The 141812-nt window shown below is 48.4% G+C and overlaps 23 protein-coding genes across 23 annotated transcripts; 13 read left to right on the top strand and 10 right to left on the bottom strand.

The window, feature by feature from the left end:
* Positions 1–8139: 8139 nt before the first annotated feature.
* On the top strand, positions 8140–10712 carry N7446_012187 (uncharacterized protein; the record flags this gene model as incomplete). The annotated part of the gene is made up of 4 exons (XM_058520929.1): positions 8140–8160; positions 9838–10217; positions 10272–10333; positions 10396–10712. 4 exons carry the CDS (start codon positions 8140–8142, stop codon positions 10710–10712), a joined length of 780 nt encoding a protein of 259 aa, XP_058366295.1.
* A 679-nt stretch (positions 10713–11391) lies between these two features.
* N7446_012188 (GAG-pre-integrase domain-containing protein) lies at positions 11392–13991 on the top strand (the record flags this gene model as incomplete). The annotated part of the gene is made up of 2 exons (XM_058520930.1): positions 11392–12039; positions 12120–13991. 2 exons carry the CDS (start codon positions 11392–11394, stop codon positions 13989–13991), a joined length of 2520 nt encoding a protein of 839 aa, XP_058366296.1.
* An 8182-nt stretch (positions 13992–22173) lies between these two features.
* On the top strand, positions 22174–24238 carry N7446_012189 (uncharacterized protein; the record flags this gene model as incomplete). Its single annotated transcript, XM_058520931.1, has 2 exons — positions 22174–22642; positions 22686–24238. The coding sequence occupies 2 exons, from the start codon at positions 22174–22176 to the stop codon at positions 24236–24238; spliced, it is 2022 nt and encodes a 673-aa protein (XP_058366297.1).
* A 2208-nt stretch (positions 24239–26446) lies between these two features.
* Positions 26447–27910, bottom strand: N7446_012190 (uncharacterized protein; the record flags this gene model as incomplete). Its single annotated transcript, XM_058520932.1, has 4 exons — positions 26447–26860; positions 26918–26982; positions 27057–27296; positions 27352–27910. 4 exons carry the CDS (start codon positions 27908–27910, stop codon positions 26447–26449), a joined length of 1278 nt encoding a protein of 425 aa, XP_058366298.1.
* A 1416-nt stretch (positions 27911–29326) lies between these two features.
* N7446_012191 (DUF3435 domain-containing protein) lies at positions 29327–31878 on the top strand (the record flags this gene model as incomplete). Its single annotated transcript, XM_058520933.1, has 6 exons — positions 29327–29655; positions 29723–29984; positions 30048–30370; positions 30500–30850; positions 30917–31676; positions 31735–31878. 6 exons carry the CDS (start codon positions 29327–29329, stop codon positions 31876–31878), a joined length of 2169 nt encoding a protein of 722 aa, XP_058366299.1.
* Positions 31879–36664: 4786 nt separating this feature from the next.
* On the bottom strand, positions 36665–38330 carry N7446_012192 (uncharacterized protein; the record flags this gene model as incomplete). Its single annotated transcript, XM_058520934.1, has 2 exons — positions 36665–37421; positions 37651–38330. The coding sequence occupies 2 exons, from the start codon at positions 38328–38330 to the stop codon at positions 36665–36667; spliced, it is 1437 nt and encodes a 478-aa protein (XP_058366300.1).
* A 10238-nt stretch (positions 38331–48568) lies between these two features.
* On the top strand, positions 48569–49949 carry N7446_012193 (SDR family oxidoreductase; the record flags this gene model as incomplete). Its single annotated transcript, XM_058520935.1, has 4 exons — positions 48569–48869; positions 48938–49065; positions 49137–49319; positions 49371–49949. 4 exons carry the CDS (start codon positions 48569–48571, stop codon positions 49947–49949), a joined length of 1191 nt encoding a protein of 396 aa, XP_058366301.1.
* A 522-nt stretch (positions 49950–50471) lies between these two features.
* Positions 50472–51497, bottom strand: N7446_012194 (uncharacterized protein; the record flags this gene model as incomplete). The annotated part of the gene is made up of 1 exon (XM_058520936.1): positions 50472–51497. One exon carries the CDS (start codon positions 51495–51497, stop codon positions 50472–50474), a length of 1026 nt encoding a protein of 341 aa, XP_058366302.1.
* Positions 51498–54643: 3146 nt separating this feature from the next.
* On the bottom strand, positions 54644–56023 carry N7446_012195 (uncharacterized protein; the record flags this gene model as incomplete). Its single annotated transcript, XM_058520937.1, has 5 exons — positions 54644–54949; positions 55022–55340; positions 55394–55458; positions 55510–55711; positions 55767–56023. 5 exons carry the CDS (start codon positions 56021–56023, stop codon positions 54644–54646), a joined length of 1149 nt encoding a protein of 382 aa, XP_058366303.1.
* A 3498-nt stretch (positions 56024–59521) lies between these two features.
* On the top strand, positions 59522–61416 carry N7446_012196 (uncharacterized protein; the record flags this gene model as incomplete). Its single annotated transcript, XM_058520938.1, has 4 exons — positions 59522–59799; positions 59880–60069; positions 60131–60259; positions 60331–61416. 4 exons carry the CDS (start codon positions 59522–59524, stop codon positions 61414–61416), a joined length of 1683 nt encoding a protein of 560 aa, XP_058366304.1.
* Positions 61417–62039: 623 nt separating this feature from the next.
* On the bottom strand, positions 62040–62370 carry N7446_012197 (uncharacterized protein; the record flags this gene model as incomplete). The annotated part of the gene is given in 2 exon segments (XM_058520939.1): positions 62040–62279; positions 62296–62370. 2 exon segments carry the CDS (start codon positions 62368–62370, stop codon positions 62040–62042), a joined length of 315 nt encoding a protein of 104 aa, XP_058366305.1.
* Positions 62371–63694: 1324 nt separating this feature from the next.
* Positions 63695–64480, top strand: N7446_012198 (uncharacterized protein; the record flags this gene model as incomplete). The annotated part of the gene is made up of 1 exon (XM_058520940.1): positions 63695–64480. The coding sequence occupies one exon, from the start codon at positions 63695–63697 to the stop codon at positions 64478–64480; it is 786 nt and encodes a 261-aa protein (XP_058366306.1).
* A 1042-nt stretch (positions 64481–65522) lies between these two features.
* Positions 65523–65783, bottom strand: N7446_012199 (uncharacterized protein; the record flags this gene model as incomplete). Its single annotated transcript, XM_058520941.1, has 1 exon — positions 65523–65783. One exon carries the CDS (start codon positions 65781–65783, stop codon positions 65523–65525), a length of 261 nt encoding a protein of 86 aa, XP_058366307.1.
* Positions 65784–72606: 6823 nt separating this feature from the next.
* N7446_012200 (fungal specific transcription factor domain-containing protein) lies at positions 72607–73950 on the top strand (the record flags this gene model as incomplete). The annotated part of the gene is made up of 1 exon (XM_058520942.1): positions 72607–73950. One exon carries the CDS (start codon positions 72607–72609, stop codon positions 73948–73950), a length of 1344 nt encoding a protein of 447 aa, XP_058366308.1.
* Positions 73951–92492: 18542 nt separating this feature from the next.
* On the bottom strand, positions 92493–94108 carry N7446_012201 (phosphoesterase-domain-containing protein; the record flags this gene model as incomplete). Its single annotated transcript, XM_058520943.1, has 3 exons — positions 93840–94108; positions 93631–93775; positions 92493–93547 (listed from the first exon to the last, which is right to left on the bottom strand). Exons 1-3 carry the CDS (start codon positions 94020–94022, stop codon positions 92493–92495), a joined length of 1383 nt encoding a protein of 460 aa, XP_058366309.1. The 5' UTR covers positions 94023–94108.
* Positions 94109–94639: 531 nt separating this feature from the next.
* Positions 94640–96624, top strand: N7446_012202 (uncharacterized protein; the record flags this gene model as incomplete). Its single annotated transcript, XM_058520944.1, has 3 exons — positions 94640–94994; positions 95048–95531; positions 95583–96624. The coding sequence occupies 3 exons, from the start codon at positions 94640–94642 to the stop codon at positions 96622–96624; spliced, it is 1881 nt and encodes a 626-aa protein (XP_058366310.1).
* Positions 96625–99322: 2698 nt separating this feature from the next.
* On the top strand, positions 99323–101091 carry N7446_012203 (Glycerophosphodiester transporter GIT2; the record flags this gene model as incomplete). The annotated part of the gene is made up of 6 exons (XM_058520945.1): positions 99323–99481; positions 99549–100147; positions 100207–100225; positions 100283–100593; positions 100658–100925; positions 100996–101091. The coding sequence occupies 6 exons, from the start codon at positions 99323–99325 to the stop codon at positions 101089–101091; spliced, it is 1452 nt and encodes a 483-aa protein (XP_058366311.1).
* A 241-nt stretch (positions 101092–101332) lies between these two features.
* N7446_012204 (uncharacterized protein) lies at positions 101333–102445 on the top strand (the record flags this gene model as incomplete). The annotated part of the gene is made up of 3 exons (XM_058520946.1): positions 101333–101371; positions 101567–102183; positions 102277–102445. The coding sequence occupies 3 exons, from the start codon at positions 101333–101335 to the stop codon at positions 102443–102445; spliced, it is 825 nt and encodes a 274-aa protein (XP_058366312.1).
* Positions 102446–102899: 454 nt separating this feature from the next.
* N7446_012205 (purine-nucleoside phosphorylase) lies at positions 102900–104143 on the bottom strand (the record flags this gene model as incomplete). The annotated part of the gene is made up of 2 exons (XM_058520947.1): positions 102900–103973; positions 104021–104143. 2 exons carry the CDS (start codon positions 104141–104143, stop codon positions 102900–102902), a joined length of 1197 nt encoding a protein of 398 aa, XP_058366313.1.
* An 8744-nt stretch (positions 104144–112887) lies between these two features.
* N7446_012206 (uncharacterized protein) lies at positions 112888–113601 on the bottom strand (the record flags this gene model as incomplete). The annotated part of the gene is made up of 1 exon (XM_058520948.1): positions 112888–113601. One exon carries the CDS (start codon positions 113599–113601, stop codon positions 112888–112890), a length of 714 nt encoding a protein of 237 aa, XP_058366314.1.
* Positions 113602–115423: 1822 nt separating this feature from the next.
* Positions 115424–116130, bottom strand: N7446_012207 (SUR7/PalI family protein; the record flags this gene model as incomplete). Its single annotated transcript, XM_058520949.1, has 3 exons — positions 115424–115579; positions 115615–115941; positions 115984–116130. Coding segments are annotated over 3 exons (630 nt in total), but the record flags the coding sequence as incomplete, so codon positions are not given.
* Positions 116131–117040: 910 nt separating this feature from the next.
* On the top strand, positions 117041–119310 carry N7446_012208 (uncharacterized protein; the record flags this gene model as incomplete). The annotated part of the gene is made up of 2 exons (XM_058520950.1): positions 117041–117380; positions 117908–119310. 2 exons carry the CDS (start codon positions 117041–117043, stop codon positions 119308–119310), a joined length of 1743 nt encoding a protein of 580 aa, XP_058366316.1.
* Positions 119311–120339: 1029 nt separating this feature from the next.
* On the top strand, positions 120340–120564 carry N7446_012209 (uncharacterized protein; the record flags this gene model as incomplete). Its single annotated transcript, XM_058520951.1, has 1 exon — positions 120340–120564. One exon carries the CDS (start codon positions 120340–120342, stop codon positions 120562–120564), a length of 225 nt encoding a protein of 74 aa, XP_058366317.1.
* Between the last annotated feature and the right edge of the window lie 21248 nt (positions 120565–141812).

The raw sequence follows: 141812 nt of genomic DNA on the forward strand, positions 1-141812 counted from the left end.
TAGGATCAACTGCACGCTGGTAATCGGGCTTAGATGCATTAAAATAATTCATAAAGGGCTTCCCGGTAACAGCGTTCGGCCGTGACTTTTGCTTTCGGATATTATGAATATTCCAGGTCTTAGCGTACTCGCTAATAACCCGGCGGAGTGTAGGCATATAGACCGCAAGAAGGGCGACTTGCTCAGGGATAGAGCCGGAGAAGAGACCTATAGAGGATTAGCGGCAGCAGCGGATAGTGGGCAGGATAACTTACCTTGTTCCTGGAGCTCCCGGAAATACTGGTAATAGAGGAAAGTACATGACTTAGATAACTGCGCCCACCAAGCCTCTATTCTCTGGTTATCTGTACTTCGTCCTAGCCAGAAACAGTCTCCATGGGCAGCCTCTGGATCGAAAACCTGCCGCAGCGCCCATTGTGCATCCCCAATTAGGGATGTCTCCGAGCCGAGGTCAGACCGAATAATCTCCGGTTGGTAGCAGAGGTCGGCGATGGTGTCAAGAAACTGAGAGAGAACGCTCACTGCTGTACGAGAACTAATTCCCACGTATATCCAGAGAATATACCGAGAGTACCCATCAATAGCGGCATAAACCTCAACTCCGAACTGCGCTAGCTTCATATAACCATCCACATGCCACACGAAATTCGGCCCAGGGCACCAATACTCGCCGCGGGAGCGCTGGAGATCGTATGATCGGCGGAGGAGTGAGTCAGGGCGAAGGGAGCGGTAGACTTCGAATACTCGGTGCTGTGGGAAAAGAAAACCATGACGGCGAAGGTGGTGATAGAGAACGCGACGCCCATAACCTTCGGCATCGCCAATCCCAAGCTCCTCGGTCAAGATAACCTCGATTTCGAGCCGCTGCTGCTGCCTCTGAAGCGGGCAGTCTGTACGAAGCTGAATTCCAAGCTGTTTTCGTAACCTTTTAAGTGTAGGTTCAGAGACCTGGAATCCCTCCTTTTGTAGCACTTCGAGTGTCTCTTTAGGAGATAAACCGGCTTCGGTAACTAGCGTGAGAAGGCGAGCGTGCAAAGCTTCATTTTGGCTGGGTAGTTCGCGTCGCAGGCCCCAGGAAGAAAGGCGAGTTTTGAGCGTGCGAAGTGAGATATTGACGCCGTAGCTTTGTATGATGGTCTGGATATTGGCAATAGGTGTATTCTGAGAATATAAGAGAGTAATCTGTCGATTCCAAGAGATACGGTACGCGCTAGTTCTACAACAGACCATTGGTCGGCCTTGATATCATAGAATGAGTGTAAATTCTAGGACAAGCTGATGCTGCGCTATTTAACCAATGCTCATGAAGCGGTGAATGGCTTGGCGAAGTAGCCATTTATACTGTAGCAAATGAGTAAGCAAAAATGGGTGCTGCTAAAACTCGAGTAAGCTAGTACTGTAAGGACCGCTTTTCTTGACACACCCCCTCAGCAGCCATTCTGCTTCTCTTTCATGCCACTTTGTCCTCCACCAAGTGCTTAATGTCGACCAATCCTAGTGTCTGAATGAATTGCGCATGGGACTGTGATGGAAGCAGCTTAGTGAGTCCATCGGCGGCCATTTCGGCTGTGGGAACCCATTTGATTGAGATAGTGCCGGCTTCAACTTCTTGACGAAGCCAGTTATTGTGGATATCGACGTGGCGAAGCTTGGTGCGAAGCTGAGGTTGCTCCTTAGTGAGAAGATCGACGGTTTGCTGATTGTCGCAGTGGATGTCTAGTCCTGATTGATAGTCGAGATTGACTGCGTGAAGTAGCCTTTTCCACCACATAGCTGACTTGCCAGCCTCAGATATAGCTAGCAGCTCGGCTTCAGTTGTCGACGTTGTGACGGTTCGTTGCTTGCTGGCTTTCCAGTCGACTGCTGCTCCAAACAGCTTACAGAGGAAGCCTTCTGAGCTTTTCCGATCAACGTGATCTCCGAATGATGCATCGCTAAAGAAGTGGAGTGCAGACTCCGTGAGAGTTGGATGATACTCGAGAGCAAGGAACCTTGTTTGGTAGAGATACTGGATAAGGCGGTTTGCTGCTTCTCGGTGTTCGGGTCCGGGGTTCGTGAGGAACTCGGCCAAGTGATTTGCTGCTTTGGCAGCATCTGGACGTGTGATGACTGTTGGATAGATGACTGATCCTACCTTCTGCTGGTATTCGTGAATCTGCTCCTTAGTTGCTTGTCCCGTATACCGAGTCATGCGATTGACTGGTAGAGGTGTTGTAACCTTTCGTCCGTTGGTAAGACCATACTTGGCGGCCATTGATGCGATATAGGAATCCTGGCAAAGCCATAGCTTATGCTGCTTAGTATCCCGGAGGATGCGAATGCCGAGAAACCAGCTTGCTTCTCCTATGTCCCGAAGTTCCCAGTGCTCTTTAAGCTGTTGGCGCAGCGTTAAAGCTTCCTGGTATCTCGCTCGGTGGTAGACGATAATTATATCGTCCACATAAAAGAACACAATGACTCCATTTCTCGTGAATAGGCATATATCCTCTGGTACGTGCTGAAATCCAAGCTTTCTAAGAACGCGTGTGGCTTCTTGCTGCCATAGTTTCGGAGACTTGCGTAAGCCATAAAGTGCTTTAAGGAGCTTCCAGACGCTTGTTGAATCGTGGAAACCTTCAGGCATATACGTATACACCTCTTCGTCGAGATCACTATTGAGAAATGCGTTAACAGCGTCGAGTTGGAAGGTTCCTAGGTCAAATGCAGCAACGAGTGCGAATATTGCACGGGCTGTACGGGCAGCAAGCGTGGCGGCTCGCTTGTCGTCTGAGCTAATGGTTTGTAGGTCGCCTCGAACACAGATTCGTGCTTTAAGCTTGGTGAGGAAACCATTGCTGTCATACTTATAGTTGAAAACCCACTTGAGTGGTAGGACCTGAATGCTGCGGTCCTGAGGGCGTGGTTCAACTTTGAATGTTTGACGGAGCTTGATAGATTCCACTTCGAGGCCTGCTGCGGCCATGAAACCGTCCCGAAACGGATGATTAATCATTTCCTTCCAGCTTTGGGGTTCAGGAGTAAGATCATCGCGATGGTAGCGAGGTTCTGGGCGAGTGGATGAGAGCGCGGAAGCAAATGCAGCTAGTACGCCTTCATGGTCATCTTGGTCATCGTACGTGAAGTAACTCGCAAGGTATGGGTCCTTTCTCACTGTCCTTCTTCGAGTGCCTTGGATAACGTTGTCTGTAGAGACGTCTCCGTTAATATCTCGAATGGCTTGGTGACCTTGTGAAGCTGTGGGGAAGCTTCCCGGAACTTGCTGATCTGGAGAGGAGGCCGGTGCTGGACTTGACGGAGTGTAGACAATTGGTCGTACTGGAACTACGTCCACTTGCTTGAATGCTGTTCGTTCTGGTGCTTGCGGATAAGCTGGACGAAGCGCTTGATCCGGTGTAACAGGCTCATATGGAATGGCCGTGAGTGGTGCCGGTAATGGCGAGTTTGGTACGCTGGTCGGCAGCGGCACCTCGCTTGGTATCGGACTTGGCGGAAGACTCGCTGGCAGCGGAGTCATTCGTGGAGTGAGTGACGGGGTCACTTGTTGCCATTGTGGCGAAGTGGATTGTTGAAGTTTTGACACTTGTTGTGATGCTTCGGCTTGTTCAATTGGCATTTGTTGAGATCGGGTCTCAATTGCTTCTTGCGGATCTTGTGGCTCATTTTGTATGATTGGTGATGTAGCAAGTCGGCGTAGGGCCTGCTCAAGCTCTGCTTCAAGCTCTTCCTGATCGAAAACCTCTGTGTAGGGTATCTGGCTGATGATTGGAGCTTCTTTCGGCTGGTGTGAATAGTTCATATTCTCATCGAACACTGCGTCTCGGACGTACTTGCTGGTATTAGACCTAGGAAACCAGATTTTCCAGATGTTGCCTGTTTTATATCCGACCAAGTAGCCAATTTCAGCTCGGCGATGCATTTTATCGGATTGAGGGATCCCCTGAATTCTGACGTAGGTGCGACAACCGTATACTCGAAGATTTGATAGGTTGATCGGAACCCATGTGCTAGTTCCTTGCTGGTGAAACTCCTGTTGTGGGATGATCCAGCGGCCATCATTGAGCTTGGTGGGCGATCTGTTTAGTATATAGATAGCTGCTTGCGCTGCTTCCGGCCAGAGATTCTTAGGGAGCTTAGAGTCTTCGAGAAGTGATCTCATCCTTGCTATTATCACCCCCCCAGATCGCTCGGCAAACGAATTCATTTCAGGAGTGCCGGGGATGCTGTGTTGGATGACGATACCGCAGTGAGTGAGGAAATCCTCGACAGCTCTGCCTGCTGATCTCTCATTATCATAATGAAAGGCACGGATCGGCAAGTTGAACCAAGTCTTCATTTGTGACACGAAGCTAGTGACTGCTTCCTGACAGCCGTTCTTTTGTGGGTGCGTTGCAGCCCAATGGTAGCGGATGCCATCAATATAGAAATGAGTTATCCACCTGTCGCCGTTATAGGCTTCTTGGATCGGAATTAGATCGAAGTGAATTCGACCAAGCGGTCCGAATGTGGCTCCTTGAGCTCTTCGAGACACTTGGCGATGCGCTTTTGTCAACTGACACACTTCGCAGTGCTCAGGATTGTCTTGTTGTGCTTGACCAGTAGGTTTTGTGACTTCGATGCCATCTACCATATCGGCAAGCTTCTCGATACGTTGATCATGCATATGACCAAGTCGGCGATGCCATGTTTCAGCGGTTGCTTTTGAGACAAGCGGTACGGTAGAACGCTTAGTGGTTGAAGCAAATGCAGTTGTTGCGAATGAGGCAGGAAACAGTATGTCTACCTCTGAGAGTGCGAAGAGGTTACCAATTTCCTCTATCTTTGCAATACACTTGCCGGACTGCTTGCTAACGATCGTTAAGTTGTCAAAGTCCGCTATAAAACCTCGCTTCTTGATGATTCCAAGTGAGATCAGGTTTGTGTGAAATCCTGGTGAGTACTCGACGTCGTCAAGCGTAATTGTCACTGGCTTCCCTGTGGTAGGACTAAGTGCCTTGATGCTGACTTTTCCACTTCCTTGAAGGGTGCAGTAGGTGTCTCCGACCTTGATAGTGCCGTTTGATTCCTTAAAATCAGTGAATAGGCTTCGTTTGTTTGAGATATGCCTTGTAGAAGCCGTATCAATTAGCCATCTGTCTTTGATTGATGCTTGCTGTGTGGTAGGGAATGCTGTTATCGGCTTATCATCCCATGTTAGGAAGCTAAAGGGAGATTCGTCCTCTCGAAATTCAGCGAAGTGCGCTTGTGTATCGCTTGCGGTGCTTTCAGCTAGCTTGGCAGTGAGGTCTTTGACTTTTCTTTGAGCTGCTGAAGATAACTTTTCCGTGTTTTGGCTGATCTTCTTCTTGATGCTAGGATCAGGCTTCCATCCTGATGGTCGGACAGCTTTGACGAGATATGGGCAAGCTTGGTAGAGATGCTTATCCTCGCAGACGCAAGTAGGATTGCTAGGCAGTTTCTTTCGGTCATTTCCGCTACCAGCTTTGCGCTGAGGTTGCGGCTTTCCGGCTTCTTCCTGGCCATTTAGCGTAGCGAATGAAGCGTGAGTTGCCTTGAGACCCTTTTTCGGCCGAAAAACGGTCCTCTCCGTTCGGAACGCATTTAGCATGCTCGTGAAGCTTACGTTGCCTTCCTCCCTGAAAGTCTTCTGATACCAAGTGTAGGAGAACTGAGGATCCACTTGCTTGATAGCAGTAAGGAAGTCGTAGATAGCATCATCAGCATCCTTCGTGAATGAGACCTCTGCAGCCTTGCATTCCTGGTATAGGTTTTCCCATCTCATGATCATTGCGTCAAGTCCAGAGTCTTTGACTGGTGTTGAAGCTAGAGCATTCCACTGGGTGCGTAGCTCTTGCTTCCTTTCTCTTTCAGCAAGTGAGAAACGGTCTCGAAGTGCGATAAGGAGGGTATGTACGTCGAATACGTCAACGGTAAGTTGCTGGAGCTCTGGCGCAAGTGAGTTTCGAATTCGCTCGGTGACTCGGTCTATGGCTCGCTTGATAGTGTTGTACTCGGCTAGGTCGGTATCATACTCCTTTCTGTCTTCTTGGTATTCCCGGCGACCCTCCTTCGTGAGCTTATCGCTTGTTTCTGACTCTCTTTCGTAGTCGAATTTGCTCGGTCTCACTGGCTTCGTCGGTAGGGCCGGTGGGTGTTGGTCCTCGGGATCGAGGTATTCCCAGACGTCATTGCCCTTAGCAACTGTCTGGATTTGGCTGTACCAAGTCCTCCACTGGGCGGAGGAGTGTAGCACAATGCTCGCTCGGACTAGGCCGAAGCGTTGAGCGTCGGCGGGCTCATGTCTGTAGAGCTCGTCGTATGGGAGTGACATCTCGGCGTGTTCTCTTGTTTGAATTCGGAGGGAGTTTGTGATGGCTTCAGCGTGCTTGCTCGGAAGCGACTTTGCTGGAAGCGACTTGCTCAGGGGCTCGAAGGCTTGCTCGGAAGGCTTCGAGGTTTGCGATCTCGAATACTGATTTATTCAATGATACGCTTGCTAACCGGGCTCATAACTGTCGATTCCAAGAGATACGGTACGCGCTAGTTCTACAACAGACCATTGGTCGGCCTTGATATCATAGAATGAGTGTAAATTCTAGGACAAGCTGATGCTGCGCTATTTAACCAATGCTCATGAAGCGGTGAATGGCTTGGCGAAGTAGCCATTTATACTGTAGCAAATGAGTAAGCAAAAATGGGTGCTGCTAAAACTCGAGTAAGCTAGTACTGTAAGGACCGCTTTTCTTGACAGTTTTAACAACGCCCTGGACCCACTCCTATACCGCCTTTTGTTATGGCCTACACCGCCTACCAAAACACGATAATCTCGTATAGCGCATGTCTCGCGTTTTCAGCGCTTTTATACCCCTTTTTACCATTTTTTGCCTGTCTAAAAGCGCCTGTAGATATGCCTTCACATTCAGAGCTTACCCTGGCCATTTGTGAAAGGATCTGTGAGCTTCATTCGGCCGTTCAGTGGGGTTACAGACGTATCCATGAGAGATATCCATGGATCTCTATATCTATAATACGTTATACGATCAAAAAAAAGCAAGCCGGCGTTTCAAAACCTCGATCCGGTCGGCCTAAAAAGCTTAATGAAGCTGATAAAGTACGTCTTATAGACGCAATTCACGAGAACCCCCGAGTCACCCGTGAGGATCTTCTTGCTGAGGTCTGTTATAAGGTCGAAATAGACTCGATCCGACGTCTCTTCAACGCTGAGAATCTCCAAAAATGGCGCTGTAGCTGGAGACCCTATTTGACCGAGGAACATGCTCTTAAACGGCTTCGGTGGGCTATTAAGTATCAACATTTTACGCCCAACGAATGGGCTCGAGTCTTTTGGTTCAATGAATGTACGGCTAGACGAGGCATTGGAGTACGCCGTGAATGGACTTTTACTCGGCTGAAAGATCAGCCTCGTCTCGGGCAAGTTCAAGGTCTTCCACAAAGAGGGAAGCAAGTTAAGCAGATGTTTTGGGCTGCTTCCTCGGGCGCTACACGTCGTACCGGCCTTGTTCCTCTCTTCGGGGATCCGGATTCTGAGCGCGCGGAGGTGTGAATAGTGTCGTGATCCGGGATTTATACCTCCGAATCTTTCCTACCTTACTTGCGAACGAGGGCTGCTTTTTTCAACATGATAACGCGCCAACGCATACAGCGTACGTCGTCCGAGACGTACTACGAGATTTAGAGATCGAGGTTATGGAATGGCCTCCGCATTCGCCTGACTTGAAACCCAATTGAAAACCTATGGGCGTTAATGAGAGCTAAGATATATGAGCTTCGGCCTGGTTTTATTAGTATGAAGAATAATGAGGAGACTAATGCTATACTAGTAGCTACGGCACAGCTTGCATGGAAATAATTAGATCTAGATCATTCACAGCATCTCTCTGAGACGATGCCGCACCGAGTACAAGCTATTATTGATAGCCAGGGATGGTATACGCAGTACTAGTGAAATGATATTGAGGTTTTAAATCCGGCAGAATATTACTTATAATGGGTGGGGCCAAGGGTGTTATTAAAACTTTTGCAGCGTCGCTGTACGTTATCTAGTTTTAAAATGGAATGGGGCAACACATTAATGTCTACTATTTCATAGGCTAGTTCTCAAGGAACCAGACAAATTTCCGGATGGAGGAAATCGGTGCCGAGGTGCGTCCCAGATATGGTGAAAGTTAGAAAGGGCCCCACAGAAAAGTAGATTGGGGGCGGCCCAGACAAGGCAAAAACAAGGCTCCTGTGGCGCGGGGACTAGCATTGGCAGTGTCGAGGTTCGATGGGGTCCAGCACCTTCTACATCAAGCAACCAGGCCGAAGGAAAAATGGAGTTGGAGGGGAGGCAGTGTTCGAATGATGTGAACAAGCCCGAGTGGGGACTTGGTTGGGCAAGGATCATATTCCTTCATGCATACACTATTGGGACTGGTCCTCGCAGTCACTTCGGAGACCCACCTGAATAAGTATTGCGGGATTTCCGTTGAATGAGAAGACGAGTCTGGCTTATCAAAGGATTTCATTACGACGCTTTGCGGCCTAGAGCCTCCCACAGTTGACCTGAAGTAAAATACAATTGAATCCAGCAATGTACTCCGTAAGGAGTATAGAGTACGCAGGCTCCGATCCCGTGTCATTCGCAACAACCGATCCACAGCGTTCGCTCGATGCTACGGTATCCTTAATCCATTACAAATCCTTTACGCAGGGCTTTGAGTAGGGAGTATGGAGTGCTCGGGCCCTTCTAAGCTACGCTAAGCATTGGAAGTAAGCTACGCTAAGCATTGGAAGGGCCCGAGCACTATGGACACTCGATCGGCCGGGACATCGGGAATTGCACCTCAAATGCTGACCAATAAGAATTGTCCAACTTTCTCCACTTTTTACAACCAATTTTTTTACAACCAATTGATTGTCTCTGGGAACGAAAACAGATTGTTCGTCTCCAGAGTTGCGTGTCCATGCAGAATTACCTTGTCCATTGGGAATGGTGGCGCAGGTGCTGAGTGGACTAAAACATCTGGTCCCCAATATTTCGCCCATTTAGAGATGTCGACCGCAAACAAGATCAAATCACTTCCGAAGACAAACAGGGCTAATTGAGTCTCGGTGGACTTGGCTTGGAAGAAAAGAAGATTCAGCCAAGCGCGTGGCTGAAGATGAATTCGACCTTTCAACCTCCACGATAATGATGCGCCGCTCATAGCCTTGCGATCCCAAGGCGACTTTTGATTCTTCATTCTTCCTCTTAGAGCAGATAATTCTCCAATTCAGCTGTTTGCCGATCAGCCTTTGGTTGATTTCTAGACTACTCCTCTACTTCAACCGAGACTTTAGCATAGCCGCTATATTGCTGAGGAACGCCTCTGACACCACAAGTTATTCGCAGCAGTCCAGAGTTTCTTCGATCATTGTTTGCAATGCTGTACTTATTGCCGCATCGTCACTGGGCCTTTTTGTACGCTTTTTCGTGAGAATCCGGTATCTGGCTGGGATCGATCTCGATGATGTCTTTTGTGCGATAAGCTGGGTGTGTCAGATCACTGTCGATGCCGCTGCTTATTTCTCGTGGCTAATGAACATTTCCAACAAGGTATTTGCATTTGTCGAATGTCTAGTGTGCATCTTGAGTATGCTCCAGAATCTTTCATATCACTGGATGTCAGATACTAACTGTCAATTGCGCTGCAGTGACACAATACGGCTATGGCACACATATTGATACTATCCACGATATCAAAGAACTACAAATGTTTCTTAAGGGCAGGATTCACTATCCTGCGCGCACCGCGATGGATGACCGCTTGATATTAACTGGTCTGTAACCATTTGCAGCTTGACTTTGTCACCGAAATCAGCTATCTGCTCTCGCTCGGAGCCATCAAGATCTCATTCTGTCTCTTCTACCTGAAGATCTTCCAGGGCCACTGGTTTAAAATAATGTGCTATAGCTTGATGGGATTATTGATTGCCGAGACTATTGAAGAAACCTTTGTCGTGATCTTTCAATGCTGGCCCATCCGCAAAGCGTGGGATGCCGTCGGCACCGGGGAGGTCAAATGCCTGTCTCTCTTTGGATTCTATTATATTTCGTTTGGAATTCGATTAGCGACGAATATTGCGCTTTTTACGCTCCCTATCCCTTACCTGCTTCGGCTGCAGATGACCACAGGCAAACGAGCGGGCCTGATTTTCATGTTTGCGCTCGGTATTCTGTGAGTATACCCTGGAGGGTTCAAATATTGGGCATCAATAACGCTCATCTCTAGGTTGGTAGCCACCAGTATCATCCGCGCTACATATCTCAACAACTTCTCCGCCGATCATACATGTGAGTCTGCCTTAGCCCGTCACCATATCCGCCCCAGGATTGCCTTTTGACTGTTTCCACAGGGGAGCTCGTGAGCCCGCTGAACTGGTCGTCCGTTGAGCTTGGAGTCGCCCTCTTCGTCGCATGTTTGCCCTCCTTCAAAGCTCTGGTCACCTTGCGATTCCCTTCACTGCGTCGGTTCCTCGGTCTATCCAGCAACCGAAGCTACCCGGTTCGGTACGAACTCTATGGAACCTCCGGTCAGCGTACGGATGATCCTCAATCTTGGGGCAGGGCCAGACGATTCCACATCGGCCAGACAAAATTGGGCAGCACCACCACCCACACTCAAACTGAGGTCGAAGCGAGCGGAGATGGCTCCGAGGAACGCATCATATAGGGGTCGGCACGAATACATATTCGTAACATTTTGAGATATTCGCATTCGCATTCGTAGATCACTGTTGAGTATCGCGGTGGTCAAAGCTTATGGCAGGACTAGCGATGGACATTTAAATAGACGGGATTCCCACTTTTGATAGCAACCTCAACAAGAACACTACAACTACCTATCTCAACAGGTTATGAGCCCGGGTGGCTTTACCTTTGGGCACGCAGGCATATCAAGAAAAAAAATCCTTTCCCTGCCATTACAGCTAAGCTTCTCTATCAGAAACTAACTCCATGAACTTCAGAAACTGATCATATATTCTCAGTAACTTGATGAACAATATGAAGTTCTATTGCTCAAAACCCTCTCAAAGCAATAACCTGGATGAACTTCCATTCACTGAAGACTTACAGACAGCATGCCATCAATGCTACTGTTACACTGTCACACTGGCACGGAGTATCGCAGGGTTGTCCCCATAGCCAGGACATGCCACCGTTTGCAGCAAGCCTCGGGAGTTTCTCCGGCAAATAGCCATTGACAGTATGCCATTATTGCTACGGTTACACTATGAAGCTGGCATGAGGTACCGCAAATGTTACCTACTGCCGGGACATGTCACCATTTGCAGCAAGCTCGGTAACCATCTTCTCAGAGTCACCAGCCACAATGCCATTTCGGAAGAAAAATGCGGAAAACACTACAAAAGAGACACTCTTGGACGGACGAGGAGCTGAACATCCTCTCATACCTCCGATACACTCGCCATTGGCGCTTCAAGAAAATCCAAACGTCCTACTTCCCATTACTTTCTCCGAACGCACTCTTGGGAGCCTACTGGCGCCTGTCCACCGAAGACCGCATACGCCGAGCATCGAGGATCACCACCTCAATCATCGCTCCTCGCAACACTGGAGAAAACCTCTCAGGTTCCCCCCAAGCTCAACCCACATGTTCCAGTATCGCACAGGGGACAAGTCGCTATCGCACTCTTGCTCAGTCAGAAAACAACATTGAGACTTTGACCTTCACCCCACCAAGCCCTGCGGGTGGAGGGGATCCATTCATTTCCGACAACAGCAATTCGAGTCGTTACAAACTCAGGCCAAACAGACCCTCAATCTTCCCTCCAAGGAAGCCGGGATATCTTGTTGACCGACGCCGTTTCCCCCACTTCTTTAGATCGTACAAGTACTCTCTCAATCTACAAGGAGTCCCGGACAGCGACTATACTCCTCCATCTCGGATGCCTACGCCAAGTTCATCAGATCGAAGCGTTTCCATCGTCTCAAGTCTTCCCAGTGCCGCGTCAAGCCTTGAACTCTTTGGCTTGGAGGTGCGCTCGCCTCAGTCATCAAATAGTGAATCGGTTACCTCTGATCGGCCCAACGACATATCTAGCCCTGAATTCTTCAGCTCCGAGGAGCATCCTTTGCCGACATGACTGAAATCACAAAGTTTGAGCAATTCGGAATCAATACGTTCTATAACGGAATCCCAACATTAGATAATGCCAGCGACTGGTTTCGGTGGAATCAGAAGGTCAATGAGTTCATTCGGATATCTGCGGTTGCCGACGATGGAGCGACTCCACCGATAGAAGAGGAAGAAGCACGGCAATGGATTCACCGCCAAAATTTCTATTCTGCGATGATCACGGCAAAGCTGACACACAATGCGGCGCAGAGAATCAATGCCTTTGAGATTCCTCGAGTCCAAGTACTGCTTAAGGCAGTCAAGGACAACTTCAAACCAGAAGGCTCAGGCACGTATGTTAACCTCCAACGGCGATACATGGCCCTTACAAGAGACAAGTGTGGGAGCATTCAAGCCCTCGGAGCAGAGATCAGGAAGATCCATGCTGAAAAACTCCTCCTTGACCCTGATTGCGTAACCTCCGAAATTGAGCGAACATTTTTCTTCGTGCATGCACTCGGTCCGGAGTACGAGAGCTTCCGCGATCATATCTTCCGACAAATGGACCTTGTCAATGAAAGAGACGCAAATGGGACCGTCACGAAAGCGGCGCCCACGTTCGACTATATCGAGAATAAGGCAATTGAGGAAGAGCATAGGAAGGGGCAATTGGGTAAACAAGCAATGGAGACGCAAGCACTTCCTGCTCTTGCTCTAGTCCGTGGGCCAGGTGACAAGAAACTCATCCCGTCGTCGGACGGAACTACTTGTCGAATCGAGATCGATAACGTCCCATATTGCTCCTTCTGCCGAAAACCTTATCACGTTGACTCCGAATGTTTCACCAAGAATCCGAAACTGAAACAGAAAGACGGAGATGGACCGAAGCCAAAGCCAGGCAGGATGCATACGGGCACACGCAAACAGTTGAAGAAGCGGCCTTCGACGGATGACGAGGATGACGATGCGGGTGGTCCAAAGGATCCGAAGAAACCAACTTTCATGGCGACGAGAGCCTCCGAGAAAGATGTTAACGAAGCATTTGGAAATGATATCGAGGGCTATTTCGCCCTGTCCGACCATATTCCCATAATGATGGCGATAAAAACCCTCTCTATTCGCGACGCGTGGATCGTGGATAGTGGATGCGCTCAGCACGTCTGCAATAGTGCCTCGAGGTTTGTCCAAATGGCCAAGTACCATGGCCCCTCACTTACAGGCGTTGACACCTCAACGGCTCCCTCAGGAGTGGGAACAGTGAATATCCTTTGCAATGTACGCGGCAGAAAGAAATGGCTTGTGCTTGATAACGTCCTCTATGTTCCATCTGCACACGCCAATCTCATATCGGTGCTCCAGCTTCTCAAACGAGGAGCAAAGGTCGAATTCTCAAGCCGGAGTGCTATCATTCGCAACAAGTCAAACGAAAAGAATCTATATACTGCCAACGAATATCGTGGAGTCTACGCACTCGATCTGTGGACAAGTCTGACTTTTCCCTCTTACCATGTTAGCCCGCAAATGTCTCTGTGGCACAATCGACTTGCTCATATGAGTGATGCAAATCTTCGGCGACTCAAAAAGCAGGCTCACGGTGTTCGGGACATGGAGCCACGTCATCCATGCAATTCGTGTCTGCAGGGGCGAATGATCGAAAAACCCCACCGCAGATCAGGAAATAGCAGGAGAGGCGAACACGCAATGGAGCTCCTCCATATTGACGTTGCAGGGCCATTTGACGAGGGCCTTGACGGCAGTCGTTACTGGCTCACCATCGTTGACGACTTCATCGGGCTGGATCGAGATTATCCCTATACCACGAAGACAAGAGTTCGTCATAGAATCACTACGGTTCTTCCTCGACCACAATGAGCGCCCCGAACGAAAATGCAGGCGAATACGTCTCGACAGAATATCTGAACAAGTGGGAGACGAGATGAAGTTCATGTTGTTCTCGCGCGCAATTCAAGCTGAGGTGACAGGAGTGGATCAACACCGGCAGAATGGGGTTGCCGAAAGAGCTCACAAGACAATTTATGATCGGGTTGGGCCTACCTTAGCACATGCGAGGTTGCCGTCTACATTCTGGCCGGAAATTGCTCGAACCGCAGCGTTCCTCTCCAACCGGTCGCCGTCATCGAAGCTCAACATGACTCCGTACCAAGCGTGGTATGGCGACAAGCCTAACCTATCACGAAATAGAGTGATCGGATCCAAAGGGGAATACTTGATCCCGCCAAAGCAAAGAAAGAAGCTTACGGATCCACGAACAAGGCCATGCATTTTGCTAGGCTATGAAGGAAATACCAACTACCGTATCCTCCTGGAAGACGGTAGAATCGTTGGGACTCCAAACGCCGAATTTCACGAAGTCCTTACAGCTCCCTCCACACAGACTATAGAAGATGCGGGAGCCAGACAAGACGGCTTACCTGAGGCAACGGCTGCTGCCGCAGGGGGAGTGAGACGGTGGGACTAATAAACCAACCGTCGGTAGGCATACGGCAAGCATCCGTGCCTGCTTCGGGGCGCCAATTGTCAATGGCACCATCGGAGCGGGCCCTACCTAAGCCGAGAAACGATATCTCGCACCAACTGCCTCGGAGTAACGATAACTCGCGAGTGCTTACCCAGCCGAGTAACGATAACTCGCAAACCCCAGCGTCGTCTCAATCGAGTAACGAAGACTCGCAGCCAGCTGTTGCTGTACAGGGAGACAGGACCTTGTCGTCCATACGGAGTGACGATGCCCTCGGACCCCTATCACCTGCTTATCAGGATTCTGTCCTTGGGATTGACTCACCACCCGGTGTCGACCAGCAACAAGGCGACGCTCAGCAAGGGCTAAATTCAGGAGAATGGCAACGATATCCAGAACTCCAACCTGACAGCCCAGTCCATGATGTGCAGCAAGGAGCACTTGATCACCACCCTGAACTAAAGATTCGCGCTCCACAAGTCACACTAGACACGTCTGATGAGAGCGAAGAAGAACTTGCACTAATGAATATACCCGAAGAGAACGTCATCTCAACATTCTTGACGGTAGCTGCAGAGGAAACAGAACCCTTCGAGCCAAAGAACCTGCATCAGGCGAAGAACGACACAAGCTGGCTCGAATGGGAAAGAGCAATGCTTGAAGAAGTGAACTCACTCAAGCAAAACAAAACGTGGGAACTTGTTGATCCCCCCAAAGACTGGCGAGTTCTCAGTAGACAATGGGTCTTCAAACTCAAACGAGGACCTCACGGCGAAGTACTCCGCCATAAGAGCAGATGGGTGGTGAGAGGCTTTACACAAGAAGACGGTATTGACTATGATGAAACCTTTGCCTCGGTTGTCAAGCCAATGAGCTACAAAGCCCTCTTCGCAATCGGAGCGGCCCTGGACTTTGAGATCGAGCAAATGGATGTCAAAACCGCATTCTTGTACGGACATATAGACCACGAGATCTACGTCGAACAGCCCCATCACATGACGGATGGCACCCCAAGGGTCTGCAAGCTTCGAAAAGCCCTCTATGGATTAAAGCAGGCTCCTCGCATCTGGTACCAGACCCTCACGAACTTCCTGCGCAATCTTGGCTTCGAGCCAATCACCGCCGATCTTGGTATATTCGTTCGGAGCAATATGTACATCGCGGTGTATGTTGATGATCTCCTGATCGTGGGTCCGAGTATCGCAGAGATCAAGAAGATCAAGCGGAGCCTAAGGAACCGTTTTCAGATGACAGATCTGGGGCCATGCAGCTACTACCTTGGGATATCCATCCAGCGAGACCGCCAAAACAGGAAACTGTCCCTCAGTCAAGAAGCATACATTGACAAGGTTGCTCATCAATTTGATATTGGCAACTGCGCTCCCATCGGCACGCCGATAGAAACCTCACCGCTTCCAGAGAACAGTCCAGACTACACGTGCCCTCCAGATCAGAGGACCTCTTACCAACGCATGGTCGGATCTCTGATGTACATTATGCTTGGAACCAGGGGGGACATCGCGTACGCAGTCTCTGTGGCGAGTAGGTCTCTGGCAAATCCTGGGCCCCAACACATAAAACTCGCTCAACGCATCCTGCGGTACCTCAAAGGAACCAAGAGCCTTAGACTCGCGTACAAGGGCCAGCCTCAGAAACTGAAAGGCTTCACAGATGCAGATTGGGGAGGATGTCGTGACACAAGACGATCAACAGCTGGGTATCTCTTCAATATTGGAAGTGGGGCCATCAGTTGGCAATCGAAACGCCAGGGCGTCGTTGCCCTCTCAACGTGCGAAGCCGAATTTCTAGGGCAGACACAAGCCACCAAAGAAGCAGTCTGGTTGAGAAGGCTTCTCAACGAATTGAATATAAATCAAGGATTAAACGCCACGATCATCTGCGGGGATAACCAAGGGGCCATTGCTCTCTCCTCGAACCCACAATACCACTCTCGCACAAAACATATGGAAATCCAACGCAAGTCGCAGGGAGAGGTCCAAGACAACGGAACAGTGAAGCTCAAATATATCCCAACCACAGAACAAATTGCTGATGGGTTCACCAAACCCCTTGCTCGGGAAAGATTTGAGTGGTTTCGGAAAGGGCTTGGCGTTGAGTGATTGCTACACCTTATTTGTATTGAACAAGACTAAGGCGCAGGTACCCTTTCCTTCCTTTCTTCTCAAATGAAGATTTTGAAGGTTTTAATGGGACCCGTCACAACCGCGATCACATAGTCACTGACACCATTGGTGATGGTGGCCATCGAGTGGGAGTGTTGAGTATCGCGGTGGTCAAAGCTTATGGCAGGAATCCTGGATAAGCAGCACGTCTAGGTCTTGGGTCTGGTGATCGTTGATGAGGGCTTCCATGCCCGCTCTCGATTTCATGATGTTCAATTGTCGGATTCGGAAGTTGTGTTCTAACATTGTGAGGAGGGTGCGCTGGCAGGCTTCGGACACAGGGGTCCCCGGTGGCATGTTCACCGCGGCAGTCTAGACAGTGTGCTCTAACGCCCGGTGGGCACGTGCTCGTTCATGTTGGCCGCCACAGTGGCCGCACTGGGGGATTTCCTTGCACGACCATGCTAGGTGAACGAACGCTTGACAGCGGAAACACCGCTTCTTTTTGACCTCGCATTTCTCCACACTTTCGATGTGCCGTTGATCGATGAGAAGGCCGTTGTCAAGCATCCATTGTGCCGCTTCTGCTGGGTCGACCCAGATGCCCATCGAGTCGAATGTCTCCAACACTTTGTCTCTTTTCTTCAGCCAGGCGACATCCTCAATTCGAAAACCGCGTTGTTGAAGGTCGTTTTCTTCCATAATCTTTCTGATGCCACCTTCTTTGTCTCGCTCGAGGTCCAGTCCTTGCGTTGGGACGTGGTGAACGGCCACCCCAAATCGCGGTTTAACCAGCTTTGTCTCGTTGCCTAATTCATGTAGCCATTCCGTGTTAGTGCGGGCCGTCTCGGCCGACGCAGGGTCATTGAATCTTATGTCGGAACAATAAATGACCGTATAGACTCAGAATGTTGCCGGTGTAGCATTTTTGCTCCAGTCGGTATTATGCCCCATAATTATGCGACATCTGATCACATATCCAGTCTTGGTGGCGCCGATCCCTACAACTTGCACGTCTCTGGCAGAAGGGGCGTTCAACAATGCGGTTCTGATGTGTGAGTTCGCCGCGGGGATAGGCAGGTATCGGCCAAATTCGTTCACGTTGTCTTGTGTGTAATCAGTAATGGCTAGTATTACAATGAGTGGGGATTCTAGTGGAAGGGGAGCCAATCGGGAGAATTAACAGATGGAATCGATTGATTGTAGATGAAAAAGAGTGGCAGGCAGAGGGTATGTTAAATACAGTTCTGCAGAATTGGTTCATAGTTGACATGTGGATGGAACCAATTCTTCCACGTGTCAGATGACCCATGGAATACTCTATAGTGACTTGTAAGTGTTGTCTCGTAACCCCGTAACCGCATACAAAACACAAAGAAAAGCGGGGGACGAAGGAAACCAACAGGAGACAGCTGTAACTAACTGCTCCACTTTCCTCGACAAATATTTGCTTCGGCAGCCTGCTTTCATCCACCCTAACCCCAAGCGTTGGTCTTCCTCACAGTCCTGCTTGATGGGCCAAGGATCATAATGTAAGCATCCTCACTGGCATAGGCAGTCAACCCAATTAAGACTACAAATCTCGTATTAGTTTCTACCGCATAACCAAGAAAAAGCAGGCCAGGATAGAGTATATAACTTACTTAGGGACATGGTAGCCAGTATTTGGCAGACTGTTGAGATTACAAGCTTGGCCCCAATTCGATCACATCACCAGCGTCATTAGTGAACTGAGTATCATATGTATGACAGATAGGTATAGTATCTTGGCCAGGGCTTTCTTGGCTAATGAGGGAAAACGCAAAATTTTAGCAACTTAGCATCCATTCAATTTAGGTAGCGAATGGGAAAGAGTGCTGGTATAGTACAAACAAGAAAAACTTTCAATATGACTGTATGGGGATCCACTTACACCAGAGCACAGTCCCAGCCTTGACCAAGTGCCTTGCAATATTGAATGCTAGGCCCATTGCACGACGTTAGATAACGCGTCACTTTAGCAGTTTCCGTCGCGTAATTAGGCGTGCTACTGCGCCCTGGATGGCCAGCAACCACGCCACGGCCGCCATGACCATCTCCATGGCTACCATTGCCTCCTCTATGTCTACGAGCTGAGACCTCGCCTATAGCGGCGAGGAAAGCAAATGTAGCCACAAAGAATGTTTTCATCGTCGCGTTTAGCCGTCGTAGAAGGTGTCGGAAAAGAATAAGTAAGGAACTAAGAACAATTCTTTTGTTGCCTTTTCATGAATGGACTGGACTGACTTAGAAGTGTGGTCGTAAGGTGAGCACCATCCAGCATAGAGCATATGTATATGTATTTATAAATTTCGCAAGATTGTCAAACTTCTCATTCAATATGGGGCTGACGTGAAGTCTCGGGATATGCTTGGATTCACGCCGTTGCATAGTATTGTCCCCAAAGAAGAGACGTGGGAAGCAGCGGGGGATTTGCTGAAGGCCGGGGCAGATCGATACGCCATAGCTGATGATGGAAAGTTCCTCATGACATGGTTCCTGATGGCCCCTGGGCAGAAACCAAACGTTCTTTGATCCGTTTTTACATGTCCTGACTGGCGTCACCGCACTCAGCCTACTCTGACATAGCGCTCAAGTACTATTCACGTTACCCTTGCAGCGGGGCTTCTGAGATTGAGGATTTTCAGAGACTTTAATCGTAATAGAAATAACGTCTACGGCTAATCAGGGTAAAAATACGCTTGGTACCTGAAGCTATATTTCGGGGACCGCACATGCTTGGGCCTTTCCGAAGAAGCTTTTACTGTGGACTGTCTTTGTTTCCTCAAAGTTCCGATTTGAAATCAATGTACTTTTCGCGTGGGAGACCGCACATGTCCTGGTAAGGTTATATCAAATCTGTGATACTCCTAAGGGAGGAGAATGCTGGACTGTCATCCTGTGAAAGATTCGGCGAGGTTGAGATTAAAAGCGTCTAGGTTTTAATTTTTATCATGAACTGAGTCACTTTCCACTACTTGATTGGCGCTGAGGAACCATGCGTTTATACCTGACCGAAGAGGATTGGTCCGCGTACGGTGGACCAACCTTGATGTTTACCTCTGAGGTTCAGTGACTCTGTTTTCGGCCCCCGTCGCCTTCATTGAGTTGGGGATCTGGTAAACGCAACAACGCACAGATGGAAGCATGTCATGCGTATGACCGAGTAGCTTGACTACTCAAAAGTATCTAGGTGGGAAATCAAGAATGTGAGTAATTTTGGAGATACTTTCTACGAGCATAGGGAGCTGGTCAAGGCAATGGGCAGGGGGTTCTTTCGCTTTGTTGTAATTCACGATTCAGCTGCAGATTCCCTTCCTCGCATTGTATTGGAAATGATTTCCGTAGAAATTGAAAGCTCCATGAGAATACTGCCAGGGTTGCGCTGCATATGTCTGTGGGGCGGATGCATAATCCCTATATAACTAAGAGTTTCTTTGGTGCCAGATTTAAGGGGGCAAAATGTCCTTCCTTACTCTGTGGCATACATTAGTGTGTCTTAGTGTGCATTAGTGCGACCCACTCAACCTCGGTGGTGGATCCTCATACAGATATTGGTCAAAAGTATTTACCCACTACCCAGCGACCAACCCACCGTTTTATTTCTCTTCCTATACCATCCCTACGCATCTGATTCTAATGGAAATGGGCCTAAAACATGGGAAAAGGGCATAATTAATCCCTAAGCAAAGGTCAGCTATTATCTACACTACAAAAATGGTATTTCGCAGTCAAAAGTAGCTGATAATTTTAGCTGCACTCGCAAGACTAATTACAATACGCTCAAGCGCTTCGAGGAGCATGAATCGACCTAGTCCCTTTCTTGAACTGGCTGTCCTTTGAAGCTAGGCTCTCGAGCTTGCTTATGTCTCTATTTATAAGCGCGGCGGCACCCGTCCTAGACTCATAAATAGCTTAGTGCTGCGACACCCTGTTATCCGTCTCGGTCTACTATATAGCGAGTATTAAAGCAATTCGGATTATCGAAACAGCGCTCAAAGTAGAAGATACCGATTAGGCCCTCTCTAGCGACGCTAACGAAGAGAATACTATTGCAGCCAAGGAGAGACGCGTTGCACTAGCCGAACCTTGTGGATTGCGCTCGGAGCACATGTTCTAGGATTCCCTTGCACTAGCTCTACTGCTAGTGCAGGCGGCTCTACCACGAGGGCCAAGATGTTGCTCGTCCTTGTTTTGCTCCCCATAACTTCCACCCTACGGTGGACACCAGATGGGTATATTGTTGTCTGTGATTTGATAGCGTTATGTATTTGCATTGTCCGTAACGGTGTCTCTTCACATTATTGCTGAACCATGGGCGACCGTGGACCTTAAAATATTAACCTATACAATTGTAGATATAAACCCGAATGTTGCTTTTCTTATTCTGCTAGTCAGTTAGTACATCCACAACCAGCAAGACCAAAATTTAGTCAGTGGCTGGCGGGTTAGAGCCATTGGGTTTGGTGGTGCAGCAGGGAAGCCGAGTTTTGATTTGACAGGTCTCTCTGACTGCGAAGCCAAATCCAACCAGTCTATCATTGCTTAATAGAATTAGCCTGCAGTTGTTCCTTGTCTAATTCCCCGCGGCTGTGGATCGTGGGTGGATTCGCAACGGCGCCCTCCAAATCGCATATACTTACCCCTGCAGACGTTTCTGGGTTATACCCAAGTACGTACTTTAGTTTCTGTACAGACTCGACTTTAACCCCATCGGAAGTAGTGTATTCTCACGGGGAAAGGGAAAACTAATTGCTAAAAATGTGGAAAAATGGATTTGTCTATTTTGAAATAATACGCCATTGGCGGGTCCAGACGATCTTTTCCAGCCTCGAGGCGATCAACGCATTGCCTAGTGCTGTGCAGTCACCTTTGCCCCTTTCGACTTGGCATCATGTCACTTGCCCGTGGCGTGTTTGTTTTATCAAGGCACTTTTCTTTGTCTTTCTCAGAATTGATGCTCAATTCTGAGGGATATCCACTTAGGCTCAATGGACTACCAAGCGGGTCCGCCATTTTCAACTGTTGGCTTCTCACTGGCCTCTAGCACGATCTACCCGGCCGTGAAAGATCTAGGTCTCCGTTTCTCGACATCTCTGAAGCATAAGGGGTAGATAAGTCCAATTGTGGACATCGAGGCCGGGGTAGAGCCAGTGTGCTTCTATTCCGACCCGGTGGCTTGAATTCGAGCCGGAAGTGTTCTGGCACAGCCATCGAGGGATCAGGGGTATAAAACCTAATGTAGATCACTCGTTTTGTTCTTGGATATTCATCACTGTTTCTTTTTTCCATTTGCACCTTTGTTTTACCCAGTCTATCGTTAATCTGGCGGCTTTTCCGTCCATTTCCGGTCTTTCGCTTTATATCCTTCCATATTGCAAGCGTTCGGCCTGTATAATTGTTATCACACATTCGACACATTCGAAATCTTAACATGCGTTCCTCTCTCGTTCTGCTCGCCGGTCTGGCGGGCTCGGCTCTCGCTTACCCTACCGATATGGCCGTTGAGCGCCGTACTTTCGGTCTCCCCGCTGATATCCTCGGCAGTGTTTCCGATATCACCGTCAACGTGACGTCCATTCCAGGCGCCGTCCTCGGTGGCGGACACCACAGCCACTCTTCTTCTCTCGTTGCTGGTCTCGGAGCCGAGGGTGCTGCCGCTCTTCAGGGTGGTGCCTTGGGTTGCAAGGCTGGTGTCATTCAGGCCGAGGCCCGTGCTGCCCTGAAGGTCTGGCTGCACCTCCACGCCGACCCTGAGGCTTCTTTGACAACTTCCCTGATCTCCTGGTGTGAGGGTGACGATGAGATCGTCCTCTCCGCTGATGTCTTGGCTGCCCTTGCCGTGTACATCCCCTCGTGTGCTGATATCGCCGCCAAGGGTCAGCTATACGTTACCATTGATGGTATATTCGGTGCCTCCTCCCTCGAGTCTGTTCTCGTCCTGAGTGCTTCCCTGCAGTCCTCTCTCTGCTTGGATTGAGGCCGCTGTTGGCCTTGATATTGACGTCAAGGCCGGTCTCAATGCCTGCGCTGCTGGTGGCATTGTCACTAGTCTGACTGCTGATGTCAAGGCTAGCCTCCTCGCCTGGATCAACGGTTCCAACTGTGATCTCAGCGCTGAGCTCAAGGTCTCCGTTCTGGCCTGGATCAACGGCCACCATGGCCACGGTCTCGTTGAGATCGGTACCCTTGGTGAGGCTGCTCTCTCTATCGTCTCTGTCGGTGCTTCCGTCGGCGTTCACGTCGAGGAGTCCGGTATTCTCTCCGTTGGAGGCCAGGCCTCCCTCGCTGCCTTCCTCGGTGCCGACGTCTCTGCCGACCTCAGTGTCGATGTCCAGCTCGCTCTCGAGGCCTGTGCTAAGGGCAAGCTCGCCACTGCTGTTGATCTCGACATTCGTACCAAGCTCGCTATCTGGCTCTCCGGCTCCGGCTGCTCGCTCGGTGTCGAACACAAGGCCGTCGTTCTCTTCTGGCTGTCCTTCGGTGTTGATGCCTCCGTCTCCGTTGACCTCGTCAGCGGTGTCCTTTCTGATGTGACTGGTCTCACCGAGCTCCTCTCCAGCCTCAGCGTCGACCTCCGTGCTGCCCTCTCCGTCATCCTTTCCGGTGGCAGCCTCGAGTCTATCTCACTGTCTGCTCGCGCTGAGCTCGCTGCCTTCATCGGTGGTTGCACTGGCCTTGAGATTGACGTCAACATCCAGCTCATTATCATCGAGTGGTTCACTGGTTGCTCCATTCCCGGTGCTCCCTCCGGCATCAAGTCGTCTTGGGTCCCCAGCGTGCCTTCCAGCACCTCCTACGTTTTCAGCACTGGTATCCCCTCCGGTCCCGGCACCAGCGCCTCGGTCTCCATCCCTAGTGGCCCTGCTCCCTTCAGATCTTCTCCCTCCGGTGGTGCTTCCGGCTCTGCTCCCTCTGGGGTCAGCCCAACTGGTTCCGTCCCCAGCGGCCCCGGCGCTAGCGTCTCTGTCTCTCTCCCTGCCGGGCCTGCTCCCAGTGGCTCTTCTCCTTCCGGTCCTGAAACCACCCCCTGTGACACTCTCACTGGCGTTGATGTTTTCAGCACTGTGATCCCCGGTGGTACATCGCCTTCTGGCTCCGTCTCCAGCGGCCCTGTTCCTTCTGGATCTTCTCCCTCGGGCCCTGCTCCTTCCGGCCCTCAGGCCACCCCCTGTGATATCCTCACTGGCGTTGACGTTTCCAGCACCGTCATCCCCGGCATGCCCGCTCCCTCCGGTGGTGCTTCCGGCCCCGCCCCCTCCAACACTGACGTCAGCCCTACCGGCACTGCCGTCCTCCCCAGCGGACCCGCTGCCACCGGCGGCTCGTGGACTGAGAGCTGGGCTTACACCCAGACCAAGGAGACCACCATCTCCGCCACTGTTCCTTGCGAGACTGGCTCTGGCAGCGTCCCTGCCATTACCGCCCCGGCCGTGGCCTCTTCCGTCACTACCGTTACCGCTACCGTCACCGCCACCGTTTGTGGCTGCGACGAGTAAACGGAACAATACACTTGTTTCTCAACTCATACCCACTGAGAAAGAATTTCCTTAACTTTTTATTTGCGTTTCTCTGCTTTTCATGACAAAATGACCTTCGCCCCTTGGGGAGTGGTAGGCGGGGTGGTCTCATGGACTCCGTGCACATCCCCCCCTTGGGAGTCTGTCGTCCCTGCCTCTGTCCTGTCTGTAGATATCTTATTATAATTCTAATCTGCTTGTGGAGGTTCAAACCTGATCATTTTTGTATGTTTGGTTTTGCTGAGAGAGGGCTCGGATAATGGAACGGATGAAGTTCCCTCGGCATATATTTGATGACTTGGCATATATCTTCTTTCCCTTTAATGCAGTACATTCCTTTCATGTATTGATATTTGGTTACTTGCTTTTCTTATAGAGCTGAGGCCTTCTAGATGTATTGAAGCATGCAAAAAGTTCCTTTACTGCTATTTTTCTGGAAAGACGAAATTTCACAAAATCTTCCTACATGCAATTGCTAGTTGTACGGCGCTAAATGAACTTGTACAGTTGTTTTGAAACGTATTGAGAAGCCCTCTGTCAATGATTTGGATGGTTCCACTACTTGTCCGTCTTCGGTGAGCTGCTCACCTTGTCGCTAGAACGACGCATAGCAAGGATTTTCTCACGGAGTAGTTTCTCTCCAAATTCAGTTGAAAACCGCTTGAGAGTGGGTTTTCGGGTTTCTAGATGAGCGATTCTGTATCAGTTATTGAAAGGTCAAGTCGGAAAGGAGGTAACAAGTGTTCGAGGTAGAATTGGGAACAAACATCAGACAAGATATTATTGTGTCTCGAAAGAGGTGTAGATTGATGATGACGATGATGATGATGATGATGATATTTCTTATACCTAATGGAGCCTGCCTAAGCGTGCGGTAAGCTATGTAGGTCGGTGCACCCGGACTGGCACCACAAGAAACCTTCTTCTATTCTAACCATTGCTACACAGGCACAAATGGAGACGGATGAGATATTTTGGCCCGCACGGGGCACCTGCGGTCTGAACACTGGCGATGCAGGCCTCGTTGACGGAGGGCTACAGCGCCGTGAGGGCTGCAGGCGGGCCCGTGGCACTCCGTATATTCTAGGAGGAAAAATAACTATGCGGGAGCATACGTGGTATATACATGAGGGGGTTCCGCGGTGGGCGGGAAGAAACCGTCGCGGAGAGAGCCCGGCTCTCCCTCGAAACGGCGATGTTCTTTTCGAGGGAGGGGAAGGCCAGGCGATATTTGTGTGCGATGTCCAGCACGGGATATCGTGGGCCCGACGCAAGGGGCTCTCACGCAACAGTCCCAAATAGAACCTATCATTTAACGCCGAATTCCCAATAGAAATGACCGGACGGTCTGTCCTAGTGCTTTAAAGCGACCGAGTGACCAATTGTTCAGTATGTTGTATTTTTGTTCAATGCAATCCAGGGCGCCCCCGGAACTCAGATCGTACTTTGTTGAGCTTTGCAGAACTGTTACACCTTTTCTCAATCTAGCTACCACAGAGGGGACATCCTTCTTTCCTAGCGGCCCGAGTTAAACGGCTAGTACTTCGGAAGGTAAGCTGAAAGGCTAGACCGGTGACAGTTTTTCCCCACCCGCCTTTTATTGCGTACCGCAGTAGCTACCCCTACCCCGGGTCTACCATCCAGGTCCTAGCCAAGTCAACCAAGGCGTAGGCTTTCTTCGGTAGGTGCCTCTAGGGTAAAAGTTGTGAAAGTGACAGGATTCGAACCCGCAGTCCCTACGTTCCGTGCTAGGACCCCAGCTAGCATTTTCGCGTAAGACCTAACCAGTGACGCACTACTGTTTACGCCACACACCCCCCCCCCCCCAAATGAAGTTACATGTGGTGAAAATTGCGGAGAAATTCTCCCTGATGGTTGGTTGTCATGCGGCGTGTCTGTTTGTTGCACGTGCATTGCACTGGACTCAGTACCATGGATAAGCGTTTGGCCCAGCTCTTCAAGTGTGGTATCGCCGTCAGAGTGATGCCGAATAGGAGATTGGATAGGTTCTGATGTCCGAGGGGATCCTAAGGGAGAGCCTCGCGGCAAGTAGGAATCAACCGTCCCTGATGTTGTGGCGAGGACATTGATTGTATTATCATTCCTTGGCTGACTCTCGGGCACCAGATCTGAGAACACCGGATGGGTTTTAGGCGGGTCTCCAGCCTGAGGGCTCCCTTGAACTCGCTATTCATTTTGACTTGTACCCGACGGAACTTCATGCCCTTGAGATGAGTACCGGCAGCTTGACGTTTGATTTGCAGCATCCTCTTCAGGTACTGCATGGGGGCCGCTGGATTCTGATTCAGGGTCAACCGGTTGAACATCATAAAGGGCGTAAAGGCTTCCATCCTCGCAGTCGTCAGAATTCAGGTAGGGTAGCAGGTTTGGGGCTAGACGTAACGCGTGAACCTCGATGTTCGACCTCGAGATCAATTGTTGGGTCAAGTCCACTTCAAAGGGTTGAGAAAGCGGTGAGGAGGAGCGAGGTGTCAAAGATACAGGTTCTTTGCGCGAAGTCCTCTTATTGCGCTTCCGGAAAGGACTCTTCCCTGTTAAGAAATACACTCTTGCCTCAATAGCATGGAAAGTCCGTTTTTGCTAGAATGTTTGGTGGAAATTTTGGGCGATCTCTTCCTGTGACAGGTTCTTCCTTACTTGGTCTTCGAACCATATAGGAAGCCGCTTCAATACTTCTGGAGGCCAAGCCCTGTTTTTAGCGACTGATACATTCCAATGGTTACATTTCTTCAATCTCTTCAATTTTAATGCCACGTTTCTCATGTGCATTACTTACAGTTCCGTGTTCCAGCACCCTGTATTGAACCACTGGCTTGCAAGTCAGTTCCTTGAGTCTCGATAGCATTCTCATCGAGTGAACTCGCTTCAACCTGCGTTGGCGTCAAGTGTGCTGGCTCTTCGGCTGATTCCAGGGGAAAGGGAGAGCCCGCCGATCTCTGGTTTGGCTCCGGGCGGCGGCGGAGATCTCGATGTCTTCTCAGTATCTCTTCAAGCACAGTGTTATTGACTTTGATCACTGCGGGTGATGTAAGCGAGTGAATAGAATTAGGATAATGCTCGGGTTGGCTTACCTTCCGACGCTAGATGGTTCTCGAGTGATGTCATTTCGGCTGCCAGCGCCAAGGTGCTTAGTTCTGTCTGCACGTCCTTTTCGTAGGACCAAGGTTGGACAAGCTTCCGGGGTAATCCTGAAAGGATCATGTTGTGTTGGAAAGCAGACAACTGGACAATCACGCCCCAGTCCAGCATATGGAAATGGTAATTTCCATTCCCTTTATATTCGGCCTGATAATTCTTTTCCTTGACAACGTCCAACCAATTGATATTGGCACTGGCTTCGTCGTTCTGTAGCAGAAGCACACGCGGTTTTGGTGTCTCAAACATCCCTTCGATTTTCTTCACTGGGACGTCGCTTATAAGGGGAACACTCAGAAATGCAGCAAAGCTCTCTCGCTCGGCCAGTGCCGTGAAATGTGACCGCGAGCGCTGAAGTACCGAAGACAGCTTGTCATGAAAAGGCTTGAAATGCTCATAATACACGAGTCTCATTTTTGGTAGACTGTTCAGCAACCAGTCATTTTCTCTGACGTTATGGCCAGTGCCTTCAACAGTGGCAGCGTTGGAGTCCATCTCGAACGTTAATCGATTTGAAGAAAAATTAGCTAGAAACCGGTGGGTACGTAAGATAAGAATAAATACCAACGACCGCCGTTTATTCGAGGACAAACATGGCAATGTGACACCAGTTTATGAAAAGGAGACTGCGAGGTTCAAGGTGCTAAGCAGAGGTCCCGACAGCGCTACTTATAAGTCTGTTCGTTGACATCACGTGTGTTGACCCCGAGATAGCTTTCCATTCGCCCGCTGGAATGTGTATGACCATCATATTGATTTGGATTTTTCTTTCCGCTCTGCGGATCGCGTTCAAGCTACAGTGACTGGTACTTCATATTCCTGTGTTCTAACATGATGCTCTGGCCGGAGTAAAGTATACAGTTTGAGGGAAGCACGAATCCCGGATCTGACCTCTTTGAAGCGGAGTACAATACTCGTACTGCTTCCAAACCGTTATCAAAGTATAAATTTTAATGCGGGTGGTTTTTTTCCGTGATCTTGCCTCCAATTCAGAGAGGGGCGTGGGAAATTACTGATTGGGCGGGGAATCGAGACAATAGTCCGCCCCCCCTCCCGTTGTGCTTTCTGTTCAAATCAAACCGGGATAAATACAGAGCATAGCCAATAGGAAACTACGTGACCGCTAAATGTGATAGTGAAAATCCGAATTTTCATGCGGCAGTGACGGCCGCATTTGGATACAGAAGTTGCAGATCATATCAGCGGCTGATTCCGTCATTTATTCCATGGTTCATGCGTGTGAACAAGCCCGTGCGGTTGATCGCCAGAGCCGGATAATCCCCCAGTCATCCCAGGTTTGACTGTGTGCTTTGTTAACCCGTACAATTTGGTCGCGAATCCTTGAGGATGAAGAAGAACTGCATACCGCAGGTTTCCGCGGGATATGAACGAAAGCTTGTCGCAATGACAGCATTCCTACATGTACCGGGCAATGTCTCTTCTTTTTCTACGCTATGACCCGGTTAGTAATTTATCGCTAGTTCAGATCCTGACCGTTGTTTTTGACCACTCCACCCGACCGCTCTGTTTAACACTTTGCTTAACCGCTCTGCTTAACCGCTCTGCTTAACCGCTCTGCTTAACTGCTCTGCTTAACCACTTAGTTGAACCACCTTGCTTAACCGCTCTGCTTAACCACCCTTTTGCTAGAATCAAGATCGCAATCTACCCCCAGCTTTCCCTCCCCCTCCACTGAGAATACTTCTTTGCCCATCGTCTGTTCTCTTCTCTTCTTCGTGCATCCTTGGTCTGTTATTTCTGCTCTCCCTGCTGTGGGTGCACAGTACCAAAGAAATCAGTCACCGACCGTCTACTCGTGACCTACCAGCCACTTCATTATTTCGCGGTCTTGTAGTCTCATTTCTCAACCTCCACACCCTCGCCGTCCCTTCAAATCCGTTGAGTTCGACCATGAAGCGTTCTCGACGCCAGCGGACTAGAAAGCTGGAAAGCGACTCTGGCGGGGATGACATTATTGTGGCTACTTCTAGCGATTCAGAGCGGGGCGATGCTACATATGAGACGGATCTGACGGAGCTGGAAGACGTTTTCAGCCCACGAAAACGTCTCCGACCCGACGAGAACCTTGCCTTGGAGCCGGAGGTCTCTTATGATGCTGGAAAGCTCTACGAGGACCCACTGGATGAGGGTGGGGTAGATCTCTCTGAAATCCCCGCGGATTTTGACAAAGCACCGGGTACTATTGAACGACGAGAGCGGATTGAGAGTCGGTGGAAAAGGTGAGTGACCCAATGAGGTACATCGCTACTGGAGGCGTTGACGGGGAGATTGCTAACGCGGATACAGGTACTGTGTTAGCCAAGTACGAAACAGGCCCAATGAGCCAAAATGGCGCGAGGCCGAGGAGGCGCTGCGCCAGGCGTCGAACAATGATATGTATCGTTTCCTACGCTGGTGTCTCCAGCTCGAGCGAGGCGAGGATGGTCGACATATAAAGGGCATCAACAAAGCTAGCACATTCGAGACCGACTGGAAAAACCTTCGCTGTTACTATCAAGAGCTCACCAATATTGTGATCAAAGATGAAGATGGCTCAGAGATACGAAGGGTCATTATGCCTCCAAATTTATCCCGATCCAACTTGATATCCTTGACTTACCATTGATTATAGGGTATGAAGTACTTGGTCCAGGAGTTTGGCTTGGACACGCAGCCTGGAAAGAAGACACCGGTTTATATCGAGGATATCGGCCCGTTTAATGAAACGATCTTGTCGACACAAGAGAAGAAGTTCCATCTAGGCTTTCAGCGTATCCAAGTGTGTTTGTTCAACTCTCTCGGTATCTTTACGCTGCACCGGAAAAGCGCCCTGCTGAGTCTGCAGTTTAAGGACCTGCAGATCTCCCTCCAGAAGGATCCCTGTGGAGGCCCACCCGTCCCTATGATCGAACTTACTCCCGAAGGGACTAAAAAGTTTCTCGGTCTCACCAAATTGTACGGCAATCGCAATTTCTGTCTCTCCCTCTCAATTCCCCATTCAACTCCGGATATATAATATCTCTTGAGATCTTCTTGTCATCTCCGGAATGGCTGACTAGGGTGATGCAGCTAACCTATGAACAGAACGACTTTTGCACTTCCCGAGATCGTTTACGGGCCGTCTTTGGTGATATGCCCGCACACATTGCTTTTTGGCGTCCTGTTTCACGCGCGGGCATTCCGGAATCAGGGGCTGACTTCGAAGGCTCAGCTGCGGAAACTTTTCATCAGCAAAAGCTGTGAGCAGCTCCTGGTGCCTTTAGATCCGAAAAAGTCTGAATGGTATATCTTTTGCAAAACAGAGTTGGTCAAGGGCGTTCCAACCATTCAACGGACTATACAGATGCCCAAGTCTGCGATTTCCACCCTGCTAGTCACATTTGGCGAGATTCGCGAAAGGGGCATTTCACGCCCATCAGTTCCGGTATGGAAGTGGTAAAGTGATTAACGAGAGTGGTGAGTTCTTCCATGGATATTGTGAATTTGATGTGTCTTGTCAAGTTGGTGGCTGATGTACTCCGCAGGGTGGGTGAGCAAGGAGCAACATATGTTGATCATGAAGCATGCCAGCCCCCGCACCTTTCTCAACCACTATCATCCCCTGCAAATCGACACTGACATGATCCGGGTGATCTGTGGCCTTGACCCGGATGTGGAACTGATGCGAGCTGTTACACGGCAAAGCCGTTGGCGAGACACGCGACGCCCACGCTACTTGACCGATCAACAAAGGGCACAGGTTGAAGAACATTCTGAGTTGGAAGAGGCACGGCGCAATCTAGACAATATCCGCGCGCAGTACGAGGAGACCCAGGAACCCGGCCTGCTTCCTAGACTCCAGCAACGGGAGAAGGAGGTGAGAAATACGCGAAAAAGGTTGCACCGGAGCTTACGGCATGAGATCCGAGAGAAATTTGATGAAGAGCAAGCCTACCTGGATATCGAGGCGCAGCTGTCGGGTACCGCAGTCAAGGAAGAGAGCGAAGACTCACCCTTGGAAGACACTATGCACCCCCTTCGTTGCATCTCGTGCAGTCTTCTTTCCTACCCTGTTTCTAACTCGTTGGAGGATGAGTGGCATCGGCGCGATACAGGTAGTGCAGCGGTTGTTCAGTATTGTGACGTCCTTGAAGGAGGCCCATTGAGGGTCCGGCCTAAACAGAAAGCTCCTGAATCTGCTTCGCCGACTGGACCGATAGCCCAGCCGAAGGATTTACAGCAGGCCCGAAGTGATATCGACTCCTGCAAGGTACCTGCCTCTGTATGTGGCAAGCCGTTACGTGCCACCAGGGAGTTCCTCGAAACTGCTAAGTAGCCAGAGGCATGCTTTCAATGCTTCGCAAGTGAAGGGCTTCCGGACAAGGTTCGCTTTCAGATGTTTCATGATCCCGGGTGTGTTACGCGCCATTTTGATGCTATTCATCTTAAAGAAGAACCACTCAAATGCAACTGGTGTGAAGTAGGCTTGCTACATCGAATGGCGTTCCAGCGCCATGCCTCTGATGTGCATCGCGTGCGCAGTCGCTGGCGATGCCCGAATCCGATGCAGGGACTTCAAAACAAGAATAGGCCGGCCATGAATCAACGAAGCCATTGAGTCGGTATCCGTTTACTTCCGATTTGGAATGAAATCGCGTTTGCCGTATCCAGCAAGAATATAGACCAGAGAAGTTCCATACGAATCCCGCGCGCGAGCACAAGCAGCGGGAAAATGAAGCAGTTGGCAGCATCTGTCAGCAAAAATATCCTCTAGAGCTTTCTATTCGATTTGTGTTGAAAATTTTTGGACCTTGGTTCTGCTTTATTTGTTCGGTCCCACCGAGATCTGGACTCAGCCATACCATTAGAGCTGTATATAACGATCTTCCTCATTTCAATAATTTTAATGTGAGCTATCAGCTGAAGAACTCATATACTATAGGATTTGCAAAATTTGATGATGGAGAGAAACGAGTGACTAGATTAAATTTGATGACTGCCAAAATCCAAGAACGCTCGATGACTCTAAGAGGTTGAATAGTTGGGCAACCGTGAGAACTAAAAATATGAAAAGAAAAATGAAACATTCAAGTCAAGCCAATAAATCAGCGGACGACATGTTGATATGTCCCAATAAAAACAAACAATTAACAGAGAAACCAAACACAACTGCATATGTACAGGATAAAGTCTGCCCGGTGGGCCACTCAGGATAGATCATGTTCCTGCTCACTGAGCACGATCACGTTTCTCTTTTCCTTGAATACCTGGGGTGTCCAGAGAACAACTTGAATTAGAGAAGCAGTATGTGTCCGGTTTGCTTCGGCGACGCTGATTATATAGGGGCGAAGGTACCGACTTCGCTTATTTTTCTTTACCAGTCCCAATTTCTCAAGTCTCACAATAGGAAGAAATGATTCCCAGTAAAAACCTAAATTAAAATTTGACTCCCTAAGCAGTACGCTATTCGCTCCTTTCCATCGCCCCAGTATCAAGAAAAAGTTCTCGGTAGTGGGTCCTAAAGTGAATATTTGGAGGGTCAAATACGCTTTTAAACAGTAAGCTTGGTTAATGGTCTCTCGATCACCGAGTTGACGCCACAACATTGCGTCGAAAATCTAGGCGATCTGGGCGCAAGGCAAAACCGTCGAGCTACTACTGTATTATTGAAGAAATACCGACGTAGAGGGATTCATTAGAGTCAATTGCATAGAATTGAAAACTCCGAATTTGCCATAACTCGCGCAGTTCTATAGTAAGGTGCATTACCGTGGTGTGCTCCGTCATTGTGGGTGCAATCTTACTGGGTGAAGTCTGTGCCCCATGTAACAAAAGCGAGTGTCGTCGGGCTGCAGGCAACCCTTACATGAGCTCGGGTACCTCAATAATTCCCAGGATGTCCTAGGGGAAGGGCGATGCGAGGCTATAAAGCCAATAAAAGTGACAATCTATGAGGATGATCCACCGCCGGGGTTGAGTGGGTCGCACTAATGCACACTAAGACGCACTAATGTATGCCACAGAGTTAGGAAGGACATTTTGCCCCTTAAATCTGGCGCCAAAGAGACTCTTATATATGGATTATACATAGTCTGTTTTAGGTGGCATATCCAAAATCGGTATAGTGACTCGTGCGAGAAGCCAAAGGGTCGCAGAGTAGCCTCACCCTTCAATATGGTATTTTGGGGCGTCTCACTCGCCCGTGTGTCTCACATGCTACTGGATTACTCCGCACAGGTACGATGTCTCCTGACCATCCGATTTTCCTATAAAGTGATAAAAAAATCCACCTTTCATTAGGGACGAATATTTGTACCTCCTGGTCATCCTAAGAGTCCCAAAATCCACAATGAGATTCACCTCTTCGGTTGCATTCTTCTCTGTTTTCTCCGCCGCCTTCGGCTATTGGGTATACAACCCTAACTTATCTTCATTTTCTATAGTCTCCCTACAGAAATAATGGCTAACAAATTAATATTAATAGAACTGCGAGGTTGCTCAACCAACGCCAACGCCTTGTTCTGGGGCTGTTGATGCGGAACCTTCAGTCAGTATACTTCTTGTAATCAAAGTACTAGCTAACTTACCCCAATTTAATAGGACTATACCTGTGTAACAATGGGTCCGGGAAGGTGCGTTGGAAATGGAGATGACCACGGATCATACGATTGCAAAGATGTATGTGTCATGACCTCTCTGCGCCCGACGGCGGAAGGGAAAAGACTCGGGCGATGACTTCGTTCGAAAGTTATACAGAATGGAGATACAGAATGCTAACCGGCACAATAGGATCACCGTTGCAATAAACCTGGAAATGGATGTATTCCATTCCCGGGGAGCAATAATGCCAACTGTTCTTAGGTGCTTTGTTGATGCTATCTGGCCAAAGAACCGTATCCCCTCGTCCATCCTTTTGTCACAATTAGCATGGTCCTTAGCGGCATAGACTAGCACAATCTACAATGCATAATAATTGGCCAATGGCGTCTAATTGCAGTACCCCAGGTGTTATAGTGTAATTTAGGCCTAACTCGATCTCGCTAGCTAGTTCCTATGCCATTCTAAGCGGACTCAGCGCTTTGCCTCCCTTGGGAATATCATGAAACTTATCAGAAGAGGGCACATGAAGACAGTAGAGTGCAATGTTTGACGTGTATATTACCGAAGTCATGCAGCTTTAGCTCTATGCTAGTGATGCATACAACAGGTACAATAACTGGATGTTCACGGTGTTTGGTTCTTGCCGATGGGGTGGTAATGCTCACTCTCTGGGTTCCAAATTCGAAATACTTATATAAAAGGAGATATAATGATCCAGGCTATTTCGAAATTGACTCGAACCCACATATGATATGTGATGTGCGTGCACGGACTGTGGAGTAGTTGCCTTGGAATATGATGTGGAAACATACGGAGCGATGCTCGAAGAGTGCATGGGACCATTTTCTGCTAACTTTTATCAGTTCTCGGCTAGCCCTCACCCCGAAAATATGTGTACGTTTTGTGTATTGTGAGCTGATAGATGATAGCTTTTGTTTGCATTTGACCTAATTGCTCCCTCGCATAAAACAGGGACAGCTGAATGCGGGTTCTTTGGGGGCCTGCGCCTTTCGGGCTGACACACTAAAACCATTGGCTAGTTAGTTATGACTGTATTAGCGCATATTAGTCAGTGAGTTCAATCTGATCTCCACATGTACGGAAGATGGTATAGAGATCGCAGCACATTCAATTTATAAACTCACCTTTATTTCCACATTGAACGAAAGACAGTCTGTTCCAACGACAAGTTTCGCCCCAGGAAACTTCTGAAGTCGGCATTCCGCATCAGAATCTCCACATTCCAGACCATGTAGTCTCGCAGCATGAGTTCCAAATTCCCCATGTACTCCCTATCCTCAAAAGCAAATACCAATAGCTGAACGATGTCTCCCGTTCGTTCTTCAAATAGAGTAAAATTCTCGAGCAATCGTAGCAACTGATAGTAAGATAGGACACTAAGTGCAAACCAGCCTGTTCTGACTCCAAAACGATGAATTTCAGCATGACATAGAAACACAGCTGCATAGCTCGTGAAAGGGTCATTGCTTAAGTCCTTCTCAGATCCCGATCGTGGTGTATGGCCAAGTCTTGCCAGCAGTATATCATAGTTAAGCAAAAGCACCTCTGGGTGGAAGAGATTCCTATTTAGGCTAGAAGAATCCCATCTGTTCGCCTTTTCCTTGCATTGCGTTTCGCTGTTTTCTGACTTCGAAGTATCCTTCCCGGGAGATTGCGGAACGGGACATGGTGCAGAGTAATCCCCAGAGTATACAAACTCACAGCAACGACCAAAAACTTCCTCATCGATACTCTCGATCACCGCTGGTTCAAGAGCTTTTCTTGGAAAAGAACTTTCCAATGCCTGGTGAATTGAGAACCGCTTTTGATTTTTACCAACGAAAAAATGAACAACATCAGATTGCAGGACTCTGCGCAATTGTTAGGGATTGGAACAATCTTTGTCTAAAGGAGGGAAAACTTAATTATGAAATGCAAGCCGCATTATGTAGAGTATTCAGAGATACGAAGATATCGGCCCAAGGCGGCGATATTGTTCAATTCAATAATAGGATAGCAGAGAGAGCACAGATTCTCGATATTCTTTTTACAGAAGAGGATTCTCATGGCTCTTTATAGTGACCGGCTAGGCCCGAGCTCTGCTTTCAGTCACCGTCTAGCGTCTGCAGCGCTGTTATTATGGCCCAATGAAAGCCACTGCAGAGACCCGCTCCTACAGCAAGATGATAAGCCAATGAAATCAACCCTCACTGGGACAGCGTGGCTGTCTGGCTGAGGACCGCCGTCTATAAGCCACGGTTACATCGGTAGAGTATCTCGGTATTCCCAGTGTGGTCGAATAAGACCCCACTGCACTACGGTTAAGGATATCGAACCTAGGGGTATCCTGGCCAATGATGACGTTCCTGACTTCGGAGTGGGGCTCCAAATCCCCGAACGCACCGGCCAGTTGGTGCTCTAATGCTCACGTATTCTTCTCAACCGAAGCTCTGCCAAGATAATTGCGGCATTTCGCCAAGATACGGCTTGAGGCTACCTTAGACATCATTTTACACAGGGGAATGCAAACAGTGGAAAGAGTATGACCCAAAAATGTTCATATAGAGTGCCATTGCTGATAATTCTCAAATGCCATTCTCATATCCATTATACTTCCTTTCAGTCTCCAGAGCTGTCAGCGTTTCCAACCCATTCTCCATAACCCATCAGTCAGCCGTTGGTTAAATTTCCACCTAAAAAAGGCTTCCCATTTGAGCCTGCAGTTGATTGCCTCCTGGGGCGGGTAGAATACCTTCTGGTGTTGGCAGAGGTTGAGGTTTGAGTGGCTTCATGCTGCGCTGCCAAGTATAATTCCTGGGAACTGCGGAGTTGAATGATCTTAGTCAATGGATCATGGTCGCCGTCTTCCACCAAGGAGATGCAGGGGAAGACATTGAGAAGATAAAGACCCTGAAGGTCTTGTGCCACCGGTGTTGTAGTTTTACCAGCAGAAGGGAAGCGATCCCATTCATTGTCCTCGGGATCAAAAGGTTCGAAGTCTGTCTCGAACTTCTTCTGCGATCGCTGAATTGGAAGCCAAACTTCGGCCGCGTTCTGAACTATAGTCTTGACTTTTGTGCAAAACAAATCGTGCTGCGCTTCGGGAAAGAGGCTGCCTGCATACGAGGACATTCTCTGAACAACGGCTCGAATTTCAGCTTTAAGAATGTCATGTTCGGCGCACGGATCAATGGAGAGAAGTATGCGACGGCAAAATGCTTCTCTCTCGCCATTACTCTCTGCAAGATGTTCGAGAGCTTCACGAAGATTGTTGCCCTCTGAAATAAAATAGCTGGGCTGGAATATCCGTTGATTGATCTCTCTGAACAGAACAGCCAGGATCAATGCAAATCGTACCGCTTTGGCTGCCGAGGAGTTCGAGGGAATCAGAGGAAAGCTTGGTGGTAGAATTATGTTGTCTACCTTCCTAATATTGTCCCATATGGGTTTCTCCTTTTTATTCTATCAGTACATAACGAGCGTGACCAAAGGTGTCTGAAAACAGACCTTTAGAATATCTTCCGGAACATCTTGTTCTAGAAATGGGGATAACTCGGTTGTAGCAAAGTGCCAAAGTCTTGCGAACTTCGTCGTCCTGTGATAAAACGCGGAAACAATCAGTTCACGAATGGTTGCAATCATTTGACACGACTTACACAAAGTCGTCATCGATGTCCGAGGATTGGACAGGGAAGTCTTCCAATTTTTGAATACGAGCTCTGACTGCCTGGAGCTCTGTGCTCATCGAGGCATTAGCAGTTTCCAGATCTTCGTTCTTTTTCTGCTGTGATGATAACATTGATTTTAATTTCGATCGTGCTGTCTTCATTTGGTCTATCATCTTGTCCTTCTCTTTCAAATTGGCTTGCAGAGTACTAATGTCTTCGGCGGATTGTGAGACTTTAGCGATCTCCAGCGAGCAAGTCGATTTCAAGTTCGCCACTTCCTGCTGCAGACCCTCCAAATCCTTGGAGTATTCAGCAATCTTACTTTCCTTTTCGTCTACAGTAGCATGAAGAGATTCGATCTGCGTCGCGGAGTCTGTCTGTTTTGCTCTTTCTGTCTCGTTGGCAGTGAGCATATCGTTGATGGTAGTTCGTTTTGTCTCCTGTATATAAAGAATCTCCTTTTGAAGTTTCTTCAACTCTTCATCTTGAGAGTGGATCTGCTCACGCTGTTGAGTAATCTCACCAATCACGGCAGATGCAAATTGAGATTCAGAGCTTGACGCCAGTATACCCATATATTTGATGAAGCCTTCTAGGCTACCACTATTGACCAAAGGCAGGATATCATGCTTGCCTGGATTCAAGGATGATGAGTCGATCAGAGACATGACAAAGAATGGCTAAGATGAATTGGCGAGGGCGTGCAGAGTCCGAAAACTTGATCGGCCTCCAGTTTCTCTAATAGAAGACAAGACATATATTCGTGATTATCTCACAGAGGCGTTCGCTCCACGTACATCAGAAGCCACCAAACCGAAACTCGTGATGAGGGGAAGAAACAGTGAAGCGGTTTATGCATGCAAGTGCAGGGTAGTTTGCGACGTGTTGGCGAGTTTGTGGTCGTCAATAACGCGAGTAATGGCAAAGCAGTTGCAGAATGTCCAAGCCATGACGTGTCATTCGGACCATGATCGCATCACTGGGGCTGCTTCAAAGTTTGGAGATTATATTGCGAGGCTCTCGAGGAAATTAGCGCACTGCTGAAAAGAAAGCAGCTGCTGGAGGGGTGTAGACCATCATCGAATTGAAGACCACTGCGGGGACCCACTCTTCAGCTGATAAGCCAATGACACCAGCCCTCACTGTGACAGCGTGGGTATCTGGCTATCTCAAGACTGGTCTGGGCCTAGAATGGTTGGTGACAGGATGAGGAATTAATGTACTGGCTAGTACTGCACATGTCCAATAGAATCTGATGATTGATTGAAGGTCTGTAGATCGGTTGAGCGATCTCTGGAGCCTACTGTCCGTGCTCTGGCGTGTTGTGACACCGTATCCGAATTTAGTCCGAATACCATACAAATACTAGGGGAAATTGGGTGAACGATGAACAAGCCTATCCCAAAAGGTCATAGCGGTATTTGACCGCTTCTTTAGTTTGTCAAAATGATATATAGCGTTGACAAGTCTTACCAATAGCTATATACCAGAAATGAAATAGAACAAAGACGTGGTTGTTGAGATATAACGTTGTAATATATCGCATTTATTATGGTGTTTTGAGATGGCCCACTCGCTTGCAGACCACGTTATTCATGCAGGAATCTCAACAAAGAGAACCGTCATAGTCAGACATTTCAAAATTGTTGAGGATATATGTTTCAACCAGACACTTCTTTCCGTTTCGTTGAACGCCTCAGAAATCCGACAAATGGAATATTGTAGAACTCATAGTCACCAAAAAAAGAAGTTGAAAAAGATAACAAAACAAAAAAAAAATAGGCGTGTCTTCATGGTCGCAAGTTCGGAAATTGAGTGTTGACAACGCGTGGCAAAGCTTCAACGGGTTGACGGTCGAACGACCTCGCTTTCTGCAGTTTAGACGGACAGACTCATAGCTCTACACAACCAACACCACACTAAAGCGAGGTTAAGAAAAAGAAATACATACTTCTCGGGACGAAATTGTAGGCGCTTTCCGGTGATTCAACGTTGAGTCACTCACAGGTGAGGTATCAGAACAAGAAATATGAGCCTGCCATTGCGGATTGAATAGTACTCAGTGCCTGAATTTTAGAGAGCTGTGAAAGATTCAACAGTCAGCCAACGTTTCTTGACCAACTCAGCATCCTTTTTCTCAACACCACTTTTACTCGTCTCTCTCGCTGAGCATCTCAAGGCATCAAGGATGTCGCTGCAAATATTGCGGCAAAAAGAAAACATGAGTTTCAATGGACCTCAATTAGGATAGGTACCGAGCTTGTAAGTCGCGGAAGCCGATAAGCCTATAAATACGTCCTCTACCCCGGCAATTTGCTCTACAATTTATTCTCCTGACTCTGCAAATTCGAGAAGGCTTGTGTCTGAGCCACTTGAGAAGTTCTTCCCCATTGATCCCATACTGAAATTGCCACTGTATTGACATTCATTGAATACATCGTGGATTAGCAAGCCAGACAGTGCTTGTGAGAGATACAGGTATGATTCCCACCAGATGCACTGCTATCCACACTAGCCGATTAAAGATGTCTATGCGAAGATGCCTCCGCCACAGCAGCCGACTGAGCTGATCTACTGTACAGCCTCTGTGTGTATTCCCAAGAGAAAGCACGAATACCCGCGTCGCAGTTATGTGAATCTTAGCCTGTCTTGTCTGGATTCTACTGATCCTGAAGTCGATGCGATTTAAATATAACCGAGGAAATTCGACAACAAGGCACGAGCGCAAGGGCCACAGCTTTTTGCCGTCTCTTCGTCCCTAGTTTTGGCCACCAGAACATGTGAGTCATGCACTATCTCGCCGATCTGAAAGCTAATGAATGACAGTGAACCAAGGACATCGCATTAGAGTGCCCCCGAGGCTACCGCACTCCTGTTAGTGCTCTGCACAAGCCATGGCCTACACATCTTTCCTGGTCCCGTCGCTTAAGACTAGCCAGCATACCTTAGGTGGAGTAATACCAATAACAGGTATGGACATTCGATTGCGAGCTTGATTGCAAGGAAAGTCCATTCATCTTGGTAGTGTGAGTGATTTGTCGCGCCCTCTGCTGTGCTATATCAGTTGTTCGCGCAAATTTTTGTGCTCCAAAACACGAACACTGCCTATTTTCATGCTGTTGGAATTAGGCGCAGCCCATCCCCAATGTGAAACATCCCTGTTGGGAGTTCTATCGCCGCATCGGAGATAAGACCAAGGCGTCACTAGACCTCCGCAAAGCCCATAAATGGGCCCGACCTTTAGGCCCATAGCCCAACCAGCAGTGGGCTGTGGGCCTAACCTCTATAGCCCGCCCCAACCCATAGCCCATGAGTGGGGGCCCATGAGGCCCCCAATATATCCCATTTCTATGCATAACTACGATCTTGGCGCTCATAAAACCGCTGATTAATGCCTGTTTTTTACGCATGTTCCAGTCTGTAAGCCTTTACAAGGCATACATCGGCCCGACGTTTTACCAGGCCTGATCTAGTATTTCAACTCCCAATCCGGGGGTTCAACTCCCCCAAGAATCAAGATCTCAAGATCCAACGGCGACGACATAGTAATTAAGGTCGTAGATGAAGCCAGCTACAGTAGGCACTATAGTTTACCGGCGTCATCAAAAAACAATCCAATTTCACCAAGTTTTCGTAGTATTCTGGTACTTAGAGAGTTCCAAAGTGTCAACATGTAGAGATATATATCTCATATAATTAGAAGTAGGTGCATGTTTCTGTTGAACTGTAGATTCAAGGGTCAAATCTATGAATTATAGGTTTATAGAGTTGAAATTTATACCAAAAGATAGCCAATCTCTCAGACTTAACGTCTGTCTTCACAGAAACGTAATATTCTGGGGATTACAGAGATGAGAGAGGTTTGAAGATATCTCATGAGCCATGGGGTGAAATGTTTTGGGCGAACAAATTGTAAAATGGGCGGGGAGATGGGTTATCCATGGACTTTTCTTGGGCTTTGGATGGGCTGAATTCACTGCATATGCATGATCTAGCCAATCAGATGCTAGAATCAAGATATTCCGTTTTAATGTCGACTGCTACGGTGATCTCTGTTTACAATATCTGTTTGCTACGGCGTCGATACGTCGACAGTTCTCTCACTAAGAAGGTATGTCGATTTCTTCCTCCTGAAGCTATTCCCCTGAAGCCCTTCATCCAATTTTGAACCTACTATCAAGTTGTCATCCTGATCATGTCGCAAAGCCAGGAGTTTAGATCCTCCCAGTTGGGCCTGTTCGACACTGAGCCCGACAATTCGTCAATTGCTACGCCTTCTCTTTGCCCAGCTACTCCGTCCACCTCTCGGCAGGTTGATAGCTTCTCGTTCGTTGAGCCGTCTGTTCCTTCGTCTATCGCCCTAGATCCCCTTGAACGCTTCCAACGTGTCGGTCCTGGTAGGAGAGGAGGCCAGTTTTTCCTTTACGACGCGATGAATCACACTGATTGGGTCAACTGGTGGTTGGAGACTGACTATGGATCTAAAAACAAGATCGCTTGGGAGTCACAGCATGGCTCCGCTTCGGAGACCTGGAAACAGTTTGAGCAAGTGGCCCATACGGCGACTGGAAACCCAAAGGTCTTGTGTAAGCGTTGCGATGCAATTCTTGAGCACCCTTATACTACTAAGAAGGATGCCAATGGGAGGGTTGGTCGTCATGGCACGACAACAATTACCCGTCATCTTCAGACCTCAGCCTGCCAAAAGGCTACAAGTGGACGCCGGCAGAGGGCTGAATTGACGAGGTTCCTTCAAACGGTATACTATCATACCTAGCTCTACTAGACCCTACTAACTAGCATCATGATCAGGGTAGTCATAGCCAGACATTCTCGCAAGAAGGTTTTGAGAGTAAAATCTTGGAGTTTATTACTACTAACCGGCTTCCATTCCAAATCGTTGAAAATCCAGCATTTCGTGAGCTCATCGCAGAGGTAAGTCCGTCAGACGCCAGTCCGTAGGCGTCAAATCGCCCAAATCCTCCAAATCCGCCGTCTTTACCAATCAGCCTCTATTTGCCTCGTCACCTAACTAAATCTTAAGTCTTGAATCTAGGCACAATCCGCCCTAAGCCCTCCGATCGTGCCCTCCGCTGATACAATTCGACGTCGCCTGTCTGGCCGTGTTAAAGAACGACAGCATGATACACTCAGAATGCTTCCAGAACATGCAAAGATCTCGATTGCGTTAGACTGTTGGACATCTCCATTTCAGCAGGCATTTATGGCTATTACTGGCTATTTCATCGATGCCGAATGGGTCTACCGTGAGGTGCTACTCGGCTTTAAACCCCTTCACAGTTCGCATACAGGTGCAAACCTAAGTGCTATTCTGATGGAGACGCTTACCGAACATGGCATTAAGGACCGAGTCTTTGGAATAACCACCGATAACGCATCGAATAATGAGACTCTGGTTAAGGCACTACAACAGTCTTTACAACAAGAGCCTTCGGCTTCGGCTACTGGTTTTAACGTCATCCGGGTCCCCTGTCTCGCTCATGTCATCCAATTAAGTCTGAACCAACTACTTCACCGACTTAAAGCACGCCCAAAGAATGAACAAGCCGAGACTGTCTGGACAGAGGAACAACAGATTAGCCTTGCTAAGGCGAATGCGGAGGCCAGGTCTAAGAAACGGGACATTGCGCATACCTTAAAGAGGATACGATCTCTTGCTGTTTATATCCGCGGGAGCCCTCAGCGTCGAGATCACTTCCTCAAAGTCCAACACGACCTCGACAAAGGCCGAGGCAAAAGTTCCAGGGCAAGGACTTATGCCGATCCAGGACGTCAAAACTCGATGGAATTCAACGTTTCTGATGCTACGCCGGGCGAAGAGACTCCGTACTGCTATCAATGAATACTGTCGTCAGTTCAACTGTACAGAATTCGAACTTGATGATGAACAAATGGCGCCAAATTGACTATCTGATCTATCTCACAAAGCCATTCTTTGACTTTACGCTCGCCCTTTCGAAGACACGAGAGGCGACGTCGTTTCTTGTCTTCAGGATCTATAACCAGCTCTTTGAACACCTTGAGAAGTGCAAGTCGCAGCTACAACGAAAACGTGTTCCATGGAAACAGCAGATGCTTACCTCCCTCGGAGCAAGCCATTCAAAACTGTCGGAGTACTATAAGAAGACGGATCATATGCGCGGGCATATCTATGCGGTTTGTACGATGCTATCGCCGGATAGTAGATTCCAGTTCTTTTTATCTGATAACTGGGAGGATGTCAAAGAGATCCGTGAGCAGTATCGAGTGGCTTTCCGTGAGGCACTTACTCCTATCCAGGAGCGTCTTACTACTTTAAATAGCCCGCAAGTGTCTTCCTCTGGATCGATGCCAAGATCCTTCCTTCTTGGCCTGATGGCTCCCCCGAAGTCTCTCTCCAAACGCAAAGGCAAAGCTGGTAAAGCAACGCTAGGCCCGACTAAAGATGATGAGATGACGCAGTATCTCGACGGCAGTAAGTTAATCTCTATGTTTATTCTTTCTTGAGAGATGGTTTTTCGGCCGAAAACCCATCCCTATCTTCATGATACTAATTTCTTACAGGTTTAACTATATCTGATGAGCCGCTCTCCTTTTGGAGAGAGAATCAATATCGCTTCCCTGCTATTGCCGCACTTGCAAGAGATTACCTTGCAATTCCAGCCACAGGTGCTGGAGTTGAACGTCTGTTTAACACTGCACGCGATATCTGCCACTATCGCCGGGGCTCTTTGAAGGCGCAAACTATCGAAGAGCTGATGTTGTGCCTCTGTACGTCAAGGTTTGATCTTGAAGTGCAAGAGGCGAAGGAATTTGAGCAGTTCTTTGGCTCTGATGAGATTCAGATCCTGGTGGAGGAGGCTCAGGCGGCTCAAAAGCCAGGTGATGATGCTGAGGAGCCAGCTGAGGTGCTGGCTGTCGTCGACGTTGATGCGATCAGTGATGCTGAAGAGCAGGGTGATAGATCCGGTGATCTGATAGATGTTGACGATGACGATGACGATGCTACTATCGCTGCGGCACCGTCTCATGCGGCACCGTCTCATGCGGCACCGTCTCAAGTGCGGACATCAGGGAGGAAGAGGAGGCATGTTGAGGATGATTTGTATGAGCATTATTAGCATGTAGATATAGGGCTCCGAAAGGAATATGATCATTCATGAATATTCATGAATATTTGCGAATATGAATAATATGAATTGCATAATATGAATATGAATAAGAGACTTATTCATATTGCATTATTCATGAATATTCATGAATGATCATATTTATTCATATACTGAGAGAGCATACATTACCGTTCATGTTGTTACGTCTCAATACAGGAACCCATTTTCATGTGCCTAAGACTCTATAACAAATGCGTTCACCATCTCTAAGATATTACATTCCCATAAATCTTAATATTATCACAATCACTTTTTTGGAACGCTATTTTTGATACTGTCCCTTCAGTAGCATAAGCCACCGCATAGTCTCCGCATTTAGACAGTGTCTCCTGAGCCCCAATACATCCCTGGCATTGCTGAACTCGCGTTCAATCCCTACCTCCGCTGATGGAATTGGCAGGTAATCTCGGGCTGCCTTTGCCATGAGTGGAAAGCTAAATACATTCGCCTTCCACCATTTGAGAACCCATTCCTCGTCTGCATCGTCAATCATATGGTGGGACCAACTCACCGGTGGCGCGTCTAGATATCTATCAATGTCTGAAAGAAGCGTCCGCTGTGATGGCTGTACTTTTCGCAGCGTCCTCCACATAGTCTCGGACATTTCCGGCGGGCGATCCACTACACACGACATGGACAACTCCTGCGGATACTCCCTCTTTAGGAACTCCCGCACTTGAGAGATGATCAGTCCCGCATCTTGCTCGCTCATCTGCGATCCAATCAAAGACGATTTAATACGCGGGTCTAGGACGGAAGCCACGTAGTAAAGAAGATTGGTGTCCATCTTCCTTGCAAACTTGTTCATCTTTTGGATTCCTCTTTCCACCGCATCCCGGATCTCGGTATCCACACCTTCAAAATCACCTTCGGCTTTTTGAACCTCGTCAAGGAGGTCGTCTAGACTCCAATAGATAGGCAAGCTCTCAACAATCGTGGGACAAGATTTTGATACGGAGTTGGTGTGATCCCAGAATGGCTTAAGAACCTTCGCTACTTGTTGAAGAATCGACCATTCGTTCTCGTTTAGTTGAAGGGCGTGAACTTCTGGATGCATCCGAACAAATTGTCCAAGTTCCTTCTGTAGCCGAAGGGCGTCCGCTATCATGATATAGGTTGAGTTCCATCGAGTGTCAACATCGTAGCCCACTTGCTTGGCTGGTGACACATCTTTCCAATTTTGGCGGCGCTGTGGACTGCGGGCAACCCATAGGGTCAGCAGCCGGATCTTCATGATTGCTCCCTTCGTGCTGTGGGCAGAGGTGAATGTTGGGCTACTTTGTGTGGCCATGTCGTCCAGTATAGCCTTCGCCTCTCGAGCTGAGCCGGCCCTCAGGGAAGCGAGTACGTCCCTGCAAATGAGATTTATGACGTGGGCAAGGCAAGGAATGAAGCTCTGCCGTCCACGAAACCGCATAAGAGGTCTGATGCGAAATTGGTCGTCTTTATCGTCATAGTTCTTGAGAAGCTCGGCGTGAAGACTGTCGCAGAGAGTTCCATTGTTGGCAGCATTATCCCCCGTAATTGTGAGGAGCTTTGGCGCGACGTCTAGTTCCTCAAGCATTCTAATCACAATTTCCGCAAGGTTCTCCCCAGAGTGCGGTCCACATATGTCAGTAAACTCCAGAAGCTCTTCCCGCTTCTCAAACTCGGGTGAGATCCAATGGCCAATGATGCCCATGATCGCTATCTGATTCTCCGATGTCCAAACATCAAGAGACAGCGCAAGCGTGCGACTACTACTGGCTAATTCTTCTTTCACGCAAGTCCGGTTTTTGCGAAATTCCTCCTTGATCCTGTTGAAGAGAGTGTCGGCCGTCTTGATGGGTAATATAGCCCCTGTCGCTTCAAAAAGTGCCCTAAATGCCGGATGCTCCACTACCGTAAACGGCTGTCTCGTTTGGACAACCCATTGTATCAGCATTTGTTCAAGGCCCGCCCTTTCTTTTGCAGGTGTCAAAAAACTGTCCAGGGTCGTTCCGATAGTTGACGATGACGTGATGTCTGATCCGGAACTGATGCGGTGCTTAGCCTGGAGATGGGCCAACAAATTCGAAGTGGAGCCATAGCGTGCCGAATCCCTGGATGACCAACTGCACTGCCTACAGACTAAGAGCCGATCCTTCTTTGGTGGCCCACCCTTTCGACGCCAGGTGTTGTCTAGCTCTGTGATCCAGAAATGCTCGAGGGTCCAGCTAGAATATGACTTGGCTTTTCGTCTCTTGTAAGTCGGTGGGCTACTCTGACTGCTAGTCAACCCTGATAGCGTGGGATCTAGCGGTGCGGGCGAAGACCTGGGAATGGGTAAGGACAGCACGGATGGGGACGTCTCTTCGCCTTCTGTAAACTCGGATGGTGCTGGTGAGCAGGGGCTCTCTATTTCACGAATATTTCCTTCCCATGGCTCAGGGAGTAGGGAGGGTGTGCCATTGTTCAGAGCATTGTAGTCGCGACGCGGAAGACCACGCGTCTTTCGCACAAATGGGTTAGGTGAGGATGCCATTCTGTATTTGCTCAGTGTTAGTAGTCCAAGTGGTACCTGGGAGCGAGGCGGGGCACACCTTTAGTATCACTCGACAATACTTGATAGCATGGCGGGTCGGAAATGAACGGTGAGAATGAAACAATGATGGGGAAACACTAGCTATGCTTTCGCCTGATGCGAATCCCAGTAAAGTGGAAAGTTGATAGGTCTTTTCTTTACACGCGGCGGTTTCTCACTCGCGACTCTCATGGTAAACAATCTGTAACCTGCATGAGAAGTGAGTTAAGGTGGCATGATAAACGCGTTTTTACGTGCCAATAGTCATGGTTATAATAAATCTAAACTTTGGAGTAGATCGAGTGGGAACAAGAGAAGTTATGGTAGTCGATTTAACTAGAGCAGCAAAGATGTGGAAAGACGACTTGTAGATATATATAATTTCGCTCGACTTTCTGTAGCAACCGTTGGTCACCAAAACTAGACATTTACCTATAAAAAATCACGAAAAATAATGACGCAGAATATATAGAGCTTACCGAGCCCTACAATATAGGGTATATACTTCAGAACATGGATTGCATGGGAAATATTTTCTACTATGCTTGACCGAGGCCGTGATCGCACTTGAAATACAAGTTGGCTAGTGGAAACGTGTTTTTCTGTAATACAAAAACCGGGGAAACGGAAGATCCATTAATGCGCGCAAAATGCATGATATGAATAATATGAATGCGAATATGAATAATGCGCTTATTCGCGCGAATACGATATTCATTTATTCATATTCGCGGGGTGCGAATATGAATATGCCCTATATTCGCATTCATTTATTCCTTTCGGAGCCCTACTTATGGATACGTCTGTAACCCCACTGAACGGCCGAATGAAGCTCACAGATCCTTTCACAAATGGCCAAGGTAAGCTCTAGACGTGTAGGCATATCTACAGGCGCTTTTAGACGAGCAAAAGGGGGTAAAAAGGGGTATAAAAGCGCTGAAAACGCGAGACATGCGCTATGCGAGAGACTAGCTTAGCGTGTTTTGGTAGGCGGTGTAGGCCATAACAAAAGGCGGTATAGGAGTGGGTCCAGGGTGTTGTTAAACTTTTGCTGCGTCACTGTACAATTTCGTGTACTATCGGAAAATCCCCCCTATCTCTTATTGGCACTCATTGTACCCCTTTTCTTATTTATTAGGTTATTCTATTCCTTGCAATTATATTCTTACAAGCTGGTGAACCCTACTTAACAATGACCCAGAAGTTCCAAGATCAGGCAGGAAATCATGCTGTGGTTTTTGGCTGCTCTGGGATCAATGGCTGGGCTTTAGTGAATCAACTGCTCTCAGGATATCCCTCGCCCAACACATTTTCGAAGATCACGGCCGTTGCTAATCGGCTTTTTACTTCTGAAGAGGCTGAATGGCCACGCGATGATCGTCCCCAGATCGTCTCTGGGATCGATCTCCTGGGCGGCGATGACACTACTTTGCAAAAGACCCTTTCACAAAAGGTTCTTTCAGTGGAGACAATAAGTCACGTATATTATGCTGGTAATGAACCGAAAGATTGTACCCACTCTTCCTGGTCTTTACGGCGCATGCTCATTTTTGGTTGATAGCATATCGAGCCAGTGATCATGCCGCCGAGGAATGTCGTCTTAACAAGGAGATGCTGCGTGCTGCAGTTCAATCGCTAGAGACCCTCTCCTCCAGATTAGCTTTCGTGGTCTTGATCACAGGAACAAAGGTGAAGCAGAACATATATTCAATTTGTAAAAAAACATCCTTGAAACTGACCCTTCCCTCTTGTCTTATTAGGCATATGGTGTCTACCTTCTCGATAAGTTCCCTTTCCGGGGACAGGTGCCACTGAAAGAAGATCTCCCACGCGTCCCAGCAGAGTATGCCAAGGACCTTTTCTACTATCATGAGGTAGACCTTCTTCACGAGCTATCTGCTGGTAAATCTTGGTCATGGTGTGAAGTCCGCCCAGACGTTATTGTATGTTGTGTCACAATCCTACTGATCTAAGAAAATGTCTAACTGTGTCAGGTCGGGGTCGCTCCTTTTGGTAATGCTAACTGCATGGCTCAGACAATGGGTATTTACCTTGGACTCTACCTAGCTCTTGAAGGAGCAGGGGCTCGTGTTGCATTCCCTGGAAACGACACTACATGGCGCCTTTTGTCCACAGATTCTAACCAAGATATCATTGCCCGATTCTGCATATTTTCTTCCTTGCAGTCTCGCGAAAAGGTCCATGCACGTGCTTTCAACATCGCTGACAGTGCAACCCCTGTCTCATGGTCTGAGCGCTGGCCTATTTTGGCAGCTTACTTTGGGTTGGAGGGCGTGGGGCCAGATGATGCAAGCCTACACCCCACTAAGTATATTGATCAACACCGGGACGAGCTCCAGGCTCTTTGTCGTCAGAGGGGCCTTCGTGAGGATATCATCTACAAGAGTATGCACAACACTGGGTCGCGGATGGGCAGTCTACGCCTGATGGATTTCGATCGCCCTTTCGATCTTGGTAGAGCGAGGTCTATCGGATTTGAAGAAGTATTCACCACTAAGGAATCGTGGTATACCGCTTTTGATCGAGTGCGAGATACGAAGATCATGCTGTAGTCATACATCCATTGGGCATAGTCTATGAAGACTTTTAGTCTACTTGAAAGTATTGGATAACTTTAAGTTTAACCCCTTCTATGGATATATTATTAGTAGTCAGAATATCCTACCTCCTCCAAAGACCACAACAAATGGTCATTTCCATCCGGCTTTTCAATATAGCTTCCCCCTGGAACTTTCACTTTTTATTTGAGGGATTTCCACTATGGGAGGATGAAAGTTTTCCCAGGTCAGTGCATAAAAGGGCGGCGCTTTCCCGTCAACAAACTTATGTCATTGGTATTCCATATTCAGATATCTGGTCAGGGCATTTAACTGCGCCACCATCCTGTAGATAATATGATACCCATTCGATCTGTTGTAAACCAAGGCACTGATGTTGTATCATTGCAGACATGTGTTATGGCGTTGAAACATCCTTTCCTTTCCTTTCTCTGACAAGGATTACGTTAGTGGAATGTCCTTGGTAGACACCTCTGGACTTCGTCAGACATACATATCTTGGTGTGATCCTTTCATCTAACACAACTTTTGGGCAGGGTAATCGGCTTGCATTGCAGAAACACCAAGATGGCCCCGCCATGTGCCTTCATGGCTCAGTGTCATGCAGAGTGCCGAGATGCTGCCCAGGCCCTCCCAAGCATCGTCAATAGCAGAAACGATTGTCTTGATCTCAGCAGTAGTATCGCAATTGCGCCCTGAGGCGTAGTAGTAATAGTTATAGTCCTTTCCGTTCGCGTCCGTCAGGCGGCCTGTAACGTGATCACAGCTTTTGGCTGCACTTTTCTGATAGATCTCGGTCGCGATTCCAATGATGACTGCCTGGGACTTGTTGGGATCACTGAACTTGGTACTTCCTGACTTTTCGTTGCTCTCGGAGACGGAGATTGCAGTTCTTTTCACAAGTCCAATCTCATTTCTCTTCGCGGTTCTCCTTGTCTCGAGCTCAGGAAACCCAGGGTTGCTTCTTTTTGCACCTTTGTGATGGTCGGAGCAAGCGGATTTTGGGTCGTGGCCTGAGGCATCGGTGGCGAGACCAATCACTCCGTGCCATGTGCCGCGGTGATCAAAATCAATGCACACTGCAGAGGCACCCTCAGAGTGTAATTCATCGAATGCATCTGAGAGAGCGTTGGTGATGGTCTTTGCTCGCTGAGTGCTGTCGCAATTGCTCCCTGTCGTGTATGAATACACATAATATTTATACCCAACTCCATTTTCAGTGACGGAGATTATCGCTGACTTGCCACAAATCTTGTCCGCGTTCGGTTGGTTACCAAGCCAACTAAAGTAGTTGCCAACAGCTCCAGTAATCACAGAGCCGAGTGCACCACTCGCTCCGATGACCGCAGCAGCGCCTGCACTGGGCCATTTATGAACGATTGTATACTGATCGCTTGTCCGGACAGCTAGCTCGCCGTGCTCACTCTCACTGCTTTGGTCTAGTGTCTCCTTTGTTTCGACAGCAAATGCCGAGCATAGCCCTTGAATAGCTAGCAGGGAAACGAGGACGGATCCAAAGTGATCTGAGATGCTCTTGAACATGATTGAGATATTGAGAGCACTCTCGTGGCTCCGTGGCTTGAATAGTATCTATGTCTAGTCAGTAATATCCCACAGGAGTAAGGCAGAACGGTTCTACCACACATATTAGTATACTGGTAAGAAGATGGATGGAAATGTCGCAAAAAAACAGAGAAAGAAGAGAAACACAAAGAGGATCCAACTCTCGAGTGCTTCTGATACAGCTCTCGGTTCGATCGAGGGTTGGTGCCCTTTTATATGCCCGTTACTATGTTAGTTATCTGCGAATATCAAGTAAATGCCTCAGTTTCATAGCACAATTCACATATCCATGTCAGATTCCATAAACAAACGGATCTATATTTGGCCGAGGAATAGCCCTCAAGTCGTGCGATCGTGGATCGAAGGGAAATTTATCGTTCACTCTTCAGCAATTGGGGGTGAGAGATGAACAAGGTCAGTGTCTATCGCCTGGTTACAGCGGATTTCGAAAACAGTTTACCCCCCAAACACATACGCTATCTTTCCCAGCGCCCCACTCAGAATGCGCTAATCTAACTTTGGCTAGCTGAGGTACCTTTTTTGAGGCGTAACACCGTATTATTGGCTGCGGGGGAATCTGAAACGCAGCGGATCCAGAATAGACGTCCTTGGGGGTCTCTGGGAAAGAAATCGTGTGTGTGGGGGGGGGGGGTAAACTGTTTTCGAAATCCTCTGTACCTTCGGAAAATACCGAAAACAGGTCTGTAGAACACCTGTTTTCCCTGTGCTTCGTCCCAGCCTGGATGTGAAATGCAAGGCTAATGTCCGAAGCTCCGTCGTTGCTCTGAAGGCTCCAGTTCGTTAATGAGAACTGAATACATGTAAAGAGCAAGCCCCGAAAAGTGGATCCGGAGGCTCAGTGGGGCACTGCCACCGGAGCTACATACGTTTTTTTTTCAATCTTATTATTGGCCAGCCAGGTATGACAGTCCCGCTCATGGATTTTCCGGTTTCTTCAGCCACTTATGTACCATTTATACCTGAGACGGCTTGGGGCCAAAAGGCATCGATGTATCGTCATCATGCGATATTTAAACAAATGAAAGTTTCCGTTTTTCCAAGTCAACGCGATGCTCACGAAGGGCAAGAGATGGTCGTACAGACTCTTGATTCTACTCTGTCTGCTTTTTTGTGGAGGATGCCACGATTGACTTCGTCAAAACGTAGTTGTCTACGGGAACTAAATATATGTATCATTTATCACGTGCCCATTCAGGATTGGAAACATAAGAGCGGACTGAGTTCCACAGTTGCAATAGTCAGCTAAGGCCACAGAAAGAACAAGTCCTTGAATATAATATAGAAACTTCATTTGAAACAGGCTCAAAACTCCGTCAAAGAATCTGGGTAAGGATGATGGCAGAAATGGGACTCCTCCCTAGGTGGAACCATTGAATTTATACCTATTCTGCACTTCCGACAGAACCTACACAGACTGACGTTGCTTTCTTCGGCTTTGGTTACATCTAGGGGGCGTTAGTCTTCGGTTAATGTAGTTGATTGGAGGCGCATTTGCCCTCTAAAATATCGTACCAATCCAGAGGAGGGAGTGAGACACGGGAGGGTGAAACACGGGGCGAGTGAGAATACCCCGAAACACTGCGAAATGCGATATAATACAATTCCGTATCTCAATAATCGTGACCATTTTGGACACGATATTGAGCCTGTAATATACGGACTCGCATTTAAGAGTGTGCATTAGGACGCAACGTAGGTTGAGGAGTGTTCTGGGCAGAGGCCAACAAATATGACCCAACATGATATTTCCCTAAGACTGCAATCGGTCAACCTTGCTGGTGGTGAACAAGTCCCTTTGCTGGGTTCCTCTGCTGCGATCCTGCAGGATATGATGGCAACCTGGTGTCTTTCCCTCTATGGAGAACGTATGAAGCTGGGCCACAGGTAGGTAGCCGGACTTAGTGAGGCGCAATTTATTGGCCGTTTTAGAGACTGCACCCCACCATGTTAAATGCAGTCCAATGCACTTGTAAATTCATATTATAATAACTGCTCGTCTTTCCTCAACGCCCAAATATCTTTGCAATTGTGGGGGCTACCACGAGACAATGAAATATTCAGTTCCTGATCGGTGATGATGGGCAAAAACGAGATTGGTCAACACAGCAGTGTGTAACTGGATGATTTCTATTTTATCCCACCGCCCGCTCAATTGCTACCCTGGACAGCAGGTGTAAGATATGCGTGGAATTGAAATCAGGAATGGATCCACTTAACATCCCCACTCGTCATCCGCCGATTAGATATCGTTTTAAACACCTCTCATGAATTGGCCTCGGGGGAATACTAATCACGGGCAAATCAACGATACTCGCTGTGCACAAATATGAAGTGGCAAAGCATGCGACGGTGCCGTGCAGGTTTTGACCAATTTATTATAGGCCAAAATTTCGGGGGCTGGGTGTTTGCACGACCGACCTTCTACTGATGTGCAAACGGGGTGCTTTTCGGTTATTGACCCCAGGAATCCTTAGTGCGTTTGTTTGCAGTTTGACTTGTTCTTAACATTTTCTTAACCGTCTGCTGCTTACCATTTATTGCTGACTGTTTGTCGATCATTTGCAGTTAACCGTTCACCCTTCACCAAGCCACCTTTATTCTTATCATCGCAGATATTCTAAGTCACCCTTAGGCATAAGAGATAGATGGAAGTGACGAGAACCTCTATAGCCAATTATTTTCGACCCAATCGTACACTGATACAGCAGGAGCAGCTGGATATATCTCTCACGGATAACTTCACCTCTTGGTACTCGAACAAGGACCAATTGTCTTATGAAAACTCGTCCTGTAGCAATTTTTGGCAGATCTACTACGCTGTGAATGGAACTAGTACAGTAACCTCCAGCCTTAGTCGAACGGCATAGTGTTTCCTATCATCTGCCTTGCTTGGTTTCGCAATTCCATGCTAGGTATTTTGTAATATGTAGCCTTCTGCTACCAAATTTGCAACATAACCACGCCTGCAGGCAGATGGTTGGCCTACTCACCCGTGGGAAACCCGGAGGACTGCAAGAACGTAGTAGAAAAATGAGCCTCTATACACAGCTTGTGGATAAATATAGTCCTGCATATACAGTAAGCCTCGAACAAGCAGAGTTTTGTTACTGAACTGGTGGAGAGATCGCTAAAGATAGTGTGCTGCCTGTATTAGACCTCCCGTCAAATCCCGCCTCGAGCGAAATATCAGCACTCTCTTCCTCAACGACTCCCCTACGTGGCCTCCAGTGTGTTTTGGATGTGACCTTGGGAGCCCACTGGGACTTTAATATTGGGAACGCAGTGGATGTGTAAATAATGGCGTTCCAAAACCCCTGCAGAGAAAGGACAAACGCTCCAGCCAAATTCAAGCCGAAATTTGGTTCCCTAGAATTGACCAGATCATATATTCGATTGACAAATGATGGTGTCTGGGAGCCTTGTCAGTAATGGCTCGTGATTGCCTTATACATCGGGTAAATGTTTCATGAAAAGAACCATACCCAGGTAGCTATCATGGCTATGAAGAAGAGGAAGGAGTATCTAAAGTAACTCCACATCGCGTCGTTCTTGTTGATCTGCATGCTTAACCCGCTTCCAATTTGGGATTGCTGGGACTCTATGCAGGTTGAATATGGCGTGGCTAGCTCAAACGCCAAGGCTTTCGCCGCGGCAGTCGTGATGTTGGATGTGACCGATCGGGTAATGCTAATTACTTTACTGATAGGCTGAGTCTCTTTGGCCACTCCTAAAGCATTGGATTTTCGATAAATGTGGAGGCCGGCTGTGGCATAGATCGCAAAAGTCGCGATAGTCACCACCCTATGAAAACGACATTAGATCCGCTACTGCGAAATAGCATTGTTGTCCCCTACCACACTGGGCCATAGAAGCACACTAGGCGAAGAAATTGCCACCGTTCTGCAATTGAGCACCATATCTAATGGAGAGTCAGTTCTATGATGTTATGGCAAGGCGTGCCGGTACTTACCAAGGCTGGCCCATAGACCCTTCCCCTTTCAGTAGATTTTACGAGGCTCAGTACCGTTGCGACTGCCAGTGGCAACCCGTAGCATAGAAGGAAGTACCACTTTTCAAGCTTTTTGAGGTTTTCTGCAGAGTATTTCCGGTAAAAAGCAAGATAAATATTAACAGCCATACAAAAGGACCATAATGAGTCCGTTGGCATCCAACTTCAGTCACCAAAGTTAGAGTCTGCAAACGTGGCATAGAGGGCTAGGAACATACTATTGAATGAAGAATGCTTGTGCGAGACACAAGGTAGAATTCCGGCCCTCTGCAACTCCATCCCTGCTCATCAGTGACGCAACGGCGGAGAAAGCATTTCCAAACGACGCATAAAAGATTAACCTGTTGACCGGCTTGCGAAAAGCGGTAGAAGCACAATAAGTCGTTATAATAAACGCACAGCCCAGCAGAGAAGAGCTACCTCCAACTCTTTCTGCTATTGAGATAGCTCGAAGTTGCTCGTCAGTCAAAGCCATGGAGTTGGTCTAACTCTTAAAGCTGCCTGCAAGGTGAATCCGCAGCCTTATGGGTCGTTCGGTTTGTAACAAAAAAAGTCGACACCAACACCACCGGGTTGAGAAAAGCAAGTGGTGGCGATAAGGTAGGTAAAGCCCCCGAGAATAATTATTCGCCAATCCAGCCGCTTGCACTTAATGCACCACGAACCAAAAAGCATGACTAAGCCGAAACTTGGGGTGGTCAGAGACGGTGACAGCTTATTGTTAGATTCGCCTACCGATTAGAAGTCAAGGGTAGAAGTTGGGTACCTGCCATAAAGCCCCTGCGCTACCTAGAAGAAGCTTGAGGCGTAAAATCTAACAGAATCGAGCTTGTGGCAGTTCCCCCAACCACCGTTCATTCCTAATGCGTTGGTGGAGTTACAGAGGAATGTCTAGAAGTCTAGGATAAGGCTTTTCACCAATCACCGTAGACAGTATGGGAACGCCACAAACTTTCAAATTATTGTGAATAAGCGATAGGTTCGAGGTATTTACGGCGACCGGAAAAAGATATCTCCGACATCCCAGACCTGGCACGGGGCCCTTCTGATTGCTGTAGACTGAACCCTAAAACATCCAAGCAGGTGCGCGAGAGATACGCTCGCGTACAAAGTATCATCAAATTCCACACCAGCCCGACGCATCACATAGACCCGTCTATGATAGATCCATGTAACCCAGGGTTCATTGGTCCATGGTATTTTATTCTGGCTCACGGATCCAAATAACATGCTCTAATACCCAAGTCAGACATAGGGCTTTTATATCATTAGACAAATGAGGCTGTCGAAGGGCCTTACAGCGGGGATATCCACGTCTAGGTAGAGATCTACGTAAATTCCCAGTGCTAACAGGAATCTGTATTTTTCTAATAACCTGATTGTAAGGCGTTATTCGCCGCGTTCTCTTGAGAAGGTGAGACAAATCGATTTCATCTAGCAAATTTTCTGATAATTTTCGAGCCTGGGCAGGGCCTTGCATAGAGTAGGCCTCTTATCTGTACTGGCAATTTGATCCTGCCACTGTGTAACACTTGTTTCTGATGCAAATTGGGGATAGGTATAGACCAGACCGCGTAGTGTACGCGCTACGATACGTTAATCACGGGAAGCTCTATGCCTAGGTGTCTGTGGGACCTGATGGTCTAATCGAGGGTCTGGTGGCGGGTCGCCATAGTTGGTAGGTAAGTGTGTTGTATAGGAAGGGTAATTTGAGAGGGAAGGAAATTTAAGTGGGAAATAGGTGAACTAGGGAGGTATTACTGTAGACTATCCTAGACTAGGAAGGTAGTTGCAAAATGTAATAAGCCACAAACTAGGGGTGGAGGTTCCACACTAACATTATCAATGCGTAGACCTGTGTAGATTTGGTGCGAAATTGAGGATCTCGAGCCTTGGGATGGGGATACAGAGTGAGCTAAAGGGGCTAGAGTGGGCTAGAGTGGGCTAGAGTGAGCTAGACTGTAACTGCAATTCCAGGCTACGAGATTGCTTACTGCAAAGGATGCAGAAGTAGCTTCAGGGCTGACGGCAGAAAATTGACTCGGGCGGTGCGAATGTCGGACGGCCTCAGCAAGCCGCGCCTATAATTTGCTGCGGCAGGCAAAACTCTCGATAAGGTGCTTCGGGTGGAGCAGGGGGTCAACCAGTGCCGACGATGCTGAGGTGTCGATATTTCCCGGACAGATGTCGCCCCCACCAATTTCACAGTGCGCCATCCTTTGTGGCCATTCCAGAGGAAGCCGACTCGGGCGAATAAAAGATGGTGATATCCTGTATCTCCGCAGAGTTGCGGGCTCATGTACCGCAGCTGTTGGCTAGGGGTTGCGATAGTAGAGTGGCTGAAGTCACATCAGAAATGGGGATATACCCCCTAAATGACAATTGAAGGTAATTCCAAAGAATTGGAAAGCAGAAAAAGTTGCATTTAGCGCGATCAATTCATCTGGCTCGGTTGTTGAGGGATACGTCGGAGTAGCCCAAGGATCCAGCTGTGCAGATTCCACATTCAGGCCAAAATCCACGCCCGCTATGTTTTCGCTGTGGTTCAGGGGAGGGAAAAAACCAACGTGGAATCAAGAAAATGCCGAGAATCGCCAGATTATCGACTTCACTCTCCGTTGTCTCAACCATGCCACCGTAAATCGGCGGCTGAGTTCGGTGTCTACCACGAAGACAGAAGTCAAATCCCGCCACAAAAGTCAATTCCAGCTAGAACGTACACAGCCCTAATGAATAGGATACCAAACCTGCTTCGGTTAAACTATTCATGTAATATCAACATGCCTAGTGCATGGGCCCCCGCCCCAAAATGCTTCGAAAAGCTTGCCCGAGCTGACAAACAAAGTTCAGGCAACCATGCCGCGAAGCGCCATGTGGAGAGAAATCCGGCATCCCACGTACAACCCACACAGTTCAACATAACTAATTATCGTCAAAGTTTGTCGAGGTGTTCCAGAACGCGAGGATTGCATGTTCTTATGATCTTTGGTTTTGAAACTTCCGTAATTAATCTAATCAAAAACAGTGCAACATGTTTTTGATCTGGGTTTTGTGGCGAGAACCTGGTGCTTCCTCATAAGGTGCCGCATGAAAGGTGGCACATATTAGCACCGTTTATAACGCATGTTTGTAAGCCTTCTTATTGGCAGAAAGGCCCGGAGGATAAATACTACTGAAATGGCGAGGGCCATCCTACCAATAAGTTATGTATTGTCAAGGTCAAATGCCCCTATTGTCTAGGAGGAGATAAAATCGCGCCAACGAAATACAGAGTACCAGTCGAACATCCCACTGCCGATCTCCTGAAGACAAGACTCCCTTATGACGCGCGCCATGGAGAATAGGCGGTGCGGAAAACTCAAGAGATTTGGCATGGAACTTTTTGTGAGAAGGAAGGAATGGATGAGAACCATGGGTCAGCCCCCTGAGCATTTGTTTAAATGTACCCCTCCTCGACCGTGGCTACGCGCTACGGAGCGTGGAAGAAGAGTACTTTGATTCTTTGGTAGGGGATCCGAATACACGCGTGATCCTGGCCAACCAGACGTCTCGTCGGTGCGTCCAAGGAGTCTGGCCGCATCCGGAAGTATTTTGCGATACGCTATGTAAAAAGTAGTCTGAAAGTTACCCTAATTTTGGAATCCAACAGCTGGTCGACGACCACATAACATTACGGTGGAAACTGGTTCGGGTTCGGGTCAAAAGCGCCCCCCTTGACTCACTCAAAACCCCTTCAAAAGAGGCCGGATTCCATTAATCGGAGGAATAATTTTGATGCCGCGGCGTTCCGCAAAACCGTACTTTGCCATTCGGAGGTTGAGCCTTCGTTTTGGGTGCCACGGATCCCCGCATATATCCCCCGTCCCTGTGACAAGGTACCGGCAGTGTTTGCTTACTTTAAGAGCTTCCCCGCAAAAATCCTTGACAGTGAGCCTCATTTTTTTGTTATCCTTGATTCCCCTAAAATTTTACCATGGCGGGCGACTCAAAGAAACCAGTCAATATCTTCAGGTTGAAGAATCTACCTGAGCCACGAGAAGTCTTCAACTGGAGACTGTGGTTTGCCGTAATATCCTTCGGCCTCATGGGTGCAGCTCGTGGCGTTGATGAGGGTTTGATCTCAGGCGCCTTCAATTCTAAGGATTTCCAGAAGACCATCCATTACAGCTCATACAGCCTGGTGGAACAGACAAATATCAAGGCCAATGTGTCCGCTATGGTTCAGATTGGCTCTGTTGGTGGTGCCCTCTTGTATGCTCCCATGCCATTTCATGATCATGACGATTGCTCTGTCCAAGAGACTAACCACGTGTCCGCTGTTTCTGTTATAGTGCATTCCTAGTTTGTGATCGCATTGGCCGTCTCTGGGCGACCCGTCAACTGTGCGCTCTGTGGATTGTGGGTATTGCTATGTTTATGGGAGCAAATGGAAACTTAGGTGTCGTCTATGCTGGCCGATTTATTGCTGGCCTGGGTGTGGGACAGACTGTCGTCGTTGCACCTGTCTACCTCGCTGAAATTGTAAGTTGATGGACTCTCAACATATTTTCACCTTTGCTTTGCTAACTACCTCCTACTCTAGGCCCCCGCATCCATTCGAGGTCTTTGTACTTGCGTCTTCACCGGATTTGTGTACCTGGGAATCGTGCTTGCCTATTTTGCCAATTACGGCTGTCAGGTCAATATGGGTGATTCGACTCACAAACGATGGGTAAGGACTTGGTTGTGCCAGGTTAAAACATTCATAATCAAATTGAGTAATTAGACTAACCTAACTTTTAGGAGGTACCTACTAGTCTTCACATCATGTTCGCCGGCGTCATCTTTATCATGTCATTCTTCCAGTATGAATCGCCTCGCTATCTTATCAAAGACGGTAAGGATGAGGCGGCATGCAAGACTCTTGCCCGCCTGCGCGGTCTTCCGGTTGATCACGAATATGTGGTCTCTGAAATCTCGGCTATTCAGATTGCACTGCAGACAGAAAAGGAGGCAACAATGGGAGCTGGCTGGTTTGGCATTCTCAAGGAGATATTCCTGGACACAAGTAACTTGTATCGACTCTATATCGCTTGCATGGGTCAGATTCTGTCTCAATGGTCCGGGGCTGGATCCATCACCCTCTACGCCCCTGATCTGTTTAAACTGCTTGGCGTTACTGGCTCCAATGAGTCGCTGCTAGTTACGGCCGTTTTTGGTATTGTCAAGCTGGCAGCAGCGATCATCTGTGCTCTATTCCTTGTCGATGTCATCGGTCGCAAGCGCGCACTACTCATCGGCATTACCCTGCAAGCCATCTCGATGATCTATATTGCCGCCTTCCTCACTGCTGTTCCCGAAATGGGCATAGTTAAAAAGTTTGTTCTGCCGGAGTCAAAGAAAGGCGCCAGTCGCGGTGCTATTGCCATGATTTTCATCTCCGGTTTTGGCTGGGCGCTCGGTTGGAACTCCATGCAATACTTGCTCACGGCCGAGCTATTTCCGCTGCGCATCCGTGCCTTGTCAACTTCACTGTCTATGACATTGCACTTTGCCAATCAGTACGGTAGTTCACGAGCACTCCCAAACATGCTGCTATCAACTGCCAATGGCGGCCTCACGCCTAAAGGTACTTTCTGGTTCTTTGCGGTAGTCACTGTCATTGGTGGTCTCTGGGTATGGTTCAGCTTGCCGGAGACAGCTGGACGGACACTGGAGAGCATGGATCGTCTGTTTCAGCTTCCTTGGTATAGGATCGGACTGCATGGCAATCAGGATGCCAAAGAGCGGGATGAAGTCATTTCGAAGAAGGAGAGGATGGCTGAGGAAACGTACGCCACTGCGCAGCACGTCGAAGAAAAGACTGCAGACAGCTCCACCCGAGTCTAACTTATTTTTGTTTGTGGTTTGAGTACATTTCAGAGTTCGGAGGGTTCCTGCAGTGTAGGTGGCCGTCAAGATTGATAGTTGGTTTGCTGAGCTAATGTGGATTATTGCACTGGAGGTAATTACAATTCCCTACATTATATAAATAATGCTTACATTCGAGGGGTTGAACTGTTCATCATTGCCATCTCAACTCTCTCCCTGCGAGTGCTGTCTGGGAGTCAGTTCGGGTCAATATGATAGGGCGGTGCCAACCGCTATTGCCTCTCATATCAGAAATAGAATAAGGCTCTTACGAACCTTGATCGTATGACATGATCAAAATGCATTGTGACATAAAACTCCAGATGGCTGCCTGTAATATTTCATGGTTGAGTCGCAGTTGCTCGATTTTAAATGTGCCTCGGTTCCATTTATGGCCAAATTAAAGCGTGAGGCCCGACATCAAGCCACTATTTCCTAGCCTCCCCCATTACTTGTCCTGCATGGGCCATAATCTCACCAGTCGCCTTCCGGAATTTTATACGCATCATCAATTGCATTGGACTCCTCCGCTTCATCGTGTGTCCCAATAAGTCTCACTTTCAATCTGCCAATCCTCCTCACTTGATGAATTCCAATCTTCATTAGATACCGAGTTTTATTTGTTGGAATGGTCCGGGTCCGACCCCTTTTAGCTCGCCTCTGCTGGCCGAGACCGAGAGCATCCTGGGCAAAGCACTTCGTAGTGTAGACATGTCAAAGATCGCCTCAGTCTGACTTCTGCGCACGAAGCCATCATTGTGCTCTTTGAAAGCAGGGATGATGTTGTCGCAACCACATTGCAGACCACACGCCTCCTGCTTGCTTCCGTCTGGCTGGAATTCCTGTTCAATGATATACCTTTAGTGCTGATCCATGTTGGCTCTCTTCCGTCGAATAGCGCTGCCTGGCAGGACTTTGGGTTTGGGGATCCATATCGCACCTAGGAATATATCGGCGCCACTATAAGCCCCGTTGGCCAATCAATCCTCAGCAGGTAAGATAGAGATACCATTGGCCGATGGAATTTCAGGGGTTCGATGGCCAGCTTGGCACAGCGGGAGCCCTACCTTCGTGTCTTTCTAAATTACAATCACTGTGTTGAGAACTTGGATTCCTGGGATATGCGAAAATATACGGAGAACCTATGTCTCTGTTCATATTCAACTCGGGGGCCTGTCATACAGTTCTCTCGGGCGCCCCGAGGTAGAATTGCTTCTCCAGCTTTGGCAAGGTCTCATATCGACATTTGTATTTCTGGTGCCTCGCAGGAAATTGATTTGTTCCCGTATGAATGATCAGGCCTTCTTTTTTACCGATATACTACCTTACCTCCGCATCCCAGTTGTGAGGAGGTTGTACGATATGATCGAGAGGATGTTTCCAACGTTTCTATTTTGCAACTGGGACTAGAAGAGGTATGCCCAGCAATGGATTATTTGTACACACAATTCATATAAATGGTGCTTCGAGACATCCTCGTGAGGTTCTGGTCAAAAGCTTCAGAATTCCGAATCCATACGGCAAGGACGAAGTCCGGATAACAAGGATTTACACCCCCACCACCAAATGCTTTATTTTTAATGTTGATGCACGCCTCCACCGTCGGTGCGCTGGGAAGGCAGATAGGAAAGGACGAAGTATTATTTGGGGGCAAGTCACGCGAAGGCGAATAACAAATCCAGCAATCGAAGATCCGCGACCACCGCTCGAACCGAGTGTTTTAGCTTGCCGAGCGCCAATTTGCCTCCCCAGTGACCCAACCACTGGGGTAATTAGGTCCAACTGAGACAAAGAGTAATGTTTAGGTCACCACATTGCTGGATAAGTGATCACTGTCGATTTGACAGCCGACGTTTGTTCACCAGTCACTTTTGTTCCTGCGATTTGGTACATGAGGAGAAATTTTACTTCATTAAAAAACCGAAGAGAGGGGTTACTGTACATTGTATGAGAAGAATGCCTATGCTGCCCGGGTAAGGTCACTGGTTTTGTGATGCTAGACATGACTTCTGGACATTTAGCTGAACAATAGCGGTCTTCATATGAGCTGTGTTAAGTATAACCATCACCATGCATCAAAGCTGGTCCTGACGAAAGCAGAAATCAAAATATAATTCTACAATGACTCCAGTCTATATAGAACACTGGGATATCCTACACTTCTAACAGCCATTTTCTCAACAAGCACATCCATTGAGGCTCAACAACCAATCCTGACCTACTAAAGGTGATTCTCTTTTTTACTCTCTTATCCCATATGAAGATTCCTTCAACGGCCGCAGTTAGCCTGCTCCTCACGGTCGGCACTTCTGCGCGGTCAATCATCCACAGTGGTCAAGGCTTTGGAACCTACTACTACGATATCGAGCAAATTGATAGCTGCGGTACTACGTTCGAGTACCAAAACCAAGGGGGGGTAATGTGCAGCTCTGCCACCCTGCTCTCACTTGACCAGATGGACACCAACTATGTAGTTGCCATGAACAACACCCAGCTAGGCGCCGACCCGTCTATGTACTGCGGTAGGAGAGTTGTTGTCTCCGTCAATGGACAGCAGTCTGACCTGCAGCTCTTCATTGGAGACGGCTGCCAGCGCTGTGGCCTCGGCTCTTCTGTCAGCGATATATGGAATGCAGAGGGTGCTCCGGGCGTTGATTTCAGTTACACGGTCCTAGACAAGTTGTCCGGTGGCAACGCTTGTAACGCTGGCCACTTAGCCATCTCATGGGAAATCATTGACGAAAGGATATATGACTTTGACGGTAGCTCTTCAGGCTTTGTGTCGTTATCCGAGCCAAAATCTTCTTATACTGCTGCCGGTGAGCCCTTAGTTCAGTGTCCAGCTCAGTCCGAGACCCGAACAACTATGACCGTCGGCACATCAGCTACTCAAGCTACCGTGTACTCCACAGCATGCTCAGAGGACGCATGGCAATGCAACGGTGCTGTTCTTGAGCAGTGCATCGGATCTATCTGGAACCCTCGTATTACATGTACTGCTGGTTCCGATTGTCAGGGCGGTTCTAATCCCTACTGCATCTGAAAAACGTCCATCTCTTCAAGCTTGATGAAGATTTGACTCAGACCGGTTCAGCATCTTCTGCTTGCCTCTTTCTCTCTGTCGGCAGCTACGTAGTCCCTCAATGCAACTGGAATTGGCCTTGTTTCATCGTCAGTAGCTGATATTTTATCTTAATTTGAAGGGCTAGCGTCAGCTTCTAGTTTTGTATTAGTAGGCTGTTCTAAGAAGACTGCATGGCTAGTGCTGAAGAGCAGAACGCCGAATTATGAGAAAATTATCTTCAGGCCTTAGCACCAAGTATCTGCTGAACAGCCAGCCCTAAGTTGAGGTCAACCAGCCAGAGCGGCTATAGTTCATTGACATTTTACAATAAAAATGACTGACATCTTTGGACTTTCAAGATAGATGTTAATAGGACACGTTAAATCTATGTGCGACTCCAAGCCTCCATCCAAGTCAAATATTTGACGTCCACTATCCTCCAAAAACAGAAAGATATCTCACAAGTATACAACAGAGGCCTGAGAGTTTGCGTTCGCAATCGATAATGCTTCTTACCCCTTGAATTTAGCCAGCAGTAGGGGCTCATATGGTACTGTATGTATGCAGCTGAATTTCACTGTGCTCTTGGATTTCCTGCTTGGCCATGACGAAATTGGAGCCTAAGGCGGGTAAAAAAGGCATCGGAGAACAATGCCAAGAGAGGACAATCGATCCAGAAGGTCGGTAAGTACCTCAGAGCTGTTATCTTTATTTCTTTGTTCATGTACGTCGTGCATGTACGTCATGAGCATTCTATAAACCACAAGGCCTTTTACTGCACCAGTGCGAAATAAACAACGTACTTCCTACATATATCAGGATCTAGTGAGGCATGTGACTAGGCTTTGGAAGAAACTGTCTTTGTGCAATAACGATCGCTAATGTATACAATCTTTTTTGGACATACTCATTCAAAGTCGCCTCGAGATCGCGATTGCTCCACTTGCCCTTCTTTCAGTCCGCAAGTCAAGGTCCCTTTTCTTAGCTGAACTCATTCTGCAGATTGGCCTCCGATGTGGTCCTAGTTGGTAGGAAGCTTCTCGGTTGGGGCTTCCGTATATTCTGGGTTCCATTCCAACACTACACTTTCCCTGGCCTCATTGCGCTTGGCAAAGTCGATATCAAGGTTGAGCGAGTTCCTCAATCTGGTAGAATGGGCACCTTGCACATTCAGAACAACACAGTTCTGCAGTGTACAGCTTTCCAGCCAGGCTTTATCAATTGTACATTCGCGGAGAATGCTGCTCGGGATCCGCAGACCCTTGGGCTTGGTATCAACCATCTAGCGATGTCAGCAGGAATTGAAGATAGATGAAGGGACGGGGATCGTACGTGGGTTATAGCTCAACAGTAGTCGTAATAGGGAATTTCTTGGAGGCCTGGCCGGCAAAATTTATATTCAGTTGAAAATGAAGAGAGTATGGAGTATGTACACTCACAAATGTGCCGCATGCTTAGCTTTATCTGCCTTTTTTGGGTCGCGCCGAGGCCCAGTCAGTTTCCTTAAATATGCCCATTGTCGGGCGCAACTATGGATCAAAAGGAATGTTTGCAGAAGAACAACAAAAAAGAAAGGTAATTGGTATCGCTTACTGTACACAGTGGATGCATTGGGGTTGGTAAATGGTGAAAAGCATGAACGAGTCGTTATTTTTAGTTTCTGGAAATAGGGCAGGCTAGGAAAACACAGTTCAAACTTCATAGCTTAGGGGATTACAGCGATTGGTTGGCTTTTGAATTTGGATCGAAATAAACAAAAATTAGCAGGCAATTAAACTATAATAATTTGTCTATAAATTAATTGACCAGGTTAACTACCCAATCGAAACACAACCACTCTCCTCTTTCTCCCACGCAATTGGGTTAGTAAACATCCTTACTTACCGGCCCCCAGCATTTTCTGACCGTAAATCTTACTTTTCCGCTTTCCAGTCATATTGAAATGGTGCCCCAGCGGAGTTCACCCCGCTATTTTCCATTAGGGAAAAAAAATAAAAAATAAAGAATAAAAAATAAAACCTCCGCAGGAAGATTCGGCTGGTTAAAGAATGCGGTGCTGTGCCAATCTCACCGATAGATGATCTTTGTCGATCTTCGCAGTCCGAAGGGTATAAAAGTTCCGAAGGATATAAAGGCCAAAGCCCTCCTCTACAGGAACATGGATATAACAGGGTGATCCTGCCTTCCAGCGTGACAACCTGTACGGCTCTGTCGCTGCTACCTGGCACAATCATCTAGTGATCCTGTCTTCCAGCGTGATAACCTGTACGGCTCTGTCGCTGCTACCTGGCACAATCATCTAGTGATCCTGTCTTCCAGCGTGATAACCTGTACGGCTCTGTCGCTGCTACCTGGCACAATCATCTAGTGATCCTGTCTTCCAGCGTGATAACCTGTACGGCTCTGTCGCTGCTACATGGCACAATCATCTAGTGGCTTACCACTACCTCCAGCGATAGGACAGACACCTCTTCGTGGTGCTGGGGATCATTACTAAAACGAGCTATCGTTCAGGAAGCTAAGATCTGTCCTTGGCAAAGGCATTTGCCTTCGCCTGCTAGCTTGATTCTTGTTCAAGTATTTTGGCTCAGCCAATGTCTGCGCTATGGACACGGTTCTAAATACAGCAAAGCCTACTTTTTCGCTTACCGGCCACTTTGGATCATTGAATTTGGCCGGTGTGTACATACGGTATACATCCGTCAGTACGTTCCCGTTTAATCCTGACATGACTTTGAGGCTGGTTACTCAGACAGATCAAGCATCCGCCTCGCGTGACCAGTATAACTTTTCTTTTGCAGCTCTAATAAACGAGCCGTCGACCAGACTCATGCCATCCCTAAGGTAATACGTTCAAACTGCTATCAAATATCGTTATCAGTAAGATAGGGCTTTATTACCATGCTCAATGGTCGGAAAAGCACTCGCCTCGCTAGGAAGATGCATGAGACATGGTGGAATTCAAGTTGACCATAGAGATGTCTAAAGCTCTGGTAGTGCCACATAGAGAAGCAGTCTCCACCAGTCACCATTCTGACATATCTCATTAACCAGAGCGTGCAATTCAGTGAATAATCCAGACAATCGAGAGGCGCAAGAAGCATGTTTCGGGTGAAGTTTACGGATCTCATTTCCCAAGGAGTCTAAGCAAAGTGTTGAAATTTAGAATATCTAATGATGGAGGATGAATGAAGCATGCAAAACAGTCTATTCCAGAGAGCTGTTTGAGTCTGAGAAAGAGACTCTATTTAAATGGAAGGATTTCCCCTGAACTATACCCTTTTTGGGGAAGGATTCAAGCTGACTGATTCATGCCTGATATATCTGGTGTACACCATCTATTCATGCAGGAATCTCAACACAAAGTAATTCCACATGAGCGAAACATAAGAATGACAGGCCTTGACGAGGCGTCTAAGTTCGTTTTCAGAAAGTGACACACTCTATGTGACACGGATATATATAGTTGTGGCCTGCATATCGCTTGGGCAGTTCAAATCCTGAACTGGGTTACAAGTGTGGTTATCATTTCTATCCACGGAAGCAGATGCAGCTATTTGGTAGGAAGACCTTTACCCAGGGGACGAGTTGTCTAAGTCGTCATTTTCTGAGGTTATGAAGTAAGCGACCGTTGGAGACATCGTCGTATGCTCCCGAAGCATCCAGCATCAACAGTGACACCACCGGATTGCCTTTCCCCCGGGCTAAATATTTTCGGCCTGTGTGAGGGTCTCACGTATACATAGAGGTGTATAGTGTTTCAAGATTGACAATCAATATTAAGAACAACTATAGTTGACTCTAGATACAAGACGTAGCGCGAGGAAGCAAAAGAAAGGTAGCTTCCTCGCGTTCAGGGGGAACCCATGTACACCATGTGGGTCCCGTGCGGATCATATCTCCATCCGTTCCGCATGCTTCATCTATATCCTTGACAGCCTGTTCATGAGCTCCTGGGAGTACCTTTGTGTGTTCCTAGGAGCACTCGTTGGGGTTTGGCCTTGTATCAGGTAGACACATCAACCTGTGATCTGACACACGAATCGATCGGGGAAAAAGCCGAGGTAGACGATATGAACGTTCCCTGGGACACGGCTCTGGTCAAGCGTATAGTTGGTATGGCTGGAAAGTTGGAAATAAAATTTCTGGTAAAGGAATGCGAAGGGCTGGTAAAGCGGATCTAACAGTGGTGTTTGTTTGATGGCAATTTGAACGTATTAGCTAAGGATACATCAACTGGCTTAAGTTAGTCAGGGAGAGTGGACCGCTATATTCGACTCTGTTCAACCGGATTTAATAAAAATTTGTTTGTAGTTTTGCACACCAATTGCTCCATGATCTCGAACATGACCAGATACGTAAGTTGCCAGGCTAGACTGGTTGAAAGACAGATAAATAATTGTTTACCTAGGAACTAATTGATCAGGTTAACTACCAGTCGAATCACGAGACTTTTATGCAATTTGGTTACCAAACATCTAAACAAGCCCCCAGAATTTCTGACCGCAATTCTTACTTTTCCGCCTTTCAGCCATGTTGAACTGTTTCTCTTGATCATAATAGCCGTGTTTTTGTTTAATTCTTAAAAGCTTTGAGGCTGGCTACTCAGTATGGGCGTTCACCTCCCATCGAGTATAAGCTTCCTTCTGCGGCTTTAATAAACACACCGTCTGCTACCGAAAGGGAAGCATTAAATTTGTATTTACAGGTAGTTAGGGAAGCTACATAAACTGCCATCAGACATGATAATTCCACAATCTGGGGACCTCTCTGAGCAAACTGCGGTCAGCCCGTGCAAGTGTTCATGGCATCAACAATTATAACCAGCGGGGTATTCGTTTCACAAATTGAACTTTTCCATTGCCCTATCACGTTCTCGGCCAGATTGTAACTAGCCACGCTCGGCCTTTTTTGTTCCTCGGGTTCTATTTATTGTGTCAATTTGAGGCATATTACTCAGGCAGCTTAGCGCTTCGCTTCACATGGAATCCCTCCTCACTTTGATGGCTTCCATAACACCTCCCTCCGCAACCCGGTGTCCGTTAAGATCTTGCGAACGAAAGTAACAAAAAACCGCGTCTCATGCGAAATAGAGGGCGGTGAGTTTACAGAGACTAGTTGGCCCATATTCAAATACAGTGTCCCTTTCCTTAAAGCATCGCAAAGGCTCTTTCGTCTAGTTGAACACTACAGTTTTTACTCACGGAGAATATACCCAACGCCATTAATAAACTGCTCATAGTGGGAATATTGTCTCGTAAATGACACATTTGACTTTCACACTCGGCTCATCACAAGTGACAGGTTCAATGTCATTTTCAATAAGGAAGGGCCTTAATCAGCAGTTTGAGGTATTGCAAAAGTGTAGGGAGTGGGCTACTCGTTTTGTCGGGCTTGTAGTACCGTAGCAGCCCTATTCGTTTTTCAACACCTTATTCGAGCCAGTGGAAGCTGTTATGGGCTGGCCAGTGTACTAGCCATCATTTTATTCTAATTTATTTACGACTGAACTTCCTTGCATTGATGGCTCTACCCCTGGCAGGCGTGTATGATTGTTTTCCAAAATCTTCTCCAGGTTTGAAGTGAAATCAGTCTGACACGCATGTCCAGATTAAAAAAAGCATTTGACGTATAATACGCTGCATTACCGCTCTCGCAGATATACTTTGTTGAATAGATTCTAGTTTAAATTCTAATATTAAACTATAATAGAGAACCCGCCCTGCCATATCGATCTGTTGATAGACCCTGTTTCCGCCTTAACTAAGTGGTCAAAATGGAATGTGAAAATCGCAGTGAATATGTGGAGTTGTTTATTTGGATAACTCCAATCCGAGCACACAGACTCGCATTTTCGTGACTATAGTGTCCAAATTGAGGTATCATCTTTCCATGATAATGGAATGAAGACATGTCTCCCATGGAAAACCCTTCTTTACCCGGGCCCTGCCACCGTTTTAAAGGCTTTCTATCCCGTCTACTTCGAAAGTCCTTCGCCTTGTTGTACCTATATGTTGCTATAAATTACTCGTTCCATAAATTTCTCTGTGACAATATATTTTGTCGACATGGAAACCAGCTATCGCTTTTCGGTACCCCGAAGCACACTTGTCCACACCAACGGCTCTGTCGACCCGAGATTCCATTTATGCGGCAGTATCATCCTACTCTGCTTTATCTACCATATGTCTGAGTGCCCTTCATCCATAACCAATACGGCCACAGCTTTGGTTTCTCTCTTAGTCAATCTCATTTGTTTTGGGACTTCTACCTTTTGTCACTACGTGTTGGATTCGGGAAAGCAGCCCCCTTCTTCCTACTTCCTGCTAGATCACCTTGGAATTATTCTTCACATATGGGGGACATCTGTATCAGTCTTGCTTTTAGAGGCTACTGATAGCGGGAACAATAATTCCATTTTCCTGGGAGTCACACTGGGCGGGGTAGTCTGTGCCACTTATTTGATAGCCTGGCCAAGGGAGAAAAGGGAACGTGTGCAGGTGATTGGAGGGTTTGGAGTCTTGGTTTTATGCAGCGTCTCGCTCTACAACGCTGTCTTTTCCGGTATATCTCGACTGACAGCCTCTTATATCTTTATGGCTTTGGTTAACGGCATCGGAGGGTGGTTCTACTCCCATGGGTCTATTCAAGTCCTGAGTCAACGTTCACCCAAGCCCTATACTGTGTCGGGGCATACGTTGATGCACCTATGCTCCCTGATTGCATCTATATTTCACGCTTCAATCTTGGTTTCTTCTGTTTGTATCTGACAGACTTGAGCCCCTGATCACATGAGGTTTACATTTCGGCTATTTCTATGACAATTCGGTCATGTTTGTTGATAACGTCGATGGCACGTAAGATGCGGATCAGCTCGGCGGCGTATACCGACCATCGGCCTATCGGCTCGACCTGAACCTGTGATGATTCTGTAATCTCTAGGCTGTCGTCCAGCGCTACGGCTGCAGCGCCCAGGCTGGGTGCTGACGTTGGCGCTCTGACGCATCCGAGTAGAGGGCAATGCCCCGGTGGTTTTAGCTCGTTGTACAGCAATCTCCCTGTCTGGTTCGATTTCGATCTCATGGTGGTAGTGTTTTGGGATCAATCATTTCCAGTTTCTGCAATCTCTAGGTTCATTTCTTTTTTCAGGGCTTCCGCGAGTGAGATATGCGAATTCGATCCGATCCTGTTTCTCCTTTTCTGGGCGCGTTGCAATGCATTCCATATTGGGTAGTTTTGCGGAAGTGTAGGAAAACTGGTGATGGTAGGTAGTGTGCACTGGCGGAGTCGGAGATGCGTTTGCAATACGTTTGCTTCAACGTCTAGCGCCGCGGTGGCTACTATCCGGGGGAGGGACAGAATACGGATGAGTGCAGTCCTTTGCACCGTGCCCCGAGGTCATTACTTTGCCATTCATGAGTTCATGATCAGTTGGCTTTGTTGCTGGCAACCATTCGCTGAAGATTTAGATCAATACTCTGCATAGCCTCCCAGCGCCTCAATGGATGAATGTTGGCAAACTAACTTGTCGTGGAAATTTCTAATGGTGTATACGCAAGGATGACACAATACGATCTCACTCCTTTGCTCGCACTATCTTTCGGCGAGTCATGAGCCCCAATACAGAATCGAAGCCCCCAATACTAGGGAAAGTCCTCAACGGCACAGCCTTGAGTTGTGGAATATCCAACCAGCCCTACCACAAGGACTACAGGGTGGTCAAAATTTTACTGTCATGCCTTCTCGAAGAATATCCAACAGTCTTTTATTGTCAGAGTTCTGGGGTATTCCCTCAGTCGGCTCACGCACACATAATACAGTAGCCGATGCAGCGCTTTATCGGCAAATGAACATATCTTGCGCCACCACTTGAAAAGTCCTATTATCCTATTATCCCGCCCCATAAAATCCCAATCAAATGATACTCCTTGCTCAAAAAGCCGCACTCTTCGCTCACTTTTCCTAACCCTGTTTTTGTTTACGACGAACTAATTACAATATTCGCTACGTTTAAGCACCGTGCAGGCTGGTTTATGGTTATTGGTAATTGAAGACCTCTTTTGTCCGTAAATAAAAGACATTATCTAACAGTTTAAAGAAGCAAAATGTGCTTGAATATACCGTGGAATCCATCCGACGCGTGGCAGTACTTGAGAGACATAGCCAATGGATCCCACGATTGTCCTGAAACACCAGCAAGTGCCCCGAGGGCTCGGACAGCCTATTTACAATTATCGAATACCACCCCGGCGGACACTGTTGATCTTGATGAGGCATACACTGGTCTTATGAAGTATAAACTCATCCAAAACGGTACTTTAGACGCTGAAACTGTGCTATGCCTGGTTCAACTTTATGCAAGCCGCTTCCACGGCTATTTTCCAGTGGTCCCGAAAGGCAACTTCGACCCACACACTCTAAATGAATTTGCGTCAGCTGAAAAGTACCTCTTCACCGCTGTCCTCACAATTTCTTCGAAATCTCTCGACAATATGCAACACATCCACGAGAGCTGTTCCGAGTACATGCAAGAACTTCTTTCCGAGATTTATTTTGGGGCCGATTGTGATATCGATGCAGTTGAAGCATTGCTTCTTCTAGCTCAATGGGAGCCTCCCGGTCTTCTTGCACGCGCTGGGTACATTGGAAACGGAGAGGAGGATCGAGCTGCGTGGATGCACGTTGGTCTTGCTTTGCGTGCGGCGCAATTTCTAGGACTAGAGCGCGCATTTGTTCCAGGTGAGTCTGCCGAGCCCTCTAAAAGAGGCTCTCGACAGAGGCTTACCTGGATCGGCTGCTATATGTCGGATAGATTGTTGTCAACCCGCCTCGGGCGCTCATTTTTGCCTAGCAGTCCTGGTAGTACAGTAGCTTCAGTTTATCATGAGTTTTCCGTACTCCAACCTACCAATCCGGAAGAAGACGCCCAAGGAAAGACTTTTCAGGCACATCTTGAGCTAATTCAAATGCACAGCAATTTCCATATGTTTAGAAACTCGGATATCTGCACAACTGACCACGCGACAATGGATCAAGATCATTTGAAATCTGTGGAGGAACTCTTGGTGGCCATGTCGAACTGGCACCGGATTTGGGGTATCCTAGCATGTGAGGAAGTGATGATAACCTTTTGGACACCACGGTTTGCTGCTGATTATAAAACAGGTCCTATACACCTAAAAGCAACACTTCAGATGGCCTATGAATATTTACGCTTTGACGTCAATGCCTTAGCTGTCAAATCTGAAATGCGCCGAGCAAAGTCATCTGACTTGTACGTTGGCTGCCATGACGATCAGGATATACCCATCAACAATTCAAACGGCACCCGTGACTTTCCTTTCATGCATGATGCTATTGATGCCGCGAAAATGTACTTGAATATTCTTGCAAATTGTGTTGATCCTGAAGAACACTTGAAGTTCATGCCGTTAAGATATTACTTGTGAGCCAGCCCCCCTGCTATTGAGTCTTCTGCTAATTTACTTGCAGCCATGGTATACATGTGGCTTCATTCCTCTGCAAGGTAACCGTCAAGATTATTTCAAATGGCCAATTTCTAACGTAAGTGCCAGATGCTTTCCATGAGATTTATGATGATGGAAGAGAAGGTTGCAGTTGGAGAGCTGCTACGTCGAACAAAGCTATGCTTTGAGAGGTCAAGCTCCGGGCCCTATGATGTAGGATCCCGATATGCTCGTCTCTTGATGATTCTAATCCCGCCACAACTGCCTCATTCGACTTCATCACAAATCTCGGGCTGAACATGAGACCATAGATTATAGAATCCACCAAGATCCTATGTCACTCTCCTTTCATACCTTCGACTCAAATGGAACTTCCTGGTTTAACATGAGCGAGCAGTACTACTGATTCGATTTTCAGCGGTCAGCAGGTACGCAGAACCAAGCAGTATCCTTAAACATTAAACCCTAGACATGGGATATTCCTGTAGAGCAGCCGAGAATAATACTGGTTTGCTGCACCCAACCCACCCCTCTAACCCTATACACTAGGGTCTTGTTATTGGGGTTATATAGCCTACTTCTTTCACTATTACTGGCCTAGTTCGTTTATCGTTTCTGACTTTAACAATTTCCTTGAAATTACCGTTATTACATAATGTCAATGAAGAGGTCCTTGCCGCACAGTGCAGCAGAGTAGGCCACTGCTGATTCCTCCCTAATGCTTGACGTCCGTTTGCCGTGACCTACGGTTAAAACTTGGATACCCGGCCTACACTGCGTATAAAGTGACTGAACTTACCCAAACATATTTGCAATGTCGTCTGCATTGCTAACATTCACTCTATGAGACGTGACCTGACGGGATGGGTCATACGTTTTCAGCTCAGTAATGAGGGCTTCGATGGTCGATTCATTGGTGGAATAAGTCAATGCGAGATGAAATGTTCTCCATGGGCAAATAGATCACGAAGGTAGCTGCTGGAATACTTTTTTGGAACACGTTATGCACGAGCATCATATAACCGTATAAGGACGCCTAACGTGACTGACCACCGTGTAGGCCACGAAACCCGAGTTATTAAATTTAGATGCCTTTATCTCTACCATAGCGCTAACTAATCAATAAATCAACCTATCTCGGTCAAACTGGACATACATCTCTTCTATGTCCCTGAACTTTGCATAAACCGCACCTTGGTAATGCTTCTGTTCCCGGCTGTAAAGGCTGCAAAGGCCTTCGGTAGATGGTATCTACTTTTTAGGTCGAGTGCCCTTTTCCTTCTGCTTCTCATTTGCGACCTGTAAATCGCTTACTCCTTTCCCGTGAAGTGCAGCCGATTGCATCGTATTTTTGTAAGCTTTCAAAGTCAGGTTTTAATCGGACTCGGAGGGGCTCGAGACCTCATACGAAGTAACGCTTTAATGAACAAAGCTTACTTTTGTAACTTCGTATAGTTCGAAGCGTTTTTGGCTCCCATTTTTTACCCTGGCTAAAAGGGAGGGGTTTTGCTGTCCGAAGACAAACATCAAGCTTTGAGATCACTCGACCGGGCCAAAAAGGCATTAAACTGGCCGCTCCAAAGCAATTTTTCAATAAGATGGGATTGAAAGGGTCGAGTCCGTGCGGAAGGGTACACGTAGAGTAAGTCTAGTTTGTCAACATAGTTGATCCATCCCGTTCCGTATCTTGATTATAATCATCCGACCGTACGAACGCTTTAAGGCTGCAAGGCTGCCGATATCAAGTATAATACCAGTTGTTCGCGAATTTCGTCAAACTTTGGTGTTAATTGACTTTCGTGGCTGTCGGGTATCAAGAGTTGAAACTTCTCTTCGTACGAGAAATGGCCGACGGATTAAACAGCTTTTCGAGCCAATGAAGGCAGATTTTATTAGACGCTACCCGTTCAAATCTCCAATAATTCGGAATGTTATTGATTCAAGATCCAATGTAATCCTTGCCTTTGAAAATCACGCACGGAAGTAAGGCCTAAACCGAAGCATTCGTACAGTTAATAGCGGTCACCCACTCGCAATTTCCAGGTTGTAAAAGCGATTGCCAACCGTAGTATTGAACACTCTTATAATGGCCTTTGCGGTAGCTATTAACCCTATACGAAACCGGTCTCGTCAAAGTTATAAATATGATTCGGATCGATCCTGTTCTGAACAATCGTTTTTAATAAGGGAAAAAAAAACCACTTTGCGATAATTCTCGGGTCTTCGCACTTCACATTCATATCGTTTTGAGAAACGGGTCAAGAGTTAGGGTGTCGGGACATAACGTCACGTTCTTGGTGTACGCATTCTTGCGCGGAGCTGCGGCTCCGGTGTTGTGACCGCCGAGTGTCCGTGCATGGGATTAAGGGGTATCTTGGAACCTGAGATGACCTGGAACGAACACATCTATTTACATGAATCAATTGACTTTTGCTTTGGAAGCATAACCACTGTCCACTTAACTGTGTACACAGTACCTAGCTGGTGATACCAACAGTATCATTCCACTCTGACTTATAGGCATCCTTTTGCCTCTGTCCCGTACGTGTTCGACCATGCTTCTTCCGGCTGTAGGACTTGAAAACTTCCAGTCGAGACATGATATTCGAGAGAACAGGAAGAGCTCATCTATTAGAGCGAAGATGCACATCCTGCAAAGCCAACATCCACTGAATAGCTTTCTACACTCAATTCTTATGCGTACAAAAGCATCCTCAACCTCTTCAAGACAATCCGCTCCATTGGGTCTCCGCTTTCGCTGCCATGAAGCGCACCTGATAATGACCAACAAAAATTGACACCGAAATTCCGTGGCAATTTCAACCTGTTCAGACTTAACACCCAAAAGGCCGTATTCTACCTTACGCCCTCGGCGTTCCAGCTTCATGTTGCAGATCTAGATTACAGTTTTTATTTATCTTATTATATTGTCTATGTTTGCCAGGTCGATGCTGTTGGATTACATATGACAGGTTTAGAATGTTGTGATTTGGGGCTCTTGCAGAGTATGACCCAAGCCGCATCATCGAAATTGCACTATCAATAGGAATGAACGAGCTCATTGAAAACCACTTGGACTTCATCTTGTATCCCCGTACGGTGGATATATGGACAAGGCCCGATACCTACTCGCATATATTTGGATAATCTCTGAAACATGTTGAATCTTAGAGAATTAAAATTCGCAGGAAGTGCAATTACGCCTCAAGACTCGATTGATAAATAGCCGGACCGATTCGGTCATCTGCTTAGTAGGTCATGTTCTGGGCCCGTATTCGATAAAACTTTTTGTTATTTACCAATGTAAGGTAATTACAGGGGCTCCGTCCAGCCTGCACAGCCACCGCTATAATACAGATAAGCCACAATACTTGGAACATCTGTAATCTGAGAGTTACATGAAACAGGTATGGTCCTGTATGATACTATTATCGTATAGTGCCGTTGCGGCTCTTAGTCCTTTTGGCCAATGATACCTCTTATGAATCATGGGATTTCATTTAAGCGCTCCATAAACGAATACCAAATCATGAAACTGTCTTAGACTAAACCTTGCTTCTGAGGGCTACGGCTTCTCAGAGGTCGATGTCACTTATCCGGGGGCTTACCGGAGTATCCTAGCAGCAAGTGAGTTGGTTCTTCTTGTTCCTGGGAACTTCTAAACTTCACAAGAACTCCTAGGAGCTTCCTTAACTACCGTGACGGTTCGTGGATGCTTGGGTTTTACCACTACGCCATCTGGCCGAAAAGGCATAATGTTTGGTCGGCGACCAAACACCCAAGCTACTATATATGCTTGATCTCTGACACCCCTAGCAACACATCAATTCCTAGGAGCCACTACAGTTGTACTTGAGAGTAAAACTCTTTCAAATCAATATTATCTAAATACCGTTAGGGATCACGGTTGCTTGCGTTTTACCACTAGGCTAGCTAAAGTGATAAGAAATAACTTGAACAGACCTGGTCTGTTGAGGTTTATGCACCTTTTTACGGTGTAAAAGTAACTCCCCCTGGAATCCTCAAGTTTTATTTGAGGGATTCCCACTATGGGAGGATAATAGTCCTCCCAGGTCAGTAGGTAGTGCAAAAAGGGGCGACGCTTTTCCCGTCAACAACTTATGTTATTGGTATTCCATATCCACGTATCTGGTCAGGGCAATTGAACAACTCGCATGGTCGGCCTACAGCATGTACAGTAAGATTCCTTAGAAAGGGTATTTTCCCTTACGTGTAGAATGGAATGAATTTGTAATACTGACAACAATTGTTGGGTATGATATATTTGCAATTGTGGGGGCTACCACGAGACAAAAAATAATTAGTTCCTGATCGGTGATGATGGCAAAAACGATATTGGTCAATACAGCAGTGTATAACTGGATGATTTTTATTTTGATCCCACCGCCCGGTCAATCGCTACCCTGGACAGCTGGTGTAAAAGATGCAGTTCAGGGATGGAACCGCTTAACATCCCACTCGTCATCCGCCGATTAGATATCGTTTTAAACACCTCTCATGAATCGGCCACCGGGGAATACTAATCACGGACAAATCAACGATATGCTAGCTCTGCACAAATCAGAAGCGGAAAAACACGGGTGTGACCATTTTACCATAGGCCAAAATCGCGGGGGCTGGGGGTTTGCACGACCGACCATCTACTGATTCGCAAACTGGGTGCTTTTCGGTTATTAACCCCAGGAATCCATCGTGCGTTTGGTTGCAGTGCACCCCATGTAAGCTTTTACTCGCAACTAACAATTCCCTTCATGAACGCTCAAAACCCCAAGGGACGGAAAACTTTCGTTCCGACAGATGAATCCGCTGTTCACTGCCTTGACGCCAAGATCATCCACAAAACCGACTGAGAAGAATGCTCAAGAAACTGGCACATCATTTCGCCTGTCCAGTCACCTACTATGAATCTCTGTCTTATTATGGCAGGTTTCGTGTTAAAGTAGGTCATAAGCTGTGGAATTATTGGCACTAAGAAAGTACACCAGGCAAAATTACCGCTATGCCAAAAACAGCCGCCTGTATTTGGGTATGTAATACGGGGTGCAAGGATTCTTAGCAATTGCCTAAAGCGATATCACTGGTTATTAATAATTAAGTCTGTAAAATGACCTAGGCAATGACTCAAGGATGAATAATAACAGGAATATCCTGTATAGCTAGGGAAATACAATGGATGTACTAGGCGATTGGCGCAACGGAATCAAAAAGGGGAACTACCCAAAATGATGAGATCAAAAGAGTGTTGATTCCTGTCTCCTATCTACTGGGATCGAGGGGGTTAAAATAGCCTCGAGAATACCTGGTATCGAATCCTCTAGAATCCCAGAGGTACCGTTTGGGTCAATACGATGCTGATCACCATTTTCCTGACAAATAACTTAATGATCCTCCAGTAATATTCACATCTAGACACGTCTACATGTTGCTCAAATTCATCGATTACGCCTCTTCATATTTCCCTTGGCTGGAGAGCACTGAGCCAAGGTTAAAGACACTGGTGAGCTGCCATATACATGTCCCGGAATAAAAGCTGACCCTCCAAGCTGGTTGGAACAGACGAGTCTGGCTTCTTCTCTCTCCTTCTTTTGGCGAGGATCCCTTGAACATCCCACCAGAATTTGCGTACTGACGGCGAGCCGAAGTGGAGGTGAGGGATAACAGCGTCGTTTATTGGGGTTCAAAGTCCACTGGTGAGGTGTTCGGTTTTTCGAACCTCCCGATGTAGTCCTCGAGCTTGATGCAGTCTCCAAAAAGTTTTAAGGCTTCTGTCTCGCCTCCTGATGAGGAGTTGCAGCTTCCGATATATCCATACCCTTGTTTTCGAAACTTGGAACTCCAAAATCATTATTTGGGCCCATCGATTGAGAGTATTGAGCATCCGCCTTGAAATCCGGCTCATGATCAACCGAGTCATGCTCGAGACAGCTCATATCCATTTTATCCTCCTCCCATGGGTCCGGGATGCTCTTTTGTGCCTCGACTGGCTTGTCCGGGCTGCCGTTATTAATCTTCTCAACAACCTTTTCGAGTTGCGCGATACTCATTGTCGGTTTGTCGCCATTCTTTTCAACCACCTCGTCGGGATCAAACAGAGTCCTACCCATTTTGACAATCACCTCTCTTTTCGGCCATCTTGATCACATCAATATCTCTGTCCGTGGCATACGCATCTGTGTCCTTCTCAAACACCAGGTGCGCGACACCCCAATGTTTCCAAAGGTTGGGAGGATAGTCTGCGGCGCTTCGCGAACGACCAAGAGCTTTTGATTTGGAGTCAGCTTAGTCTATGACTTCGAGAGGTCCGTCTGGCATTCTTGCAAAAGTCGCCATCTGCTTGGGTCTACTCGTGCTCGGTAGACATAGTGAGAATCCTAAGTCCACACCGGGATGAAGATGGATGACTTCGTGTAAAGCTGGAGAATCATGAAGTCGCAAATCTCTTCCCTGCCAGTAGAGGACTACTGGTCTTGATGCATTTCCTCCTCTCATCTTGTAGTTTGGCGACTGATACCCGAGTGAATCTCACAACAGATTCCTCCTTGACAATAATTCACAGATTGGCAAATTCTATTGGGGTCCTCTTGTTAAGACGTGTAAATTGAGTTATGCAAGGGGCTCAGATCGAGATGGAGATCGGGAAATTTGAATGTGTGATCTCACCACATGTAAACAATCAATGACATTTTGCAACTCATAGTAACTACGGCGCGTGGAATACGAAGTATCCTTGATATATATAAATGTGATACCATACGTATCTATATCCTAAATATGGCTATCCTTGTTTTATTGACAAATGGTTCAGCCGAAGAAGCCCCGAATTTGTTCGTCAGACAAAGTCTTCAAACCAAACGCCTCGTTAAACAGCTTTCCGGAATCGAACTGGCTTCCGAAACCTTCTCCAAAGATTGCTCGCCGGATGAAAAGGGGAGCAAAGACTCCTGGGTTAGGAGCCGGCTTGCTCAACTCCGCAAACGCATCCTTTTCCAAATCAATTGTCGAGACGGTCTTCGTCTCAAGACTCTTGCCCGACAAGACCAACAGCTCTTTCTGGGACACAGAGGCAGAGCTGACGTAAACGGTCTTGTTCTTGGTTTCCGGGATGTTGTTGATGATTCCAGCAATTCCGCGACCAACATCGGCGAGAGTGGTGGCATTGAATTTTCGCTCGCCGCCATCATACAATGTTGCAACGGGTCCGGAAATATTGAGCAAGAATCCCACTTTGAGGCCCCAGTCAAGGAAGGGGCCAGTGATGAGGAGCGAATAACTCAGACCAGATTCCTTATTGGCCTTTTTAAGATGTTCCTGGGTGGCCACCTTGTCGCCATAGACGGGGAGCTTGGCAGTCTGGGGATTGGTCGTGTCGCATCCGTATTCTGAGGGGATGTACCGCTTTACCCCGGCGGCGACAGCGGCGTCAACGAGACGGAGGTGGGTGTCCCGTGGCACTGCACTCATACCAAGTGTGCTGACCACGACATCCTGGCCAGTCAGGGCATTCTTGAGGGAGTCAAGAGATTCATAGTCGACTTTTGCGACTTGGGCTCTTGCGTTAAAGGTCTTGTCACTATTTTGACGAGACAGAACTGTCACATCGAACCCAGCGTCCAGCAATTGATCCAGGACAGCTGGGCCTAGGTTGCCGCTTCCCTGGTCTATGTTAGTTGAGTGCAAAAGATAGGAGGGCAAGGTTACTTACACCGGCAAGAGCAACTTTAGCAGGCATTTTGTCAAGACCAAGTCTTGGGTTGGTAATGTTCGTATCGAAGTTGGCTTGATTGAAGGTAGAATAGTTCAACTTTCGAGGAGGCGCACACTCTTTATATACCTGGATACATCCTTTGCATTGTTGGAGGGATTCGCAATCGCTTTCCTCTTTGTAATCATCCCGGGCACACCATTTTGCATGATAAGTGATAAAAATGCCGAGTTGGTCAGCCTTAAGATCTTGGTCCCGCGCTTACATGTACATCCTTAGAAATTCACGGAAAACTCCCGCACGGGCAGCGGCTTTGTCACCCCTCCCGTTGGTATCGTTAGCGTCAGTCTACCTCTCTCAGTTTGAGACTGATAATGGTCGGTGTCAGTTTCCAGTGATAATCCTACTAGATATTCTTGCTGACCGATAGACTGGCTCGATCAATCTCCTCATTCCGGTTGACATGGTTTCATCGATTATGCTGTTTAGCAGGATGGGCGTTACAGGGTTGAGCAGTTTGTATATATTCGAAGTGTTTTACGGCGTATTCTCAGCTAGTCCGCAATCCTTGTTTCCGGCCAGTCTAATATTATCAACAAAGGACTCGAAGAAGATTGCTGTTCGAACTGGAATGGTGTTAAGTATCAGCTCCGCAGCCCTCACAGGATTGCCAATTGGCGAAGCATTGATACAGACTGGTAGCGGCAGTTACTTGTATGCCCAGTGTTTTGATACTGTTATTATGCTTGTTGGGACTACCATACCTGCTGAATGGCAAAGTGTACAACATGGCATTATCGTCGTTTGTGAGAGGTGAAGCTGGGATTGAGGCACAGAAGAAGGTGTGGAACGAATTGAACGAAAACTTGGAAGAAATTCAGCCAGGGATCACGACATAACCTCGGTGTACCTGAGGAAGACAGCGAGCCAAATGGAGAGGCGTCGGGCTGTGAAAGGAGTCAGACGGAACTTGTCGATCTACATACGGTTACGTGGCTGGATCATAAAGCACTTGCTTAAGTACCACAGATTACCGAAGGACTACCGCTTATGGCCATGTCGAGCAGCGGCAGTGCACAGGATGATAGCTATCCGTTACCTTTAAGATATTGGTCTATGGCCTGCAGTTCTTATCAGATATGGAGGTTGTGTCGAACGCGAAACAGTAGGGAACATGGCTGAATCGGGACGATAAGACAAGACACCGCTTCTTATCATGGGACATATCGGGCACCATACTACCAGATAGATTTCTCTTCCAGTTTCCATACAACTTGCCCGGATTACTGCAGCGCGGCCCCTTCCACGGTATGGGAATGCACTGCAGCATCGGTTCGGCTCGGAGCGGGATTAGGGGGCTTGATCACGTTTTCCCAGCTGACTAACGGGCAAATGCCCGCCGCTTGTAAGCTTTTTCCAACCCGCCATTTGTGGTGGCGTTGGTTCTAATTATGCGAAAAGAATTAAGCGTATAGAACACAGAATTTGAAGGACGCTGTCTTACCAAATTCGGCTCTGCTTTGTAAGTATGGATTTTCATGTCCTGCCGATCTCGTTATTATCTGGTACCCATTTCTGCAGAATTCATCCCGAACAGTAAAGTGTATACGGCGTCGATTTTAGGGATTGAGCGATCGGAAGCCCACATATCTTTAAAACATAGTCCCACTGGATTTGAATGCTGAGGGGAATCTTCGTTGAGCCGCGTATCCGTTCACGGGTGGTTTCTTAAGAACTTATTCATGCTGAACTTAGAATCATGGATGTATTTCCGCACATCGTAGAGACCGAAAACCATGCCTCGCGCATGAAATGAATGGTAATAAAAGGCCATATGAAGCAAATGAGACTATCTGCCAATTAACTTGCTGTATTAGCGACAAAAGAAATAACAAAAAGTGCAATGGCTCGGAAATTCAGCAGAATGCAACTGCTGGCAGACCCCGCCGCGGATGACACTCATTGTGGTGGGGTGAGTGACTATAAGATCCCAAGTCTCGCCCTAAGATGAGAGCACAAAATGGACGCCTTAGAGTACAATCCCAACCTCGGCCGTGTCGTCTTGGGCAGCGGCACACTGCAGAAACTCCCCGATGAGATCGTCCACCTGCAGGTGAAGGCCCCGCTGGTGCTGTCGACGCCCTATCAGCTCAGACAGGCGGAAACCGTCAAGGATGTGCTTAAAGGTCAAGTCGCCGGCATCTTCAGCGAGGCCACCATGCACACACCTACGAATATCACCGACAAGGCTCTCGAATGTGCTAAGGCGAAGGGAGCCGACTCGGTCATCTCCATTGGAGGTGGAAGTACCATCGGCCTTGGAAAGGCGATTAGCATTCGTACTGGGCTGCCACATATCTGCATTCCGACAACTTACGCCGGTAGTGAAATGAACCCCCGTCTTGGGTGAAACTGCCGATGGGTTGAAGAAGACTCGTTTTGATCCTAAGATCTTGCCCGCGACTGTCATTTATGACGTTGATTTGACGATGACCCTACCGGCGGCTATGAGTGCCATCAGTGGTGTCAATGCTATCGCTCATGCTGGTAAGTACTCATAGACTCATATGAAGCCCCAAGAATATAAGTCTAATGCATTTCGACAGTCTAGGTTCTCTACGCACGTAACACCAACCCAATCATCACCATGATGGCACTGGAAGGGACACGAGCTCTCGCATCATCCCTTCCAGAGATTGTCGAGAACCTATCCTCGCAATCCGCCCGATCCAAGGCTCTCTACGGCGCCTGGCTCTGCGGAACATGCCTGGGCAGTGTTGGCATGTCCATCCCCCACAAGCTATGCCACACCCTCGGCGGCAGCTTCAATCTCCCTCATGCTTAAACCCATACCGCTGTTCTGCCACATGCTATCTCCTACAATGCACCTAGCATTCCTGAAGCTATCAAGCAGCTCGCCGACGCTCTGCCCGACAGCAATGGTGACGCTATCCACGGCCTGAACGTGCTCCTGACTAAGCTTAAGGTTAAGCGCGGCATGATGGACTTCGGGATGAAGGAGGAGGATATTGATAAGGCAGCGGATATTGCCATTTCCAATGCTTATTGGAATCCTCGTCCGATTGAGCATGCGCCTATTCGGGAATTGCTGCGCAGAGTTTGGGCGGGTGAACCGGCTCGGGCTGATCTGTAGATATACCACTAACAAAAGAAATGCGAACGAACGTCACCCTTGGCTTCTTCCGTAACCAGAGTATCCTTCACAACTCCTTCCACTACACCACCATCTGCGCAGCCATCCTGGCCGTCGGCTGCCGCTGTTATGTTCGCTCAGCGCGCCTGTATCTAGATGCAGCAGTTGGCAAGGGTTGCACCCCGTATCCAAGTGATGTTCCACTGAAATTGATAACTCCTTACGTGAAGCTAAATATGGACAACATTCCACGTCACCGATCTGCCCCTGCCACTCAAAATGAACCACATCTGCGACCTTGCGCAGACTGACCGGATCTAACAGACTCCGCGTGCTATCAGCTAGCCAAGCTAAATGCGACTTGATGATGACCGACACAAATGGTACTTCATGTCCCCATCTCTGCTCGACATCTCGCAACTTGGGGTCTGTCATCTCCCAAACTACCATACTCTGCAAGTGCCACCAGGAGCTGTTAGTATGTACCTTCTGACGCTGAGGCCGTAACCACATATTGGATTATGTCTCAATTCACGCAACCCCCCGTACCAACTCGAAGAGTTTATGATGGGACGCCATAACAGCCCAGTTGCAGAAACTCATAACCACCATGGCACAGGTTCTTATTTCTCGTCAAAAGTCCCTCCCAAGATGAATTAGTGAATGGAATCAGTTTTCGGCAGCGCCATCGGGTAGAAATGGAGTACCTCTCCAGTCAACGTTGGAAGGCCCAGGGAATTGATTCTACGAGAATTGGGGAGAACAATTTACATTCATTCTTGGAGGAATAACAGGAAATTCTGTCCAAACTGGAAGGGGCATTTCACCCAACAGTTGTGAGTAGGTTTTCAGACGAGGACCTGATGCGTCTTATTGGCGAGTCACAAGAAACTAGCCGTCAACGTGTTGAGATGGTGCAATTGAAACAGAAGCTGGAGGCAAGTCTACGAGAATGATCCACTTTGTTATACTTTTGTGTTACGGGCCCCAGGCTATATGTTTACCATAATCACTACGATGAGCAACTGCCATAGCTCGAGTCGCAGTTAGCCGAAGAACGGTAGTCACTCCCCGATCCACTTTCAATTTGGTCAGCCAATTGCATTTTGCATTGATCTAGAGCTAGCTTACCAGTATCCTGTCGCGATTACCTTACGAATACTGCATGAAACCGGGTCTATAACTAGATGATCCGTCAGCATAGCTTATGTAACTAGAATGGACCCATAAATAAGTTAGTGAGAAATAGGGGTAATGGAAATACAGAGTCATTGACATCTCAAATTGGCCGGATACAGGACAAATCGTGACATATCCGTACTGCCTGCAGTAATCTCCGAACTGAGATCCGAGGTAGGTGTAGCCACTATTGCTAGCGCTTGAGTCCATTAGGTGAGACATTGGAGCTCGAAGTTGCAGATGGTGTCGCACTACATTAGTCGATGCGGCTGTCGATGTTACGGTACTAGTACTAGAGCAGTCACCGTAGTTCGGGTCACAATTACTGCCACAGTAATCGCTGGCTGAGCCGCTAAGACAGAGCAGAAACTGTCAGTTATCATATCAAAGTGTACAGCGACATTTTGGCTCATATGCCCATGTCTGTACCTTTATCACTGTGCAGCTGCGCCGGTGTCCGTACATATTATAAACGGGATGTATGGGCCCATGTATGTTTAGCCAGCCGAAGGGGATCTGTTGAATTAGTTGTGTTATCACGAAGCTCATAGTATATACTCAAGACCCACAATCGCTGAATAGTCTATGCAGTTAGTATTGTTAGAACGAGCACATGTCAGTTCTAACGGTAGCCGTGTCACAGGACCGTATCCTACCCAAGGGGTGGGGGTCGTTCTGTGACGCGGCTATACTGTGGGCTAGGCTTTGTGACAGGATGAGGAAGTAATGTACTGGCTAGTACTGCACATGTCCAATAGAATCTGATGATTGATTGAAGGTCTGTAGATCGGTTGAGCGATCTCTGGAGCCTACTGTCCGTGCTCTGGCGTGTTGTGACACCGTATCCGAATTTAGTCCGAATACCATACAAATACTAGGGGAAATTGGGTGAACGATGAACAAGCCTATCCCAAAAGGTCATAGCGGTATTTGACCGCTTCTTTAGTTTGTCACTTTGACCCCCACAGACGCTTTTAAAGCCGACATTGTCCATTGTACATGCTAGGGCTGGCAGAGTATGATCTGATAAATACCGCCCACCTAGCAAGAGTTGCCTTGACAATATCTTTTGGGGGACTGCATGGCCAAATTCGACGTACTACCGGAATATTGATATCCTGTCAGGAAAATGGTGATCAGCATCGTATTGACCCAAACGGTACCTCTGGGATTCTAGAGGATTCGATACCAGGTATTCTCGAGGCTATTTTAACCCCCTCGATCCCAGTAGATAGGAGACAGGAATCAACACTCTTTTGATCTCATCATTTTTGGGTAGTTCCCCTTTTTGATTCCGTTGCGCCAATCACCTAGTACATCCATTGTATTTCCCTAGCTATACAGGATATTCCTGTTATCTTGGATCATCGTTGATCATCGTAGACCGCTCTGACTGGGGTTCGAACCCTTGACCCTGTGTGACCAAACATTCTGTGACGGTTCATGGTTGCTTGGGTTTACCACTACGCCATCTGGCCAAAAAGGCACAATGTTTGGTCAGCGACCAAACACCCAAGCTACTATATATGCTCGATCTCTGACAGCCTGACGGAATCTCCTGAATCCAATTACTGGGCCCTAGGAGCAAGTATCACGATCCCAGGAGCGAGAGTACCTTAGCATTCAGAGTAGGTGATGCCAAATCAAATGATACCGGATGTATTGTAGGACGTCAGCAAAGCTGTACCCTCCAAAAACAGTTAAATAGAGACCATGGCCGCAAAGACTTGAAACTTTCAAACCTACCATTCAATTATCGGAAGTGATAAACCGTTTTAGTGACCAGAAAAGACCAAAATGCCTCCACAGGGAGACCAGTGGCCTTCCAGAGCACCTTTCCAATTTCGAACGTTCATCGAGGTCAGTCGCCGGGGTCAAAGATAATGACAGCCCTAGCTAACGTCGGCTCAGGCAGACAACATCCAACTCAAAGAGTTGAGGGCATCATTACGAGCATACGTGCTGAAATGTCGAGAATGCAGCATGGACACAAACAGGCAATTCTGATGCTGCAAAACCACGAGAACATGCTGCGGGCTCTCGCAAATGAAAAAGCCAGTTTGGAGGAGCAAAATCGGTCTTTGTTTGAACATATCAAGATACTTCAGCAAGAAACTTGCGTCCTAGAGTTGAAGAACAACCAACTGAAGTCTCAACTGGCAAAGATGAGGCAGCAGTACCCGGAGCCGCCCGATGAAGAGCAACCTCAGAGGCCTACCTAGATCACACTGTGAGGTATTCAGTATAACCAGCAATATCGTTACTCGCGAGAAAGAAAGAAGGATTATGATGCCATGACCGGTCACCAGATCAGATATCGGAGGAGACAATTCTCAATTTTGCATGTTGGACACAAATATCATTTTGCTGCGGGATTGCGTGGAAAACCAACCGTGTAATAGTTCGCTAGAGCCCGCCAGAATGTGCCGGAAGAAACCACAACCATCTTATTACCTACGACCACAAATCCAAAGACATTGCTAGAAAAACAATGGATATAACACAACACTCAGGCGTCTCTATAAGAACAAGTGAACTTCCCGTAGGCCAACAGCCAAAAGAATGGCCCCAATCGGGTCAAAGTGGTATCAATGGATTGCTGATGCCTCTCTCCCTAACATGTACGCCATTTCAGTGGCCATAACTATAGCAATTTGCTTGATCTATTGGTTTACGCGAGATGTGTGGCGCTGGGCGTGGACAGGACGCCATGTGTTCTGCCGTCGCCGTTTCCGATCGAAAATACTAGTTCCTTGGAGACGGTTTGCCTTCATCCACCTGCCAAGATACATGCATTGGCTGGACATCTCCAACTACCGGCAAGCGCTAATCCTGGCCGTCATGATAGCGGGGAACATTGTTGGCCTCCGGCTTCGAGCTCATTCTTGGGCGGAAGCACAGAAAAGGGCTGGCTCTATGGCGGTCATCAACATTGTGCCCCTGTGCACCGGTATCAGCTTTGGTTTTTCCGCGGATCTACTCCACGTGGACCGCCAAATGCTCGCGTGGTTCCATCGCTGGGTAGGTCGCATTTGTGTGCTCCTCTCTCTGTTACACTGTTCGCTACTCGTTACTGTCTCCAGAACGATGAACTTAGCAAACTCACGACACATTGTTCCAATAGCCGTAAGTCAAAGATATCCCATGGCTAAGTGTGCGTATTGTGCAGACTAACATCACATCCAATATAGGCCGGTTGTGCTCTCGTTCTCGTGATACCGGTAACTTGTGCGCCGGTCCAACGGCGACATCCGCAGTTTGCGATGAAATGTCACTACCTTCTTGCAGCAACGGCGATTGGCGCGCTGATATACCATCTCGTGGAGCAACAGACACTCTATCGGTGGTACCTGGTAGGCGCTATCTGCCTGTGGGTTTACATTAGCGTTGTTGTCTGCATAATGGCCGCATGGGACCAGAAGCCCTGGAAATCTTCTCGAAATGAGGTAGTCATGAACTCTGTGAGCCATTTCCTTTGGCTTGACATAGAGCTACCCCTCAACCGAGCGATTCGCCCTGGCCAGTATGTGCAGCTTTGGATGCCACGAGCCGGCTTTCGCGCTTTCTTTCAGCTTCCTCGGTTTTATATTGCTTTCTGGGAAGATGGACCAACTCAAAGAATAGTCCGTATGGTAGCAGAGTCTCGACCCGGGCTTGCACGAAGGCTGTACCACGAAGCACTGAGATCCCCAGCCAAGCAGTCGGCCATCATATTCGGACCCTACGGACACCCTCTGGATTTCTATCGGTTCGGTACCGTCCTCTTCGTGGTAGAGGACATCGGGTTTTTCCGAGCGCTTTCATACATCGAAATGTTAGTGAAGGCCAGCCGCAAGCGCGAAGTGATGGTGCGAAAACTAGAGGTTCTCTGGAAGCGACAAGTTGGCAAAGATGGCATGTTTTTATCCCCGACAAGTACTTTGAAGTCTGAAAGCCACCTTGGCTGACTGAAGTTCTGGCAGAAAATCCTCAATGGGTAAATAAATGGATGCAAGACCTTTTCAATCGCGACTGGAGATCGTTCAAGGTGAGCTTTTTGCTAGTGCAGCTCATCCTGGGCGCTGCGATCTGACCGTGCTTCAGATTTTGCGATTCAGCATCTACTGCCCGCGTACTCAGTCAAGCCCCCAGGAAAACCTTTCCTACGAGCATAACGCAATGCTTTGTTACTTTTTTGGCTCTATCAAGATCGAGGAAGAAGTTGCACGGCATCTCGATAACCGATGCGGAGCTATGGCTGTAGCGGGTGAGTGTCCCCAGTCCAACATCCTACCATCATCGCTCGTTGAAAAGGCGCAACATTGCGGCTACCATGCTAACAGCACATACAGTATGTGCAGGTCCGTCAATAAGTGAGGCTGTGACGAAAGCTGTACAGCCACACGCAGGGAGGAATCTCCAGCTGATCGTTCTCGACCCCGATATGAGCCCTGCACCGGATGGTGATGAAGATTTTTCTGGCAGCGTCAAGTCTGCAGTAGACTGCCAGGCTCCAGCACACCAAGTCTCAGGGGCAGGGGAGGATAAGCTTATCCACCAAGTACGACGATTTCCAACGGACAGCCGAAAGCTACAGTATCCATTGCCCAAAGAAAACGATACGCAAACTGGAAAAGTCGAAATGAGCAACCACTCGAAGTGGGTGGAAAATAGATTGGCACAGGGGCGCTGAAAGCCTACGATCCCAGTCACCGAACTATGAACTTCTACCAGCGTCATTCTGCGCCCTAATAGCATAGGTTGGTTTCACCGCCTCAGTCAAATCCGCCGCGCGTCGAATCCGCTGTGCCTGCCTCTAGTGGAGGCCTCTTCGATTGACGCGGTCTCAGCACAATGGTTGAATTTTCAGCTCATTGGTAACTGTATCTTCCGCCGGCAGTTCATGTATCACAGGGAGGGCACCATAGAAAGTTTGGAGCCTGGCCTTGTTCGCCGCACAGCCGGTCCGCCTTCTTGAGCAGATCCCTTCTCGAGGGAACATTAATGGATCTCCTCGGTGCTTGACATGATAGAAAGACGATCGAGGGCCATGGCAAAGCTGGCAGCGAAGTGTGCCGATCTCGGGTAGGCTGGTGTGTGCATTTCGTCCTGTAGATTCAGCACACTCCACAGGAGGCACAGAGCTGCCTACTTTTCGGGAAGATTTTGAGGGATGAAAACATCTCTTGGATCTGTTTAATTGGCACATTATCATTATCTGAAACAAATAGATCGTGAGCTCCTCATACCTTGCATCTATCCACAGTTTAGTGCCAATCAACCAATTCATATTCATGTGCGCCCAGAGATCGATTGAAGGCTTTCAGAAGTAAGTAAGCCCCAAATGGCACTGGTTATAAAGTATACGGGAGAATGTAGAGCGAGGTAGACATCATTGGCCCATGGAAGCATTTCCGCTTTACCTCAAGCGATATTATTGATCGCACGCGAATCATATTACATCCTTGGAACACAAAAATGCATGTATAGGTGGTTAAGCGTGAAGCTATATTTTGACCTGGAAGTGAACAATGTCTTTCCACAATATGCAAACGACACCGTTCAGCTCGGCTTTGCTTGTTATCGGCCGGTTGGAAACCCGGTTGGACCACAACTTTTTGAGGCTCACAAAAGCGCCAGAACACGTAGGATAACTGATTATAATCTTCCATCAGCCAACCGAAATTCTGTACTATCGGTCCTCAGCTTCTTTGCCCGCTGGAAAGAAGTAGGTACAATTATTTGAGGGACTCGAGGTCCCTGTTCACCGATCGACCGACAGACCGGTCATTGCCCTCATTGATGTCATTACCGTACCGATATAAAGCTGGCAGCCCGCTAACCTGGTCGTTCACAGGTCCTCGTTTGTTAAGCATGCAACCCATGGTACTAGCCGCAATGCTCACTTTAGCTATAGCTACCGCTGTAGCGGCTGCGCCGGGACCTGAACTTAGTGTTCAGCCATGAACGTAGTAAATTAAATATTCCTTCTCACAGCTTCGCTGACGAGCTTTAGATGCTTTCTACCCCACTTCAACTCGTTGCCTGGACAGAGCCTGATTGCAATGGAGGTTTTGGTGTCACCCAATTCACTGACTCGGTTCTGGCATGAAATATCTCCGACGGCTACTTAATCGTTCAGTGACACAGCAGGGGCAGTTGGATATATCCGTCACGAGTAACTTCACTTCCTGGTACTCCAACCAAGACCAGCTGTGCTACAGCCGTTCGTCCTGTAGCAACTTTTGGCAGACCTATCACGTCGTGAATGGAACCACCGCATGGTATAACACGCCCCCATTTACTTATCACCGGTTGTGGAATAACCCAGGATTGCCCACGAAATAGATGAAAAAAGAGATAGGAAGGAATAAACAACACCATCACTGCATTTCTTGAAGTTGTTACCTACCGATCTGAGTAGCCTCCTAACTAAACGTAATTACAAAATCATATGAACCATACGCCAGTCCTACAGACGGGTTTAACTTACAGGAATTTGAGAATAGCACTGGAAACGGCAGCCAGGAAACCAGCAGCTGGGATAGCCAGAGCGGAGGCAGCACCGGTGCTTGAGGAAGCAGCGGCAGAGCTGACGGTGTTTGTGGACTTGTCATAACCCGCGGTAGCGGTGGTGTTGACACCAGAGATGTAGGTCTTGCCGTTACGGGAGTAAGTGACACCAGCGTCCAGGCCGTAGGCGGCATCGTAGGGGAAGGGCGCCGTGTAGTTGTAAGTAGGGGTACGGCCCTTATAAGTGTCGATCACGGACTGGAGGATACCGTGGCCGGCAGAGCAAGAGTATTCGGTGGCGGGCACGGGCCAGTTCGACCGGTACTTAGAGTAAGTCCCCTGGGCAAGGGGACCGGGTAGCGACTCGTTGATATACAGGTTCGTGGTATCGACATCCCAGTTAATATACCCGACCGCCTCGGCGACGGGCTTGAACAGGTTAGCACCACAGTCCCATCGACCAAGAGAAGGCAGACCCCAGTTGGCCTCGACGGAGGCAATGCTGGAGTAGTGGGTGTAGACGGTATCGTCCATGGTGCCGACCAGGTCCTTGGGGACCGCACCGCCTAGCAGGATGCTGAAAATGCGGTTGTGGAGGGTATAGGTCTCAGACTCATCGAAGGTCAGGAGCAGTAGGGTGTTGTCCCAGAAGTAGGTGTTGTTCATAAGTTCCGTGACGAAGCCGCGCAGCCAGTCAGAGCCGAAGGTGACGTTGGTATCGTGGGCATCGTTGGTCATGTTGGGGGTGATGAAGGCCCACTGGGGGAGCTGCTTCTTGTCGAGGTCTTCGTAGAAGTCGGTGAAGTTCTTGATCAGGTGCAGAGCAGTATCATTGCTGGAGATCTGGTCGAAAAGAACTAGGGGGTTATGTTTGCGCACGTAGTCGTTGGCATAGGTCTTCTGGTTGGAGTAGTTGTAGCCCTGGAAGCCAGCGTAAGGCTGGGCCTGTTGATACTCGCCCCATGAGATCCCCTTGATGTTCAACAGGTCGGCCACGGTCGACACATTGGAGGGAATGATGTGGAAGTCGTCTGCAAGTCAGAAGTTAGTTCCTGATCGGCAAGGACATGCACGCCTGTCGCGTGGTTGGCTTCCAAGAGATAGTTTGACTCACCATTATCCATGCCGTAGTTGTCTCCACTGGCAGCAGCGCAGTAGTTGGGTTCGGAGGGGTGACCAACACCATAGTAGTTGGTTAGCGAGATACCATTGCTGGCCAGCCACTGCTGGTCGTCGTCACCGGCAGCAGCACTGTAGTCCTGGGGGAAGTAAGTATCCCGAGACGAAGTCAAGTTAACGACAGGGAAGGCAATCGATACATACGACATTCTCCAGCCAGATCTGGTAGAAGCGGTCAAAGGCCTTGCCTGTGACGTTAGAGGTCCAAACCTGGGGGACCGTGGTCGCTTGGGCGGTTCCAATGGCGGCAACGGCAGGCTCGCTGGTGGTGATGGTGGCACCAGCAGCATAACCGGCCAATGCGAAAAGAGCAGCAACAGAGGCCATGAAGGGCGAGGTTGAACGGTATTCCGACCGAGCGAGGTAGAGTAGAAAGTGGCTGGTTCCTAGCAAGAGTGCAAGATTGGTGCTCTTTATACTCCTTCCCCGGGGCCGAGTGCATTGGACGATCCCGCAGCGAGTCAGTACGTCAGAACGACAGCACGTTCCTACGGTGTCTCGGCAGGGTTTGGCAAGGGGTGGAGGCGTTGGAAATGTATGCACCACGGTTGGTGGGGACAGTCCAAAACAAATGGGAGAGGCTAAACCGCAGAAGCCCTAGACTACCTAGAGCACACTCTAACCCTTTCTGGCACTCTCTAATCTCCTGTTCCGGCTAGGGCGGGGCTAAGCTTTCGTCAAGCTTTCTTGACTCGGCTCAGCGCACTCTTTATCGGCCAATCGCCATTGACTCGCTCCAAATTCTACGGCTAACCGGCTTATCCCACGTGCTCTGACTCTTGCACATGGCCAGAGGGCGCATCTTGATTTGTTCCGTCGGTTGGTGCGAGCACATCCAACTGTCCATCCACGGGGGTTTCATTCTCAGCCGATTGCAAATTGGGTTTGGGATTCTTATACGAAGAAGCATCCGGTAATTGTTACGAGGATTCGATACAGCTCTGATGAATTATCAACTGGAGGATGAGTTTCCCACCACGGCTTCAGGAAAGACTTCCAGCCCCTCCGGGCGGGGAGGACCAGTGGTTCTCGCGTCGGCCAGCATTGGCCTATTCGTTGTATTAGCCCTGGCCTTGGGTTTGGGCCTGGGTCTTGGCTTGAGGCACCATAATTCAACCTCGACTTTGGCTTCAGCGAGCTCAGCTTCGTCGCTTGATTATAACTTGCCGCTGGGAAACGAGTCATGGCGCCAGTCTCCGTCGGAGTATGTGCTGAACATGAAGGGCTGGGATTACAGTGCCTCTCCAACAACACGGTCATACAATTTCACGGTGTCGGAGATCGACGCGTTTCCAGATGGTAAGTGGGAGTGAGTGTAGTTAAGGCTCAGCAAACGCTAACGTCAAGTTCAGGAGTTCTACGTAAAGTCCTGGTAGTCAACGGAAAATACCCAGGGCCAATGATCAGATGCAATCGCGGTGACAGGCTGTTGATAAATGTGACAAATGAAATGTCCAACTCGACAACCATCCATTGGCACGGACTGTACCAAAATGGTACCAATTGGATGGATGGTACTGCTGGTATCACTCAGTGTCCTATTCCTACAGGGCGCAGCTTTCTATACAACTTCACTGTGGAAAACCAATATGGCACGTTCTGGTGGCACTCTCACAAGGACACTCAGCGCATGGACGGTCTCTTTGGACCCCTTATCATCCATGCACCAGAGGAAGTCGAGTATCAGAAACGGTATGGGTACACCAGCGATCAGATCATTATTCTACAGGACTATTATCATGATCTCAGTTCCGCATTGTTGCCCACCTACCTAGCGCCTGAAAATGAAAACGCGGAACCTGTGCCAGACAATGGGCTCATTCAAGGAACAAATTAGTATGTCCTATGATCTGCCGGATGTCGTCCTCTCTTGCTGACTGAAAATAGCTTCAATTGCTCCTCCTATGGCCCCAACAGTGGCTATACCTGTTACGACAACTCCACTCGGGCTCTTCTTTCTGTTCAGCAGAACACGAAGACGCGATTTCGACTGATCAACATGGGAGGTTTTGCCACATTTGAATATGCGATTGACAACCACACCGTGACAATCATCGAGGGGGACAGCACGATGGTCGAGCCGCTGCCACGGAAGTCATTGAAGATTGCTCCTGCGCAGCGCTATTCATTTATTGTCGAAGCTAATCAGCCCGTCACGAATTACTGGATGCGCGCCGAAATGGAGACAAACTGTTTCGCCACTACGAATGACGTGCTTAATAGTACAGCTTATGCTATTCTGGCGTATGACAATAGCACAGTTATTCCAGGATCAGGTTCTGTCTCACAGAGCTTCGTTTACGATCCGCTGTGTGAAGACTTGGACTCCTCGCTACGCCTGCCGTCTGTCGGACAGGAAGCACCCGCGGCGGAAGAATTTTTCGTTATACAATTTGGATTCCAGAGCAGGGACTATGCTATAGACTTGGCTTATATCAATGGCACGACTTGGAAAGAATCTGAGGTGCCAACACTCAACCGTATCCTGCCTCACCTTCGTGCTAGCAACAGCACCTACAATCGGACAGGGCCGGCGCCATCATACGGTTTAACTAACCAATTTATTCTCGACATCCCGGAAAACCGAGTCGTTGACATTTTGCTCCAGAATTTCGATGACGGTTCGCACCCGTTTCATCTGCACGGGTACGACTTCTGGGTCATGGCAAGTTCTAACTCACAATACTTCGATTATTCGAGGTATCACACACTGAACCAGACTAATCCAATGCGCCGCGACACGGTAATGGTCGACGCCTATGGCTGGACATTGATCAGAATACAAGCGGACAACCCTGGCCTGTGGGCGTTGCACTGTCACATCGCTTGGCATGTGGCAGCGGGCCTGCTGATGCAGCTCCAGACACGGGATGATTTGATGAAAGATTGGACGCTACCTGATGATGTTTTGGATCTATGTAATGCATGATATTCTTACATATAGCACTTGCCCTGAGAGGCTGTACATTGTGAACTTTGTTAAATTTGTTGTCGCTTAATGGACAGGCTTAACACGACGGGCTTGAAAATAACTCGAATTCTTGGAAGCCATAGCTGTTCAATGTCAGTCCAATGGGCCACGAGCGCTTGTAGAATCGTCTACAAGAACTGCCTCTTCCCTGCAACTAATTGGTTGAAGCTCCTGTAGTCTTATAAAGAGTGAGAGAACATCAAAATCTGTGCCCACTGAAAACATGTAATCTTTACAAGTCGACCAACAGATAGAGGCATTTCCGCCACTCAGAACCACCGTGGAGGTCCTGGAACCTCGTGGTGGTGGTGAATTGCACGCGTTTGGACACCCCCACCGCAGCTCCTCACCGTGCAGCGGCCTGGACACCCCAACGCAGCTGCTCTCTGAGGCACTCCCAGCCCCTCTAATCGACCTGTGGATGCCTCTGACAGAACCAGAACATGAACTGACCCCATAACCAAGCCACGAGGTGCGAACGGCCAAGCTTGGACACAGGTATTTTGGACACGAGCAAAGCACTCGCAGGACTACTAGCCCAAGTGCAAACAGCTTACCAGAACCATCTGAACAGATAGAGGCGCAGCTGACTGAAGAGCTGCAGAGCTGGAAGGCTGCGCAGCAAGCTCGTGAAGACCTGCACACAGGACCACGCTTGAAGAATAGGTCACCAAGATCTGCAGAGAACTGGAACAGGTCCAAAGATCGACACAGGGGCAAACTGCCACAGAGCACACCTATGGTCAGCTAGCGGTCCAAGCGAACCACCGAGCCCTGGATCAAGCGTCGCCGCCCACCCAGAGACAGCCGCCAAAACCCAACCCACGTCTCGTCACTGTTGTGATATGAGTCATAGGGTGCTCAGGAACGAAGCCACAACATCGGAAATAATTCTTGCACTATCTATGGCTTACCCCACCCTCACGGCTACGCTTTTGGGTCCCTCAGCTAACTCACTGTTCTCTTCCCTAACTTCTCTGTTAATCTATTTTTTTCTTAATAGTCTAATGGGAATTATCAATTTCAGCAACCAAAATCAAATAGTGTCTATTTTCTAAGTATTACTCCGCCAGTCCGCCTGGTCGGGGCTTGCCCAGGCTGGCCGCGGCAAGCGGCAACCTGTGACGGTTCATGGATGCTTGGGTTTACCACTACGCCATCTGGCCAAAAAGGCACAATGTTTGGTCAGCGACCAAACACGCAAGCTACTATATATGCTCGATCTCTGACACAACCAACGTGCGTTCCTGGGACGCCAACTTGACCCTGGAAGGAGGGATTTTGAGAAGCCAAAATGCCAATTGGGAAGGTACTCTCGACTGTATAAATGCTCTAAATAGTCGGGTCTTGTCACAAGGAAACTTTGTTGTGTGCGACTTTTCTTGGTTACGCAGAAGCTTTTCTCAACAAAAAGCTTATCTCCCACACTTTCCTTGCCTCTTCTCTGGGTTGTTCCGGGCCTCCCCTCCCCGAGGGGTTCCGAGTCTGGGAATCTCGCTCTTTACTCCGCCGTGAAATACGGAGGTACATGGATTCTTTGTCGGGGTATCACCGCATGCAGTGTGCGTTTGACTAGTGCCGTCGGATACGTGAATCTCGCGTCATTAACGGATGGGCGTAGTAGCGCACGGTCTGGGGGACATGCAACGGCGTTCGTTTCATAGGCGGGGACCCACGTGGCCTATCCTTGTCACCTAGACACTTCTACCTTCACTTCTACCTTCACTTCTACCTTCACGTTTACCCGGGTTGCTACTGAGAATGGATCGAAATGCCATCGGTATCAATCTTGTGGGCCTCCTGGGGGTCTGGGACCGCGGTGGCTGGAGAAGCTTGAGGGCGAGAAACCCGGTCCATTGATTCGGCTGCCACTAAACGTTTGAGATAACGCACGTGTACAACGAAGTAGACTGTCTCAAGCGTCTATACCCTTTTAGTGGCCGTGCCTCGGGCAACTTCAGATTACCGATTGGAACCTGAGTACCAGGTAGTGAGGGTTTGATTTGTGTCGAGCTGAGAGATATTACCACTAAGAACTGGCTGACTCAGCGACAACCCATTCCTCCATATGTTTTTGAATGATAAACCGGGTCAACTCGGAATACCTGCGTTGTAACACGCAATACTAGCCTTACTAGCCTCTTAGGCTATGAGACGCTCTCAACAGCGGTCTCCAGGATAGTTCTTCAATCAACTCATTCAATTGTTTCCCTCAGTACTAGCATATACGGAAACCCTACGACCCATTAATTTGTCCTACCAGGGAAGTCCAGTTAGGATGGGCGCCACATTACTTTCCAGCGAATCGCTCCGTTGGTAATTCGGCGGAGAATACAGCACCAAAGTGCTCCATCAGTAGGTATTGATAGTACCTCGAAGCAAAACTCATAGACCCCTATTCCCATCCCAGCGTGGGCGCTACCTAGGTCATACTGGTGAGACGCCCCAATTTTGACATTTTTTGTAATATCGCTCACTTTTGTACTATCTGCTGATCTACTTTGGGTCAATATTGGTTTCTGTGGCGTTGGTGCAACCATGGGTCATTCGAGCGTATTTAAAGATGACCTGGCTCCTAAATGTTATGAAGGTCCTTCTCGAGTTGTCTGGTTTTTGACGTCGCTAGCGGTGTTTCTATCCGAACTTGATACGCAACATGGCTGCTACCGATGCCGAAAAGACTGAAAAGGTCGCCGACCTGACCCACGAGGAGCTTCAGGTACCTCTCGATGCTGTGCCCAAGTCTCGCTGGGAACGGAGCTGGCCCGTCATTGCTTGCGGTGCTGGTCTCTTTTCCGATGGTTATCTCAATGGCGTATGTTGCACTGAAACCTCTTGAGACCCGTTGCTGGGAGAAAGAATCTGACAGCTCATCGTCACAGGTTATTGGATCTGTCAATACCATGTTGTCCCGAATTTATCCCGACAGCTACAAGAATTCGCCCGCGCTCCGCAATGTCTCCTCCCTCGTCTTTGTTGGCGAGGTAGTCGGCATGCTGTTCTTCGGTATTACCAGTGACTACTGGTCACGCAAGTGGTCTCTGATGGCGTCTACCGTACTGGTCATTCTCTTTGCTGCGCTCAGCGCCGGATCGTATGGTGCTAACGGGAGCCCGACCGGTCTCTTCGCTGCTCTGACAGCCTATCGTTTCTTGATGGGTATTGGTATCGGCGGTGAATACCCTGCAGGCTCTGTTGCTGCGGCAGAAAGCACAGGCGAACTGAAGGAGGGCCATCGCAACCGTTGGTTCATCTTTTTCACCGACCTCATCATCGACTTTGGCTTCGTTGTGGCCGCGTTCGTGCCCATGGTTCTTATTCTGATCTTTGGAGAGGACCGTCTCGAGGCCCCATGGCGCATTGCCCTGGGTCTGGGTGTTCTTCCGCCACTCAGTCTGGTCTACCTCCGTCTGAAACTCCAAGAGCCCGAGGAGTTCAACCAAGAGCGCATGCACAGGTTCCCGTACGGTCTGATCATCAAGTAAGTCAACTCTTCGCCTTTTGACGAAGAACAATCCGCTAACGATCCGTCCATCGTAGGTATCACTGGAAGAATCTAGTAGGCGATCATCTCTCCATAATAGAACCCGTTCGCCTTGACTCTAACAAATAGCAGCTCGTTGTATCTCTCGTATGGTTCATCTACGATTTCTCCGTCTTTGCCTTTGGAACCTACTCCTCCGTCTGGCTGGCAAACATCCTCGGAACCAGCGCTCCTCTGTGGCAGACTTTTGGCTGGAATGTTGTGGTTAACCTCTTCTATCTGCCTGGCTCGCTATTGGGCGCATTCGTCAGTGATTGGATTGGCCCGCGCATGTGCTTGATTCTCGGCATGACTGCTCAGGCCGTGGTTGGCTTTATCATGTCTGGCTGCTACGAATTCTTGTCGCTTCCTAAGAACGTCGCTGGGTTTGTTGTTGTCTATGGGTAAGTTCACCATCAGTGCTCACGTGTATGCTTCTCCACGGAATGATAAGACTGACAAGTCTAGTATTTTCCTCTCTCTAGGTGAACTTGGCCCCGGCGACAATATCGGCCTCATCGCTTCGAAGTCTAGCGCAACCGCTGTCAGAGGCCAGTACTATGCTATCGCTGCCGCCATTGGTAAAATTGGCGCCTTCGTTGGCACCTATATGTTCCCTCTCCTCCAGGACAACCCTAACCCGATTGCCGCTGGCCAGAATCCATTCTTTGTTGCCAGTTCTCTTTGCATTTTCGCATCGGTTATAACTTACTTCGGCTTGCCCCATATCGGACAGGTGAGGTTACACATGACTCTCAACACTCGATGGATTGTATACTGGCCTCAGTGACTGACGTGTTCGTTAGGATACTATCACCAAGCACGATCGCGAATTCCGTGAATATCTGGGAGCCCATGGATATGATACTTCTACTCTTGGACAGCGCACCGAGGGAATATAGCATGGCAATAGGTCCTATTGACATCTGGTAGCTAAACTATCCATACTCCGATGTTTGAATCAGTTGATGGTATAGTAAGGCTAGGACGAAGGTGCTACAAACTTTAAATATATTTAGTCACTATTGAAACTCTGTAACTATGACAATTATTTGCCTTGATAATTACTGTACTGTTGTGACGATTGAGACGAATCGTCTCAGACGATTAGGGATATGAGATCACGTGAAAGATCAGGTAACAATGCATGAAGGAAGGAATATTCTTAGATGCATTGTTGAGGTGCCTGAAAAGAAAAGCCAGCTGTGACACATTGCCTGTGCACATACATTATGTCCCAACTGAGAGACTCGTAATTTGGGGGAGGTTTGGATGGTTGGGTGGTTTGCATAAAGGCTAAATCTATTCTCATGATCAGCATTTATCTTGAAAACGGACAGGAGGGGTTTGCTATTACCGGCCACCCGGGAAAGAAAGTACGACTACCTCATACTTGACCATTGGGGATTGGACGGGTGGACGAAATATTACGGACTCGTCTGCTCAAACAACGGATCATTGGTGAGGCCTCATTTCCCAGAACTGATTCAAGTTCTCACATATTTTAGGTATCTCATCAGTGGAGTCGAGGCTTGGCTACCTTCTCGATCCAGTGGCTTCGTGATTATCGGAGACAGTATCACCGATGGACAGAGAAGCACACTGCAAATGCAAACAATCGGTATGAATGCTTCCAAGCTTGGATGTGTCTCTAGGATAACTGAACGAGACAGTTGGCCGGATTTGCTTCTGAAAAAAATGCAGAAACATGACTCAACGTCGAATATCGCGACCCTCAACGAAACAGCTGGAGGAAACCGCATTCTCCGGGATGGCCTTGGTCCCAGTGTACTCAGCCGTATTGACCGAGACGTGCTAGCGCAATCAGGTGTGCGGTATGCCACGATTTTCGAAGGTATCACAGATACTGGTGTCGCGAGCACCGATGCTGTCTCACAGGACGAGATAGACAAACAACTTGTGGCAGCATATAAACAGATCGTGACACGGATACATGCTTTATGTATCCCTGTTTTTGGTGCTACCATTACCCCGTTCGGCTCACCCTATACCTCTGATTAACAACCCTGTTCGGTTCCGGGGCGTGAGAAGACTCGTCAACATATCAACGTGTTTATCCGGGATAGTGGCATATTTGATGCAGTGCTTGACTTCGATCGAGTGCTGAGAGATCCACAAGCCCCGCCTCAGCTGTTGGGGAAGTATGACTCGGGTAATCATTTGCATCCCAATGTCGCGGGATATCAAGCGTTGGCAGATTCCTTCCCTCTTGATATCTTCTCGGGCTCAGATTGACGCTCAAGGTGACGGACCAGAGGTCTATGAAAGTACAGACTCGTCAGCTATACACAATTTTATGTGAAGAGATAGCTGGGAGACCGAATAACGTTGCTCGTTTTATAGAACCATCGGGGCATTGTTGGTATCACCAGCTAGGTACTGTGTACACAGTTAAGTGGACAGTGGTTATGCTTCCAAAGCAAAAGTCAATTTTGATTCATGTAAAATAGATGTGTGTGTTTTCTCGGTCATCTCAGGTTCCAAGATACCCCTTAATCCTATGCACGGACACTCGGCGGTCACAACACCGGAGCCACAGCTCCGCGCAAGAATGCGTACACCAAGAACGGGACGCTATGTCCCGACAGGCATAGACCTGACATTTATTCTCTGGTCCAATCATAAATACATATAAGATTACATTTTAGCAAGGTCAGGATATTAACGCTGTTTCGAGAGCGGAAATCGTTTAACCGCGGCGACTGAGGTGCTGCGAGATGCTGCCCTTCTCGTATGCGCCTCTGTTGACAAGAGCCTGCTTCCGTCCTGGTCCAAAGTCCGGGGTACCACCCAGAGTACCGAAGATATCGCCAATGTAGTTGGTAGGCTCGACTCCGGCGGAGAAGGTACTGTGCCATCCGTCGAGAATACCCTCTATGACCTTGATTCCAGCCACGTAGATGTTCTCAATAGCGGGTTCAAAGCCACCTTGGTCGGCGTAGAGGAGGTTGTAGACGGCCGATGAACCGGGATAGGGGCGGTCAAAGTCAGATGCAGTGCGCATCACGATGATGCGGGAGAAGTCAGTCAGCTTGCGGGCCGACGAGCGGAGAAGGGCTTCAAGGGTTGCGTTGTCCTCCTGGGCGGTGGAACAATATTCACCAGTGCCGTTTGTCCAGATCTTGGTAGTGTTTTCGAATGCCGAGCCAAGGATATTTCCGCTATAGTACACATCCGACGTTGCAACATCGCACTCGAGAACACTCGGGCCCAAGGTAGCGGCCTTGAACTGTCCATTGGTGGTCGCATAGTACTTGCGGTAAGCCTGAGCGGCGGCCGAATCAGAAAGGTTGGCCTTGCGCGCAAGGTCGGCAGCAATCGTGCGCAGCTCCGCGTTGACCTCGAACACTTCAGTTCCATAGATGCTGGTGGGATACTGGTCGGGGTAGTCCGCGCCTTGAGGGATATATCCGGTCGAGTAGTTGCTGTTGAGCTCCCGAATATCAATTTCATACTGCAGCGCAACCTGAATAGCGTACCGCGCAAAGGTCACTGAACCAGTGGTGGCCATCTTGGGGCTGATACCGGCAATACCAGCAATGAAGAAGTATGTCCGAGTGAGGTCGAAGAGAGGGGAGAAGGCAACGGAGGTGACCGTGGTCGCGGCATTGATTTCGGACTCGCCAGTGATCAGTTGGCAGATCTCGTAGTCTTCGGTGCAGTGGACATCCGGGTACAGAGGCGACAGACCAGGGAGAGTGATGTTGTGGGCCAACAGGTCGAATTCCGGGATGTCCCACCAGGCTTCAGCTTCCGGTTCAAACTATAGTAAGTTAGCTATGCCAAGGAAAGCTCGAGTGAGGCGCGTACCATGGAGACGATGAACACCTTGGGCGCAATGGGCTTCTTAGAGGCCTTGTGCGTAGTGCCGGTAGCTCCGCATAGAGAGCTACCAAGGAGGAACGAGACTGCTAAAGTCTGAAGGAGATGCATGGGTAAATTGGTCGCTGGGCTTGGATTCAGTTGTCCTGCGACCACACCCTTTTATATGAGCAAGTCGTGAAGAAACTGTAATGTGCCTTTCGCGCTAGTGAAACACCATTTGCCCATAAGTGGGCAGCTTTGGACCGGTATAGATAAGAACTACACCCAAACCGTAAACCGCGACGAGAAAAATACCGCCGAGTTTCCGACTGGCCTTTTTTTTTTTTTTTTTTTTTTTTTTTTTACGGGGCGCCATTTGCTTAGTTCGAGATCCAGGTACCCATATGATAAAGGGTGACCAATTGCGTGGGTGCTTATCACGGTATCAAGGTTTAGAAGATTCGAGTCGGAGGTTGCCGAGACTATATCAGAACAGAGCAGAACATAGGCAGCCCTGAATGCAAATGGACCAATATTTGCAGATATTAAGGGATCTAGGGGGAGGGTCAGTTCCATGGTTCCGGCCGTATGATCTCTTTCTCTTTTTCTTTTCTTCTTTTCTCTTCTTTTTGTCGCTCTTTTTGAGTCCTGATGCTCTGGTCTCTGTCAGGTTTCTCATTAACAGGTGTAGCTGTGCTGGCTACGACCCGAGAAACATTAAATTATTCGATGCAGATGTACTGTAGACCACGTGGACACCAATAGCCTCACAGAGATCCAGCGAACAAAACAATGTTGCTTCATTTGAAGCCTGAGACTTCTAATTCCATCAGCCAAGCCCTCACAAAGAGAAGAGCCCTGGCGAGAGGACGCTCCAGGCTTTGGCACGAAACCGGATACTGAAATCCACACGCAAGAAATTGTCGTACCATACAGACAGAGCTCAAGCAATGCTGTCACTTCTTGTCATTCCTGTCACTCCTCGCTTGGCACTTTGCCCGGAACGTGCATCAATTTCCAGTGAGCTAAGCCCGCGGAGCAACTGCATCCAGTTTGCACACAAGTCTACCGTTTATCTACCACACTGGAACACTTGAACACTTCAAGGAGAAATTTTGCCGACGTCTAACGCGGCTACCACTTCTTGGACTTAATGGCCTGGATGATGAGGATATAGAAACCAAGGAAGAATATCGGGTACCACGAAACCCCTCTACTGTCTACGTGCTGAAATTCAACTATCTGAGATACATACATAACTTACATTCAAACCACAAACTTATTCATTGCGCCGAGTGTCTACCCCCACGTTCAAACTTCTGGAAACTGCCATATTTGTTCTGTGCATGACTGGAAAATATCAAACTGCCGTTGAAACTCGCAGCCTTTCGCGACTTATTTCTCGTCCCCAGAGTAGGTATTTGCTTGGATTTTGAGCAAACCCCGTTTCTTTGATGAATATTGCGCGCTGTCGTGCGAGTAAACTTTCTGTCACATGAAGCACACACTGCATTAGCGACTATGCCTCGTCTCTCACGTTCGTGACGGAGAAGGTTGCTGAAATTTGAGAAAACTAGGCCGTTACACCCATGATCCCAGCATCGAACCTGTGTACTGGAAACGTGGGGCTTGACTTTCGGCTTTATGATAGGAAATATCTCTTCAGAGGCCAGCTCATGGCTAGGTTGGCTATTGGAACCGACAGGGTGGTGGTGCTGGGGATTTCCAAGCCTTTCGTTTGGGTCTTGAGAGGGCATAGAAAATATCTCTGAGCCAGCCGAAGTGGATTTTGAAATAGGATAACCGTTTGAGATAGCCTGTGTGGGCAATTGTGCTTTTAATAGTCTTAGTCTGGTTGAAGTTTGATGTTTGGACGTGGAGGTACACGGTGTTTGCGAATACCCTATTGACCCGCCGATAAGCAGAGGCGATGCTCGAGAAGCTTCGGACGAAGAGTAACTCCTGCCTCTTGTAAGCTGGTATCATTGGCGTGTCACGGCTCAACTCACGTATCGACTGGTATTCTAGATAGCGATTGGGAAAGAGATGGATCCTTGAAGCATAGATCTCGATGGTATTGCTGTTCGGCTTGATTTCGGTCATGGAAGGCTGGCGAGGGACATGGATGTTGATGATAATCCAGCGGCGAATTAAATGGACCCTTACGGGACATCGGGCTGTGCACTGGGCGGGCGGGAAACAAGTCCGGTGTTGCTGTGTAGTTATATTCTGTAGCAAGGTAGCTGTCGAAGGTAAGTTCAATCAACACGATATGTAAATCGACGCGAAACTTGCGGTGCGGCCATTCCTTACTTTTGATCGTGTGAACTCTTATAACTACCCACTGTCACTGAATGACTGTAGTCGGGTACCTGGCTCCAACTGTGGAGATTTTCTTGGTCCGGAAAGTTCCCTTCAAGCTGCCTTTCAGGACTGAGTATCCGGATCCCACTAGCCACCAAGCAAAAACGCGCTGGATGGACCCTTTTACACGCTGGACAGCGCCGCAGATCCATGGCGAGAGTATGGCTCCGAGGCTGTACACTGTCTCGTCTCGGACCGTAAAGTAACTCCTGCGCCAAATCATTGTCAGTTCCATTTACACGCATATACGAGAAGTCATTTGCAAAGAATGTAGGAAGACGAACCTTTCTGGTTGAATGGTGAGGATTGATTGCCGATATCCGATTTTCATATATGGCAAACGGATAGAAAGGGAGTCCGTAAACAAGTGCCTCAACTAGGAGGGCACTAGGGGGGTAGAGGCAGCCGATTGGAGAGGCACCCGGGGTGGGTGTGTCCTGACACAGCGGCTGAAGCAAATTGACTTTTTGTCCTCGGCCGTTTCGTCCAATGCCTGCTGGCCCACCCCCAGGCACGCGGCATAACTCGGGCAGCGAAATTGTTCGATTCGTTGAGCCACGGCTGATCTTTCCACGAGGTTCCAGACCCAAAAAGCTTCGAGAAAGCTTGTCAACTTTGCATTAGGAAAAGGCAAGGTCCGCTGCTGGCGTTTCACATCCACTCTCGCTTTGATTTGCAGGACTCTCACAAGCCTGACAAGTTCAAGCAGAGCCCGCCCCTAAGTACGTTATCACCTCCAGGTTTCTCCGTATTTTATTATCCCCAGAAAGTGGAATGGAGCAGATATCTGGGATGAGCAGGAATGCAACCATATAACAAAACGGGATGCCCCGAACCTCTGCTTACAACCACATTCTTCCCAAAACAGCGCTCAAGGCTAACGACGTCTCTAAGCGTGGCAAGAAGAAGGCCAGCCTGCGGTGGGTTTTATTATCTTTCCGTATCTCTCATGCGCTAGACGATGAGAACGCCAAAAGATCGTGCTTATCTCCCGAGAGAGATCATTCTCCTCACGGCGGAGAATCTTAACCCTCGTGACCAATTATCACTCTTACGCGCCGTTCCTGACCTCGCCCGAGCCTTGACGTTCCGACACACTTCTGTTCAGGATGAAGAAGGAAATACAATCTTGCACCTTCTCGCAGAAGAAGCTGAGGGCAGATTGAAAGAGCTGCTATTAGCGAAAAGTAGTACTCAAGTGGACCTGAAGAACAACAACGGTCAAACGCCACTCTCTCTCGCAGCTCTGTACGGACGTGAAGCGGTGGTAAAGCTGCTTCTGGAGCGAGACGATGTGGAGGCGGACTCGAAGAACAAAAATGGTCAGACGCCACTCTCTCTCGCAGCTCTGTATGGACGTGAAGCGGTGGTAAGGCTGCTTCTGGAGCGAGACGATGTGAAGGCGGACTCGAAGAACATGAATGGTCAAACGCCACTTTTTCATGCAGCTATGTGTGGACATAAGGAAGTGGTGAAGCTGCTATTGGAGCGAGATGATGTGGAGGCGGACTCGAAGGATAAGTGCGGCCAGACACCACTGTCGCGTGCTGCTTTGAATGGATATGAAGCGGTGGTGAAACTGCTACTGTGGCGAGATGATGTGGAGGCGGACTCGAAGGATAATGAGGGTCGGACACCGCTATCGTACGCAGCCTGGGATGGATGTGAAGCGGTGGTGAAGCTGCTGTTGGAGCGAGACGATGTGGAGGCGGACTGGAAAGATAATGATGGCAGGACACCACTATCATTTGCAGCTGGGGGTGGACATGAAGCGGTGGTGAAGCTACTGGTTGAGCGAGATGATGTGGAGGCAGACTCGAAGAATAAGTACGGTCGGACACCACTGTCTTATGCAGCTGGGTCACTGTCTTTTGCAACTGAGTATGAACGTGAAGCGGTGGTGAAGCTACTGGTTGAGCGAGATGATGTGGAGGTGGACTCGATGGACAATAATGATCGGACACCACTATTATGGGCAGCTCGGTATGGAGATGAAGCGATGGTGGAGCTTCTCAAATCCCTGTCATAAATACCCAGCAGAAATCCAAGCAAATATGCGAGAGGGTGATCAGGCTCCAGAATAGCAGAGATGATACCTGACGTAACGTTCCAAGTGAAAAGCGATGTAGGCTCATGGCTTAGCGGAGAGACACAACCACTCTGAGGATATTGCTAATCCGCGGAGGTCTCTTACCCTTAAAGGAAGGACTGTGTGTGTATATGTTACGGCCGTGGCTCGTGACTTGCACGCTATCCACTATCCCCGATCGGGAAAAAGGACTATCACAATAAGCAAGCCCGCAATGAAATGTCCTCATTCACCGCAATAAGACCATGTCTTGCGAGGGTGAATAGTCTTGTACTGTCGTTCGATTACGACCAGTCATGCCCATATAAATGGGGACCGGCAAGAAACCGCGGGTGCGCGGTTAGCACTTCGCCGAACCCGCTCAATTCCACGGGAGAAAAAGAGTCACAAAAAGTGGTAAATCAAAATGGTGGGAGGAGTTTCGGTTTGCGGATGCTTTGGTGAATTACGAGTTCTGTATCTGATGGACACGCTTGGATACCGCAAGAGAGGTCTTACGACTTCATACATATTTGCCTAAAGTGGACTATTGTGGACTAAGATAAAGAGAAGCAAAAGATATATTTTTTAAGTATCAGCAGGAGTAAGGAAGATCATGACCATAAGCAACTGCTTCCTCTGCCCAAATTCATCTTGGGACGCGTTGCCTCGCGTAGCAGTCCGCCGCGAACCATAAGGAAAAACTACAATGCAGACCTACAACTCGTACGGTGACTCCATCAGCCCGCCTCCTGGGCATGCGGACAGAAAACGAGCCCCATCCACCATAGCACCATCCCAAATGGAAGAGTCACTCATATCTGCCGAATGGAAGGGCAGCCGAGTCGTATCGACGTATGCAGGGCCAGCGAGCCCGTTGCCACCCGATGAGGCATAGACACGACGCATTAGAAACTGCTGATTCCGGTATCGATCACCGTGGGAGAAGTCCCCAAACGCGAGGACCTGCAGAGCAGGCAGTCCGTCGGGGCCGAATGCCCATTCAGCAAACGACACGAGCTCCTCGGCCTCTGCAATGGCCGCAGAAGACGCAAGAACCGCCTGCTGCGGGTCCATATATTCGAATTGTGACCTGGCAAAATACTCATCGAAAATAGTACCGTAGCTGTGGTTATCATTGGAAGCATTCTGGTTCACGGAACCCCAGCACGAACGTGGATGCCGCGAATACCTTTTACGCGACTCACGCAGAAAGGTGGTAATCTCTCGTGGGATATCTCGATGGATTCGCTCGAGGCCACTGAACCGTAGATGTAAAATCTGAAGCTTGGAATGCTTCGCCGTAGGTCGAAGGCACCGCCGCTGTTTCTATTAGTATGCAAACGTCAACTGGACCGAGGAAAACTTACAGCCGCAGATGGACTAGCACACAGAGCTACAGCAGACACCTGGCCTAGGTCTACAATGGCAGACAAGTTTGTAATCCACGCCGGTGACACATCCCGGTCATCCTCAAATAAGCCATCAGCATCGATGGGAGTGAGTTGACGCTCATGGTAGACAAGGCTTTTCAACGTGGACTGGTGGTGTCCGATGGCGTCCTGGATGTGGGATTTTGATGCCGGGAAATTGGACAACCTCAGATGTAGATGCTGCAGCCCACGAAACGAACATAAGAATCGCACAACAGCAGAAAGGCTACGTCCTTCGCCTGGCTCGTGCAGCAGGTAATCGAAAGAAAATTCAAAATGCATCAGTCGGAGCGGCTTTTGTGACCGAGACAGTAATTGCACGAGACGCAGCTGATTCGGGCAGTCGCGCAGCGTAAGCGCTCGCAGGGAACAGAATATCGCATGGTGCTCTGATAGGATATCTGGAGGCAGGGTCACCTTTGACAGTGACAGCGTGGACAGAGCGGGAGGAGCTGTCAGATTCCCGATCCCCGTATCCCCGTTCCTTGTGTCGCCGGTGCCTATATTTCCGGCCTCGAGCTCCGATTGCTGAAGCCCAAGGCTCTCCCAGCACAGAGCACGGGCAAAAGCTGATGGAACGAAGCCGACGGACAGCTGATCCAGGCGGCTCCAGTTCCGACGGATGCACTGTCGCAACAAATCCACCTCGGACGGATGCTGGAGTCTTTCCCACTCAAACGCCGTCAGACAGGATAGTCTAGACACTCCGTCCAAGCGGTGCAATGTTTCAGGACAGGTGCCGTCAGTGACGAGTGAGAGACGAGCGAGGCGCTGTTGGTACCGACTGAGATAGCCTTCCTGGTCGAGAACTTCTACTGGAACACGTGTCCCTAGGCGCCATCTATTGCTAGTCAATCAGAGGTCTAGATAGATAGATACCGGCCTATACGAACTCAAACGTGCTCAGTCTATTCGGCTTCAGGTGGGTGAATATCAGCTGCAATTGATCCTTCACGTCATCTAGGAATTGCCGGTGTGCCGCCGCCTCGTCCGAGGCTCCCAGTGTAGCCGGGGACTCCGGCAGCCCCGCCGCACGAAAGATGTTGTAGTATGCACATCGGTTAAACCGAACAAGGTGGAATGGAGCCTTGATCTGTAGGTGCCGCGCGTGTTGGAGATAGTCCGCGGCCCGTGAAGGACCGAAACGGAGAAAGAAGGGCTCGACATTCAACACATTCAGCGCCCATTCACTTGCTGCACAGAATGAAATGGTACGGTATATCCGAGGAACCAAAACTGCATACAACCTGGACGAGACTCGGCTGAGAACGCGCAGGGTGGTAGCTGATAACTGGTAGGCGGTCAGTACCTGGACCAAAGCAAACACACTGGAACTCACCCAATCTGCGATAAACATCAGAATCTCACACGGCAAGGTGTTCAGCATTGTAGTCTGTGCTCACTTCATTAAAATCGCTCTGGACAGCAAGAGGCTTATAAGCACGCATCTATCTGAGCACCCAGTCAAGTTGCCCAGACATTGCGCAGAGGACGTTCAATATTCGCAGGCACGCATCATCGCGCTGGATGGTAAGCTCGTTCGACCAGCCCATGATAAACGGGCTCAGCGCCATTTCTGTAACCGCTCTTCACCCAGGCCACCAAGTCTTGTGGAGCGCATTGCCAAGCTCAATGGTCGTCCAACATGAACGGCAAACAATCAACTGACCACAACGTGGTGTATCTTCACCGAAATTGGCAACCACAAGATAAACTGTGGATGGGCTGAGGAGTCGCTCTTCGATACAAATTATAAGAACGTTCAAAGGGCAGAGCTGGTCGGATAAACATGTCGGCGCTGGTTCATGTGGGGCAACGGAACAGGTCGCGGTTGAAACGGTCGATCCTGGTGGAACGGTTATCAATGTGTTTCAACTGTGAAACACGACCGCCGACCGATTGCACAAGTTTACCCAAGGCCATTCCATTTCCTACGAAATAGGCGACAGTAGTACGGTCGAGCAGTTGACCGGGTCCTGACATCCAGTCTTTACAGGTCGGTGTCATTGGGACGTTGCTTCGGCAGAAAATGGAAACAGAATTTGGCCTCTTACCTTGGTACAATTTTAGTATCGAGCGTCCAACAACAACTGCACAAGTTTTGTCACAAGACTAAGGCACCTGGTAGTATGGTATATTGTCACGATTTGTACTGTATCCGGCCAATTGGAGATATCAATGACTCTGTATTGCATTACCCCTATTTCCTGCTTTTTGTAAGGCAATTTAAAATACATTTGCGGGTTCAGGGACTACTGTATTTCCGAAGCCTTCGAATCATCTATGGAACCGGTTTCATGCGGTATTCGTAAGCCCAATGCTTAATATTTGCGGCATCTAGTTAGTTAGCTAACTTAGCCATGTATGACTGACGTTTCAGGCATCCATACTGTTACCTCGGGAATGAATCAGATCGACATTTAACTAATGAGATTAAGCATGAACAGAGCTTTCACTCCTTCAATAGTAGAATCCCAACATAATAGGCTACATTATGAGGGATCAGACCTAAACAACCTCTTTGAATCAATACAACACCTACTTCCAATATATCATACACCATCAATTTCACTTAGCTATCTATAAGGCGGTTGGTTGACCTGACAAAAGCCACTCACGTCTACTGTCGTGAAATAGGAAGATAATACCACCGAAGCGAGGGAGAAGAATATCATGCCAAAGCTATACAAGCAGTACCGAAAATTTCTAAAGCACTTCGTCTGTAAACTCTGCGGGTTAGAGACATATATACAGAATTTAGCCGATCCAAGGGGCACACGATCTCGGCCATCTCGGTACATTATGATCAATTAAAGAGGGTGGACACTGCCGGTTTCCAATATCGGAGATGTAACCTTTTCTATCAACAATGGACGGAATCCAAAGCAAGGAGCGAGATGAGAGGGTGATGATCAGATATTTTGCTCCTGCCATTTCATCCTGGCCCCGGTATTTGAGCGATCACCCCACGTTGTAGTCGGTCACACCGTCTCTGGAATCGATGAAGCTCATGCTGCCATTTGAAGTACTGCAGATAAGGAAATCCTCGAATAAGTGACGGCGCTGTAGACGAGGACTAAATGCATCACATAGAGACTGGGCCGCCAGCCATTCACCGCCCCAATTCTCTCTGACGGACGAAGCAGATAGAACGCAGCACCAAGAGAATTTCCAATGGCGACTCGACTGAAGTGTACCGCCACTGCAGGTGGGCTTTGGAACGTCCCGGTCAGAGCATAAATAGTCGGTATGAGCGAAAGTAAACCCAGTGAAACGCAGCTGTACGGAAACCGGTACTGAACCGCACAAACACTGGGATCGGAGACCACAAACTCCACCAGGATGCCGACAGCAACGACGGTAAAGGCAGCTAGGTATCCGAGCTGGAGGCAGGGTTCGGTGCGGAACAGCACAACCACCGAAGGAAGGGTGGCCGCCCAGATCAGGACTAAAGTGGCTCCAGGCTCCAGCTTTTGCCACTCTGCCGCATCATTGCCCCCGAAAGCGTCTACAAAGCAGTAGAAGAGGCTGGACAAGCACCAGAAGATGACACCTGCGCAAAAGGCTAGCACGGACAGGGAGTCGAGAATACCTCCGGGGGTGGAGGGGAAATGGAAGAGCAGAAATTGAATCACAGAAAGGTAAAAGTAAAGCAATCCAAAGACATTAATTATGGTGAGGATTGCGAAATCGTGCAGGGACTGCGCTTTTGGGTCAGCCATTTAAGTTGTATACTTGTTAGAGCGATGACATGGGGGAAGCTGGGCTTTTAAGCTGAATAGCATGAGCGAAGCAGCTGTTGGATCAGATGCCGTCTCGATCAGTGCACATTGTCTCGGATAAAATAACGCAACTGAGTAGGAGAATGTCAGAGGGGAAAGGGTAAGATATTGTGCAATGGTTAACAAATGGCATTCACTAATGGATTTTAGAAAGGACGGTTAAAAACGGTTAAGAAAGGGAGGCTGAGAAGGATGTCCAGCTCATTTGAACATGCTTTGAATACTTGTGCCCTGTTCGGGCGGGCATCATCTATGTGGCGGTCCAAGTTAGCTTTTTCTCAGATAGACCACTGGCTCATCCCTGTCTATCCCGTAGTAACTGACACAGCAACTTGCGTCTCATGTCGAAATAATTAAATTGGATCCACCCGACCTAAAAGATTTCTTAAATGTTGATCTAGCAAAGCTGGCCAACACCGCCTGTCCTGCCACCCTCAATTCTATGGTTAAAGATCCTGCCACTTTTGCTTCAGCTATCCTTCGGGCGAACACAATGGAAGTCTTCACCGGATATGTCTAAAAATCCAAAACTTCTTGACCGGTTGTAAAGAACTCATTTATGAGGGGAGCTTAGTTCTCGCCTGGTTGTCGCCGAGCCCTGCATCTCCGTAGCGAGCGTTTCCCGCAATCAAGCTCTTGTAGGTGGACTTACAGTATAAATCATCACCGCTGCGGGAAATAGCAGCTATATTCCCACCCAAGTGTTAAGCAAAGCAGATCTCAATGGAGGAAATCGTCAATATTGTTCGAGAGATTGGCCGACAACAGGGAGAAAATGTATACTTTCGAGCCTGCTACACCCTTTTCAAACACCTACAGGACAAGACCCAGCAAGCTTCTGAGGAGCTAATTCACTTACACCAATCCGGCGACTTTGGCTCATCGGATGATGAGTTTTACCCGGTCTATCAAATTGCGCAAGAGCTTCAAGCCTCCGTGCATAACCTGGCTGACCAGGCGCGTAAGGCGCAGTTGGCCTGTGAAGAATTTTGCGAGTTGGACTCTCGCTACTCGGCCTGTGAAACTTTCAAATTTGCCGATAGGGTACAAGCACCTCGAAAGGTCGTGAAGCATGCTTACCAGGGTGTTTGCGATAGCCCACGGTCGATGCAATTTATAATGGTACCAGTGGATGATCCTCTGGGTGACTGTACGATAGCTTCGAAGAGCATGTCTGAATTCCTGCAACACAGCAGAATACCTGATTCATCAAAAGATCAAGCACGAAGGCCGACAGGGTCGTCCACTTCGTAAAGCACAGACAACCTCATCAGGGGCAATAAAGCTTTGCCCGCAATTACAGTACAAGCCTATTACAAATGGATGGAAACCAATTAAAAATACCACTTTTTTCCCTATCATTCTTTCTCGAAGTCGATTCTGGAAACGGTAGTCTATCTAGTCTAACCCATGTATTGTTGTCTATCCTACAAGGCGGATCGAAATAAGTTTCAACGTTTTGTTCTCTTTGAATGGTTCTCGAATGTCATATTATAGTGACTCCAGGCTTAATGTGGTTAGTCAATGACAGACCCTTGCTCACAACCCTTTTCCTATTCGGCATAGCGAGATGAACTAGTCCAGACGTAGATTGAAGCGGGCCTTACCAAGACTGAAGAACTGAAGAGAATAAAGCGGTGAAACTGATTTCAAGGGGACCTGTAACTACTCCGCATTGTACTACTCCATATCCGCATCAAATACAGCAGCAAAACATTTCTATCAGCCATGTCAAAAGGGCTGCAAAGGAAAATTTCACTGCTAGCCAGGTTGCAGCGAACGAATGCGCCCCAAAACTTGCATCTGCCCCCAGAGGATGAAGGATACTCTGTATGGCACCCGTAATCAACCCGTAGATTACCGTAACCCCGATGGATGCACCGGTGACAAAAATAGCGGCAGACTCAGCAATGGTCAGCTTGTGTATATAGAATCAATGTGCCAGGGCCTTACCAACGAAGAGAGGATAAGCAATACTTTTCCTCGAGAAAAATACATTGTGGTGACGCCAAAAATAACAGCCATACATGTGGAAACAAATCCCAGGATGTAAGCTGAAACTGACCACCGGGAAACATCATGATATCCAGCAAGGACCTTGTTATTTTCGTCTGGTAGTACCTCATTGATGCCTGAGGAAACTGAGCCAAAAATGCTTAACAAGTCAAATGAGAAAGAGGTACTGGGCTGCGAGCAATTGGAATACGATGATTCTTCCTTCTGTCCTTGGCAATAACCCCAAAGCCCAACAGAATAAAAACCAGGAAGGTGTGAGCTGATCTCGTCGGACAATGATTAGACCTTATCAGTGACCTGGCTTACTGCAGTCTCTGCGGCGCCCGAGGCATAAATGACTGCAGTTGAAGCACTGTTCACAACACCGTTGGCCTCACTACTGGCTTTATTTGCAACATCGGATCCGTCCACCCCGGCAATACTGGGGGAACGACGTAGATGAAGGTTCCCTGGTTCTGGGAAATTGGTTAAATTCACCTATGGATTATGGATTTCACATTAGCTTAGTGTGTTCCTTAGGTTTATGGTATATTGGCTTGCCTTTAAGAAATGCAATCCAGTGGGGGAAGAGGCCGATGTGCATCCCACAAAGACAACAGCGAGGCAGGCCAAGGCCGATATCGAGAAAGCCAAGGGAAGTAGCTTTCCTACGTGCCGAAGCATTCTATATATGCTATATTGGGGTGTTTGGAAGAAGATATGAGTGTCCTGGTAATGGTCCCTTGATGAAAGCCCTTCACTAGCATGTAGAAACCATGTGCTCTTTATAGAAGCGATAGCCTGTATATTAAAGTCATAACAGAAAGACATATAATACCAAGGTGAACCGAGTCAGGAGCCGTCATTCCATGTACCCATTAAAGTTCAAGTGGCATAGCATTATTGACTGCTGTTCGGGGTTGACAACACAACCCTCAAATGTTTGGTTTCAGCAAAATTTGGTTTAACGTGATGGACCTGACCAAGTTATTGCCATTAAATTGTAGTAAAATCTATTGGAACGGTTGAACCCCTAACAGTGAGCGAACATTAGAGGGAATAAGGCCTGATTTAAGATCAGGTTAGCCGGAGCGACGGAAGTTGACTCCCTCAGTTTTCTATAGAGAAGATCGACCACCACTTCCGCGTCTATAATGGAATTGTACCATCATGGGCCTCAAGTTGATTCCGGCTACGGCATATCAGTCGAAAAGGCAAAATATGAAATTGGCTCTCTCCTCCAGGACATTTAAATAGTCCCGCTCTCTCGGCAGCAAGCTCAAACATACCGCGCGCGTTGCATTAGAAAATGACGCGCTTATCTCAAGCTCAAGCGGAAGAAGCCGAGGGCAGACTGTTCACCTATCGTAAAGAACATTTCAAGATGGCCGCACGTGTTGACATTTCTCGTCTTGTATTCGACAAAAACTTCAAGCGGCAAATGAGCAACCGCCAGAATATCCCCCGACTTGAGCGAATTATGGATACTGAAGGGTGCTATCGCCTGATGGAAGAATACCATGTCCCTGTATTGGTTCCTGGAAGTGATTGGGAACGTTACGTCAGGCCACGACTGGTCAATGGACAAATCCATGAATTGGATGTCGATATCGACTATCAGCTGCGCGCACAGGATCATGAAAATTTGATTATCGCGGCAAGGAACAAGCTCAGTCCTAGCAATTCGTGGTGGATTGTGGATGTTTACGTCACAGACCAGATAGGTGCGTAAAGTAGTGCGCTTTCCCCCGGCATGTATATGCCTGATGTTTTCAAGCTAGTGAAGATCCCTTAGAAGAAGAATTCATTCGGTCTCTTCGAGAGCACTTCCCGAATGATCAAACACCTCCGGATGGGCTAATCTATCAACGAATAAGGTATTATGAAGGATATCTCGATGGCCCTGTAAACAGAATAGCAGCAAACCATTGGTGGGCTGCTCTAGAAAGGGTTTCTGGAAGCAAAAAGGGAAAGTATTTGCGAGCTTTCTTCAAACATCCGACAATGCCCCAAGCTTTCGATGCTCTGCTCCCTATAGCGGGTATTTGGGAAGGCATGCGAATTGGACTACTCCATAAATTGGTGGCAATGCGTTGTGATGAGGTAAGTTACTTGCTTCCATTTGAATGCCCAAAATGTCATGCTCAGACGGCTAAGTGAAAGCATCAGCCTCTTCTGTGCTATTTGAATCACATAAAGAATACGTTCTTCGGCTTAATGGGAAACAGGCTTGACCTTTTGGCACGATTAGACGGTGTGACTATCCAGCTATTAAAATCGCGTGCGCCCAAAGTCTCTGCTCGGGACTTGAAGTTTTTGAAGGAACGAATGTTAAAGGAAGAATTGTTCCCTGATCTTGAACATGCCCAGGACCGCTCTGAAATTTGGGAACGATTACAAGAGATTCAGTACCCCATACCGACGCTGGAGACATTTTTCAAAAACAGGCTCACCCTGGAGGTTAGCCGGAGTGTACTACAGCAACTCTGCATTTCTGATCCCCATCGGAAGATAACCATCGACGAAGGACTAGGGGAACAATATAACACTAGTGTCCCTGTCATGACTTCAAATCGTCAGCATGGAATACGGGAGGACCTTTATGATTTCTGGCGTTTCAGCTTCCAGTACGGATTCGAAATGACGAATCACGAGCGCCGCGTGCCGCGGACAAAATCTGGCACGCAACGCGCGGCGACACCTGTTGAAGGACTTCACACGCCTGAACGGGGAATTCTTTGGCAACACCTCTTTTGGCTTGCCAGGGAAAAAGGATTTAGCACCCCTTTTGCGGATGGACCCCAGGCTGAGCCTGTTGAATTACCTCCCCTCACACCATGTGACTTTCCAGCAAGTCTGGAAGAAGACCTACCGGTAGAAAGACGATATGGAAAGCCATATACGGACTCAGTGGAGGCAGATCAGTTTGCACTTTCGCGGGAGGTATTGGAACAGCCTCGGAGCTCTCCCCGAGTTACTGCAGGATTTGCTCGGCGATCGGTGTTTTTGGCATATTTCCGCTATCTCAAAAATATTCCTGATAGTCAATTCGTTCGTCCAGTTGAAACCAACGATACACTTTCTCAATCTTCTCTCTGGAACCCGAACTTTGACAACATGATTCAAAACACGATAATTCCACCAGCAGAAAATGAAGCAACCGTGTTCCCCGTCTGTTCTACTCCGCAGTTTGATCCCACATTGGCTGCTCCAGCTATGGATATTCAGCCATCGAGCTGCTTTAACATGAAATTCATCATTCCTGGCGAGCCTGATAAAATCGTGCCGCTACCAAATATTCAATCCGCTTTGAATACGTTCTTTGAAGGGTTTTCCCAAAATCATTTCTATATATATTCTAGCGATAATCCAACACGGGGCATCAACGGGAGAGATTGCTATTCGCTATATTTGGGGAACCCGTTCCTACTTTTGCACGCCGAATATATAGGTGAGGATCTTTCCCAAACGGTATTTCACGGGTCGACCGACCAAGACGAAGGAAGAAGGAGCAAAAAGCGACGTATGAACGGTCAACATGAAATTATTGGTGCGAAAGAATGGTTGAACACGAGCCTGAAGGAGTTGGCCCAAGGAAATCTCGCATATCAAGCCGAGGTGGATCTTCCGGGGGATGAAGATGATATAGAATAATTATATTTTGGACGAGCGAACAAATAAAATCGTGAACATTGATTCGATCCGCCCTGTAGTATCGTATAGCGATTACCTACCGGACCCTTCTACCGATTGCGCCAGAGGTGAGGACCGCCACATTCCAAGACGACCCAGAGAGCTAGATGGCGACGATGCATGTAGATCGGAGTGTCTGTGGTCAGACCGAAGCTAGCCCTGCTATACAAATGCACCTATTATAAAATACTCGGCAAAATGCAATGCGGTGGACAACATGCCTGCGCGACATTTAGGAAGAGTCTAATGTAGCTGCAATACATTTCTAACGCCAACAAGGTGGAGTCTGCAGTAAACAGTGAAATCTACCAGCAAACTCATCGGAGCACGGCGAGCGCAGTGAGGAAAACTGTTAATCGTTATTCCTCAACTCAAATGATTTCCCAAAATTTCTCGAGATGTTTCAGTGTGCAAGTGTATGCCATCATTTATCCACTAGAAAGTTTGCTAGTGTTACCAGTTTTACTGGGAGTCTGTGCTAATTACCGAGGTAGTGTCCCAACCGCTCACATAGGCAGGCGAAATCCCACCCGGGATAATTTGCCATGACGGCCCAGACGCTGTGCGAGTGGTTCTTTCGCTTTGTTGTAATTTACGATTCAGCTGCAGATTCGCTTCCTCGTATTGTATTGAAAATGATGTCCGTAGAAATTGAAAAACTCCATGAGAATACTGCCAGGGTTGCGCTGCATATGTCTGTGGGGCGGATACATAATCCCTAAATAAGAGTTCCTTTGGTGCCAGATTTAAGGGGGCAAAATGTCCTTTCTTACTCTTAAGCGGCACGGAACGCCCGGAACCGACTCCTGCGCAGCGAATTTGTACATATGTATATATATATATAAAGATATATATATGCTCTACGTTGGAAGGTGCTCACCACACGACCACACTTCTAAGTCAGTCCATTCATGAAAAGGCAACAAAAGAATTGTTGCTAGTTCCTTACTTCTTCTTTTCCGACACCTTCTACGACGGCTAAACGCGACGATGAAAACATTCTTTGTGGCTACATTTGCCTTCCTCACCGCTATAGGTGAGGTCTCAGCTCGTGGAGGCGAAGGTGGTGGCCATGGAGATGGTGATGGCGGCGATGGCGGCGATGGCGGCGATGGCGGCGATGGCGGCGATGGCGGCTATGGCGTGGCTGGTGGCCATCCTCCGCCGGGCAGTAACACGCAGACGGACGCTAGTGGTTGTCTCTGCAAAATGTAAGCCCCTCCGCTCGGAGCTTCTCTAAATTACCCTATCCTCCTCTTCCCAAACCAAATAGGCTAATTAATTCCCCTACTCTTAGGAATGTGCCTGGTCAAAATTTGGTTGGCAACTACGCACCCGGCAACGGATACGTCCATGGATCGATGAAAGTAAACGGTGGTGAAGGGTACGGGTCGTCTTGCTTCGTCACGTTCGATAGAGGTACCGGAGGAGGGTGTGACGGCTGGAGACAAGTTAGTGGACCAACAGGTTCTGGCTGTAACCAACTACAAAACACTTGGCTCGAGTGTGACACGGTCTATTCAGGCTAAGTCAACTCAAAGCTGGTGTCGGGTATTATAAAGTATCTTGTGTCGGAATTGTTAAGGAAAGAATCTATATAGGAAATTTAAATTATTAAAATATTAACGCGTGCGTAGATTTTAAGTTACTTAAAAGTCAAAGTAACTTCCAGAACACGGCGTGTTTCGTTACACCGGGGGGCAGATTAGGGCAAAACTAGGGACCACATACGACTTTGCTAAGGACCACATATGTGACGACTCGTAGGCTTCAGAGCCTGGACGACGATATATGAGCGTTTGGTGGAGGGACAGCGATTGAAATGCTCGCAGTTTTTGTTCTCTGGGGAGGCATGTTGGCGTATTGACGTCTGTAGGAGGTTTGAATACAATGTGTATTCTGAAAAACTTGGTGGTTGAAGACCTATAGAATAGTATAGATTTTATACGACTTACTCACAACGTTTATATTCCCTAAAGGAAGGATGCACGATAGATGCCAGAGGAGTTAGACTCTCCTCTTTAGGCATAGTGGCTCCAGGGATCAGTCCAAAGCCCATAGCAGTGCTCCTGGAGACGTTTCCTGCATTCCTGGAGACGAGCCAGGCTGGTCTCCAGGATCTCCGATTTCGTTGGCTAGGAAGAACCCATAGAAACCAGAAAAGCTCCTTACTTTTTCCTTTCTCTTAATCTTGACTTTCGTTTCTGGAAAATTAAGCCTACCGATCCTTGCGCTTAGACACTAATTACATTATATATCACCTACTAAAGCTAGTTCAGAGCCATTGACATTCTAAAGAAAAGCAATATGAATAATAAATCGTGTGGACGGACGGATGCCTCACGACTCTCCCGGGAACTTTCGCGAGGAACTGGGAGAATCGAAAGGCATTCGTCCAGGCACCATGGCAAGCGCCGCCGGAGGTAATCATCGAGGAAAGAGAGGTTGCGGTCAACCACCACAACCAGATCCTGACTAAAGACCCAAGAGAAAGACCCTTGATACTGTACACCGACGGGAGCGGGATTGATGGAAGGATCGGAGCGGCAGCGGTCGTGGACCTTGAGGATCAACATGCTCATAGCCAGATGGGAGATGATAATACGTCCACCGTATATGCGGCAGAGCTTCGAGCCATTGAGATGGCACTTGAAATGGTTCTGGAAAGCACAGAGCCATGGGCTAAGCAGGCGAAGAACGGGGTAGTCATCTTTGTAGACAGCCAAGCAGCGCTGAAGGCGCTGAGGCGACCGCGGATGCCGTCAGGACAGGTCTATCTAGCAGGATGCCTTAACCTGATCCTACAACTTGCGGTCAGAAGTATCCGGACAGAACTCAGATGGATTCCTGCGCACCAAGGAGTCATTGGCAACGAGATCGTGGACCAACACGCAAAAGAAGCGGCGCAGGAACCGGACCGGCTGCATAATCCTCTCAACCGAGACATACGTCTCGCAGCCGCAGCGGGACGACGAATTCGCAGAGAAGCGAAGCTGGAGTGGGACAGAACGTGGGCCAAGGAAACGACCAGTCGTCAGACGAAACGCTTGATTGAAGCACCAACAAAGACGCTAGAATACTGGATGGGCTTGCGCAAAGCGACGACATCGATTCTGATGCAGCTTAGAACTGGGCGAATAGGCCTAGGGGCTTACCTGAATCGTATCAACCGACGCGAAACAGCGCGGTGTGATTGCGATCTTGTTAGCCAAACAGTGACACACGTCCTGCTGGAATGCCCCTTGCACCAGGATGAGCGAGACTGGATGAGAAGCGCTCTCTCATACCAGGGAGTCGCTCTCCACTGGGACGAACTCCTCACACGACCGGAGGCCCGCACAGTTGTGGCCGAATTCATGGTCAAGACCGGCCTCCTAGGCCAATTTCAGACAGTCGACCCTACGGCTCTGGGCGAGGAAGGGGACGACAAAGGAGCGGAGACAATGATCCCTTAGACAGTGTGACGGAAGAAGAAGGATGGCGCCCATTAGGAGTGCAGTGCCAGGTCCACTGTACTCCCTTGATCCAAGCGAGCGCGCAAGCGGCAGCCGACAAGACTGGACAGTTGGAGAGAAGAGGGCGTGGGAATGGTGTGTTGAAGCGGGGCCCTGGTCCTACCCGCGACCAGGGGTAAATGACGTTCATTTTGGCTTTGTGTTTATCATGTTTGCATCCGTGCATTTCTTTTGTTTAGTTTACGTATTTCGATTCGAGGGCGATTGATCAGAAATTCGCAAGGCGAGTTCCCTGACGGTCGCCCAGTGGGCTGGCGACCACCTTCCAGCTGTCGGCAGGCCTGACAGCACTCCCGCATAGCAGCATATATATAGAGCGAGCTACATCGGGCAAATGAATACATCATCATCATCATCATCATCATCATCACGACAACTGGCCTTCCGAGCTCCCTGGGTCGAATACAGGTGAGATATTCTTCATCATCATCCGAAGAAAATGGGAAAGACGCTATAATGTCCTTACCACGAAGGGCCAGGAAATTGATTGCTAGGCGTTCGTAGTTGAAATCCCATTCATCAAATTTGTATTGCGATGTGGTATCTTGCTCCAGATGTTGCAGAAATGAATAATGAGCCTGAGCTCCTGCTGCCCAGTTCCTAACACCGGCACCCCATGCATCAAAGGTGAGGGTATCGGCGGGCAGCCCTTTGCAAGTTTCAGATGCGGCTAGACGAACTGGGAGCCACCTGTGACCCTCATAGGGTGCTGGCGTCGCACCATCTGACCGGAAGTCGGGTGGTCCGTCAATGGGTCCGGTATACGAAGGGAGCTTCGAGGGGCGCCAGCATTTTGCTTGGGGCTTGTTACTATCGGGACCTGGGTTGGACACAGACCGGGTTGGTTGCGTTTCCTGTTATCCCCGAAATTATTCATTATGCTCCCAAGCTGTAGAGGCAACTTCAGCAAGCTTACTGGCCAATAAGGTAAGTACGCCCCTAAGCGGCGGTGCACCCATGAGAGCGCTCCTCCATTCACGGTGTTTGCAGGGACAGCAAAGTACTGTGGGTTGTTGAGAAGCTTGGCGCATAGCGCTGGTATGGTGGAGTCCTCGATGTAAACCTGTGCCTGCGGTTAATTGTTGTCTTGATCAGGCAGCGCCCGAGTGCAGCGCCTGAGTGCGATAAATTATTGTTACATACAATATCATCGTCGATCTTGATATAGATGCTCTCGGGCTCAGATACAGCCCCCCAGCTGCTTACCCATCCGTCAAACTTAGACCTCCGCACCGGCCCACAAAGCCCATAGCCCAACCCACCCCAGCCCATAAATGGGGCGGGTTTTGGGCCTGGCATTAGGCCCACTGGTAGGCTATGGGCCTAAGGTAGAAGCCCAATATGGTTTAATGGGCCCCCAAATGGGCCCCAAACATTGCAAACATGCCAATTCTTGGCATTTGCATAAGTTATGTAGACCTTCCTAGTAATTTTGAGTATTACAATTACCACCTGAGGCCCCTAATTGACTGAGATCTCATGGAAATCGACGCAATTCACTGATTTATGAGATTGATGAGATTAACTGATGAGATCAACTGATGAGATCGATTGATTAGATCCCAAGAGGTAAAACTATCTACATAGGGCTCCGAAAGGAATAAATGAATGCGAATATAGGGCATATTCATATTCGCACCCCGCGAATATGAATAAATGAATATCGTATTCGCGCGAATAAGCGCATTATTCATATTCGCATTCATATTATTCATATCATGCATTTTGCGCGCATTAATGGATCTTCCGTTTCCCCGGTTTTTGTATTACAGAAATACACGTTTCCACTAGCCAACTTGTATTTCAAGTGCGATCACAGCCTCGGTCAAGCATAAGTAGAAAATATTTCCCATGCAATCCATGTTCTGAAGTATATACCCTATATTGTAGGGCTCGGTAAGCTCTATGTATTCTGCGTCATTATTTTTCGTGATTTTTTATAGGTAAATGTCTAGTTTTGGTGACCAACGGTTGCTACAGAAAGTCGAGCGAAATTATATATATCTACAAGTCGTCTTTCCACATCTTTGCTGCTCTAGTTAAATCGACTACCATAACTTCTCTTGTTCCCACTCGATCTACTCCAAAGTTTAGATTTATTATAACCATGACTATTGGCACGTAAAAACGCGTTTATCATGCCACCTTAACTCACTTCTCATGCAGGTTACAGATTGTTTACCATGAGAGTCGCGAGCGAGAAACCGCCGCGTGTAAAGAAAAGACCTATCAACTTTCCACTTTACTGGGATTGCATCAGGCGAAAGCACAGCTAGTGTTTCCCCATCATTGTTTCATTCTCACCGTTCATTTCCGACCCGCCATGCTATCAAGTATTGTCGAGTGATACTAAAGGTGTGCCCCGCCTCGCTCCCAGGTACCACTTGGACTACTAACACTGGGCAAATACAGAATGGCATCCTCACCTAACCCATTTGTGCGAAAGACGCGTGGTCTTCCGCGTCGCGACTACAATGCTCTGAACAATGGCACACCCTCCCTACTCCCTGAGCCATGGGAAGGAAATATTCGTGAAATAGAGAGCCCCTGCTCGCCAGCACCATCCGAGTTTACAGGAGGCGAAGAGGCGTCCCCATCCGTGCGGTCCTTACCCATTCCCAGGTCTTCGCCCGCACCGCTAGATCCCACGCTATCAGGGTTGACTAGCAGTCAGAGTAGCCCACCGCCTTACAAGAGACGAAAAGCCAAGTCATATTCTAGCTGGACCCTCGAGCATTTCTGGATCACAGAGCTAGACAACACCTGGCGTCGAAAGGGTGGGCCACCAAAGAAGGATCGGCTCTTAGTCTGTAGGCAGTGCAGTTGGTCATCCAGGGATTCGGCACGCTATGGCTCCACTTCGAATTTGTTGGCCCATCTCCAGGCTAAGCACCGCATCAGTTCCGGATCAGACATCACGTCATCGTCAACTATCGGAACGACCCTGGACAGTTTTTTGACACCTGCAAAAGAAAGGGCGGGCCTTGAACAAATGCTGATACAATGGGTTGTCCAAACGAGACAGCCGTTTACGGTAGTGGAGCATCCGGCATTTAGGGCACTTTTTGAAGCGACAGGGGCTATATTACCCATCAAGACGGCCGACACTCTCTTCAACAGGATCAAGGAGGAATTTCGCAAAAACCGGACTTGCGTGAAAGAAGAATTAGCCAGTAGTAGTCGCACGCTTGCGCTGTCTCTTGATGTTTGGACATCGGAGAATCAGATAGCGATCATGGGCATCATTGGCCATTGGATCTCACCCGAGTTTGAGAAGCGGGAAGAGCTTCTGGAGTTTACTGACATATGTGGACCGCACTCTGGGGAGAACCTTGCGGAAATTGTGATTAGAATGCTTGAGGAACTAGACGTCGCGCCAAAGCTCCTCACAATTACGGGGGATAATGCTGCCAACAATGGAACTCTCTGCGACAGTCTTCACGCCGAGCTTCTCAAGAACTATGACGATAAAGACGACCAATTTCGCATCAGACCTCTTATGCGGTTTCGTGGACGGCAGAGCTTCATTCCTTGCCTTGCCCACGTCATAAATCTCATTTGCAGGGACGTACTCGCTTCCCTGAGGGCCGGCTCAGCTCGAGAGGCGAAGGCTATACTGGACGACATGGCCACACAAAGTAGCCCAACATTCACCTCTGCCCACAGCACGAAGGGAGCAATCATGAAGATCCGGCTGCTGACCCTATGGGTTGCCCGCAGTCCACAGCGCCGCCAAAATTGGAAAGATGTGTCACCAGCCAAGCAAGTGGGCTACGATGTTGACACTCGATGGAACTCAACCTATATCATGATAGCGGACGCCCTTCGGCTACAGAAGGAACTTGGACAATTTGTTCGGATGCATCCAGAAGTTCACGCCCTTCAACTAAACGAGAACGAATGGTCGATTCTTCAACAAGTAGCGAAGGTTCTTAAGCCATTCTGGGATCACACCAACTCCGTATCAAAATCTTGTCCCACGATTGTTGAGAGCTTGCCTATCTATTGGAGTCTAGACGACCTCCTTGACGAGGTTCAAAAAGCCGAAGGTGATTTTGAAGGTGTGGATACCGAGATCCGGGATGCGGTGGAAAGAGGAATCCAAAAGATGAACAAGTTTGCAAGGAAGATGGACACCAATCTTCTTTACTACGTGGCTTCCGTCCTAGACCCGCGTATTAAATCGTCTTTGATTGGATCGCAGATGAGCGAGCAAGATGCGGGACTGATCATCTCTCAAGTGCGGGAGTTCCTAAAGAGGGAGTATCCGCAGGAGTTGTCCATGTCGTGTGTAGTGGATCGCCCGCCGGGAATGTCAGAGACTATGTGGAGGACGCTGCGAAAAGTACAGCCATCACAGCGGACGCTTCTTTCAGACATTGATAGATATCTAGACGCGCCACCGGTGAGTTGGTCCCACCATATGATTGACGATGCAGACGAGGAATGGGTTCTCAAATGGTGGAAGGCAAATGTATTTAGCTTTCCACTCATGGCAAAGGCAGCCCGAGATTTCCTGCCAATTCCATCAGCGGAGGTAGGGATTGAACGCGAGTTCAGCAATGCCAGGGATGTATTGGGGCTCAGGAGACACTGTCTAAATGCGGAGACTATGCGGTGGCTTATGCTACTGAAGGGACAGTATCAAAAATAGCGTTCCAAAAAAGTGATTGTGATAATATTAAGATTTATGGGAATGTAATATCTTAGAGATGGTGAACGCATTTGTTACAGAGTCTTAGGCACATGAAAATGGGTTCCTGTATTGAGACGTAACAACATGAACGGTAATGTATGCTCTCTCAGTATATGAATAAATATGATCATTCATGAATATTCATGAATAATGCAATATGAATAAGTCTCTTATTCATATTCATATTATGCAATTCATATTATTCATATTCGCAAATATTCATGAATATTCATGAATGATCATATTCCTTTCGGAGCCCTATCCATAAGAGATATCCATGGACCTCGATATCTGTAATACGTTATACGATCAAAAAAAGCAAGAAAGGCAAGCCAGCGTTTCAAAACCTCGATCCTGTCGGCCTAAAGAGCTTAATGAAGCTGATAAAGTACGTCTTATAGACGCAATTTACGAGAACCCCGAGTCACCCGTCAGGATCTTCTTGCTGAGGTCTGTTATAAAGTCGAAATAGACTCGATCCGACGTCTCTTAAACGCTGAGTATCTCCGGAAATGGCGCTGTAGCTGGAGATCCTATTTGACCGAGGAACATGCTCTTAAACGGCTTCGGTAGGCTACTAAATATCAACAGTTTACGCCCAACGAATGGGCTCGAGTCTTTTGGTTCAATGAATGTACGGTTAAATGAGGCATTGGAGTACGCCGTGAATGGACTTTTACTCGGCTGAAAGATCAGCTGCGTCTCGGGCAAGTTCAAGGTCTTCCACGAAGAGGGAAGCAAGCTAAGCAGATGTTTTGGGCTGCTTCCTCTGGCGCTACATGTCGTACCGGCCCTTGTTCCTCTCTTCGGAGATCCGGATTCTGAGCACGGAGGTGTGAATAGTGTCGTGATCCGGGATTTATACCGCCGAATCCTTCCTACCTTACTTGCGAACGAGGGCTGCTTTTTTCAACATGATAACGCGCCAACGCATACAGCGTACGTCGTCCGAGACGTACTACGAGATTTAGAGACCGAGATTATGGAATGGCCTCCGCATTCGCCTGACTTAAACCCAATTGGAAAACTATGGGCGTTAATGAGAGCTAAGATATATGAGCTTCGGCCTGGTTTTATTAGTATGAAGAATAATGAGCAGACTAATGCTATACTAGTAGCTACGGCACAGCTTGCATGGAAACAATTAGATCTAGGTCATTCACAGCATCTCTCTGAGTCGATGCCGCACCGAGTACAAGCTATTATTGATAGCCAGGGATGGTATGCGCAGTACTAATGAAATGATATTGAGGTTTTAAATTCGGCAGAATATCACTAATAATGGGCGGGTCCAAGGGTGTTATTGAAACTTTTGCAGCGTAGCTGTACATTATCTAGCTTTAAAATGGAGTTCGGCAACACATTAATGTCTACCACTTCATAGGCTAGTTCTGGAACCAGACAAATTTCCGGATGGAGGAATCGGTGCCGAGGTGCGTCTCAGGTATGGTGAAAGTTAGAAAAGGCCCCACAGAAAAGTAGACTGGGGGCGGCTCAGACAAGGCAAAAACAAGGCTCCTGTGGCGCGGGGACTACTAGCATTGGCAGTCGAGGTTCGATGGGGTCCGGCACCTTCTACATCAAACAACCAGGCGGAAGGAAAAATGGAGCTGGAGGGGAGGCAGCGTTCAAATAATGTGAACAAGCCCGAGTGGGGACTTGGTTGGGCAAGGATCATATTTCCACTGCTTAGTGTCTTAGCGTTGCTTAGGCTAAGACGCTAAGCATTGGAAGGGCCCGAGCACTATGGACACTCGATCGGCCGGGACATCGGGAATTGCACCTCAAATGCTGACCAATAAGGATTCTCCCAACTTCCTCCACTTTTTAAAACCAATTGATTGTCTCTGGGAACGAAAACAGATTGTTCGCTCTTCAGAGTTGTGTGTCCATGCAGAATTACCTTGTCCCTTGGGAATGGTGGCGCAGGCCTTTTTGTACGCTTTTTCGTGAGAATCTGGTATTTGTCTCGGATCGACCTCGATGATGTCTTTCGTGCGATAGGCTGGGTATGTCAGATCACTGTCGATGCCGCTGCTTATTTCTCGTGGCTAATGAACATTTCCAACAAGATATTTGCATTTGTCGAATGTCTAGTGTGCATTTTGAGTATGCTCCGGAATCTTTCATATCATTGAATGTCAGATACTAGGGGACAACTCTTTCTTGGCAAAAACGTTTTCTTGAAATATCTAGCCAATCAGAGGTCTCACAGCCTCGTGAATTAGTTCATCGTAATCGTAACCTCAAGCGCTACGACCTGATACCCTTTTTATAGGGGAGATGGCAGCGATGGTTGGGACGGGTGCGAACGCACAGATTTTGCCCCCTGACAGGAGAGGAACACCAAAAACCACGGCCCTCGCGGATCCGCCCCGATCCATGGACGACATCGCGGAAGGGGCCCGCAGGGTGCTCAACCACATCGAAAACAATGGCACGGAGGACCGATATGTCACTGGGTATATTCGCGCCGTCCGCCAGTACGCACTCAACGCCCAACGGGGAGACGGCCAGGGGATGGCCAAGGTGCTTGAGGCGCTGACCAAGATCAACGCCGACACCGAACGTCTGAACCAGCGAATGGATACCATTGAAAAGACAACGAGCACATTATCGACGGCACTATCTACCCCCGCGGCGAACTCTGCGGCAGCGTGGCGCAACTTCCGGGCCAAAGAATGGCAGCGCGACTTGGCTACGGCTGCGGCTCCTATCACCCGGAGCGGCGGCACATCGTCACCAGGAGTACCGGAAATGGAACTTCGCGAGGACCGAGAGGTCATCGTCAAGGTCGGAATGAACCGCGAGCAAATCCGTGGATTGACACCAAAAGATTTGGTCGAGAGGGCTGAACGACAGAGGGTATCAAATGCCCGTCAGAAGAATTCAGGGGTACTGGCCGGACAGGCTTTCTTTGTCGCTGCTCGAAAATTGCCGTCGGGGGATGTGGCAATGATCGCCAACAGTGCGGCAGGGGCAGAGGTCCTCCGCAAACATGCTGCGTGGCTGAGAGCCTTTGGACCAGGCTCGGTGGTCCAAGAACCGTCATGGGGAGTGGTGGCGTACCATATTCCCGTGAGGTCCATGAAGGTTACTCCGGAGACGATGGCTGACGTTGCGGCTGAGCTGCTCAGGCAGAACAACTGGGGCGAAGGCGCTAAGATTCAGTATCTAGGATGGATGACCCGTCCGGGTGAGAGGGCGGAGGGCTCCATCCTGATCGAGTTCACCAGCCCAGTCGTGGCTAATCGCGCGATCATCTCGGGAGTCGTGTGGGGGAAGCAAATTCACAATGCATCACGATTCTGTCGTGAGGGGCGGATAAAGCTATGCAGAAAATGCCAAAAGCCGGGGCATATCCAGTCACACTGTTCCAACTTATTCAAATGCGGTCACTGCGCCAACGGACACCCGACCTGGGAGTGTCCGTCGACGAAGGGGCAAGCGATACCAGTCAAGTGCGCCAACTGTGGTGAAGGGCATCGCCCTACAAGTCGGGAATGTCCGGTGAAGGTTGCAGCGATGAACGAAGCCAAGCAAGCGCTGGCCAACTGCCCTGCATATCACCGCGTTCCTCTGCACCTCCGAGTGACGGCAAGCACTGGCAAAGAAGCAACTTCGACCAGGGCAGACCCCATGGCCACGAATGGACTCGAAGCGTCGATACACGCTCCAGAGGAGCAACGGGGGGAAGAGCCCCGGCGGAACCCCCAGGATGCTGTAATCGACGTGGAGGCTGCAGCAATAGAAGTAGAAACATCACCAGAGGAAAACACTGAGCCTATTCAGCCTACTCAGCTCAAAAGAGGTCCTGGTCGCCCAAAAGGCTCAAGAACGAGGCCAAAGAATCCGAAACCAGCAATGATACCACTAGCATGCCAAGGGTCAACAAGGCTCCAAGCGGCCTCGAAAAGGCGCCGCACAGGCGAGCCGGACGACACCATGGACGAGCAACCAGACGACAATGAATGGCTCAGCATTCAACCCACTCCGGCCGATCTCCCTCAACCTGACACTCCGCAGGATAGCCGGGAACACCGACTTACCCAATTCATTAACGAGTTCACCTCTGTCAACATGGCCGGTAACACGTCCGAGCCTGATGACGAGGACGAACTGGACCCGGAGAGCCCCGAATACCGCAAATTGGTGGTTCTGAAATACAAGCAGCGACAAGCGATACCAATCGGATCTTCTCCGCCGATTTTTACGACGGATGCACCAACAATCGAAGACCCAAATGATGAAGTATGGCACGAGGCCAGCGAACGAAGCGATGACGAACAAACTCATCAATGAAATCGTTTGAGATTCTTCAATACAACGTACACAAATCGTGGCCAGTGATGGCAACGTTCCTCAGAGACAGAAATGTCCTCGCGGCGGACGTCGTCGCGGTGCAGGAGCCATGGAAGAACAAAATGCAACACACAACACACCAACCAGCGACGGCAACATTCCAGCTAATTTACCCACCAAAAGCAGCTGCCGACGGAACAACCCAAGGCCAGGACAATCAAGTCCAAGCCTCGGATCTCTCCCAACCGGGCGTATGCCTGTTTGTGTCTAAAAGGCTTGACCCGAGCACTTGGTCGTGTCAACTCGTCTCACAGGACTACCAGTTACTGAAACTTAGAAAGGCTCATCAGGGCAGAGACTGGACAGATCTCTTCATACACAACATATACAATAGGCCGGGCAGCAATACTCTTAGACATCTGAGAAATGAGCTGTCAAAACGACCTCATGGAGAACACATCATCCTTGGAGATATGAACGCGCATCACCCGAGATGGGGAGGAACAGGGACCAGGCTCGATCAGGAGGCCGAGCAACTCCTAGAAATCGCCAACGAATGGGGACTCGAGTTGACGACCCAACAAGGCAGACCTACCTGGTCTCGAAACGATCAGTCGTCGGTGATTGACCTCACCTTCATCACATCCAACCTTGTCAACAGGCTTATCAATTGCGAGAGGGCGGATGACATCGAACACGCATCCGACCATTTCCCGATCAGGACTGTGCTTGATATTATTACACCCATTGCAGTACAACAGAAGAGAAGAAACTGGAACGCAACCGATGATCAGAAACTCATCCAGAAGATCGAAGGAGGTCTACGGACAGGAGGCCTATACCGGGCAAATCCGCAAAGGATAGAAGCCAAATGCCAGGAGCTGATGGGAGCGATCCAAACAGCAATCGAGGAATCAACCCCATGGGCAAAACCATCCGCGTGGTCGAACCCCGACTTTGACGACGAGTGTAAAGTTGCGGTCAAAGAGGTTCGTCGCCTCCGTCGCAAACATACGAGAACTCAAGACCCCTACGACTGGATGTGCTACTCTGAAGCACGCAACAGAAAAACACGACTCGTCAAGAGAACCTTGTCAAGGGCGCACCGGCGCCGAGTCCAGCAGGTCATTGAAGATGGCCCACAGGGTATGTGGCGATTGGCTAAATGGGCAAGAAACCGAGATGGGGCCTACGAGAAGGGTATCACCCCTTCGCTGAAAATACAGGATCCCCAAATGCCTGGAACTCTCGCAGAAACAGTTGATCAAAAGGCAGAGGCATTCCGGATTGCCTTCTTCCCCAAACCGCCGCCAGCCGATCTATCCGACACGGACTCATTCCAGTACCCACAGCAAATCGAGTTTCCAGCAGTCACCGCTCAAGAGATACAGGAGGCGGTGCGAGGAGCGAAAGCAGGGAAAGCACCCGGAGAAGACGGTATACCAAACTCTCTCTGGCACAAGCTTATCGAGATACCGGTGGTTCTAGCAACAATGGTCCAGTTATTCAACGCATGCATAAACACGGGATACAACCCGTCACATTTCCAGCGCTCAATCACGGTGGTGCTCCGGAAGCAAGGCAAAAGTGACTACCAGCTCGCAAAATCCTACAGACCCGTCGCGTTGCTGAACACGCTCGGAAAGTTTCTGGAGGCAGTTGTCGCGCGACGGATCAGCTACGCAGCAGAAACCAACGGTTTACTCCCACGAAACCATCTAGGCGGGCGAAAGGGCATATCCACCGATCATGCTATCCACACTATCATCGACCGAATCAAGACTGCATGGGGAAAGGGCAAGCCAGTGGTATCTCTGCTAATGCTGGACGTGTCCGGAGCGTACGACAATGTCTCCCATGAACGTCTACTACACAACCTCAAGAAACGTCGCTTGGGACATTTCGTTCCCTGGGTGAGGGCCTTCTTGACCAATCGAAGCACAAGGATCCGCATGCCCGAGGGCACATCCGATCGAATCCTGACACCTACAGGCATCCCTCAAGGATCACCGATCTCACCCATTCTATATCTCATCTACAACGCAGACCTCGTTGAGAACTGCAGCAACGGTGTGACAAGCAACGGGTGGGTCGATGATGTTTGCTTCATGACAAAGGGAGACAGCGAACGCGAAACCATCAAGAAACTCAGAGCGGCATGCCGCAAAGCCGACCAATGGGCCGAGAAACATGCATCAGTTTTTGACCCGAAGAAGTATGCACTCGTGCATTTTGTAAACACCAGGGAAGTCGACCCACAACACACATCGCTTTCTCTACGAGGACACACGGTGACAGCGACGAGGACGGCTGAGCGGTACCTAGGCTATTGGCTGGATCCGGGTCTGGAATTCCACCATCACCGCGAGAAAGCGGTGGCCAAGGCCGGTGTCTCTCTCCACGCACTACGAAGCCTGGCAGGATCAACGTGGGGAGCCTCACTCTATGCAATGCGAAAGATCTACCAAGCGGTGATAATCCCGCAGATGCTCTTTGGGGTTTCCGCGTGGTATCAACCTATGCTCATCAGTCACTCCAAGGCACGCATAATCAGTCGGCCTTTCGTGGCAATCCAGAAGCAGGCAGCATGTCTCATCAGTGGAGCTTTCAGAACTACGGCAGCAGAGGCACTGAATGCAGAGCTTCACCTACCGCCTATTTCTGTTCACATGAATCGACTGGTGAAAGAAACGGCCCTTCGACTACGGACAGGACCAAAGTTCGCTGTCCCGCCAACGATGTTACGTCGACGACCGGCAGATGAGAGAGACTGGGCTGGATGGTCACCGATGGAGGCGCAAGCTTGGAAGGCGGGCGGATGTCTTATGGCTCCCCCGGATACTTTGACGAGGAAATGGGAGAGTCGAAAGGCATTCGTCCTGGCACCATGGCAAGCGCCACCAGAGGTAATCATCGAGGACAGAGAAGCTGCGGTGAACAATCACAACCAGATCCTGATGAAAGACCCAAGAGAAAGACCCTTGATTCTGTACACCGACGGGAGCGGAATTGATGGAAGGATCGGAGCGGCAGCGGTCGTGGACCTTGAGGATCAACATGCTCATAGCCAGATGGGAGATGATAATACGTCCACCGTATATGCGGCAGAGCTTCGAGCCATTGAGATGGCACTTGAAATGGTTCTGGAAAGCACAGAGCCATGGGCTAAGCAGGCGAAAAACGGGGTAGTCATCTTTGTAGACAGCCAAGCAGCGCTGAAGGCGCTGAGACGACCGCGGATGCCGTCAGGACAGGTCTATCTAGCAGGATGCCTCAACCTGATCCGACAACTTGCGGGCAGAAGCATTCGGACAGAACTCAGATGGATTCCTGCGCACCAAGGAGTCATTGGCAACGAGATCGTGGACCAACACGCAAAAGAAGCGGCGCAGGAACAGGACGGGCTGCATAACCCCCTCAACCGAGACATATGTCTCGCAGCCGCAGCGAGACGACGAATTCGCAGAGAAGCGAAGCTGGAGTGGGACAGAACGTGGGCCAAGGAAGCGACCAGTCGTCCGACGAAACGCTTGATTGAAGCACCAACAAAGAAGACGCTGGAATACTGGACGGGCTTGCGCAAAGCGACGACATCGATTCTGATGCAGCTTAGAACTGGGCGAATTGGCCTAGGGGCTTACCTGAATCGTATCAACCGACGCGAAACAGCGCGGTGTGATTGCGATCTTGGCAGCCAAACAGTAACACACGTCCTACTGGAATGCCCCTTGCACCAGGACGAGCGAGACTGGATGAGAAGCGCTCTCTCATACCAGGGAGTCGCTCTCCACCGGGACGAACTCCTCACACGACCGGAGGCCCGCACAGTTGTGGCCGAATTCATGGTCAAGACCGGCCTCCTAGGCCAATTTCAGACAGTCGACCCTACGGCTCTGGGCGAGGAAGGGGACGACAAAGGAGCGGAGACAATGATCCCTTAGACAGTGTGACGGAAGAAGAAGGATGGCGCCCATTAGGAGTGCAGTGCCAGGTCCACTGTACTCCCTTGATCCAAGCGAGCGCGCAAGCGGCAGCCGACAAGACTGGACAGTTGGAGAGAAGAGGGCGTGGGAATGGTGTGTTGAAGCGGGACCCTGGTCCTACCCGCGACCAGGGGTAAATGACGTTCATTTTGGCTTTGTGTTTATCATGTTTGCATCCGTGCATTTCTTTTGTTTAGTTTACGTCTTTCGATTCGAGGGCGATTGATCAGAAATTCGCAAGGCGAGTTCCCTGACGGTCGCCCAGTGGGCTGGCGACCACCTTCCAGCTGTCGGCAGGCCTGACAGCACTCCCGCATAGCAGCATATATATAGAGCGAGCTACATCGGGCAAATGAATACATCATCATCATCATGTCAGATACTAACCGTCAATTGCGCTGCAGTGACACGATACGGCTACGGCACACATATTGATGCTATCCACGTCGAGAACTACAAATGTTTCTTAAGGTAAGATTCACTATCCTGTGCGCACCACGGTAGATGACCGCTTGATATTAACTGGTCTGTAACCATTTGCAGCTTGACTTTGTCACCGAAATCAGCTAACGTGATTCACGGTCTCCTGGGCGACACTGCTGGTCGGGCGGCCCCACCAAAAATGAAAAAACCTTCAATTTTTAAGCATGAATAATACCACAAAAACAACTTAAATTTTGCTATTTAACACGTGTAGGGCATTTAATATACGTATGACCTTTAGTACCACATCCAGAACAGGTGACCTGCCGCCTAACTGTAGGCATAGAGGGTAAAGCAGGTTCTGTAGGTTGTTCTACAGGCATCTCCAGCAAAGATATATCTTTACATACATCCTTCTTCTCAATAACCACATCACTCTGACTGCTCTCCTGACCCCTTAAAATGCCTCTCTGATCAATAAATGTATGTTTGATCACTCGTTTTTTTTGTCTGTTTTTTGTTGGTTGCCTCTAATTGTATACAGCGATCTTGGAGGAAAATTTGGCGGTGGACCACTTTTATGGTCATTTCGTAGGTCCTCTTAATCTCCCGTTTAATAGGCGAAGAAAGGATTGAAGAAGAAGATTCTAGACCTTTTTTGATACGAGATTGCGATTTTGAGAATTTCGAGAGAGTCCAGAGAGTATTTGGATCACTATCACTGCCGGAAGAGAGTGGTCGCTGGGAAAGGATCTCAAGAGGAGGAAGTTCATCCAGGTGCACATTCAGTTTTTCCAAGACTTTATCTGGATTAAATGGTGTTAATCCAGTAGCCAAGAAGCTATTCTGGATAGTAGAGGCCGTAAAAGCACCCTTTCTTGCATCTGCAATCAATTCAAGGAAATCTTCCTTATCAATAGAATTGACTCCATTCCGCATCATGGTCGAAACCGCTCCTCCATAAAGCCTCTTCAAAACCGAAAAACAACCCACATCCAAAGGTTGTAAAAGATGAGAGGCATGGGAAGGCATGCAGATTGCAATGATATCATTTTCATCACAAAGTTGGTCAAATTCAGGGGTCAAATGACTACCATGACCATCCAGGACCAAGAGGCAATATTTTCCTACCCTTCTCCCAATATTTGGGATAAAGTAGTATTTTAGCCACCAAATACCAATCTCATTGGTACTCCAGCCATTTTTACTTGTAGTAAGACCAGCTCCTTCTTGATTGTTCAGGAGGGGTTGGCGTAGATGCGCTGGAAAAAGTTTTCCCTTGAAAACAAAGAGTGGAGGATGAACACTTCCATCAGCTCTGATACACTCAATTGAAGTCACCCACTCGCGATTTCCGGCTTGTAAGAGAGCTCTTTTCCCATGGTATTCAGCCGAGGTAATAATCCTCTGTGTCGCGCCAACCCCCATAGCAAAACCAGACTCATCAAAGTTGAAAATATCATCTGAAGTGATACCCCACTTTTCAATAGTATTTTGGACCAAATCAAACCATGGTTTAATAATTCGAGGGTCCTCTGAAAGTGCTCTCTGATAGTCGTATTTTCGAGAGAGTCGACTGGATAAATTCGGGCGTCGTTTGATAAATTGAGTAGGCCAATTGACACCGATAGTGGAGGGGGTATTTTTCTGGGCACTTCGTAGGAGATTGGCCATATCGCGCAACATAGGCATCGTGAGAGCAGCACCTCTGGTATCCATATCAAGTAACCAATTTTCCATTGATTGCTCTTCAATTTCAGTGAAAATATGGCCAGTTGGTCTCTTCTCAGCCAAAGATTCGCGCCCATTGATCCGATACTTCAAAGTTGAGACAGGTAAATCAAATGATCGTGCAGCAGCTGCAGCAGAGGGATATTTACCATCTTTTATAGCCTTTATAGCTAATAAAAGACGGCCCTCCTGCTCTATCAACTTTTTTTTCGATCAGAGCGTTGGGGGGCATTTTTGTTGTGGTTAAAAAACATGTTTTATTATTGAGGGGGATTTTTTATGGGGTCGCCCAACCGGCAGTGTCGCCCGGGAGACCGTGAATCACGTTATCTGCTCTCCCTCGGAGCCACCAAGATCTTATTCTGCCTCTTCTACCTGAAGATCTTCCAGGCCACTGGTTCAAATTAGTGTGCTATAGCTTGATGGGATTATTGATTGCCGAGACTATTGAAGAAACCTTTGTCGTGATCTTTCAATGCTGGCCCATCCGCAAAGCGTGGGACGCCGTCGGCACCGGGGAGGGCAAATGTCTGTCTCTCTTTGGATTCTATTATATTTCGTTTGGAATTCGATTAGCGACGGATATTGCGCTTGTTACACTCCCTATCCCTTACCTGATTCGCCTGCAGATGACCATAGGCAAATGAGCGGGCCTGATTTTCCTGTTTGCGCTCGGTATTCTGTGGGTAGACCTCCGCACCGGCCCACAAAGCCCATAGCCCAACCCACCCCAGCCCATAAATGGGGCGGGTTTTGGGCCTGGCATTAGGCCCACTGGTAGGCTATGGGCCTAAGGTAGAAGCCCAATATGGTTTAATGGGCCCCCAAATGGGCCCCAAACATTGCAAACATGCCAATTCTTGGCATTTGCATAAGTTATGTAGACCTTCCTAGTAATTTTGAGTATTACAATTACCACCTGAGGCCCCTAATTGACTGAGATCTCATGGAAATCGACGCAATTCACTGATTTATGAGATTGATGAGATTAACTGATGAGATCAACTGATGAGATCGATTGATTAGATCCCAAGAGGTAAAACTATCTACATGCTAATAATGCTCATACAAATCATCCTCAACATGCCTCCTCTTCCTCCCTGATGTCCGCACTTGAGACGGTGCCGCATGAGACGGTGCCGCATGAGACGGTGCCGCAGCGATAGTAGCATCGTCATCGTCATCGTCAACATCTATCAGATCACCGGATCTATCACCCTGCTCTTCAGCATCACTGATCGCATCAACGTCGACGACAGCTAGCACCTCAGCTGGCTCCTCGGCATCATCACCTGGCTTTTGAGCCGCCTGAGCCTCCTCCACCAGGATCTGAATCTCATCAGAGCCAAAGAACTGCTCAAATTCCTTCACCTCTTGCACTTCAAGATCAAACCTTGACGTACAGAGGTACAACATCAGCTCTTCGATAGTTTGCGCCTTCAAAGAGCCCCGGCGATAGTGGCAGATATCGCGTGCAGTGTTAAACAGACGTTCAACTCCAGCACCTGTGGCTGGAATTGCAAGGTAATCTCTTGCAAGTGCGGCAATAGCAGGGAAGCGATATTGATTCTCTCTCCAAAAGGAGAGCGGCTCATCAGATATAGTTAAACCGGTAAGAAATTAGTATCATGAAGATAGGGATGGGTTTTCGGCCGAAAAACCATCTCTCAAGAAAGAATAAACATAGAGATTAACTTACTGCCGTCGAGATACTGCGTCATCTCATCATCTTTAGTCGGGCCTAGCGTTGCTTTACCAGCTTTGCCTTTGCGTTTGGAGAGAGACTTCGGGGGAGCCATCAGGCCAAGAAGGAAGGATCTTGGCATCGATCCAGAGGAAGACACTTGCGGGCTATTTAAAGTAGTAAGACGCTCCTGGATAGGAGTAAGTGCCTCACGGAAAGCCACTCGATACTGCTCACGGATCTCTTTGGCATCCTCCCAGTTATCAGATAAAAAGAACTGGAATCTACTATCCGGCGATAGCATCGTACAAACCGCATAGATATGCCCGCGCATATGATCCGTCTTCTTATAGTACTCCGACAGTTTTGAATGGCTTGCTCCGAGGGAGGTAAGCATCTGCTGTTTCCATGGAACACGTTTTCGTTGTAGCTGCGACTTGCACTTCTCAAGGTGTTCAAAAAGCTGGTTATAGATCCTGAAGACAAGAAACGACGTCGCCTCTCGTGTCTTCGAAAGGGCGAGCGTAAAGTCAAAGAATGGCTTTGTGAGATAGATCAGATAGTCAATTTGGCGCCATTGTTCATCATCAAGTTCGAATTCTGTACAGTTGAACTGACGACAGTATTCATTGATAGCAGTACGGAGTCTCTTCGCCCGGCGTAGCATCAGAAACGTTGAATTCCATCGAGTTTTGACGTCCTGGATCGGCATAAGTCCTTGCCCTGGAACTTTGCCTTGGCCTTTGTCGAGGTCGTGTTGGACTTTGAGGAAGTGATCTCGACGCCGAGGGCTCCCGCGGATATAAACAGCAAGAGATCGTATCCTCTTTAAGGTATGCGCAATGTCCCGTTTCTTAGACCTGGCCTCCGCATTCGCCTTAGCAAGGCTAATCTGTTGTTCCTCTGTCCAGACAGTCTCGGCTTGTTCATTCTTTGGGCGTGCTTTAAGTCGGTGAAGTAGTTGGTTCAGACTTAATTGGATGACATGAGCGAGACAGGGGACCCGGATGACGTTAAAACCAGTAGCCGAAGCCGAAGGCTCTTGTTGTAAAGACTGTTGTAGTGCCTTAACCAGAGTCTCATTATTCGATGCGTTATCGGTGGTTATTCCAAAGACTCGGTCCTTAATGCCATGTTCGGTAAGCGTCTCCATCAGAATAGCACTTAGGTTTGCACCTGTATGCGAACTGTGAAGGGGTTTAAAGCCGAGTAGCACCTCACGGTAGACCCATTCGGCATCGATGAAATAGCCAGTAATAGCCATAAATGCCTGCTGAAATGGAGATGTCCAACAGTCTAACGCAATCGAGATCTTTGCATGTTCTGGAAGCATTCTGAGTGTATCATGCTGTCGTTCTTTAACACGGCCAGACAGGCGACGTCGAATTGTATCAGCGGAGGGCACGATCGGAGGGCTTAGGGCGGATTGTGCCTAGATTCAAGACTTAAGATTTAGTTAGATGACGAGGCAAATAGAGGCTGATTGGTAAAGACGGCGGATTTGGAGGATTTGGGCGATTTGACGCCTACGGACTGGCGTCTGACGGACTTACCTCTGCGATGAGCTCACGAAATGCTGGATTTTCAACGATTTGGAATGGAAGCCGGTTAGTAGTAATAAACTCCAAGATTTTACTCTCAAAACCTTCTTGCGAGAATGTCTGGCTATGACTACCCTGATCATGATGCTAGTTAGTAGGGTCTAGTAGAGCTAGGTATGATAGTATACCGTTTGAAGGAACCTCGTCAATTCAGCCCTCTGCCGGCGTCCACTTGTAGCCTTTTGGCAGGCTGAGGTCTGAAGATGACGGGTAATTGTTGTCGTGCCATGACGACCAACCCTCCCATTGGCATCCTTCTTAGTAGTATAAGGGTGCTCAAGAATTGCATCGCAACGCTTACACAAGACCTTTGGGTTTCCAGTCGCCGTATGGGCCACTTGCTCAAACTGTTTCCAGGTCTCCGAAGCGGAGCCATGCTGTGACTCCCAAGCGATCTTGTTTTTAGATCCATAGTCAGTCTCCAACCACCAGTTGACCCAATCAGTGTGATTCATCGCGTCGTAAAGGAAAAACTGGCCTCCTCTCCTACCAGGACCGACACGTTGGAAGCGTTCAAGGGGATCTAGG

This window comes from Penicillium canescens (genome assembly GCF_028828765.1).
Source record: "Penicillium canescens strain IBT 15451 chromosome Unknown utg000010l_segment0_segment0, whole genome shotgun sequence".
Lineage (NCBI taxonomy): Eukaryota > Fungi > Ascomycota > Eurotiomycetes > Eurotiales > Aspergillaceae > Penicillium > Penicillium canescens.